General features: G+C 48.8%; 4 protein-coding genes across 9 annotated transcripts; all 4 read left to right on the top strand.

The window, feature by feature from the left end:
* The first annotated feature begins 11,786 nt into the window (after positions 1-11,786).
* Positions 11,787-32,624, top strand: HMGXB4 (HMG-box containing 4). Its single transcript, XM_084624478.1, has 11 exons — positions 11,787-12,014; positions 18,017-18,122; positions 18,801-18,949; positions 20,142-20,220; positions 21,508-22,499; positions 23,941-24,022; positions 24,558-24,622; positions 24,934-25,039; positions 25,576-25,745; positions 26,469-26,591; positions 30,436-32,624. Exons 2-11 carry the CDS (start codon positions 18,092-18,094, stop codon positions 30,478-30,480), a joined length of 1,842 nt encoding a protein of 613 aa, XP_084480604.1. The 5' UTR covers positions 11,787-12,014; positions 18,017-18,091; the 3' UTR covers positions 30,481-32,624.
* A 3,037-nt stretch (positions 32,625-35,661) lies between these two features.
* On the top strand, positions 35,662-65,329 carry TOM1 (target of myb1 membrane trafficking protein). 6 transcript variants are annotated; one of them, XM_084617309.1, is made up of 16 exons: positions 35,662-35,810; positions 48,914-48,998; positions 50,488-50,566; positions 51,335-51,484; positions 51,826-51,960; positions 52,328-52,474; positions 53,502-53,618; positions 54,175-54,308; positions 55,154-55,187; positions 55,832-55,940; positions 56,379-56,499; positions 60,689-60,764; positions 61,148-61,210; positions 63,107-63,166; positions 63,975-64,014; positions 64,103-65,329. In XM_084617309.1, the coding sequence occupies exons 1-16, from the start codon at positions 35,759-35,761 to the stop codon at positions 64,240-64,242; spliced, it is 1,542 nt and encodes a 513-aa protein (XP_084473435.1). In that variant the 5' UTR covers positions 35,662-35,758; the 3' UTR covers positions 64,243-65,329. The 6 variants fall into 6 exon arrangements, with proteins under 6 accessions (XP_084473435.1, XP_084473437.1, XP_084473438.1 ...); XM_084617311.1 differs by having other exon boundaries at positions 52,361-52,474; XM_084617313.1 differs by lacking the exon at positions 35,662-35,810 and adding an exon at positions 36,159-36,302.
* A 25,174-nt stretch (positions 65,330-90,503) lies between these two features.
* HMOX1 (heme oxygenase 1) lies at positions 90,504-97,846 on the top strand. The gene is made up of 5 exons (XM_084625198.1): positions 90,504-90,663; positions 90,996-91,116; positions 93,634-94,125; positions 94,797-94,905; positions 97,142-97,846. Exons 1-5 carry the CDS (start codon positions 90,632-90,634, stop codon positions 97,276-97,278), a joined length of 891 nt encoding a protein of 296 aa, XP_084481324.1. The 5' UTR covers positions 90,504-90,631; the 3' UTR covers positions 97,279-97,846.
* Positions 97,847-103,541: 5,695 nt separating this feature from the next.
* Positions 103,542-120,326, top strand: MCM5 (minichromosome maintenance complex component 5). Its single transcript, XM_084616772.1, has 17 exons — positions 103,542-103,662; positions 103,951-104,138; positions 105,607-105,733; positions 105,900-106,028; positions 107,316-107,488; positions 109,697-109,852; positions 110,415-110,581; positions 111,355-111,526; positions 111,730-111,841; positions 112,730-112,873; positions 113,291-113,356; positions 114,398-114,574; positions 115,097-115,209; positions 115,726-115,854; positions 117,022-117,164; positions 117,872-117,999; positions 119,905-120,326. Exons 2-17 carry the CDS (start codon positions 103,972-103,974, stop codon positions 120,004-120,006), a joined length of 2,205 nt encoding a protein of 734 aa, XP_084472898.1. The 5' UTR covers positions 103,542-103,662; positions 103,951-103,971; the 3' UTR covers positions 120,007-120,326.
* The last annotated feature ends 20,973 nt before the right edge of the window (positions 120,327-141,299 follow it).

Consider the following 141,299-nt stretch of genomic DNA (forward strand, 5'->3'; position numbering starts at 1 on the left):
TGCAGTGTTGCCTCAGGCTGGGTGGAATCACACACCACTGTATGACAACAGGAAGTCTCTCCTCCAGGAGTCCGCTTTATTATCATACAAAGCATACCCCAGTACATTTACTGATTGTCCCTCCCTCTGTGTCTTGTCCTTTGAAGGCTTGCAGATTCCTCTATTATCCACTAAACTACTTCACAAGCCAAGTCCCACAAATACCCAGGCAGTCATTGTCCCTTTCCCGGGTTCTTGCCCGACAAGCCCTCCTGCCTTGGATCCCAGGCTTCACATTTCCCCTTCTGTCAGAACTCACCATCAGAGCCCTCGTCCCAGGGACCCATATAGTCTTTCCCTTCTCCCCTCTGCCCTTCCTCTCTAGATGCACATACCCACCTCCACTCCAGGCCCTTCCTTTCCTAGGATCTTCCCCTAGCTCTCTTTCAGTATGGAATCACGGCCCCAGCCAGCTACTGCTCTCACCAGAACCCCTCCTGTACAGAGCATTGGGAGGTATTATATCCTCCTTCTCCACAACGGACCTTGCTCATTCCCAGCCAGGTGCTCCCTCTGGGTACTACAACTGCCCAGGATGTCTGGTCTTAAGGGGCTCAAGATCCCGTAACAGTTGTCCTGGACCACATCTGCCTTTACAGGGCCAGCACACAGCATTACAGGGATATTGTTAAAATTTTTAGGCTTCAAACTTGATGCAAAGTTAAGATTTAGAATCCAAAGGTCACACATGAGTCAGTGGCTGAGCTAGGAATAGAACCTAAATTCCCTGACTCTCTGAGATTCTATCTAAGGAATCCTTATGGTCCCCATCTCTGTAGTATCTGAGTGCTCACACATTACGGTGGATCTCTCTTCCGGCTAGCATATGTACAGTGTTTCTCCTAAAAGACTCCACCTGTGGGTGTGGATCTTCTACTGAATCAATGGACATGGTCTGCACCATAGGCGCCGACTTTTGCTGGCGCCAGTGGGTGCTCAACCCTCCCCTACCCCGACTCCACCCCTGCCCCACCCCCATTCCAACCCCTTCCCCAAATCCCCACCCTGGCCCCACCTCTTCACCACCTCCACCCTGGAGCGTGCCACGTTCCTGCTCCTCTTCTTCCCCCCCCTCCCCAAACTTGTTATGCCACAAAACAGCTGTTTTGTAGCAGCAAGCGCTGGGAGGAGAAGCGCGGACATGGCGCGCTCAGGGGAGGAGGCGGAGACGGAGGTGAGGTGAGCTGGGGCGGGGCAGGGAGCTTTGTTGCCGGTGGGTGCTTTCCCCTGTGGGGGCTCCAGCCCCGGAACACCCACAGAGTCGGCGCCTATGGTCTGCACACACAGAGGACCTGCAGCACAAATCAAGGGTTCTTTCACTGATGACTGTCTGATTATATATTCAGCAGTTCAACAACAGAGTAGGTGGTTCTTTGGGGTCAAATTTGGATGAGCCACAGACATGGCTTGATTCTTGGTGTGATCTCGAGCAAGTCACTTGACTTCCTTGTGGCTCAGGCATCTAGTGAGAATAAACGTTTAAAAAGCAGGGAACTCACTGAAAACTAATCCATGTGCAGGGTCATAGGGCCAGAGTCCATCACCCTTACTATTCTCAATGAGTAGTGCCTTACTCCATGAGTAGACCTATCAATTTCAATGTGAGGAAGGGTGGCAAAATCTAGTCCATAGAGCTTGCAAAAGGCTCTTATGTCATCTAGGCCATTCCCCTGCCACTTTGGGATTGTTCCATGTACCATTGTTAAATTGAAAGCTGCTAAGGACTGCCAGCAGGCATATCTTGGATCCAAGACAATCACAGACCTAGTTACAGTCAATGGGTGTGCCTGGCTCTTTCAGACTCAATGGAAGGCACAATTAAGCCCCTTTATGTACAAGAGACAGTTACAAACAATGGAGGGACTACCCAGGGCAAATCAGAGCTAAACTGTGTGGGATTAGGGGTTTCCCTGATTACAAACACAGAGTCTGGGACACTGGTTTTGTAGCTTGTGTGTGTTAGACGAAGAAAGCCAGCAGAAGCAGATGTAAGTGTGGCTCTGACAGCAAGCAGAGGGCAGGGCTTATCGGGCAGAGAGCTCCCTGGAGTGGCAGACATGGGGATTTCTGAGCAAGGAAACAGCCTGTTGTTCGTTTCTACTGTGATCAGGGAAACAGGACTTTGTGTACAGTTTTTGTAAACTAACAAGATTACATTGAAGAATATACACATATTGATTTCTCCTCTTAATGGAGACAACCTGCAAGACCCTGAATACTGGCTAACTGCTTGGGCCAAAGAGGCAGATTTCCTAGTGTTTAGTCCAATGTCCATTTAAATGTCTCAAGTGGTGGGGGCTTCTATCGCTTTGCTTGGGAGACTGTGAGTCTATAGGCTTGTCTACACTGGCAAGTTTTGTCACCAAAAACTGCCCTTTGGCGACAAAACAGCAATAGCATACACACTGCAATGGGACTTTTCTTGAAAAAAAAAGCCCAGGTTTGGCAACAAAAAACTTCCACCCCTGCGAGAGACGTTTGTCTTTTCCCCTCCCTTTATTGTTGACAAACAACCAATGTAGGCACCATGCCTTTTTTTCCGATTTTACTGGACTCCAGAAAGTGTCCCACAATTCCCATGCTGCTGCTCTGGTCAGCGGTTTGAATTCTGCTGCCCTTCAGCCAAGCTGCCCCTCCCCGTTGCAAGCCCGGGAATTTTAAATCTTATTTCCTGCTTGCTGGCTTCCCAGATGAGCTTCCCAGGTGGCTTCCCAGATGAGCATGGCTGGCTATCGCACCAAACGCGCTCCCACTTGGACCACCACTAAGCTGTTGGATCTGATCAATATATGGGGAGAGGAGTCTGTTCAGTCACAGCTGCGAGTTACCCATAGAAATTGGGGCACTTATGGGCACATTTCTCGAGGCTTGTGCAAAAAGGGCTATGATCGGGACACGCAGCAGTACAGAGTGAAGATAAAGGAGCTGAGGCAGGCGTACCAGAAGGCACGGGAGGCGAACCATCGCTCCGGTGGTGCACCTAAGACCTGCCGCTTCTATAAGGAGCTGAATGCTATTCTCGGTGGTGACTCCACCTCCATTGCCGATAGCCCCGTGGATACTTCAGAGGCAGCAGAAAGAGGGGGCAACCTGGAGGCTGAAATTCTGGATGAAGAAGTGGAGCTAGAAGAGGATGTGGAGCTCCCAGCAGGGTCGCCTGGTGGGGCAGGCAGCCAGGAGCTTTTCTCCACTCCAGAAGTGCTCTGTGGGGAGTAGGAAGCAGATGAGATGCCGAGTAAGCTGCTGTGGCTTGTGTAGGGAATTGAAAAGTAGAAGGCAGATAGTGTTTTCTGTGAGCTGGACATTGCCTTGTGTAGCTAATCTGCATGGCCAAGCAGGGTGTCGATGGACATCAAGACCTGCAGGGAATCCTCCAGAGAGAGGCTCTGGAAAATTTCCAAGAGATACTTCTTAATCCCCTGCTGCAGATTCCAAGGGATGGCAGCCTTGTTAGTTCCCCCATTTTGGAAAATGTACCATGCCATTTAGCAATCACTGGAGCTGGGACCAAAGCAGCACATAGCTGAGCTGCATATAGACCAGGGTGAAAGCTGCAGGCATGCAGTAGTTGTGCCCTGGTTTCCCTGCTCACCTGCAGCAGTGAGATGTCAGCAAGCAGGCTGGCCGCCTGTGAAAAAGTGTGTGATAATTTTAGAATGAGTTCCCTGCAAAGCTGCCCTGCAAGCCGTGACCATTTTGTCCGTATGCATGACCATCTTCCCCCCACTCCCGACACTCACCATGATTGGGGTGCTCACGGAGCTGTGTGCCTGCCTAGAGTCAGTGAGAAAGTGATTGCTACTAGGTGCAAAAGGCCCTTGTTACTGAAATGTTTCAATCGTTTTCTGGAATGCAACAATCCCTCTTCTGTGCATAGTCCACAGCAGCTGAAACCTTGAGGAACACACCACGCACCCCTGCCGACCAGCTTCGGCAGATACGGAAGAAGCCGAGATGCAGCAAAGAAGACATGTTCAGGGAGGTGCTGCAGCACAATGAGAGACACATCAGGGAATGCAAAGAGTGCTGGGAAGCCAATGCAGCATTTGCTAGGCAAGCGACAGAGCGGATGATAAAAGTGATGGAGGATCAGACAGGGATGCTCAAGTCTTTGATACAGCTACAGACTGAGCATTTCCGTGGTCGACCTCCACTGCAGCACATGCATATGTACAATTCTTTGCCAACCTCCCCCCTCCATGCCCACACGTTCCTTTTCACTTCACAGCTCTCCTGAGTTTCCCCATCCCTCCGCCCCCGCTCACAGCTTGCACAACGATAGCTGGAGTGACACACTGTTGTGAGGTTTTACCCTTTTTAACAATAAATAAATGCAAAGGTATTTAATGACAGGTTTCAGAGTGGTAGCCGTGTTAGTCTGTATTCGCAAAAAGAAAAGGAGGACTTGTAGCACCTTAGAGACTAACCAATTTATTTGAGCATAAGCTTTCGTGAGCTACAGCTCACTTCATCGGATGCATACTGTGGAAAATACAGAAGATGTTCTTATACATACAAACCATGAAAAAATGGGTGTTTACCACTACAAAAGGTTTTCTCTCCCCCCACCCCACTCTCCTGCTGGTAATAGCTTATCTAAAGTGATCACTCTCCTTATAATGTGTATGATAATCAAGGTGGGCCATTTCCAGCACAAATCCAGGATTTCTCCCCCCCCCCCTTTTTCACACACACAAACCCACTCTCCTGTTTGTAATAGCTTTTCTAAAGTCATCACTCTCCTTACAGTGTGTATGATAATCAAGGTGGGCCATTTCCAGCACAAATCCAGAGTTTAACAAGAACATCTGAGGAAGGGGGGTGGGGGGTAGGAAAAAACAAGGGGAAATAGGTTACCTTGCATAATGACTTAGCCACTCCCAGTCTCTATTCAAGCCTAAGTTAATTGTATCCAATTTGCAAATGAATTCCAATTCAACAGTCTCTCGCTGGAGTCTGGTTTTGAAGTTTTTCTGTTGTAATATCACAACTTTCATGTCTGTAATTGCGTGACCAGAGAGATTGAAGTGTTCTCCGACTGGTTTATGAATGTTATAATTTTTGACATCTGATTTGTGTCCATTTATTCTTTTACGTAGAGACTGTCCAGTTTGACCAATGTACATGGCAGAGGGGCATTGCTGGCATATGATGGCATATATCACATTGGTAGATGTGCAGGTGAACGAGCCTCTGATAGTGTGGCTGATGTTATTAGGCCCTGTGATGGTGTCCCCTGAATAGATATGTGGGCACAGTTGGCAACGGGTTCAGCGTTTTTATTCTGTGTTCTACAAAAGTGTATAGCGATCCATTCACTCTCGGGAACAGGCTTCTGAAACATTTTGATGTATGGGTCTTGGGCCCCAAAATTGTACATGGATGCACCAGGGAAGCAACTCCAAAGCAGACATGTGTTATTGCCCCTCATTATCAAAGTGGCCCCTCAAAGCCTCTCTGATGTTAATAGCAGCACTCTGGGCTCCTCTGACAGCCCTAGCATCTGGCTATTCAAACTGTGCAGCCAAGCGCTCTGCCTCAGTGCTCCATACCTGAGCAAACATTTCACCCTTAGATTCACACAGATTATGCAAGTGCAGCACACGGCTATGACCATAAGAATATTATCCTCGGTAAGGTCTAGCCTGCCATTGAGACACCTCCAGCGACCTTTCAAACGGCCAAAGGCACATTCGACTACCATGCGGCACCTGCTCAGCCTGTTGTTAAAATGCTCCTTGCTGCTGTCCAGGTGCCCTGTGTAAGGTTTCATGAGCCAGGGCTGTAAGGGGTAAGCCAGGTCTCCCAGGATTACTATGGGCATTTCCACATCCCCCACTGTGATTCTGTGGTCTGGAAAAAAAGTCCCCGCCTGCAGCTTTCTGTACAGGTCACTGTTCCTGAAGATGCATGCATCACGCACCTTTCCATACAAGCCTGCACTGATGTCCATGCCTCTGGTGATCCACAAGCGCCTGCAACACCATGGAGAAGTATCCCTTCCTATCGATGTATTCAAAGGCAAGATGGTCTGGAGCTAAAATTGGAACGTGTGTGCCATCAATCGCCCCGCCACAGTTAGGGAAACCCATGTCTGCAAAGCTATCCACTATGTCATGCACATTTCCCAAAGTCATGGTCCTCCGCAGCCGGATGCAATTTATTGCCCTGCACCCTTGGAGTAATACAGCCCCAACAGTGGACTTCCCTACTCCAAACTGATTTGCAAGTGACTGGTAGCAGTCTGGATTCTCCAGCTTCCACACAGTGATTGCAATACGCTTCTCTACCGAAAGGGCAGCTCTCAATCTGGTGTCCTTGTGCCTCAGGTCGGGGGACAGCTCAGCACATAGCTCCAGGAAGGTTGCTTTACGCATCCTAAAGTTCTGTACCCACTGGTCTTCATCCCACACCTGCATGACAATGTGATCCCACCAATCAGTACTTGTTTCCCTAGCCCGAAAGCTACGGTCTACCGTATGCAGCTGCTCTGTGAATGCACAAAGCACTGATAAGTAGCTGCTGTCCATATCCCACTCAGGTGCCTGTGATTCCTCCTCTGTCAGTAACTCTGTGAGTAACTGTGCTGCCATGCGTGATGTCCTCACGACAGTTAACAGCACATAGGATGGATCCCGCATGTCTCTCCTTTCTCACTGCAGATGCTGGCACGCACTACAAAAGAATGACAGTTGGAAAAACGGCGCGAAAGGAAGCCAGAAACCATTGGAGAGCTGGGACACAAAGCGGTGCATGACGGGACATTTTGCATGTCCCAGGATGCACCACGCTCCGTTTCTGCATTCCCACAATACCTAGCCACAGATGGTGTCGCCAGGCACACCCACAGTCCATTGCTCTCGCTGTCGACAATGGTGCCCCGAATGTGGACATGATCTGTCGGCAGAGGAAGCAAATCTAGACACGCTTTGGCAACTTTGCTTTTGTCGATTTTTCCTTGTCAACATTAGTTTCATCGACAAAACTTGCCAGAGTAGACAAGCCCTTAGTCTGGACTCAGCCCTTGCCTTTCCCACATGTCAATTCCTTTGTCTTTTCAGATACTATCAGCAGTCTTTCTTCTTGGGCAGGAAGGCAATGGAGAAGAGCCCTGTTTGCCTTACTTCCCAGCTTTAAATAAGATTTACATAAGGCAGTAATCTTTTGTTTCTCCGTCTTGACCTCCCTCTCCTTTTAGTGGCAAATTACTAGAAGTCCAAGATAGTGTTTAGTACCAGGTGACAGGACCATCTGACCTAGTAGTGTCACAGCTACAGCCCAAGAAGCCTCTCAGGAAGGAGAGAGATTAGTATCTTCAAAGTCTTATTGTTTCTTCCCAATGGCCCACCAAAGCTGATGGCCTGTTGTCTGGTGGGTGTCTCCCAAATGCACACACAGTTGTAATTGTTACATAGTCAATATTCCTAACTTTAGATGCAGAAATGATACATGCATACAAACTGGATAATCACATTCAGTAAATCATAACCTTTCCAATGATACTTTACAAGTCCCATCTTGCATAAAATATATCTCAGTTATGCCATATCCATATCATAAGCATATTTCCATAAAGGCTATGGGATGTAACGTCACAGAGTGCTAGGCGGGTTCTGGGTGTATGGGGTGAGGCTTGGCAGGGCTGTCTGGGTATGGAAGGTCCAGATGCACAGGGTTTGGGAGGATGGGGAAGCAGCTCCCCATACAGTGACCCCTCCCCTCAAAAGCTGAGGTGTGATGGGGCAGGAAGCAGGGGAGGATGTTGAACTTCCTGCAGCTGGGGGAGGTTTCTGGGGGTGGGTCTGACACAGCCCCCGCCACTCCTTGCAGGGAAAGAGGAAGTCCCGTCTTTTCCTGCCTTGAGCCCAGCTGGGACTAGCAGCTGATCCCAGCTCAGGGTAGGACCCACTGCCTGGGGTGTCCCCAGCCCTGGGGTGATTTACCTGCTCCGGATGCCTGAAACAATGTACCTGCACTGGTAGGGAGTGGTGTGTGACTGCTCTTGCGGTTTTCCTTTGCTTCCTTGTCAGAAAGTCATTTTTCTGTGGGGAAGCAAAGAAATCTGCAGGGGACATGAATTCTGTGCACATGCAGTGGTGCAGAATTCCCCCAGTAGTAGCCCTTGGAGAGAAAGCACAACCCAGGTGCTGACCTTTAGGCAGACTGGTTTTCTGAGGAGTTCACAGTGCATGGCAGGAGCTGTGCAGCCTTAAAACCTCCAGTCAGAAGGGAGTGGGACAAGTGTCCCTGCCCAGAGACAGGTGAGGCTGGAATTCTGAGGCATGACTGGGCATTCCTGGAGAGGAACAGAGAGGGAGAATACAGGTGCAGTAACCCTGAAACTGTGACAAAGGCAAAATCTTACGAAGGAATCATAAGCATCTGCTCAAGACACCTAACAGCTTGGACCCTGTAATTGACCATGAGGTTGAACAGTCTGTTGCAGACAAGGATTTGACTAGAGACATTTTGCAATACAGCAGATTGGGAAGATTGCTGAAATGACCTACGATACTGATCAAGACATGGTAGGGTTGTGTTTAAGCAACCTGAAGAGTTGTCAGTTATTGTATTTGCTATAGTAAGTTCTATAGCTTAATATATTGGCATTTTAGTTCAGTATGGAAATTTTAAAAGGGGAATCTAAAAATAGTGGAGAAGTGCTATAGAGTAAGTCCTTGAGGAAGTGTAGAGATGCCACAAATTCCTGTAAACTCTAGATGCAGTCTTTGGCTTCCGATGACACTTCCTGCTGGGGCAGAAATAAAGAACCGCAGGACAGGGCAGTTGCAGACTGCAGTTACACAGGGTAGTAATACATAGTTCTGTTCATAATAAAGCATTTACCTTGACACAGGTTTGCTCATTGGTAAAATACTACCCTGGACCAACTCATCCCCGGGGTGGCTACAAGGGTGGCAATGGGTGCTGGAATTCATCCCCAATGAGAAAGACACTACACTGGTCATGAACGGATGGACAGGAACACCACTGAAGCTGCTTTCACCACATTAGGAGATGTCAATGAGCAAAATCTAAAAAGGTCTTCACCCCTCTCTGTGGTAGGGGTTGGAGGGACTGCAGCATTTTTAGAGAGAGGCCTTCACTTACAGTGGGCTCAGGTCACAATATTCCTGTGTATGAGAACATCTGAATTAATACAGATTAAGGCCCCGATTCTGCAACCACTTCAGTGGGACCACTCAGGTTCAGATGAGGAAAAGTATGTACATGCTTTCCTTCTGATGGAATTCTGTGCCACTGCACAATGCTACAGCTCACTTCATCGGATGCATACTATGGAAAGTGTAGAAGATTTTTTTATACATACAAAGCATGAAAAAATACCTCCCCCCACACCACTCTCCTGCTGGTAATAGCTTATCTAAAGTGATCACTCTCCTTACAATGTGTATGATAATCAAGTTGGGCCATTTCCAGCACAAATCCAGGTTTTCTCTTCCCCACCCCCCCACACACAAACCCACTCTCCTGTTGGTAATAGCTTATCTAAAGTGACCACTCTCCTTACAATGTGTATGATAATCAAGGTGGGCCATTTCCAGCACAAATCCAGGATTTAACAAGAACGTCTGGGGGGGGTAGGAAAAAACAAGGGGAAATAGGTTACCTTGCATAATGACTTAGCCACTCCCAGTCTCTATTCAAGCCTAAGTTAATTGTATCCAATTTGCAAATGAATTCCAATTCAGCAGTCTCTCGCTGGAGTCTGGATTTGAAGTTTTTTTGTTGTAATATTGCAACTTTCCTGTCTGTAATCGCGTGACCAGAGAGATTGAAGTGTTCTCCGACTGGTTTATGAATGTTATAATTCTTGACATCTGATTTGTGTCCATTTATTCTTTTACATAGAGACTGTCCAGTTTGACCAATGTACATGGATACTTTGTGTGTATAAAAAGATCTTCTACACTTCCACAGTATGCATCCGATGAAGTGAGCTGTAGCTCACGAAAGCTTATGCTCAGATAAATTGGTTAGTCGCTAAGGTGCCACAAGTACTCCTTTTCTTTTTGTGAATACAGACTAACAAGGCTGTTACTCTGAAACCTCTTACTATGTGTTTGAATAGTGTAATACAGTAAGACCCCTGATCTCTAGACACTATCGTAATACAAATAAATAATAACGTGCTTAGATTAGAACCTAAAAGGGTGACTAATACAGTGCTGGTCTGTAAATACAGGTACATCCAGCATGTCTATATAGGATATAGCCTCTTTAATCTCAAGGTTTGCTGGGAATTGTAGTCTCTGGACAGAGCACATGATCAAGAAGGTCTCTGAGTAAGTATCATCATGTGACTGCCTGCTGGCAGCTATATAAAGGAAGGCTGCAGGACTGCTTAGAGAAAATGAGGGTGGAGGTAAGAATTAGAGGAAATTGCTATATGAGGCTCTGGTAGGAGAGCCTGGGAGGGTATGCTTTTCCTGCTAGGACAAGTGTCCTGAGTAGGAGATGACTAGTATCATGCACTCATGCAGAGGTTTTGAATGTGAAGCTTGGCCAAGTGTTTGTAGCTTTCTAAGGGGCAAATGAGTATTGATGGGATCCTGGAGGAGCTGTATGTGGGACCTCCTCTCTGCTGTGATTAGAACCATTTTTAAGTAGTGCTGGCTTCTGATCAACATCCTAAGGCAGCGTTAATGTAGCAGGAGCCCCGCCTGGCCAGCAACTAATATGCACTGCACAAAGGAACAACTCTGTGGACACTCACCTGCCTCAAAAGAGGGATGGGTGGAGGCCTTGCAGTCTTGAGTTTGGAGAAAAGGAGGGAATAACAGCAAACAGAGCTGAGGTGGTGCATGTAGACTGGGTGATGAACCGGGACGGGGGGGGAATGTGTGCGTGTGTGTGAGAGAGAGATGTAAGTAGGTTATGGACCAGGACCCAGGGCTGGGAGAGGTGTGTACACCAGAGAATGGACCAGACAATATTGCGGGGGGGCAGTGTGTGTATGCTAGGTGATGGACCAGGAGCTGTTGGTGGCAGAGTGTGTGTGTACACTAGGTGATGGACCAGGAGCTGGCGGGGGGGGCAGCATGTACACTAGCTAATGAACCAGGAGATATGTGGAGGGGAAGAGTGTGTGTACACTAGGTCAGTGGCTCTCAACCAAAGGTCCGGGGCCCACTGGCAAGCCCTGAGCAGGTTTCAGGGGGTCCACCAAGCAGGGCCAACATTAGACTTACTGTGGCCCAGAGCAGAAAGCCAAAGCCCTACTGCGTGGGGCTGAAGCCTGGGGGCTCCAAGCCCCACCACCCAGGTCTGAAGCCGAAGCACCTTCGCTTCACAGGGCCCACTGTGGCGTGGGGCCCCAGGCAATTGCCTTGCTTGCTACCTCCCAATGCTGGCCCTGCCTTTTGTATGCAGAAAAACAGCTGTGGCCCAGCTGGGCCCTAAAGTTTCTATAGCACGGGGGGCTCAGAAAGAAAAAGGTTGAGAAGCCCTGCTCTCGACGATGGACCAGGAGCTGATGGCGGGGGGGGGGGGGTGAGTACATCAGGTGAAGCACCAGCCCTGGGCAGGAGAGGGGGGGTTGACACAAGGCGAGGGCCCAGCTGCGCTCCACCCTCTCTCTCTTCGACTGAGCCCGAGGCCTCCAGCCGCGGACCCAGCGCCTGGCGATCGATCGGCTCGGCGTTCCGCTACCGGCCGAGCGCCCTGCCTGCCTCCTGCGTCGGAGGCGCTCGGCGCTCGGCTGGTTCTCCCTGGGCGCCGGGTGGGTGCCTCTTTTCCCATTCGAAGATGGCGGCCGCAGGCAGTGGCGGAGGCGAGGCGGGAAACGGCGGACCAGAGTGAAGCCTCCGCGGAGCCCCCTCTCCCCTGAGCGGGGCCGCCGCGCGGCAGGCTGCTCCCGCCTCCGGCCTGGGCCGCCGCCGCCGCCGCGGGGGACCCCGGGGCCTGCTCTAGGGGCAGAGCCGCGGGCTGGAGCGAGGCTGGAGCCCGCCGGGGTGAGAGGAGACGCGGGCAGGGGGCGGTGAAGCGGCCGGGCTGGTTCAAATGGAGGAGGCGGGAAAGCGGGCGGGGCGCGCGCGAAGCCCCGGAGGGGAGGGCGGGGCGCCGCGCTGGGGGCAAGTGCGAGGGTTGCCGGCAGGGGGCGCGCGCGCGCGGGCTGGGTGGCCGTGCGCCCCACCGAAATGCAGGGGGCACTGGCTAGGCGGATGGCTGCGCTGATAGCCCCGGGTCTCTGCACCGGGCCACTGAAACCGTGCTAATGGCAGTAATCCTGCAAGGCCATCGGCGCCCTGGAGCACCCACCGCTGCTGGGCCAGCCACAGGGGCGCAGCACGCACACAGCTGCCCGGGAAGGGAGAGACGGTCCCGGGCCCTGCCTAGGGCAGGGTGGTGCCCCGGAGGCTTCTGTTGTCCTCGTTGTTCCTTACACCGTTACCCTCCTTCCCCGTGGGCTGCTGTGAGTTCATTGCGTTGTCTGAGTGAGGGCCTGGTGCTGCAGCCCTTAGGTCCTCGGTCACACAGGTGGGCTTCAGTTGGACTCTTCGCATGGGAAAGGTTTGGAGAATGGGGACCCAAGGCCCCCGTCCTGCTAACGCACCTTCAGCACTACGTGTGCGTGTCCCATCAAAGTGCATAGGACTGCTTGTACATAAAGTTAAGCACGTGCTTTGCAGGGTCAGGGGCTTAGTTTGTGAGCCCTTCTGGGCAGGGACCTTGTCTTCTAAGCTCTACTCTTGTCTCTTCCTTTCTCTAATGGGACTAATAAGGTATGTGCATAACCGTACACAAATCTGTTTCCTCTTGGTGTTCCCCTCATCTTTCCCATCACACCCCACCGACTCTGTTGTCTCTTGACGAGCTGTATCTATGTTAGGTGCTGATCCTATAAACATTTACCATCAAGTATAATGCCTACTATCATGAGTGGTCCCATTGAAGTCAGTGGGACAGATCACAGAAATAAACATGGTGCCTTGTAGTGTTTGCAAGATGTAGCCCTTAACCTTGTAAGCTCATTGTGCGGAAAGGATCTTTTTTATTTTTCTGTAAAGGGCTGTGCTGTGGTGTTCAATAAATTCTTTGTGTGAAATGCCAAGAATATAGCAGTAGGGATATATTACCCACCACCTGACCAGGATGGTGATAGTGACTGTGAAATGCTCAGAGAGATTAGAGAGGCTATTAAAATAAAAAATTCAATAATAATGGGGGATTTCAACCATCCCCATATTGACTGGGTACATGTCACCTCAGGATGGGATGCAGAGATAAAGTTTCTTGACACCTTAAATGACTGCTTCTTGGAGCAGTCCTGGAACCCACAAGGGGAGAAGAAATTCTTGATTTAGTCCTAAGCGGAGCACAGGATCTGGTCCAAGAGGTGTATATAGCTGGACCGCTTGGTAATAGGGACCATGATATAATTAAATTTAACATCCCTGTGGTGGGGAAAACACCACAGCAGCCCAACACTAGCATTTAATTTCAGAAAGGGGGACTACTCAAAAATGAGGAAGTGAATGAAACAAATTAAAAGGTACTGCGCAAAAAGTGAAATCCCTGCAAGCTGCATGGAAACTTTTTAAAGACACCATAATAGAGGCTCAACTTAAATGTATACCCCACATTAAAAAGTAAGAGAACCAAAAAAGTGCCACTGTGGCTAAACAACAAAGTAAAAGAAGCAGTGAGAGGCTGTTAGGGTTCCTTCCCCACTCTGAACTCTAGGGTACAGATGTGGGGATCTGCATGAAAGACCCCCTAAGCTTATTTTTACCAGCTTAGGTTAAAATCTTCCCCAAGATACAAACTTTGCCTTGTCCGTGAACAGTATGCTGCCACCACCAAGCGTTTTAAACAAAGAACAGGGAAAGAGACCACTTGGAGACGTCTTCCCCCAAAATATCCCCCCAAGTCCTACACACCCCCTTTCCTGGGGAGGCTTGAGAATAATATCCTAACCAATTTGTTACAAAATCATCAAAGACCCAAACCCCTGGATTTTGGAACAATGGAAAAATCAGTCAGGTTCTTAAAAGAAGGATTTTATTAAAAATAAAGGTAAAAATCATTTCTGGAAAATCAGGCTGAAAAATATTTTACAGGGTATTCAGATTCAAAACACAGAGGATCCCCCTCTGGGCAAAACCTTAAAGATACAGAAAACAGGAATAAACCTTCCTCTTAACACAGGGAAAATTTACATAAAACAAAAGATAAACTAATCCACCTTGCCTGGCTTACCTATACTGGTTGCAATATTGGAGACTTGGATTGGGATGGGTTAGAGAAGACGGATTTCTGTCTGGCCTCTCTCAGTCCCAAGAGAGAACAACCAGGCAAACAAAGAGTACAAAAAAGCCTTTCCCCGCCCCCCTCCCCAAGATTTGAAAGTATCTTGTCCCCCTATTGGTCCTTTGGGTCAGGTGCCAGCCAAGTTAGCTGAGCTTCTTAACCCTTTACAAGTAACAGGATGTTGCCTCTGGCCAGGTGGGATTTTATAGCACTGTATACAGAAAGGTGGTTACCCTTCCCTTTATATTTATGACAGAATCAAAAAGGCATCCTTTAAAAAGTGGAAGTTAAATCCTAGTGAGGAAAATAGAAAGGAGCATAAACTCTGGCTAGCTGTTCTTCAAATTCTTTTTTGGTCTACTTAATTATATTTTTACACTTCATTTGCCAAAGACAAAAAATAACAGAAAAAAAACATTTTTAAGTACATCAGAAGCAGGAAGCCTGCTAAAAAATCAGTGGGGCTGCTGGGCGATCGAGGTGCTAAAGGAGTACTCAAGGACGATAAGGCCATTGCGGAGAAACAAAATTAATTCTTTGCATTGGTCTTCACAGCTGAGGATGTGAGGGAGATTCCCAAACCCGAGCCATTTTTTTTAGGTGACAAATCTGAGGAACTGTCCCTGAGTGAGGTGTCATCAGAGGAGGTTTTGAAACAAATTGATAAACTAAACAGTAATAAGTCACCTGGACCAGATGGCATTCACTCGAGTTCTAAAGGTATTCAAATGTGAAATTGCAAGACTACTAACTGTAATCTGTAACCTATCATTTAAATCAGCTTCTGTACCAAATGACTGGAGGATAGCTAATGTGACGCCAGTTTTTAAAAAGGCTCCAGAGGTGATCCCAGCAATTACAGGCCGGTAAACCTGACTTCAGTACCGGGCAAATTGGTTGAAACTATAGTAAAGAACAAAATTGTCAGACACATAGATGAACATAATTTGTTGGGGGAAGAGTCAACATGTTTTTTGTAAAGGGAAATCATGCCTCACCAATGTAATAGAATTCTTTGAGGGGGTCAACAAGCATGTGGACAAGGGAAATCCAGTGGATATAGTGTACTTAGATTTTCAGAAATCCTTTGACAAGGTCCCTCACCAATGGCTCTTAAGCTAAGTAAGATGTCATGGGATAAGAGGGAAGGTCCTCTCATGGATTGGTAACTGGTTAAAAGATAGAAAACGAAGGGTAGGAATAAATGGTCGGTTTTCAGAATGGAGAGAAGTAAATAGTGGTGTCCCCCAGGGGTCTGCACTGGGACCAATCCTATTCAACATATTCATAAATGATCCAGAAAAAGGGGTAAACAGTGAGGTGGCAAAATTTGCAGATGATACAAAACTGTCAAGATAGTTAAGTCCCAGGCAGACTGCGAAGAACTACAAAAGGATCTCTTAAAACTAGGTGAGTGGGCAACAAAATGGCAGATGAAATTCAGTGTTGATAAATGCAAAATAATGCACATTGGAAAACATAATCCCAACTATATGTATAAAATGATGGGGTCTGATTTAGCTGTTACCACTCAAGAAAGAGATCTTGGAGTCATTGTGGACAGTTCTCTGAAAACATCCACTCAATGTGCAGCAGCAGTCAAAAAAGTCAACAGAATATTGGGCATCATTAAGAAAGGGATAGATAATAAGATGAAAAAATATCATATTGCCTCTATATAAATCCATGGTATGCCCACATCTTGAATACTGCGTGCAGATCTGGTCACTCCCCTCTTTCAAAAGATACATTGGAATTGGAAAAGGTACAGAAAAGGGCAACAGAAATTATTAGGGGTATGGAATGACTTCTGTATGAGGAGAGATTAATAAGACTGAGACTATTCAGATTGGAAAAGAGACAACTAAGGAGGCATATGATTGAGGTCTATAAAATCATGACTGGTGTGAAGAAAGTAAATAAGGATGTGTTATTTACTCCTCATAACACAAGAACTAGAGGTCACCAAATGAAATTAATAGGCTGTAGGTTTAAAACAAACAAAAAGGAAGTATTTCTTCACACAATGCACAGTCAACCTGTGGAACTCTTGCCAGAGGATGTTGTGAAGACCAAGACTATAACAGGGTTCAAGAAAGAACTAGATAAATTCATGGAGGATAGGTCCATCAATGGCTGTTAGCCAGGATGGGCAGGGATGGTGTCCCTAGTCTCCAGGAGCTGTTAGCCAGATCTGGGAATGAGCGACAGGGAAAGGATCACTTGATGATTGCCTGTTCTGTTCATTCACTCTGGGGCATCTGGCATTGGCCACTCTTGGAAGACAGGATACTGGGCTAGCTGGACCTTTGGTCTGATACGGTATGGCAGTTCTTTAGTTCTTATGCCATGTCTGCCAATGGCATTGTACACATTTTTGTAATATTGAGGGTTTTTAAAATTTCTGTGGTGGATGATTTTCTTAAAATATTTAAATGAATGCTGATTAACCTCTACCCCATGTGAATTGTAACAAAAATGTTTCCTACTTAGTTGGGGTGGTAGTGGTGGGTGTAGAGTGGTGGTAGGTTTGTTTTTTGTTTGGAAACCAGTAAAGCATGAATACATATTTATATTATAGTGTCAACACTTGTTTCTAAAGGCTGTAGGTATATGGAGAGCTTTACAAAACACACACAAGACAAGTTCCCTACCCCAAAGAGTTTAAACTCTTAACGCCAGTATGGTGTCATGTTTGTGTCTCAGCCAGTCAGAAAACCGGCTGCTTGGTCTCTTACTCACAGATGAAAAAAAAGTAACTTCAGCCAGGTGAGAACTGGATAATCCCTGGAAGGATAACCTGGTTTTAAAAGTTGCACTTCTACCAAGAAGCTGGTCTCTGACTGAAGAACACAAGTTGTTTTCTGTGAGATAATCTGAATTCAGCTATTCCACAATGACAAAAGGTGCAACTTCTTACCTGCACCAGGATCCCTAATAGAATGACTCAGTCAGGAGAGACATGGAACTTCCTGAGCTGCCAGAGGCTGGGAGTGCTGCAGAATCCCTAGGAAAAGGGAGTGCTTTTTCCTTCTACTTCCTCTCCTATCTCCCAAATTGGGCATCAGAATTGCTAAACTAGCCGGATGGGGGAATACAAGAATTTCAGAAAAGATGCACACCTCTACCCCAAAATCTCCAATTAATGTAGTAGATCTAAGGTCATTGAACATTGCACAGGACTGGTATCCAGCTGGGGTCCTCTCTCTCTCCACCCCAAATTCTTCATCCAAGATTCAGGGGGTTAGCATTTGTCTCTTTAAAGACCCCACTCTTTGCTACAATGCTGACAAGAAGGGGTCATAACACCAACTCTATTTTTAATTGTTTGTGTCAACATGGAAGCTAAAACAAGCCATTTGGTCACTCGTTTTACATTTTATTGAAATAAATGACATGATGTTACCAATTTGAGGTTTCATGAGGAAGAGGGGATCCTTGTTATCTCCCTGTAAAATCAAGCAACCCCTCCAAACTTTTAACATGTGAATCAGCTAAAGCAAACTACCCTGAAGTTTGATCTTTTTCTACCAATCTTCCCATCCCTTAGGTGTGAGCAAGAGCAGACAAGGAGGCACACTTCCTTGCTTTCCCTCTGCCACTTTCTTCCTGCGAGTCTCCATTCAGTTCCCCGTGGGAAGTTCCCTTTTCTCCATTATGATTCCACTTTATGGGAGGGTTATTCTCATTCTCTGTTTCTTAGACCTTGTCCTGTAGACGGGAACGGGGGAAGGAGCCCAGACGTGGCAACACATTCTCAGGCTCCTGCAGGACCACCATGGCTTATGATGACTCCAAGAAAAAAGAAGGTATGACTGCTTCATAATCTGTGAGGGTGTTCAAAAAGGGTACCCTCTACAGCCCCTGCAAGCCCATGGAGTTGAGAGAGTGGGAAAGGAAGCCGGTCTCCTGCATGGCAGTACAGAATGCAAAGCCCTAGGGCATCAGGCTGGGTTTCTGCAGCATTCCAAGTCTCTCGTGGCGTCAGGAAGTGAGATACTGGGACTAGAAAATGGGTTTCACAGGTGGCATTTCAGACTTCTGACACCTTCATTACTGAACTCTGCCCTTGCAGCATTTATTGTCCCTGTCAACTCCATAGAACAGGAATGGGGATAGAATTTAAATCTCCTTCACAGCAACATAGTAATCTCTAGACCCTGGTTTTAGTCTCAGCAGCATCCTGAGTTCCTTCTGTCTCTGGGGAGAAAGAAACCAAGACTAGGAATTGAACCTTGATCTCTTGTGGGGTACTGTACAGCACTGAGCCTTTTCCCTGCAGTTGGGGCAGCACAGCACACAAATTCCTAGTCCCCAGTATTCTTTTTTTTTTTTTGCTTGGTTGGTTGTTTTTTTTTTGTACATCAGTCTGCTTCAACTTTGGCCTCTGTGATTGTGTTGCATTTTGTGCAGAATGAATTTGCTTTCATTGTTCCTTAATTGGGTATCTTCATCCTTCCCTTTCTCACCACACTCACAAATGCTAGAGTGCTTAGAGGGTGACCGAAGCATTGACGACGTGGGGCTGGCAGCAGGTAGAGCCCAGCGTGAGAAAAAACGCTCTTACAAGGATCTGCTGCGGGAAGAGGAGGAAATAGCAGCTCAGGTCAGAAAGACCTCAAAGAAAAGGTTGAAGGTGAGAAAATGCACTTAAAACAGCGGTTCTCAAACTTTAGCAACCCGAGGACCCCCATTTTGATTTAAAATTTTTCACAGACCCCCAAACCTCACCCAGGCCCTGCCCCCACTTCACCTCTTCCCGCCTCCACTCCACCCCTGCCCCTCCTCTTCCCCGTCTCTTTCCGCCCCTGAGTGCGCCCCATCCCTGCTCCTCCCCCTTCCTCCCAGCGCCTCCTGCAGGAGGCGCTGGGAGGAGAGGGAGGAGTTGATCAGCATGGCTTGCGGACCCCAGTTTGAGAAACGTTAACTTAAAATCTTCTGCTGGGATTGGGGTGGGTGAATTTGCTATTTTCCTTTTGTAAAAATGGCCAGTGACGGACTATGGAAAGCAGAGGGAGTGCTTCACATCACTCATTGGCAGCACACAGTCCTTCAAAAAGTGGTATTGATTAATTCTGAGAAGTAGTCAGGCCCAGTTATTATCTGTGATTTGTGGCCTCAGGATGGATGAGTGGGGAGTTCCTACCCCAGCCCTGAGAGGCGTGGGAGAGCAGGAATTGTAAATTTTCATATAAAAAACAAAATTCTAGACCTTATGGTTGCATAGATAATTTACAGAATATGAACAGAATATAAAGTGATGCACTGTTGTCCTCTTGATTCTGCAGGCAGCCTGAAATGGTAGCTCTGAGAGGTATGAACTGCCCTATTCATCACCTGGAGGTGTTAATACTGAAACCTGATAGTAACCACTTTGAGCTGAAATTTCTGCTGCCTATTGTCAGTCCAGAGGTGACTAGTTTAAGATTGGGAGGGTTAAGACCTTTGCAAGTGTGGAAAAAATTGTTTTCTACTCTTTTTTTTTAATTTTCCACCACTCAAATGGAATTCCCAAACTTCATTTTAAAACTTCAGAATGGTCAATACACAGAGAATGTATTTCAGTGGTGGGCAATCTGTGGCCCTTCCCACAGCTCCCATTGGCTGGGAATGGCAAACCACGGCCACTGGGAGCTGCAGGCGGCATTGCCTGCAGATGGTCAATGTAAACAAACTGTCTCATGGCCCACCATCGGATTACCCTGACAGGCCGCAGGTTGCCCATTTAGTGACAAGAGTGGTTTCCAGAATTATCTGTATCAAGAGCCAGTATGAATTTGTTTTTGTTTCCTACTGGTTTTTCATCTCCTTTTCTTCTCTGATTTCAGGACAGCGACCTCTTCTTCTTGGGGACAGAATCTCATAAGAAGAAGAGGAAGCATTCCTCTGATGAGTTCTTCTACGGAGGTGAGAATAGGAAATATGTAGGATTGATGCTATGGGGCAGGAAGGCTGATCAGTAGGGCCCTACCAAATTTATTGTCCATTTTGGTCAATTTCGCGGTCATAGTATTTAAAAAATTGTAAATTTCATTATTTCAGATATTTAAATCTGAAATTCCACAGTGTTGTAACTGTAGGGGTCCTGACCCAAAGGGTAGCTGTGGGGGTCTCAAGGTTATTGTAGGAGGATTGCGGTATTGCCACCCTTGCTTCTGCGCTGCTGCTGCTGGCGGTGATGCTGCCTTCAGAGCTGGGCGCCTGGCTGGAAAAAAAAAATCCTGACATTTGAGAGTTTTATCTCCAGATCATGATGGTAGGCTCTGAGCAGATGTGGTGAGTGCTGGGAGGATGAACTGAGTAAGGTGTCACATGGAGTAGGGGGCCTGAAGTGATGGGGTGGTGATGATGGGGACTGGAGGACAGGATTAATTGCTGGGCAGGAGATGAGCAGATGTGGGGATGAGAGTTCCTGCAGCAGGGGCCAAAATCCCCTTATCCAGTACATGTGGGAGAGCGGGCAACACTAATTGTCACATGCACATACCCTGGGGATGGGCAGGCGTGCAAAAATCAAGAGACTGACCTAAAAACTCAATATAATAATTTTTTTAAATCTTGTGATTTTGGGGCCAATCTCATGATTTTTGGAGGTCCGACTCCTGATTTTTTATCTCTTGAAGTTGGCAATACTGCACATCCCTTTAGGTGGCTTTTGTGCTTGTTTTTTCTCTGAAAGATCAAGCTATGGATTTTCTTCGATCGTAAGCTCTTTGGGATAGGGACTTTCTTTTTGTTCTGGTTATGCAGTGTCTAGCACAATGGGGTCTGGTCCTTGACTGGGTCTCCTTGGTGCTACCATAGTACAAATAATAAATAATAACAATACTAATAATACTCAAGGTAATACTGGCTCCTCTGAATTTTCAGTCACATATATTCATGCCATGGGATGGTCAAACCAGGCTCTCTGAGTTTAATATGAATACTGAATTATCCTAACAGTTCATACTCGTAACTAAACAAGCCCACAGCTTCTGTTTCTCTGTAGCCTTGTTTCTTGTGACCAGCCTAGTGCCAGGCTTCCTTTGCAACAAGATTCAGAGGACTTCTCTCTAAGCCAGAAAGGTTTCCATTTAGCCCTGAGCACCAGGAATATTGTGGAACTCTGAACCCCTCTTCTTCAAGCCGACATAGGAGGAGATATGTCACATACAGTCTCCCCTCAGTTTGATTTATTTTGGTCTTTTTCAGACCTTTCACCTCTGGAGTTGCCATCAAAGAAGAAGAAAAAAGCAGTCTCAAGCCCAACCTCTTCTGACACGGCCATGGATCTTCTTAAGGCTATCACCTCACCCCTTGCCACGGGCTCCAAGCCCTCAAAAAAGACAGCTGAAAAATCATCCTTTTCTTCCTTTGCTGCCACTGGCTATTCAGAGAGCAAGAAGGAGCACCATAAGAAGAAACTGAGTGGTAGCAGTGGAGAGCTCACACTAGATGATGGTAGCTTCCACAAATCCAAAAAGATGAAGCCACTCTATGTAAACACAGAGACACTGACCCTGCGTGAGCCTGATGGCTTGAAGATGAAGCTCATCCTTTCACCTAAAGAGAAGGGGGGCAGCACAGTAGACGAGGAGTCATTCCCATACTCCTCACCACCAGCAGCAGCAAAAAAATCCTCCAAGAAATCAGGTCGAGATGAACAAGGCTCATTCCTCCTGGGTCATGAACTTCAAAGCTTCCTGAAATCTGCTCGGAAGAAGCACAAGCCACTGCCAGATGCACATCCACCTCCAATCCCCGAGGGATTTGTCCCTGACACCTCCCTGTTCTCAGAAGGTCATGGGAGTGAATATGACCTTTCAAGTATGGAGCCACCACTGGAATCAGGTTCATCATCTGGTGGGGAGTTGGAGGCCGGAGAGCTGGTGATAGATGACTCCTACCGGGAGATCAAGAAGAAGAAGAAGTCAAAGAAAAGCAAGAAAAAAAAGGACAAGGAGAAACACAAGGAGAAGAAGCACTCTAAGTCTAAGAAGAGTTCTGGACTCCCTGCCTCTGTAGCAGTAGCTGAAGTTATGGTGACACCACCGCCACCCCCTCCACCCAGCACTCCATTTGTCCTTCCTGTGCCTCCCCCCCCACCTCCTGTTTTCCACACAGATGGACAAAGTGAGAAGAAAAAGAAAAAAGAAGAGAAGGACAAGGAAAAAGCTGAGAAAGCAGAAAAGGATAAAGAAAAGGTAAAGAGCGGTAGCAGAAATTGTGATGTCTAAGACGCTGTGACATTGGGTAACACTGGATAAGACGCCCTATATTTTGGCCGCAGAATTAGCCACAGAACCATTGCCTTTGTTCCAGAAGCTGAGCTTTTGTTTAAAAAAAATATATTTCTAGTGCTCATTGTGATGAAAATAACCTTCAAAATTTGAATCAAGTATAAACTGAAACAGTAGGTCTCAGAGGCATGAGCCATCCTGTCCATGTCAAATGGTTTTTAACCCTGAAACCTAAAGAAGAAAAACTAAGTATCAACATAAATTGTTTCACTGTTGAAACATTTTTGCGAAACATCAGTTATCCTGTGATATATACAACTATGCTTTAGGGCATAAACCATCCTCAGACTTTATCTAAAAGGAGAAGTAAGAAACTTCTTTTAACAAGTTATACCATAATTGCCCATTTTGGGGTTTCTCGCACCTTTTTCTGAAGCATCTGATTCTGGTTACTGCCAGGCAGGCTACTGGACCAGAGTGTCCACTGATCTGGTAAAATATGGCAAGGGAAAACAACTCTATGCTGAAGTTGAAGTATTTTTCCATTATCTCCTAAATGAAAGAAAAATAAGATATTAATCTTGTAGAAGGACCACATTCCCAGTTCCATCCTATGCTGAGAATCTAGGACATCAGGTGTCCATGGCTAATTTACAAAACTGCGAGTGGGGAAAACTTTTGACAGAGTATGAGTGGTGTGGCAGTAATCAGAGCAATGTCATCCTGCAGTATACTGATGGGAAAGATGACAGACTGGACATAGAGTAGCTGGATTGTGTCAAGAATTAAGCAGGAATAACCCAAGTGAACCAGCCCATAACCACTCTCGCTCAGTAAAATAGGCTCTAAAATTACATGTAGGATTTCACTGAGCACAGATTGGCAACTGCCTCTGCCACCACAGTTGCTGTACTGCTAGTGTCTTACTCCTGTAGAAATCCTAGGACTGGAATAAGAGATGGTGCTATTTGTCAGGACTGAACTGAAAGATCTATGTGACATCCTAGACCACATCTACACCACGAGCTTGGGGTTTACTTGGCGCAGCTCCGCCATGCCTCCACTGCCACTATCTGTGCTACTGAGGCCATGCTGCTATTTATACTCACACTAACTCAGTGATGGCTAGCACAAGCATGTATACTTTAACAGGGGAATTGCACCCCTCGCTCATGTGGTAGACATAGCCCTAGGAATGGAATAAGAAGTGGTGCTTCGTGTCAAAATTGAGGTGTGTCAGCAGAACTGGATGTTGATTCTGAACCAGAATAGCAGGGGTTGCCTCAGGTCAGGAATGAAATGTATTGGCAGAGATCTTGCAGGAGTAACACAGATTATCCTTAAATTTAAATAGGTCTCAGTATAATTAAAAATCTTCCTTGTTTTCTTTTCTCCTTGTGATTAGCCAAAGAAGAAGAACATGTCTGCCTACCAAGTGTTCTGTAAGGAATATCGAGTGACTATTGTGGCTGAGCATCCAGGGATAGGTAAGAGAATAACCTAGCCTCTTCTTCTGTTCATATACGTCTGTCACTGTGATAGTCCAGTCAGATTGGTTACCAGGGCGTATCCTTGTTTTGTCCCAACACCCACTATTGATGTTGGAGTGCAAAGAGTCTGCCAGGATGCTTTAAATAAGAGGCAGCAAAGTGAAAAGGAAAGGCTCCCATGATCTAATATCATGGTGTTTCAACCCAACTGTGAATTTGGATAACTTCCTTTTACTGTGAAACTGTCTCCGATAGTATGTTGTGCAGCCTCCCATATACACATGTTCCTCAGTGGAGGTGTATTTGTCCAGCATCCACCTGTTCCTTTTAGGTTGAGACTATCGGAAATAGTCTCCAAGCATGGGTAGTTCAACTGTGATACAGGCTGTTCACTAACAGCATATGCATGGGCCAGTTTCCTGAACTTTCAGTATTTATACAAACTTTCCACTGTCTTCTCTTTGTTGATTTTTATATTTGATTTTTTTATTAACCTTTCCCATTTTATTGCTACCTCCCCTTTTCCTCCTAGATTTTGGGGAGTTGAGCAAAAAACTGGCAGAAGTGTGGAAGCAGCTGCCTGAAAAGGATAAACTGGTACGTATGCCCCTGGATATATTTTTTTGTAAAATAAATTCTCTACATTAGCTGCCTGGATCCTCTCATGCTGCCAGCTTTGCTTTTGCAGTGTAGGTTCCCTGGGTGTTAAAGTATGGCAAATAAATGTGCAACCCCCTGCAGTAAGGGAATTGGGTGCTCTCAGCCCCATAATAACAAAAATGTCCAGTTTCTGCTTGTGAGACTTGCTTAGCCAGTCAACTATCCATAAAGTCACCCCATCTCTCAAATCCTGGCAGCAGGTTTGCCTAATGGTTTGAATCCTGCTTTTCTTTCCGTGTTCTGTGCAGGTTTGGAAGCAGAAAGCTCAATATCTGCAGCATAAGCAGAATAAAGCAGAGGCCACAACAGTGAAGAGGAAGGCAGCTTCATCAGAGGGTGCCCCAAAAGTGAAAGGTAATAGCCACACCCCATTTGCTCTAGTCCTTGGGGAAAGGGGAGAGTACGACCTGTGCATTAGGGTATAGAGAGAGTGCCTTCTGCTCTTTCCCTCCTCCTTCCCCGTGACTTTGGTGTGTGATTATTCTCTAACTCAAAAATGATCCCTATAGAGAACTGAGGAATGGTGTTAATAGGTTTCAAAAGGGCATTCTGACCAGCCATAAGCTATAAATATGGTACCATTCATACAGCACATTGATGATGGAGTATGTAAAGCAAGAAGGAACAGGAGAGAAGTTTTTGTAGGTGCTAGAGGCTGGAGTTAACAAAAACAAAGGGTATGGTTAGTTTAGCATCTGTTTAATGAGAGAATCTCCCACCACTTCTATATTAATATTAGTTATTAATACAGCGTCAAGAAGTGGGGTTGGTGCTTTGCATAAGTATGAGAGAGACCCCAGCTCCAAAGAGCTTACAATCCAAACAGACTTATCAGTAAAGGAATAAGAAAGAGGAGATGATAAGATTTTTTTTCCCCCATCTATTTTAAGCTTCCCCAGCAGGTATACTTTCACCTCATAAGAAGTCCCCTTCCAGCACTGTGGTGTTATCCTCCTCACCAGCCAAAGCCCCTGATACAGATCCCATTGATGTAGCTGCACATCTACAGTTGCTGGGTGAATCTCTGAGTCTCATTGGACACCGACTGCAAGAGACAGAGGTGGGTACAGAGCCAGTACCAAATCAGGGAATCTCATTTGTAATCCCAACATAACATGTGTGTAACCTGGACTCTAAACTGCATTAGGTTTAATGGGTAACAGTATAGTCTCACTCCCACTGTCCTGCATGCTTTATCACAAATAAAACGTATTTGAACTGCTTTTCCCCAGTGTCCCAACTGGGATTTTTGTACAGGGGAGTAGCTCCTGCCTCTGTAAAGGTGAAAACCGCTTCCCTCACAGAAGGATGTGGAAAAGTAATTCCCCGCTCCAAAAATTATGTTACCTTAGGGCAAGCCTAGCTACAGTCTTAGCTCCTTGAGCCCAGAGAGGCAATATTCTTCACTATGCTTCCTATTTCTGGGTTGGGGTTTAAGTATCTATTATCGCAATAGATGATAAAAATCATAAAAATTGTGACCCTAATAAGACATATTTACTCCAGTACTCTGCCTTTGTTTTCTGTTGTTTCCCACCCTTTTCCTGTATTTGTACATTGCCTATTGAGATCCTGTTGTAAACTATTTGGGTCAGTGATATATATGTATGAAGTATATCACATGGCTTTGTTATGATACAAACAATAGATAGAGAAGTGGGATTGGTGGATAAGACCAAGAGAGAGCTTGTGGTATCTTTGAGAGAATAGATTTTTATGGTGATGGGATTGCAGTCTCCACTACTTATACCCATTCAATTCCTTTCTCCTTCCTTATTTCCAGGGGATGGTGGCTGTATCAGGAAGTTTGTCAGTACTTCTAGATTCTATTATCTGTGCCCTGGGCCCTTTAGCATGCCTGACCACACAACTACCTGAGCTGAATGGCTGCCCTAAGCAAGTTCTGGTGAGTTCCTTGTTGTTCTTATTTCGGTGCTAGACCTATTTGTCTCCATGGAAAGAGAGCTGGAGTCCTGACTAGCATGTCTTTGTGACACTGGTGAGTCTCTACTGCTACACAGGTGGATAAATAGTTCTGCTAGTGCACTGTTACTATCAGGGCTTTGGAGAGGAATCCGCGGAGCAGCTCCGGAGCAGTGGAGCTGCAGGTTTTTGCCTGGAGCTGGAGCGGAGCCGGAGCACAGCTCCAAAGCCCTGGTTACTTTGGGAAGGATTTATGTGTGGGGAATTCACTGATAATATGTGCTGTAGGATATTGTGCATTAGATTTTCAGTGAAAGATACAGAGATGCTAACAGTTCAAGGGAACTTAACGTAACCTTTATTCCATTTATTGCAGTACTTGCAGCTCCTGTTTCTCAATGACTGAAACAGTAAATCTGGAGCAAATAAAACAACTGTGCATGCCAGACATCTTAATAAGCTCCAAGTTTGCATAAGAATTAAAAGGCCCTCTCCAGCTGGTATATATATATACACACATTCAGTTTTTCTGTAATTGTGTAAATATCATTCCAGTGACCCGCAGTTAACTCTTAAGACCAGAATTCCCTATGTGGAGGGTGGGCACCTCAAAATATGTGAGTAAACTCCCCCAGGCAAGGGAGGCATGTGGTCTGTTACTTACAGCTTTTGGGTTCAGAGATACATATTCTCTCCTCCAGTCCTAAACAACACTTCAAAGTGAGCCCTCGTTTGGCAGCGGGCAACTTGCAGCACCAGTGCAGCATGGTGGCAAATGCAAAATTAGAACGTGAAAGCAGAGAGAGGGACAAAAGTCACAGCACCAAGCAGGGGAGAAGACCAAGGCAGAGAAAAAGAGAGAAAGGGAAGGAACTGGAATCAAAAAGAGAAAACATACCCAGTAAAGTACACAGAAAATACTAGATGAAAAGCAAATCTGCCAAGGAAGAGAAAAAATATATTTGGGAAGAAAATGGAAGATAAGGCAAATTGTCCAGGGCATGATGTGAATGATCTTGGTTGGGAGGGTGGCCCAGACACTGACTCATCACAGGAAGGGGTCTCTAACAAAAAAAAATAAAAAGGTTTGGCAGCTTCTGCTGTAAACTCCCACAGTGGCCATGGGCACATTGCCTAGTATGTCAATCAGGTGCTGCCAGCTCAAGCCATGGCTATATAACCGTTGGACAATGCAACCTCTTGCCAAAAGCGTTCTGAGCACTGGCACTCCCTCTCCACATCATTGATGGGGCTGGAAACTGGAACCTCTTTTTAGTTCTGTTAAGAACGAGGGAGCTGTAGGTAGGTTAAGGCACTAATCTTTCACTTCTGGAGATGTGAGCTCAGACCTGGTCACAAGTGCAATTAGTCTGGTAGTTCCAAGCTAGTTTCCTATCTAGACATTTGTCCACATCAGTAAACGTGCTTTCGCCACAGTAAGCTAGAGTTGGCAGGGTTTGTGTGTCGTGTAAGGTGCTGTTTATCTCTTCAGCCAGTAGGTGGCATTGCTAAATTTAGAACCGATCAAGAGACTGCCAAGATTCCAGCCCCTCGTTCTTCAAGCATTAACAGGAATGTGTATCGAAGATATTGCTACCTGAAATTTATCAGCCAAAACTTTTTCAGCAAAGGGTGCAGATTCGGCAACACTAAAACATGCTGCAAATTTACTGAATGATTCCTTTTTTAAAAAACCAGAAAGCGGCAAAATGTTTCATTTTGACATTTTCAAAACTAAATGCTTTGATTTTTCAGTTAGAAATGACTTTTTTCCAAGTATCCTTCAAGTTTATATTTTAAAAAATCCCAAACATTAAAAAATGATTGACATTGAAATGAAGCATTTTGTTTTGGATTGAATTAAATATTTCGTTTGACCGAAAATGACATTTTTTCTATTTGCTGAAAATTCTGAAAAAGCTTGTTTAGAGTCCATCCCAAATGACAGGTTTCAGAGTAGCAGCCATGTTAGTCTGTATCCGCAAAAAGAAAAGGAGTACTTGTGGCACCTTAGAGATGAACAAATTTATTTGAGCATAAGCTTTCGTGAGCTACAGCTCACTTCATCAGATGCATACAGTGGAAAATACAGTGGGGAGATTTTATATACACAGAGAACATGAAACAATGGGTGTTACCATACACACTGTAAGGAGAGTGATCAGGTAAGGTGAGCTATTACCAGCAGGAGAGGAAAAAAACCTTTTGTAGTGGTGGGCCATAATCAAAGTGGGCCATTTCCAGCAGTTGACAAGAACATCTGAGGAACAGCCGGGGGGAGGGGGAATAAACATGGGGAAATAGTTTTACTTTGTGTAATGACACATCCACTCCCAGTCTTTATTCAAGCCTAATTTAATGGTGTCCAGTTTGCAAATTAATTCCAATTCAGCAGTCTCTCGTTGGAGTCTGATTTTGAAGTTTTTTTGTTGAAGAATTGCCACTCTTAGGTCTGTAATCAAGTGACCAGAGAGATTGAAGTATTCTCCGACTCGTTGTTGAATGTTATAATTCTTGACATCTGATTTGTGTCCATTTATTCTTTTACGTAGAGACTGTCCGGTTTGGCCAATGTACATGGCAGAGGGGCATTGCTGCCACATGATGGCATATATCACATTGGTAGATGTGCAGGTGAACGAGCCTCTGATAGTGTGGCTGATGTGATTAGGCCCTATGATGGTGTCCCCCTGAATAGATATGTGGACACGGTTGGCAACGGGCTTTGCTGGGAGTGGATGTGTCATTATACAAAGTAAAACTATTTCCCCATGTTTATTCCCCCCCCCCCCCACTGTTCCTCACACGTACTTGTCAGCTGCTGGAAATGGCGCAGCTTGATTATCACTACAAAAGATTTTTTTCACCCCTGCTGGTAATAGCTCACCTTACCTGATCACTCTCGTTACAGTGTGTATGGTAACACCCATTGTTTCATGTTCTTTGTGTATATAAAATCTCCCCACTGTATATTCCACTGCATGCATCCGATGAAGTGAGGGGTAGCTCACGAAAGCTTATGCTCAAATAAATTTGTTAGTCTCTAAGGTGCCACAAGTCCTCCTTTTCTTCATCCCAAATGAGTTTCTTTTCCTTTTTTTTTTTTTTTTTCCGGAATTGCCAGAGAACTGAAAAATCCATTATTCGCACAGCTCTAGCCTGAGGCTTCTTTTGGGTAGCCAGCCACACCTCTGGAATTACTGGTGTGCTGCAGTCATAGACACTACAGGTGAAGTCACTGGAACATGTTTACTGAGATGCTGAGGACCACAACAATGTCCTTTAGGCTGCCAACAGCATTTGCAAAGAAAATCCAGGAGCTAAGACAAACTTTCTTTCACTCTCACCTTATTTCTGAAATATTTTCCTTTTTTCAACTTTCATATTCCAAATTCTAGCAGAGTTTTTCATGAGTTTGTGTAGGCAGGGCATTTCTCCTGGATTCCCCTATTCCATCACCCTGGGTTGGGTCCTTCCTCACTGAGCTTCCCTCTGGTGGATGTGGGCTGGGTATGGATTGCTTCCCAATGCATCTACACTGCTCTTAGCACTGGCCAGGTGGGATGAGGAAGCACTATAACGCACTGTGAGTGTTTCCCTTACCTCCAGGTGCCCCACTGTGCTCTCAGTGCCTGAGACTATCTTTCAGCTAGGTCTCCTTGTATTTCCAAAACGCCGAAGGTTAGCTAACAGTACTGGTAACTTCCAAGAGAATGACAAGATGAGGATCTCCACATCCCACAGCTCTGTTACACTGAAGCATTGTTTCTGTAGGATTTAGAATCACAACTGATTCTTTTAAAAAATGTTAAATGTTCTCTTTCCAGTCAAATACACTAGACAACATCGCCTACATCATGCCTGGACTCTGACAGGAAAGGACCCTGGGATGAACCTGCTTCCACGTTACCGACTTGTGTACATAGGCGCTATACCGGCACTCTCTAAGGGCTCCGTGTGTAGGGTTTTAAAGTTTTATATCTGTATAGTATATACATAGGATTGTAACTATTTTACTTTTATTAATTTTATGAAAAGTTGTGACATAAGCTGAGCAAATCCTTTCCTGTTGGTGGGAGAGACCTACTCAATGTATTCTCCAGTCAGAAGGTTTTTGCGTGGTTGGAGTTCATAAAACTTTTGATACATCAGCCTTAAATTTAAAGAAGCCTTTTTGGGGAATTGGCCTGAGCACAGACTGTCTGTTAATGGACAAGTGCACAGGCTTGTTCATTTTGGACCAAGCAATACTGCTGGACTCATCACCAGACCTGTTTCTAACTTTATTGAAATGCACTGCTTTGGGGGAGGACTGGATGGCTGTCAGAAGAAAGAGGCTTTGACCTCTAGGTCATTTCTTCCAACTCCCAGGTCATTAGTGTTACTGTCTGCTGACTGGCTGGTAGCTTGTGTTAAAATAATTGTGGAGATGGTGAAGAATCTGTACTCTTCTAGTGGACTTGTACCTACATCATCATCAACACTAGATGCCAACCTCAGAAAAGGGCCAAAGATTGAATGGACTGAGGAGAATGAACCACCCTCTTAATTCCTTCAGATCAGGGCTGTACCACCCTGATGGGGATGAGAGGGCAATAGGTGGGAGAAACTTGCACTGCCTCTGCCCATCTGTACCTGTTTTGTGGGAAGAGGACTTTGTTTCTAAGAGTGTTGATCCTATTTCACCAGCAGTATTGAAAAAGAGTTATGGAATCCTGGTGCTGCCGGATTATCTAGAGACAGTGCTTAATGTTAAAGATCGAAGAGATTCTTGCTGAGTGGAACATGGGTTGGGTGGCCAGATCCCACCTGAGCGCCTTCTCCTCTAAAGTGAGCTGCGGGAAAGCATTTGATTCTCACATAGGTGTGCGTGTGTATGTGTGGTGTATTTAACTTTTGCCAATATCTGTAATAGATTTTAATTTATCCTGTATATTTCTGTGTATATATATATGTGTGTGTGTGTGTGTATATATATATATATATATATATATAAAATTTAAAAACAAAATAGCTTTCCCTCCACCAATCGTTTGTGGAAAATATGAATCAGCTGTGCTCACCCCCCACCCTACAGGAATTAGCTGCTCCTGTTGTAGCAGGCATAGACTGTGCAAGAGGGAATAGCAACAACAGGATGTTAAGCCCTTGTGAAGAACAGTGTGTCCAGGGATGTTGGGTGGAAGCTGAAATGGAGACCTGTTTATTCTGGCCCCAGCCTCCCCATCCCTTATAATTTATAGGTTTTAAAGTAGCAGAAGGAGGACACTTTTGCTTCTGTTTTGAATTCTGGATTCTCTTTTCCGTGGCAGTTGGAAGTGAGCTGTATCTCAATATGGCTGAGCTCTAAATCTGTCACGATTAAGCAAATCCTTGGATGTGTAGAGGGAAGCTTCCACCCAATCCCCTCTACTGTGTATTTCCCCAGCTGCACGTACATGGTAAATGCTGTCTTGTAGGGCTTCCTCTCTTCCCAGTTCAGTGCTGCTTTGTTGATCAGTCAGTAGGGCTGGACTGGTGGGTGAAACAGAAGGCTCTTATAGAGCATATAGAAGATCTGGGCCTAGGCCTCAGACCTAGGCATACACATCTCAAAAATATGTGGCTAATCCCAAGCGGCATTTGAGGGAGGTAGGGGTGAACAGAGAGATATTAGTGGGCTTCTGAACCCTCACCAAACCCTCTATTCTAAGAAATGGCATAAAACACCTGACTGTGTTTCTAGCTCTCCACAATGGAGAGCACTGTAGTGAGTGATAGATACTCAGATCTCTATCTAAGGAGCATAAGGGGATCAATCAACTATAGCTTTGCCATCTATATAACAAACTCTTGAAGAGTTTTAAAAAGAACCAACCACACACACAAACCCTAATGTATTGTATTTTTATTTAAAATTTGTAAACATTTGTATAATCTGTATCTTGTCGTATTTGGTATTAGAGGGGAAACTTTGGACTGAGACCTGTTTTTATATTTTTGTTATTTTTCTTGCCATTTGGTCCAGATTGCATTACAGTTGTATAAAGAAACTTTTGTACTGTACTTACATATAATTTTTTTAACATTTGGAGTTTGTGTCATTATTTTGTATTTATATCTGCATCTTCTCCCCAACAACACTGGCTACTAGTGTTTAGTATTACTAAATAGTGCATAGTAGTCTGTTTTATTAGCCTCTCCTGTTCTATGGACACTGTGTTCCAACACCTCATTTCTAATAGCACAATCTGCTTGATACATCTCTTGAAAATTACTGATAATTTAGACCCCCTACTCCATACTTCTTAGCGGCATCAATGAGAGACATGCCTGAGAGCTGTCATCTAGCATTGCAAATGTCCCACTACTGAGCCATGTTCCTGCCCCTGTGACCTTCCCTGCAGCTCAATTCATGTGTTGCAAGCAAAATAGTACTGGTGGTTCAGAATCAGTATGGTAAACCACTAGTTACAGGAATAGTAGGATCACATCTTGTCATTATATTCTTTAAAAATTCTGTTTTCGGGAGTTGAGAAACTCATGGACCAGTTGCAGCCTCAGAACTTGTATGTTGGGATGTCTCAACCCATGATGATACAGAATATGACACTTCACCAACGCAAACTGTATTTTGTATTTCAACACAAGTTGACAAGAGATAAATTTTAAAATACATAACCACCTACCCTCACACATTTCAACATTCCAGGAAAACCACATTAAAAGAACTATTTAATATGTTGGCGGAAAAAGACTTATGTACTGAAGGTGGTTGTCAGTTCCTCCTACCATCATGCATAAAACAGAAACAAACAGTAAAACTAAAAGATGAAGCACTTAGAACTGTTCTGCGTATGTTAAGTGCTGCAGGCTATGTTCTAGTTCACCACTCGCACTCACAACACAGCAAATGTAAACTTTGGAGCTGGGGTTGGCCAATTTAAAAGACCGCTCAGGTAGAAAGAGGGGTCCTAAACTCCCCAGCACAAGTCCCATAGCAAAGGAAGCAGTTTTGTCCATCACTCTTCAGCAGCCTCCACCCATGTCACCAGAGCCCACAGAAGTAATAAGCCTGGCTTGATTCAGAGGCAGTAGAATCCAAACTACTAGGTCTATTTTAAAAATAGATATGACACATACACAGGGTGCTATTGTGAGTTCATAATCTGCATGGATTAATAAATCAGTACATTCAGGCTTTTGGAGTAACATACTATGTTAAAACAATAAATTGCATTTGATTACTGTCGCTCCAAAAAGGTGTTTTGATTCTAAGACATTTTATGGATGGTATTTGCTCCAAAAATACTTATTGGTGACTTTCAAATGGTTCCCTTCTATGGAATAATTACTACAGAGACATATTCTTTAGTATCCAGTACCCTTGTTGTCAGGAATAACAAATGAGGCTGGTATTTTGATTGGCACATCTATTAAAGTCTTGTTTTTTGGTTGAGTACCACCAGTGCGCTGGATTTAGTAGGAAGACTAGGCCCTCTTGCCTGAAATTTTCCATTTTAGGTCATTAGGGTGAATCAATTCCTGTTAGGGAATTCCCACTCTTTCCCCTTGTTCCCACACTGATACCCCCTAGAAGCAACATCACCCTTAGATCTGTGTATCCAGACAGAAATTGCACTGGTTTAATTTAAATCAGTTCAGTTAAACTGGTGCATCTGTTGTATGTGAACTCTCTTGTATAGGTTTCAGAGTTATATTGGTTTAGCATGCATTTGTAAATTTATTGACAAGCCAAAATGCAATACACCAGGTTTAATCTGATAGTGTCCACACACAAAGTTGCACCAGTTTCACTGACTCAGTATAAAATTAGCCCTGTAGATAAACAAATATAAGTTTTAGGTAGATCAGGCCTTTGTGTGATTGTGGAGTCTCTGAAGTCCCAAGACTTAGGAAAAGTAAACACAATTTGAAAATATTTAACTGTACCACTTAAAAATCTTTCCTGAAAGCCTCTAGTTGTAGGTTGGTGCAGGTTAACCCTTCAGCATGCTGACAGAACTCTTCAGTCTAATTTCCTCTACCAGCACACCTTTCATCTGCAGATTTCAAAAATATTAGGCAAATATGGGTATGATTCCATTTGGTAAATAGGAAAACCCAGGGGGCAGACTTGAAGTGATCTGACCAAGATTAAATGGGCAGTCAGTGTCAAAGCTCACACTAGCACTCCTGACTCCCATACTGCTCTAACCGCCAGACCACATTTCCCACTGCCTGAAGTGAGGACAATTTCTGAGATGAAAAACAATCAGCATATCAGGTCAGGACGTAGGTGACGATTTTTGTTCACTCACGAGAGCACCTGCTTTGGCAGGGGGTGGACAGCACTGAGGTACCCCAGGCAGGGGAGACAGGCAGCTGTGAATTTAATAGGCATGTCGCAGGGCTATGATAAAAGCCCTTGCAATTTACTTTGGCAGGATCCAGAATTCTTTGGGGGCATTGTAATGTGATAACATGACCTTGGGTTCATTGTTGCCCCATGTTATGCCTTACCTTGAAAATAAGCGCGAGCCCTTGCCTGGCTGCAGTAACGTGGGGGAGGAGCAAGTGCATCCCTTGCATAGGAGACTGCTGCTCTGCTCTAATCCATGTGCCACACAGCGCTGGGGACAGAGGCCTAGTCTAGTCCTTCGGATGTGGGGAAAGAATGGGGGAGTGAGGTCTTTGTGGGTGCGGGTGAAGGATCAGGTCTGGGGGGTAGGTGGCGCTCAGGTCTGAGGGCAAAGAAAGGACAGGTCTTGTGGGTTGGTCAGTAGAGGGCTGGGGGGCAGAGGGGCCGCTGGGGGGATGGGAGAAGGAAGGAGCGGGCCGCAGCACGGTCCTTCACCTTCCCAGTGGATATTTCACAGGCCCCTTGTGACCCTGCAGCACGATGACATGTTCTGTGACATCACACTGTGAGGTCACGGGCATGGCTGTGTGACGTCACTGTGGTGGCGAGCGCTACAGGCCCTCCCCTTCACTCAGCGACTCCCAGCGCTCTCCCCCGCGGCCACGCCCTCGAAGAACAGAAGGCCGCTTGCTTTCGTCACGCGTGGGCGGGGCTACGAGACACACCCCGTCCGGACCCGGGTGGGGGGAGGTCACGTGACGGGCGCCCGCGCTGTCAGCTGATTACTGGGCTGTGCTGCGGCGGCGGCGATGGAGTTTCTCCTGGGCAGCCCCTTCAGCTCCCCCGTGGGGCAGCGCATCGGTGAGTCCCTCAGCCCCCCCCTTACCCCACGTCCCGGCCGCTCGGACTCCGCCGCCAACTCAGCCCCCTCCTCTGGGAAGCAGCGACAGCAGCTGGGTGCTGGGTAGGCGCGAGCGGCTGGGCGAGTCCTACGGCCTCAAGGCGGGATTGACACGGTTCTGGCCAATAAGGAGGCGAGGCTCATTTGTTTGACTGGCAGCAGCAGCCAATAGGGAGCGGGCGGGGAGGCGGGCCCTGGGGGGGGCTCCCCTTCCAGCCAATCCCCGTGCGCGGGGGGTCTCGGAATTTTTCTTATTTAAAGGGCCCCGGTGGCGAGAGCCACGTCTCCTGCGAGGGGGCGGGGCTGGGAGCGGGTGTCCGGCCTCACAGCTCTCTGAGGCCGCCTATTGGCCGGGGCGGCGGCGGCGGCGACCCTCCAGGAACAAACCTGGCGCCTCCCGCTGCTGGGCGCGCCCGAGAAGCAGCTCACCGGAGCCGGGCGCCCTCGCCTCGGTAGGGGTGGTAGGTGCCTGTAGAGGAAGGGAACCGCAGGAACAGCCCATAGGCGCTCGCTGTCGGGAGGGGAGCTGTAATATCTGCTCCCTGCCCTTGGAGCCGCCCAGCCCGACCGGTGCAATTATTGGGGCCCCAGCTAGTTTTGGGGGGAAGGACACATGCCCGTGGCAGCTTCACAGCCAGCCCTACAGGGCAAGGGTTGTGCATGCGTCTCTAAGTTTATGGCACTGTAATACATTGTAAGGAGAGTGATCACTGTAGATAAGCTATTGCCAGCAGGAGAGTGGGGTGGGGGGAGGTATTTTTTCATGCTTTGTGTGTATAAAAAGATCTACACTTTCCACAGTATGCATCCGATGAAGTGAGCTGTAGCTCACGAAAGCTCATGCTCAAATAAACTGGTTAGCCTCTAAGGTGCCACAAGTCCTCCTTTTCTTTTTGCGAATACCGACTAACACGGCTGTTACTCTGAAACCTGTAATAACTGTATGCACCTGGCCCTGCCATAGGCTAATTCCTTACTTGGCTCCTCACACCCTCCATCTTCTCGTGGCGTTATCCTTCTCGCCCCTGCCACAGGCCACAAGACCCGTGATCAGTCTTGATAGAAATCTGTGGGAAGCTTTGGCAAAATCTGTGGAATTTCTAACAGGGAAGTCTTGTTTGTATTTGCTAATCTGTTTAACTGAGCTCTCTTAATTAGGGCATCTTCCCTAGCTGAAGAATAGGCTCGTTCAGTGTAAACATGTTATGTTTTAGTACTATATTGATTTCTACTCATTGAGTTAGTTATTAGCCGGAGTTTTTTTAGGATTGGGGCCTTTTCTATAGCACCAGGTATTTCCCCATGCTTTACAGATACGGCAGGGAATGTGTCTTCATCTATCAAGTTTTTAGAAAGGCAGGATATCTTAGACGTACATCACCTCTAAGAACTTGAGAATAAATAGCGTCCAATCCAAGACCTTGCAAATCTTGGAAGAACAGCATTCCTCTTAGTCTGTGGCTGAGTTTAACGAAAGGAAGAGAGGAAACTAATATAAAGATGAAAAAACTAAGGGTAGAACAAGAAATTGGAAAATTGTTTTAGAGAGAAAGTGCAAGAAAGGACTGGAGCAACAAAGCAGGGAGGGATACACAGTAAGTTTTTGTTGGTTTTTTTTTAAGTGTTTAACAAAGTTTTCTTTAAAAATATGTATAAAGACTGCCTGCTTGTGTCGTGTAATATTTTTTCAATTTTTCAGGGAAATCTTGTGTCCCTGGGAACTAGGCCTGTCCTTGGTTTCTGGTCCTTTCCTTGTTTGCCTGTCAGTTCCACAGTGTTTTGTTTCAGACTTTTCAACCTTCTGCAGACTTTCTTTGACAGCCTGAAGGAAGTTACTCACTAATTGAACCCGTGATACTGATGACAGGCTGTTTAAGCACGTTTGCCACAGGAATCCCTGTGGCTATGCCACCACCACCAAGCCTCTGTCATGTCAGAGACCTACATTCCTCTCACCCATGGGTAGCAGCCGTGTTAGTCTATATTTGCAAAAAGAAAAGGAGTACTTGTGGCACCTTAGAGACTAACAAATTTATTTGAGCATAAGCTTTTGTGAGCTACAGCTCACTTCATCGGATGCATAAAGTGGAAAATACAGTGAGGAGATTTATATACACACAGACCATGAAAAAATGGGTGTTTATCATACACATTGTAAGGAGAGTGATCACTTAAGATGAGCTATTACCAGCAGGAGAGTGGGGTGGGGGGAGAGAAAACCTTTTGAAGTGATAATCAAGGTAGGCCATTTCCAGCACGTTTCCAGGAGTTAACAAGAAGGTCTGAGGCACAGTGGGGGGGAGGGGGGGAGGAATAAACAAGGGGAAATAGTTTTACTTTGTATAATGACTCAACCACTCCCAGTCTCTATTCAAGTCTCTATCCTGTGGGGAGGCATAGAGGAGTGTAGTATTTAAGGAAGATGATAAATAGGAAGAGCTAATTTTAGAGGTGGGGTGGGGTGGCAAAGGCCAGGGAGATATGAGGCCGTCCGTTGTGATGTACAGAGGTGAACAAAATATAATACACCAGAAACACCCTCTAAACACCCACCATTGAAAGGAAAGAAGTGAAACCAATGCAGCATCCCCTCCCCACCTCCTAGAGGTCCCTCCATCCCAGCTCCATGGACTTGGGGCTTGCAGTTTCAGGGGGTGAGAGAGAAGAGAATCGGAGAGCAGCCGTTCTCTTCAGCATGCCCCCCCCCAGAACCACACAGGTACCTGAAAGCTAATGCTGCTGTGATAAGCATTAACACCGCTTCAGGGCCTGCACCCCTTGGAAGAGCCCAGCACAGAACAGGTATTTGCAGTACAGCTTAGGAAACCGTGCTGCCTGATGGAAGGGGAGCAGGGGAAGAAGTGTAAAGGCCCAACTGCCCACGGGTTTGGAGCAGCATGTCTCTGTGGATCCTCAGCCTGGACATGGTTTTGAACCACACTCCCTCCCCTCTCTCTAAAGTGGAAACCCCTCCCTTTGAGGGAAGAATGTAGATAGAGTTTGAATTGTGGAGACTTTCCTGAGCTTGTATCTCCTCCCATAGGTTTCTTCACAGGAGGGGAAAGCATAGATCTTGATAGGGAGATTTTGTACAGGATTCTGAGTTGGACAGGAAGCCAGGGAGAACTTGGCTGGAGGGTGCATTGTCTCTGATGTCACTTTCTGCTGGATCTCCATGGTCATGATCCCATGAAATGCTGAGCACTCTCCACTCGAACTGAAGTCAGTGGGAGTTGAGTGCTCAGCCCTTTGCAAAACTTTTTAAAACTAGACTGAACAAAGCACTACAGGGAATGTTGGCAAAAGGCATAAGGATGAATTGGAGGAGGCTCTGGAGGGGATTATAGACTCTGACTTGTTACTGGAGAGCCTTTCAGAATATAGATGAAGAGAGGAGTTTCTGGGTGGTGGCTGACTTGTGAGGGGTTCTTCAATGCTGAAGAGAGGGAGGAAGGAGACAGAGGTCTTGGAGGCTGATTGATCTCTTCTGTCTCTAGCTTCTCCAGTACTCTGACTTGTTTGCCACATGACATCTTGCTGCCACAGGAATGGTTGTATGAGATCACAAATCCAGAACCGTGCTCTCCCCAGCAGGATTGGGAAGGAAGAGGAGAGAGACTGACAAATTAATAAAGTCCCTAGGTCCAATTCAGTCTTGGAATGAGCAGATGCACCTCCACTGTACTACTTATGCCAGGTCTGGAATTGACTCCCATCTTTAGAACACAAATAGCTTTGATAACTTAGTCACAATAAGCAGGAAAATTTTAAAGAGCAGGCGGGGAAAAAAAAGTGAGATTCAGTTCTTCGCTCATATATGCCTGGGCATTGGAGCTGCTGTTTGAGGGAAAAGAGGAGATGATTTGGGTTTGAAGCATGCCAGAATTCCCAGCAGCCTGGATTAACCTGACCAGCCCATAGAGCAATATGGTTCCACAAGGTTCAGTGGTTCCTCAACATCTGGAGCTAGATTAACTGCCAAAATTAAATGGCTCTGAAGTTTCTATGGGGCGGACGTGCAGTCAGCTTGGAATGTGCTATTGCCAATCAGATTCCAGCTCTTGGGAATGCCATAGGATATTCTCTGATGACCTCTGCAATTTGGAATGTTGAGTGGCCAATCGTATTCACAAAAAGAACAGGAGTACTTGTGGCACCTTAGAGACTAACAAATTTATTTGAGCATGAGCTTTCGTGAGCTACAGCTCACTTCATCGGATGCATGCAGTGGAAAATAAAGTGGGGAGATTTGTATACAGAGAGAACATGAAATAATGGGTGTTACCATACACACTGTAAGGAGAGTGATCAGGTAAGGTGAGCTATTACCAGCAGGAGAGCAGGGGGGGAAAATCTTTTTGTAGTGATAATCAAGGTGGGCCATTTCCAGCAGTTGACAAGAACGTCTGAGGAACAGTGGGGGGAATAAACATGGGCAATAGTTTTACTTTGTATAATGACCCATCCACTCCCAGTCTTTATTCAAGCCTAATTTAATGGTGTCCAGTTTGCAAATTAATTCCAGTTCAGCAGTCTCTCTTTGGAGTCTGTTTTTGAAGTTCTTTTGTGGAAGAATTGCCACTTTTAGGTCTGTAATCGAGTGACCAAAGAAATTGAAGTGTTCTCCGACTGGTTTCTGAATGTTCTAATTCTTGACATCTGATTTGCGTCCATTTATTCTTTTACGTAGAGACTGTCCAGTTTGGCCAATGTACATGGCAGAGGGGCATTGCTGGCACATGATGGCATATCTCACATTGGTAGATGTGCAGGTGAATGAGCCTCTAATTTTGTGGCTGATGTGATTAGGCCTTATGATGGTGTCCCCTGAATAGATATGTGGACACAGTTGGCAACGGGCTTTGTTGCAAGGATAGGTTCCTGGGTTAGTGGTTCTGTTGTGTGGTGTGTGGTTGCCTATAAATCTCCCCACTGTATTTTCCACTGAATGCATCCTGTGAAGTGAGCTGTAGCTCACGGAAGCTTATGCTCAAATAAATGTGTTAGTCTCTAAGGTGCCACAAGTACTCCTTTTCTGTTTGCGAATACAGACTAACACGGCTGCTACTCTGAAACCAATCGTATTCAGGCTCTTGTGCCTCCTGCCTTAGGAATCTATCGCTGTTCTGTGCAGTACTCGGGCTCGCAGGCATCAGATTTCATGAGGTGCAGACAGCTCATGTACTAATTACAGCTCATGAAACAGGGCCCTGCTTTTTGATCCTTCATGTGAGCAATAACAGACTTTGTTTTCCGCCAAAGCTCCAACAAAGCAGTAAAGTCCAGGATTTCCTGTCTCGGAGAAAACTCCGTCGTCTCGTATTGAGCTCAGATAGTCCGTTATTGCATAGGAGCCAGAAGGATTATAAGGGAAATAACTCCAGCTGTCTCAAAGAGCAGCCTGGATGTGCAATGCTGAGAACAGGTGTTTTAAAATGGTCCATCATGAGATAATAGAAGTTGGAGGCAGAAAAGGCCTGTTAGATCATAGAATCATAGAATATCAGGGTTGGAAGGGACCCCAGAAGGTCATCTAGTCCAACCCCCTACTCAAAGCAGGACCAATTCCCAGTTAAATCATCCCAGCCAGGGCTTTGTCAAGCCTGACCTTAAAAACCTCTAAGGAAGGAGATTCTACCACCTCCCTAGGTAACTCATTCCAGTGTTTCACCACCCTCTTAGTGAAAAAGTTTTTCCTAATATCCAATCTAAACCTCCCCCACTGCAACTTGAGACCATTACTCCTCGTTCTGTCATCTGCTACCATTGAGAACAGTCTAGAGCCATCCTCTTTGGAACCCCCTTTCAGGTAGTTGAAAGCAGCTATCAAATCCCCCCTCATTCTTCTCTTCTGCAGGCTAAACAATCCCAGCTCCCTCAGCCTCTCCTCATAAGTCATGTGTTCCAGTCCCCTAATCATTTTTGTTGCCCTTCGCTGGACTCTCTCCAATTTATCCACATCCTTCTTGAAGTGTGGGGCCCAAAACTGGACACAGTACTCCAGATGAGGCCTCACCAATGTCGAATAGAGGGGAACGATCACGTCCCTCGATCTGCTCGCTATGCCCCTACTTATACATCCCAAAATGCCATTGGCCTTCTTGGCAACAAGGGCACACTGCTGACTCATATCCAGCTTCTCGTCCACTGTCACCCCTAGGTCCTTTTCCGCAGAACTGCTGCCTAGCCATTCGGTCCCTAGTCTGTAGCTGTGCATTGGGTTCTTCCGTTCTAAGTGCAGAACCCTGCACTTATCCTTATTGAACCTCATCAGATTCCTTTTGGCCCAATCTTCCAATTGGTCTAGGTCCTTCTGTATCCTATCCCTCCCCTCCAGCGTATCTACCACTCCTCCCAGTTTAGTATCCTCCGCAAATTTGCTGAGAGTGCAATCCACACCATCCTCCAGATCATTTATGAAGATATTGAACAAAACCGGCCCCAGGACCGACCCTTGGGGCACTCCACTTGATACCGGCTGCCAACTAGACATGGAGCCATTGATCACTACCCGTTGAGCCCGACAATCTAGCCAGCTTTCTACCCACCTTATAGTGCATTCATCCAGCCCATACTTCCTTAACTTGGTGACAAGAATACTATGGGAGACCGTGTCAAAAGCTTTGCTAAAGTCAAGAAACAATACATCCACTGCTTTCCCTTCATCCACAGAACCAGTAATCTCATCATAAAAGGCGATTAGATTAGTCAGGCATGACCTTCCCTTGGTGAATCCATGCTGGCTGTTCCTGATCACTTTCCTCTCATGCAAGTGCTTCAGGATTGATTCTTTGAGGACCTGCTCCATGATTTTTCCAGGGACTGAGGTGAGGCTGACTGGCCTGTAGTTCCCAGGATCTTCCTTCTTCCCTTTTTTAAAGATTGGCACTACATTAGCCTTTTTCCAGTCATCCGGGACTTCCCCGGTTCGCCACGAGTTTTCAAAGATAATGGCCAATGGCTCTGCAATCACAGCCGCCAATTCCTTCAGCACTCTTGGATGCAACTCGTCCGGCCCCATGGACTTGTGCACGTCCAGCTTTTCTAAATAGTCCCTAACCACCTCTATCTCCACAGAGGGCTGGCCATCTCTTCTGCATTTTGTGATGCCCAGCGCAGCAGTCTGGGAGCTGACCTTGTTAGTGAAAACAGAGGCAAAAAAAGCATTGAGTACATTAGCTTTTTCCACATCCTCTGTCACTAGGTTGCCTCCCTCATTCAGTAAGGGGCCCACACATTCCTTGGCTTTCTTCTTGTTGCCAACATACCTGAAGAAACCCTTCTTGTTACTCTTGACATCTCTGGCTAGCTGCAGCTCCAGGTGCGATTTGGCCCTCCTGATAACATTCCTACATGCCCGAGCAATATTTTTATACTCTTCCCTGGTCATATGTCCAACCTTCCACTTCTTGTAAGCTTCTTTTTTATGTTTAAGATCCGCTAGGATTTCACCATTAAGCCAAGCTGGTCGCCTGCCATATTTACTATTCTTTCGACTCATTGGGATGGTTTGTCCCTGTAACCTCAACAGGGATTCCTTGAAATACAGCCAGCTCTCCTGGACTCCTTTCCCCTTCAAGTTAGTCCCCCAGGGGATCCTGGCCATCCGTTCCCTGAGGGAGTCGAAGTCTACTTTCCTGAAGTCCAGGGTCCGTATCCTGCTGCTTACCTTTCTTTCCTGCGTCAGGATCCTGAACTCAACCAACTCATGGTCACTGCCTCCCAGATTCCCATCCACTTTTGCTTCCCCCACTAATTCTACTAATTTTGTGAGCAGCAGGTCAAGAAAAGCGCCCCCCCTAGTTGGCTCCTCTAGCACTTGTGCCAGGAAATTGTCCCCTACGCTTTCCAAAAACTTCCTGGATTGTCTATGCACCGCTGTATTGCTCTCCCAGCAGATATCAGGAAAATTAAAGTCACCCATGAGAATCAGGGCATGCGATCTAGTAGCTTCCGTGAGCTGCCGGAAGAAAGCCTCATCCACCTCATCCCCCTGGTCCGGTGGTCTATAGCAGACTCCCACCACTACATCACTCTTGTTGCACACACTTCTAAACTTAATCCAGAGACACTCAGGTTTTTCTGCAGTTTTGTACCAGAGCTCTGAGCAGTCATACTGCTCCCTTACATACAGTGCTACTCCCCCACCTTTTCTGCCCTGCCTGTCCTTCCTGAACAGTTTATAACCATCCATGACAGTACTCCAGTCATGTGAGTTATCCCACCAAGTCTCTGTTATTCCGATCACGTCATAGTTCCTTGACATCACCAGGACCTCCAGTTCTCCCTGCTTGTTTCCAAGGCTTTGTGCATTTGTATATAAGCACTTGAGATAACCTGTTGATCGCCCCTCATTCCCAGTATGAGGCAGGAGCCCTCCCCTCACAGACATTCCTGCCTGTGCTTCCTCCCGGTATCCCGCTTTCCCACTTACCTCAGGGCTTTGGTCTCCTTCCCCCGGTGAACCTAGTTTAAAGCCCTCCTCACTAGGTTAGCCAGCCTGCTGGCAAAGATGCTCTTCCCTCTCTTCGTAAGATGGAGCCCGTCTCTGCCCAGCACTCCTCCTTCATGGAACACCATCCCATGGTCAAAGAAACCAAAGCCTTCTCTCCGACACCACCTGCGTAGCCATTCGTTGACTTCCACGATTCGACGCTCCCTACCTAGGCCTTTTCCTTCCACGGGGAGGATGGACGAGAACACCACTTGCGCCTCCAACTCCTTTATCCTTCTTCCTAGAGCCACATAGTCCGCAGTGATCCGCTCAAGGTCATTCTTGGCAGTATCATTGGTGCCCACGTGGAGAAGCAGGAAGGGGTAGCGATCCGAGGGCTTGATGAGTCTCGGCAGTCTCTCCGTCACATCGCGAATCTTAGCCCCTGGCAAGCAGCAGACTTCTCGGTTTTCCCGGTCAGGGCGGCAGATAGATGACTCAGTCCCCCGGAGGAGAGAGTCCCCGACCACCACCACCCGCCTTCTCCTCTTGGGAGTGGTGCTCGTGGAACCCCCAACCTCAGGACAGCGCATCTCATGCCTTCCAACCAGCGGAGCCTCCTTCTGCTTTCTCGCCCCAGACATATCATCTGGTCCACTCTCCGCAACGGTACCTGTGGAGAGAACATGAAAGCGGTTAGTTACCTGTGTCTGTGTTACTGGAACCCGGACATTCCGCTTACCTCTTCTGGAGGTCACATGTTGCCAAGCTTCTTCACTGGCCTCTTGGCTCCTCTGTGCAACCTGCTCTGTATCTGTAGAGCTTTGTGCCCCTAGAAGCCTATCCTGAGTTTCGTCCAGGAAATCCTCAGTTTCCCGTATGCAACGCAGGGTTGTTATCTGTTGCTCCAGACCTTCAATCTTCTCTTCCAATATGGAGACCAGCTTGCACTTTGTACAGACAAAGTCGCTTCTGTCCTGTGGAAGAAAGACAAAAGAAGATCTAAAAGAAGATCAGCTAGTCCAGCCCCTACACTGTTTAGGGTTGTTCCTGGTGCTTTGGTTTTGGATCTGTTTCACAATCATACTCATATCTTTCCATGCACCCAAATTAGGGTTGGCAACTGACTCCATCCCCCACTCCTTCTGTCACTTGGTCTCCTACACCTAGGGTGACCAGATGTCCTGATTTTATAGGGACAGTCCAGATTTTTGGTCTTTTTCTTATATAGGCTCCTATTGCCCCTCCCCCACCCCCATCCTGATTTTTCACATTTGCTGTCTGGTCATCCTACCCACGCCCTCACTCACTTACTTTCTCATTTTCACTGGGCTGGGGCAGGGGGTTGGGGTGCGGGAGTGGGTGAGGGCTCCGGCTGGGGCTGCGGGTTCCAGGTTGGGGCCAGAAATGAGCGGTTCAAGGTGTGGGAGGGGGCTGTGGGCTGGGGCAGGGGGTTGGGGTGTGGGCTGTGGGCTGGGGCCAGAGATGAGGGATTTGGGTGCAGTAGGGGGCTGGGGGTGGAGCCTAGGGGTTCGGAGTGTAGAAGGGGGCTCTGGGCTGAGGCAGGGGGTTGGGGTATGGGAGGAGGTACGGGCTCTGGGCTGGGGCTGCGGGTTCCAGGGTGGGGCCAGAAATGAGGGGTTCAGGGTGCGGGAGGGGGCTCCAGGCTAGGGCACAGGGTTGGAGTGCAGGGGTGTGGGGGTGGGCTCCATGATGGAGTTTGGATGCTGGATGGGGCTCCAAGCTGTGGCAGGGGGTTGGGGTATGGGAGGGGGTGCAAGGATTGGGCTCCCGGTGATGTTTACCTTGGGGGGCTCCCCAGAGTGGCGACATGTCCCTTGCCTCCTAGGCGGAGGGGCCGGGCGGCTTTGCATGATGCACGCTGCCTCTGCCCGCAGGCGCCGTCTCCACTGCTCCTATTGGCCATGGTTCCTGGCCAATAGGAGTTGCAGAACCGGCACTCAGGGCAGGGGCAGTGTGCGGAGCCTCCCTGGTCACCCCTGCACCTAGGAGCTGAGGGACATGTTGCCAGGATGCGCACGGAACCAGGTAAGGAGCCTGCCAGCCCCGCCAACTGGATTTTTAACTGACTGGAACCGGCAGGTTCCCTTTTCAACCGGATGTTCCAGTCAAAAACTGGACACTTGGCAACCCTAACCTAAATACTGCTCTCTACTCTGATTTTTTTTTTTTTTTGAGTGTGCATTGCATTTTTAGCAGGTGCACCACCTGTCATTGGCCACAGCCAGATAGGATGGCTGAATCAGTGAACCCTGGTGCATTCTTTTGTGGCCATTTGTGTACATATATGTCACCTATTTGGAATCCTCCCTTTCTGGTAGGTGAACAGCCAGCCAGAGGAGTGTATGCAGCTTGTTTGCATTCCTTTCTGAAACGTAAATACCCTCCCAGACCTTGAAAGGATCTCTTTGCATGGGGGTGATACAGCTCACTGTGTGAAATCAGGCCTAGGAAAGTGGGGGGAGGGTGCCTGCAGAGGCTATTCAGGGTTGAGGGACTCTTGCATCCAAAGGAAGCCAGGATGGTTGTGAGCAGCTTTCTTTCCACCCCCACCCTCCAGTTTCTCTTGTTGCTGAAGATTGTCCAGCAGCCCCATCCATTGCTGCCTCTTCTCCTGTGCACAAGTGAGGTGGCTCCCTTTCTCCATCCACGTGTGATTGGGTTTTTTTGTGAGGTGGGAGAATGGTGTGCTTGTGTACACGCCCTTTTCAGTAGAGTGTGCATGGTGTTACTTGTGCCCTTCGATGCAGGTGGACTGGTAACAGACAGTGTGGCAGAGTATGCAGCTGTCTTGGATTTTGTGCTGAGGTTTATAATGGGCAGGATGTACCCACCGGAGTACTGGGGAAGGGGGGAAAGGGGATATCTCAAAGACCAGCATTTTAAAACTTATTTATTGAGGTAAAAAGGGTCACCTGATCTGCCCGGAGCCTTCAGGGTACAGCAGTGGGGCAGGAGGAATCCACAAGCCAGACCTTTCCAGTGCTGCATTAAAGGGAGCAGATTGCTGGGCAATCGCCTGCCTAGATTTCTAATCTCTGAGGGATGCATAGCCATATACACAATGAAGGTAGCCATGGGCTGCATTGCAGAGTGTGTTCCCACTCCTGCATTAGTGGCATCATATCCAGAAATGCAGGGATTTTATTTTATTTCTTTATCTAGGAGTAGCAAAGACCTTCTCTAATCCTACCCCCCGCTGTCTTGTCCCTGCCCCCTTTCCAGTGCCAGCAGGGAGGGATGCATTGTAAGGGACTACAGTCTTCATCAAGACCATTAACTGTTGCTCTGATGATAGTAGAATGGTTGGGTCAGAAATGGGGAGGGAAGACAGATCTGCAGAGGTTCTGTTTCTGAAGGGGAGGGAGAGGGGCATCCACATGACTCGAAGGGCCCGATATTCCAGAGAGCTCACAATGCTGAGTGCTCAGCACTTTTGAATATCTGGCCTTTAATTAGGTGCCTAAATGGGGCTGAGCTCTTTTGAAAAACCAGGCCCAGCTTGTGGCTGCTGCGCACTTGAAACTCTGTCCCTGAGCTCTTCTGAAACTCTGGCCCCGTGTGATCAGTGAGCAGTTTAGAAAATGGGATGGGGGGTTGGGAAAGATCCTCTCTGGTCCCTAGCACTTCTGTGTGTGCGGCATGCCGATCAGTTGTATTGTATTTACTTGTCTTCCCATGCCCATCCCTCAATTTCTCTATATATAGAGTCCCAGCTGCCTGTCTGCCTGGTTAGTGTTATTTTCCCCCTGCAAGCTGGCAGGATTCCTAGCCTATCCAGTCCTCTAACCAGTGGGTGCAGGGTGGGACTGAGGCTTGGCTGATTACAGGGTGGAGGCACTGGTAACTCTGAGTAATAGCAGCTTGTTGCTCAGGATTCAGCCATGAATAACATCATGGCAAATTCAGGAACTCCTAATTAAAGGAGACACAGTCAGAGTGGGACTGACATTGCCCCAACTTGGTGCTGGAACCCACTTCCCTTCATGCTCCTCACATTCTAAAGGGCCAGATGTTTTGGTTTCATGGGAAGAGAAACTTAAAAACTAAGCAGCTTTTTGTTTTTGTAGGGCCTACATAAAAACAAGGGGCGTGATTCTGCTCTCACTTAAAGCAAGAGTTAAACCAGAGAAATTGAGAGAAGGATCTGGCCCGGTGTGGTGTTGCTCCCCTTGCTGGCTGTGCAGCATTGTTCCCATTACAGTGTCACTGTATTTTGGAGTTCACTGGCCACGCCTTCCCATCTGAGCCTCTTCCCCTAAGTCTGCACCTAGTGTGAAGCTCAGTGAGGTAGTGAACAAAGTGGATGGGCAATGCTGACTTGGAGCAAAAACATTGCTAACCAGTAAAGCTATTTGCAATAGTGCCACCTACTGGGCAGCAGGCTCCCCTCACCAGGCTGGGTTGGGATTTTACAGGGATATTCTGGCCACATTCCTTTTGGTTAAGATTCCTGGAGGGGCATCTTTTTGGCAGCCTGGCTCCCACCACCATGTGAGAGCAGCCTTTCATTCCTAGGTGTCCGCACTCCTCACAGTTGACTACTGAGCAATAGTCAGAGGCAAACCAGGGCCATTCTTAGCCTTGTCCTGTTTTTCCTTTCCCCAGAGAAAGCTACCGATGGATCCCTGCAGAGCGAGAACTGGGCCCTCAACATGGAGATTTGTGACATCATTAACGAGACGGAGGAAGGGTAAGGGAGCTGGCCCCACTAAGCGGTGTGCACGTACGTGCTGCAACCCCAGAGTCTGCTGTGTATGCATCTCCAAAAACGCACACAGCCTGGACAGTCAGATCTCCTGGCAGCATGGGTTGGTGGGATTAAAAAGCTGGGTCACTGGACACTCCCAGGGTAAGGGCTTTGGTAGAGGGAGTTAGAGGGGCAGCCTAGCTAATGTCAGCTGCCAAAGGCCTCATTCATTATGCCCCAGAATTCCAGCATGGGGAGCAGTTTATCAAATGGGCCATCAGGTTCCCCACTTACACCCGATTCAAGCAAGTTCTCATCCCCTCTGAGGAAGCAGTTTAAAATTCTTTTATTCTGTTGTATTCCTTCTTTATAGCTTGCTGTTTCTCTCCCTGGGAGTTGTGCTCTCAGGTATTTTCATACACAGTAAGTCAGACCTATGCAAGGGGGTGGGAGGTCCAAGGTCCCCTCTCCCTGAGCAGCCCTAAGACAAGACATTCAGAAATCCAGGGAATGCCAGGCATGTTAACTCGGGACCCTATAAATAACCCTCAGTGGGTTTGCTGGTGAGCTCCAAAGGGGCCATTCCCTCTGGCTGCAGAGACGTCAAGAACAGTATGTAACGGGAATGATGCTACATGAAATCCAAAACGGGGGCTTCGCTGCTCCCTCTGTCCCGCCCACAGCAGCGTGGGATTGGAGTGAGAGCTCCTACGATGGCCCAGTCTCCACTTACAAAGCTTTTTATTCTCTGAATCACCCATCTTTGTTAGCGCATCTCAGCAGCAACCTGTAGTATCTCTTCTGTTGCAGTCTTGGTGTCCTCACTGCACACACACTCCTAGCTCTCTCCTTGTCCCTCAGGCCTAGCCTGCAGTCCTCTTGCTGGTCCAGCTCTGGGCCCCAGACAGCTCAGCCAATGCACCTCAGTCCTGACCTGCAGCACCCCCTGTTACTCCCATCCCATCCCCCATAAAATGCACTTTATTCTGACCCTTCGGCACCACCTGCTATTACAGGCTTGACCACTGCCACTGTGTCTTCCCTGCATTGCAGCTGGAAGTTCATTCCATCGGTGGTGCTTTTCCTAAGGTTTCAGGATAACATCTCTGCGTAGAAGTGGAATTTCCCCCTTCTGGCACAGGATTTTGCTCTGTCCCAGGTGGTGAATCCAGGAATGTCGTGTTCCTAGCGCAGCTCCTTTTGTCTGCTCTTTCTCGCTCTCTCTGCCTCGCTCTGCACGTGGTGGATTGTCAATGGTGTCAGCACAGGTGCCCGTGGCTCCAGGAAATGTAACTTGCTAGTGTTAACGACTGCTCCCGAGGCAGAGCCACCACGGGGAGCCAGCTCACTCATTGTTGCTTTGGGCCACCGCAAAAGCCTGGGGGCAAATCGTTGGCTGATTGCAACCCTCACTGCAAGTCCCTGGAAGCTGGCAGACATATTGTTTTGTGTCTCTTCAGCCAGTGCAGCCCCCTGTGTAATCTTTCTCCAGGCCCAAAGATGCCTTCCGAGCCATAAAGAAGCGGATCGTAGGAAATAAGAACTTCCATGAGGTCATGCTGGCTTTGACAGTGAGTGGTGTGATCCCTTTCTCAGCTCCATGAACCCTGCTGTTAGGCTAGGTCCTTGGGTTGCTCTACCATTGGCCCTTGCCATCTCCAGGGGTTACCACAGTACAGCTCAATAGGTCACTGTCGGAACCAAATAAGACAGGGAGGTTATGGAGTTGTCTGTGGGAGTGGTATTCACAGTCTGGGAGTGGGGACAAGGGGCCTTGGACTAAAGTGTGGGATGGCACTGTAAAGGGAGTCTGGGATCTGGAGTCAAGAGGATGGTGCAGCGGGGACGCTTGCATCTTGGGAGCTGCAGAGTGAGTGACACCATGTGATTCCTGCTGTCTGAGTAGGGAAGGCCGGGGTTCCTGTAGGAGCCAGGGCTCCCCACGCCCGGGCATGTGGCAAATCTGGCAGGCTTTACTTCAAGTGCAATGAGGGATACCATCATGTGGGGTTTTCCTTTTAGAGCCCTGTGTACCAGCTGATCATGAAATGGCTCAGGTAAAGCCACTCCCCACCCTTCAGCTAGGAAGCTGAGCTAGCCAGCAGTTATGAGGATCCCACCAAGGTGAAGGGTCCCTCCCTCCACCCCCTCCTTCCTCCCACTTCTCACATCTCTACCGTGTGGACATTCCATCTCCAGACACCTGGAGGATGTGTGATAGAAGCGTTAACGCCTCCCCTCAAACTGAAAGGCGGGGACTCCATTCCTGCCGGTTAGAGGAGCGAGGCAAACTGGTTGGGATGGAGGGGCCTGTAACTAACGCCCCTGTGACTCTGCAGGTTCTGGAGACATGCGTTAAAAACTGTGGCCACCGCTTCCACGTTCTCGTGGCCAGCCAAGATTTTGTGGAAAGCGTCCTGGTGAGAATCATCCTCCCTAAGAACAACCCACCCACCATAGTGCATGACAAGGTGCTGACTCTCATACAGGTGAGTGAGGGACGAAAGGAGTCGGCAAGTCTGATTGCCGGGCAGGGCCCCTCTCTCTCCTGCCTCCAAGCACTTGGCAAGATGCTGGTCAGTAGGGGAGCAAGGAACCAGGGTATCCCACAATGCTGTGCTGAATAACAACTTCTAGGCCACCGGGCCTCACCCCCACAGCTCTTCCAGTTCCTGGAGCCGAGAATGGGATGTGGATCTCTGGCTCAGCAGTGCCAAGCACTGATCTCCAGAGCATGGGCCCTGACCTGGGTTATGTTGCCCTTAGGTGCTTGTGTGGAAGGGTGCATGCTTTAACTGCTCATGGTATGCACGTCTGCTTCTCTCCCCAGTCCTGGGCAGATGCGTTCCGCAGCTTACCAGACCTGACAGGCGTTGTAGCTGTCTACGAAGACCTGAGGAGGAAAGGCCTGGAGTTCCCCATGACTGACCTCGACATGCTGTCGCCCATCCACACACCGCAGAGGGTAAGGGGGGATCTCTGACGGGAGGAGATATGGCTGCTGCCATATGGGGGCTCTGGGGCTGGGGCATGGGACTGTGACTGCAGCCAGCCCACAGAGCTCACCTTAGGAGTAAGGATCTCTGATTGCAGTCTACATGTGGGGCCCTGTGTGGGTGGAAAGGGGCTGTGCCCAGAGCGCAGAAGCCATGGGAGTGGGGTGGTGAGGGGCACACAGGGGCCCTAGAAGATATGGTAAGGAGAAACAGGCAGAGCTGTTGGAAACAGACAGTGAGTTTGTATAAACATTCCTCTCTAGCAGCTGTGTCCTCTCACCTGTGAGCTGTCTGGTTCCTCTCTCTTGCGCTGTGCTTGTTCTTCTCTCTCTCTAGACTGTGTATAGCTCTGACTCTCCGTCTGAACAGAACTCGCCTGCTGGCGACTCCCCTCAGGGAGTAGACTCCATCCTGCATCCTGTCTCCTTGCCGGGGGGGCCGGGTGCCTCCAGTGATGCCCCCATCACACCCACACCAGAGCAGGTAAGCAGAACACAGGCCCAGTGCTGCTGCTGCTGCCGCCTCCCCTCACTTTGAAGCTCTTGGTCACAACACAGCTGCCCCTGGGCTCCCCCTTCCTCCGGACGGTGCTGCCACTCTAGAACGCCCTAGGGACTCAGTCACGCCAAGCTGCGATGTCACCAACACGGAGCAGTGACATCCCAAAGGAATCCGCCCAGGATGAGCTTAAAAAGGAGATGGCATCTCCTGATGCACAGCCACACAGGTGAGGAGTGGTGCGGGGACACAGATTTTACAGGAACAGGCTCCTGGCTTCCATTTCCTCAACGTCTCATCATGGCAACAGTTTGCTCAGCCAGTGCCTCATTTTCATCTCTCTTTGCCCCACTCCCAGCTGATTTTTCTCCACGTGTATGAATGACTCTCCTGGCTGTCAGCTCTGCCCGGGGAGGAAGTGTCCGGAAGCCAGTGATTCCACTCTTTTCCCTGTCCATGATCCTCCATGCTGCCATTGACTGAACATGACATCAGATTCTCACCTCCCTTCCCCTAGAAGGATGGAATTATCCAGCTTCTAGCAGACTTAGTGCCCTTGCACTAATGGGAGGTGAATTAACTGCTCTCCCAAGGCTTATTAGCCACTTCTGTCACTCAGCGCAGGCTCACGCTCGGACTGAGGTTAATTTTGTTCACCTGCACTGTTCGTTTTGCAAGTGAGACTCTCTGAATGGTTGCAAAGGGGGACCTGGGTCACAACAGCAGCTTGTACCAGTGCATAAAATGCAGGAACTCAGCCTGGAGATTGAGGCCTGGCAGCAGAAGTTATTGGTGGTGGCCTGGGTTCTATCTCCAGCAAATGGAGCCCCGTGAGATGGTAACTAGAGGGCCTAGAAAATTCCCAGCTGGTAGAGCTCCTGAGACTGTAACCAAGGAGTCAGAGTCATGTCTGCCGCAGTAGCAGTTCTTTTAGCCCTTAACCCTGTAGCCTTCCTTAGCCCAGGCTGTGGGCAGTCAGATCCTGGTCAGCACTTTCCTCTTGCCTTTGCAGATTGGGAAGCTGCGCAGCGAGCTGGAAGTGGTGAACGGGAATGTGAAGGTGATGTCCGAGATGCTGACAGAGCTGATGCCCGGACAGGCTGAGCCCTCTGACCTTGAACTCCTTCAGGTAAGGAATCTCCAGCAGACGTCTGAGGCGGAGAGAGAAATACGAAGAGCTCGGCTAAGTGCTGGCTCAGTGAACTGAGTGGTGTTCACGCCCTGCAGGGAGAGAAATTGCACTTAGCTGCTAGGGGGCTGGGCATGTTATGGAGAGAATTATTTAGGGTGGGCTTTCACAGAGTATAATGAGGAGTGACAGGATGAAATTTAGAAAGGGGAAAATTTAGTCTGAACTGCAAGGAAAAGCTGCCCACCAGTGAGAGCTGTTAGGCCACGGAATAGTCTCCCAAGGTGGTTGACTGTCTATTTCTGCCTGGGAAATAGGGCATTTCTACTTAACCAGGGGCCCAGTCTTTAGCTTTCCTGAGCTGGGAGACCCAACCAGGCCAGTAACCGTAAGAGCCCCTCATGCTAGTATCCATGGGCTTGGCTTTTACCTCCTCGCTGGCAGAGACCCAATAGTCTTCGACTATTAAACCCAGAGCCCCCAATGCTGTGAACTCTCAGGCTACCCCTGTGTCCTTGGCCTGACCATTGCTGTTCCTTCTTCTCACCATGGGCAGGAACTTAACCGGACGTGTAAAGCGATGCAGCAGCGCGTGCTGGAGCTGATCCCCCGTATCCTCCACGAACAGCTAACGGAGGAGCTGCTCATCGTCAACGACAACCTCAACAACGTGTTCCTGCGCTACGAACGGTACCCCGAAGCCTCGTGCCCCCATCCTCTCCCTCCCTGCCTCTCACACAGCAGCCCAGCTCTTTCCCAAGGAACAAGCCACGGGCTCGTTCTCCCATGGCAGCTCCCATTCTGCCCCATGTACTGTCTGTGTCTTTCCGTGAATGTAACTGGCAAGGCCTATCAACCCGGGTCCGCCGTCTTCCCTCGACTCAAGAAAACACATGGTTGTCTCCACTTCAACTCGTGTTGGTTCATCTCTGTCCCTTCATGATGCTGGCCTTTGTGTAATTATTGATGGGACATAAAGAGATCTCTGCAGCACAGCCCTGAAGGGGCAGATGGGAGGAGGGATCTGCCTTTGGGCTGCACAGGAGAGCTTCAGAGCAGGCCCCCAAGCCGCGAGGCTGCTGAGTAGAACAGAGAGGGTAGATACCCAGACCTCTAGCATGGGCAGAGGCATCGGCCACTCTCCTACATTCCACCTGCCCCTCCTGTAATACTAGTAGGAGATTTGAATGAATCCTGGGAGGAAGCAAGGGGATTTCCCCCTCTCCCATCGAAAAGGAAAAGCTACTCCTGGGTCACTTGGGGTGGGAATACTTCCAGGGGGGCATTAGACCCTTTCCTGTGCCATCCGCCAGGACATGCCCCCTTTGAATTTCCTCCAGTATCTGTTACCTTGGGTCAGACTCAGGTCCCAAACAGGGGTCTCTCCTTCCTCCAGGTGTGAAGGGGCAGGCCGAGCCAGCCCTTGGAGTGAGGGGTTAAGCCAGAAGGATCAGGGTGAATAATTACTTGAAATGCTTGGAAGCCATGAAAGCTCTTGCGATAGAAAGTCGTCTCATTTCACCTCTTCCTTGCAGGTTTGAGCGGCTCCGGGCTGGCCAGCCCATTAAGGTAACTCTGAGCTCCCTTCCCGTGCAAGGTTCTGGGCATCTTGCAGATAAGAATGTACCAAAGCCTGGTTTGCATCCTCCATGCCCTGCTGTTTTTGGGTTGGGTGGAGGGAGAATCGCTGTGCCTTTCTCACAGGCTGTAAGCACTGCTCTGAAACCCAGCTGGTCTGCTGCACTGGCACGTGGGAAAATGTTTCATTCCCAATCCCAAAGTCTCGTCTAGGGCTGGCAGCAATGTGGGTGTCCAGCTTGGTCTCTCAACCTGGGGGTTGTGACCCCTAGACCGACGGCAGACAGGTGTCGGGGTAGCAACCACCACGCTCGTCTTGTATTGCTCAGCGATGGGCAGGTCCCTGCGTGGAAAAGGATCAGAGGAACCCGAATCAGCACTGCTGTGGCCTCTGAGCTAGCACCTGACCTGCTGGCATCCAGGAGAGATGGGAGGATGGTGACCTAGGGAGAATTTGCTTTGACACCATTCACAGCCCACTCCCTGCAAGGAGAAGGGGGCAGACCCTGTGGCCTAGGTCTCTTGCTGAGGAGGGCCTCCGTCTCAGATGCACGTGGTGAGGGGAACGGGCAGGGATCAGTGAGGGCTAAGCCCAGGCTTCAGGAGTAGAAAATAACTCTCCTCTCTCCCCAAAGGTCCCAATTGAGGTGGAAAACAGTTGGATCAACAAGGGGCCCAGTGCTCCTCTGATAGACAAGCCGCCCGAAGCTGCCAACAGCCTCTCCTCTCAGCTGGCTGGCATAAGTAAGTAACCAAGCAGTGGCCTCTACTGGGTGTGGAGCTCCCCAGGGAGGGGCACAGGGGCGTCAATTGGCTAATGTTTGTAGAGTGCTCTGGGGACAGGAGGCATGAGGGAAATCAGATGCATTGTTTGTAATTATTAGGGTGTGACTTAACCTGTCTTGAAGAGACATCACCCAGGAATCAGTGCAGAAAGCTGGTGAACCTGGTGCTCTTGATGGGCCCTTGTCTGAACTGCAAATGCATCCATTGAATAGCCGTAGAGATGGATTTTCCCCTGCAGCCAGTGCCCAGAAGGAGAGGAAGGGGGCCCCGAAGCAGAAGTTGAACATTTTTTAATTAGCATCAAGCTTTCAGACTAGCTCCACAAGCCTCCACGCTCTGTCTCATGGTGTGTCCCTTGTGCTGTGGATGTACCTTGCTCCCCTCTTGCCCCCGCAGATCTGGGCTCCGGCAGCGTCAGTGCGGGGCTGCAGTCCCTAGACAGCTCTGGCAAACTGGAGGAAGAGTTTGACATGTTCGCCTTGACACGGGGCAGCTCGCTGGCTGAGCAGCGCAAAGAGTGAGTGGCGGCTCCTGTTTTCTGCTCCCCTTCGTGTTCTCTGAGCGTGTTTGATTGCAGGGTACAGGGAGGAAAAGGATCACCTGTGTTGGGAGACCTGAGTTCCCAGCTGCTAATCGTTCCTGAGAGTCCTGAGGCTGAGGAGGGAGCCAGCGCTTTCCATGTACTATTGTGGGGCAGGGTTTCTGCTCTCATTGCTTTGCTCTTAGCTGTTTCCCCTAAGGCCTTTGTTATGCCCTGTCAGGGATGGGAGAAGGAATGTCTGTATGTCACTTGCCTGTTGGTCACAGAGGGGGTGGCTGGGCTGGGCAATAAGGGATGGATACATAGGACTGGAGTGATTGTGCCTCCTTGGCGCTGTCTGAATTTTTGTGTAACACAATACCCCAGGTGGGCTGGCAGCAACGGGGATTGAACTTGGGACCTCTAGATCTCAAACCATGAGCACTTAGCGGGTGGCAGTGTGACCTAGTAGATAAAGTATTGGACTAGGACTCAGGAGACTTGGTTTTTATTCCTAGCTCTGCCACTGGCCTGCTGGGTGACCTTGGGTAAGTCAATTCCCCTTTCTGTGCCTCAGTTTCCCCATCTGTAAAAGAGGAGGAGATGATGGCACTGCCCTCCTTTGTCAAGTGCTTTGAGATCCGCTGATGAAAAGCGCTGTGTAAGCACTATTGCGGCTTCAGCTAAAGAGCCCAGCTTCTGTAGCTCAGCCTCTGCCCTTGGACTAGCCACTAGAGAGCCACGGTCTTTGGTTAATCTTGGTTCTGGTGCCTGTGCTTCAAGTTTAAAACCATGAGCTCCCAGGCCCTAACCCACAAGAGCGCGTCGTGCTATCCTCTGTTCCTTACAGCAGACCGAGGGAGTCTTTAGGATTGATCCTTCCCCTGCCCAGTCTGCCTCTCACACTGCTTCTGGGAATTGAAGCTGCAGCAAAATAACTTACAGCTTTAACTGATTCATTCTTCGCAGCTTTAGCCAAGTGAGACGGAGTTTATTAACCCCTTGAGTGGAGCTGGTCGATATAGGAGCGTTGCTGATGAGGAGCAGGGCTCTGGATTAGGAATACAAATCACCCCACTAGGTGGGCCAATGCTCTGTGAAATCTCGCCCTGGCCTGCTGTACGGGTTTAGATCCTTGATCCATCTAGCCTGCTGTCCTGTTTCCAGGGAGTCCAACCGTGAAACATTCTGGTTCATTTCTGGTTCATGTTCATCGATATTTCCTAACTCTCTGGTTCAGGAGTGGCGGAAGCACCCTAAAAGTGGGAGGCCACAGGTGCCCAAACCATGGCCCCGCCTCCACGCCACCCTCAAGGCCCTGCCCCTTCTTCCCGAGGCCCCACCCTTGCACTTCCTTTTCCCTCCAAGACCCTGCCCCACCTCGTTCCACTCGCCCTCCCTCCCTCCCCTGTCGCTCGTCCTTACAGCTGGTAAAAAGCAGGGGGGCCCCTGCCCACCGCCCCCATTCTGGCACCCCTGCTCCAGTTTGCCTCTGGTTCAGGCACTAACTTAGAATGATGGTTCAGTAACTGGTTCAACCACGCTGAATCTGTTTGAACTGGTTCAAATACATTCCTGCGGATTAAGGTCACGCACTCTTATGTTGCCGTTGTAACTCCTAGCAAAAGAATACAGTGATACATATTTCTTTCATTGTAGAAAAACGATTTTTTTTTAAACAAGTTCTTTGCACGCACTAGTACAACATGGTCCAGAACTCTGTCATATTTCACCGCTGAGGTGACAAACTGAATGTCGGCCCAGAAAATGCCCTATCTTACTACACTGCCTTGTGTAGCAAGAACAAGCAGGAGGAAGGAGGAGGCAGAGAGGGGAGGGAGGTGTTTTGGGGGTTGTAGTTCCCTTCTGTGGGAAGTCCTCTACCTGGGCACAACAGCCAAGAGAACTACCCATCCCAGAACCTCTCTCTTGGCTCATCTCCTCCTCTGGCTTCCTGGGAAGTGTAGTCTCTTCCCCCTCTCTTTAAGAGTGCAGCCAAGACAGACCCTTTCTCAGTACCCTTCTCCCCCGAAAATGCTCCCTCATTGTCTGATTATTGAACCTGTTGTTTTGAACCAGTTACCAGGTTTTGGTTTTTTTGGTTTCAATTCCAATTCGGGCTCAATGTGACTGAGAGGTTTTCAGGTCATAGTTTATTGTGATTCACTCAAAGCACTTCTCTGAACCGGTTTTCGGGTGCGGTTCAACTCCCTGCCTGTTTCTGCCGGTGGCCAGTGCTGACTGGACCAAAGGCCAAACACTGACTGCCTCTTCTGCTAAGCCAGTTCCACCTGCAGAGCTTGCCAAGTGGACGTGAAAATGTGCAGTTGTGTGACAGACAGCCTGGTTCCCGGGTCAATCCAGGCAACATTTCGGCTTGGTAACTAGCTCTCTCTGCTGCCGCTGGAACACATGTTGTTGAGGGGGTTGTGCTTGAATACAGACACTGATGAAAACTCGTCTGGGTCCCAGGATGGACGTACCTGGCACAGCACTTAGCACTGAATGGTTTAATAGCTGTCACTTTTACCAAACAGTGGTTGGGCTATAACCTGAAAGCAACCATGTGAGGACGAGGGTGCACAGGCTGTGCGCGTGATATGCTGCGGGCAGAGTGCTTTCAACGGGCCATCTGCAGAGAGCTGGGGTGCAGTGGAGCTGCATGGACAGAGGCAGGATGGGGAAGGAGCATCGTAGCCAACAGCACCTGATTTTGTAATGAAACCTGATCTCCTGGCATGTGCTCAGTGCGCTCCCTTCCCCCACCGTGCTGGACGGCCGTCTAGGGGCTGGGCAGGAATGGAAGTGTATCCTCGCCAGCATAACCCGATCCTCCAGGGACAGGGACCTGTGATCGTTCCAAAAACGAGGCATCTTCTATTTATTTCTCGCCACCCCCTTCAGCCGGCTCTCGCCGCCCTTGCGCTTGCTCTCCTGCCAGCCAGCCTCTGCACTTGCTGACTCAGGCTTCCTGTGCCACCAGCCCTGCGTCTCCCTCTCTCTGTGCTGAGCTGCTCCCCCGCTGCTGTCGGACCAGGGCGCCTCTGCAGGAGATCCCAGCAGTGGGGCCGGGGCATCCCCCTGGCCCCGTGACTCATGAGTACCTGGGCTCAGCAGTTCTGGAAGCACCTCAAGCCCTTCTTGCCCTTCTTTCTCATCAGCGGCATGGTGGCAGTGCTCTACTTCATCCTCAACGCCATCGTCCACAGCGGGCCCTTCACCGACAAGAACTTCTTTGAAAAGTTTGAGCGCAAGTGGCCCAAGCCCTTGCCCTCCAATGAGAGCAGCTAGATGACGGGAGCTCCCCAGCTCACAGGCCTCCAGCGCTGGGACGTCATCCAAGGTGGCTTCGTTCTCCTGGAATAGGAGCTAGTCTCTCTGGCCTGCACTGGTCCGATGAGGACTGCAAGCAAATTGAGAGGGAGTGACGTAGAGGAGGAGGCAGATAGGTGGTGTGTGTCTGAAAGAGAGAGAGAGAGATCTTGGGTGAGATGTGTTTGTGTGTGGCAAGGTCGTTGTATTTGCACACTCATGGGTGTTAAGGCCAGAAGAGACCATTCTGCTCGTCGGGTCTGACCTCATGTGTTACACAGTCCGTGGAATCTCAGCCGCTAGTGGGTTCATGACTGTCAGTGAGGGTGTGATGGGTGGGGTCTGTTTGGGGGACGTGTTTGCATGGGGAGGGGTGAGGTGGGTGAAGTGTGCTTGTGTTGGTGCGGGTTTTTGTTTCGCTCTGGGCCCTTGTACAGCCATTGTAACCCACTGGTCGGTGTGTATTGTGTTCCCCTCTCTGCCCAGTCCAGAGAAGATGTCCGTCTGTTCCAGATCTCAGGCTGGCTCTCCAGCTCTCGCTTTTAGCTCTGGAGGTCCCTGGTTTCATCCTTGGTGTTGGCCAAGATGGTGGCCCAGCCATCGTACAATAATGTCCCAGTACCTTCTTGTGGTACCTCACAATCTTGCTGCAGTGTTTGGGTTGGACCTTACTGTAGTGTTTCTAACAAGCCAGTGTTTGCACACATCTGAGATCTCCTAAATCTCTCAGGGAGATCTTCAGGGTCGCAGCAAGCAAGCTGTAGTGTGGTCAACAGCCCTGAATATTTATATGTATGAATTCCGCTAGGAGCTTGCCCCCTTGTGTATTCCTGCCACTTCTATGCGTTCACTTTAGCCTGCTGCTCTCTTTCAGGGTAAAGTATGAAGACCCCCAAGCAAACAAAGGGCTGGCTGGAGCCCTAGATGCCCGGCAGCAGAGCACAGGAGCGGTAAGTGGCCGTGGGGCTTTCCACACCCCACCAGTAATGGGCCCATCCTTCCTGCCCAACGGCAGTGCCAGTCAACGAGGTCCATTAGGGTAGAGCCTCCCAATGTATTTCATGCAAGCCAATCCTTAACCAGTGTGATGGTGGTAATTTCCAGTCGTCGCTAAACCTGGGCCTGGATTGGATTTGGTCCCGGAGTGGTGTGAGGCTCCCTATCCCCTTCTCCAAGCCCCCGAGCAGAGGTGGACTCCTTCTTTGTCCTGTAGACTCCCGCTCCCCACCCTCCTGGAGTTCTGGATGGTCAGGGATTGACTTGCTCTGCTCCCATCCTCTCCTCAACCTCCCACTTCGAAAGCAGCCCTCAGTGCAGCCTCTCTCTTAAGCAGATGGAACCTAGAGCTTCCATTGATGGAGCCCCACTAACTAACTGGATGGTGCAGCAAGGAATGGTGAGGAGGCGCGTAGCCGGTGGAGAGCAAAGAGAGCTGGGGCTGCTGGGCTAGGGTTTGAAACTGGTACAGCGTCTGGGCACACACTGCAGGCAATGGGAGAATGGCTGGGCAATGAGGAGCCCGGCCAAACCCCAACATTCCTGAAGGGCACCCTGGTCTGGGCAGGTAGTAGAGACTAAGAGGAAAGAAGCCAGAGGCTGTGGCTCCTCACCTGGTGTAGTCATGCCCTAGGAGAAGTCTGTAGGGATTGAACCCAGGACCAAAAGCATAAGCATCTATCGCTTTAGCGAAAGGGCCGGGTCTGGATAGGTGCGCCAGTCTGGTGTTCCGTCGCTGTCAGCCTAAGCAAGGGCATCATGATGAGTGCTGGGATTTGAACGGCTGCTGACCTCTGATTCTCAGGACTGGGGAGAGTGCAGTGCACATTACCCCAGTGTGGCGTGTTGTCCCTCTCTGGTAGCTGGACTGTGTAAATCGGTTTGAGGCTGCTACTGCCTCGAAGCTACTGAGCCTGGTCCTTCAGCTCAAGCAGCAGGGCCTGTGCTTTTAGACCCAGAGGTCTCAGGTTCAGTCCCTGGGGCAGCAATACACTCACAGGGCTTCTCCTTTCAGGCTGAGGCTTCAGGCTTCCTAGCAGCGCCCAGCCCAGAGAAACCTCTGGTCTGGGAAGTCCCCACACGCTGTCCAGTTAGCTTGTAAAAATCTCTACTCTCTATAGCCTTGGGGATCCCGCTCAGGACAGATTGAAACCTCCATAATCGCAGCCTGCCCCCCACCAACCATGGTAACTACCTGAGGGCTTCTCCTCCCAGAGGAGCTTCATCTTGACACCAGGGAGGCTGTGGCAGTATCTGTCCAGAGGCAAGGGACTGGTTTGGAGGAACCTGCTCTTGGGAGGAGAGGGTTGCCGCTGAGCTTGGCTTTGCTGTTCCTTGTGGAGGGTTCCATGAATTTGGGAGACGAAGGGACAACAGCCTCCAAATGACCACCTCCTATTTCTGCTTGGGGAACCCGCAGCTGCTGCTTCTCTCTCAGCTGGTCCTGGGGCATGGTCTTGGGATAAGGATCTGAGGCTTTGGGCTGGTGTTGCGTGACTAGTTACCCCTGGACACAAAAAGGGCTCCTCTCCCCTTCCACAGTGGAATTGACCAATGGTGAAAGCACATCTGAAAGAGGCGCTTCCATGGGGGAGCCAGCAGTCACGTATCTCCACCTTAACTGTAGAGGAGTTTTCCCTCCTGTATGCATTTCCACAGCTTCCCCTTTGGCATCTCCAGCAACCTTCCCCTGCCCCTTCATTCCACAGTGAGCCACAGTTACACCTGGGCCTTCCTTCTTGCCAGGCTCACCTCTTCCTCAAATCTGACCCCACAGCGGTGATGTGAAGCCAAACCTGTGGCAGCCCCCTTGTCTGCAGTGTGGTGGGCTGTGATGTCACATGCTGTGGAACGGCATCAGACGGGAGATAAAATCTCATGCTCTTTGGGTCAGAATTGGCAGTGATAGCAAGGGGAATCCAGAAAAGTACCGCTGTGGACGTAGCTTCCTGTCTGAGCAACCTGGCTGAGTTTGAGCCAGTGCTGCCCTTCCAGACCGCGCTGTGCTGGAGAGGAGAATGAGCCCTGTAAAGGGGATAGGCCAGTGTCAGTACCCCAGCACCAGTCTCAAACCTCCAGCTCCCTCAGAAAGGCCCATGTGCTAGAAGATACGTCTGTGGGTAGGGAGAAGGCATAAAATGACACTGTTGGCTGGAAGAGCTGTGGTGGGATTGGCCAGTGCAACAAGGGGCTGGGCTCAGTGAACCTTGTGAGAGGGGGAGAGTTTCTGCCAGGATGGGTTTGAGAAATGTCCTCTCTTTCTCTGCTTCATTCCTCTCTCTTCCTTCAACTCCAGATCCCTGTCCCCCAGGCTGGCTTCATGGAGGATATCGAGCAGTGGCTTTCCACTGATGTGGTAAGTGAGGGGCAGAACGGGGTGGTTCCTTTGGCATTTCACTTACTGCTCAGGGCTGGCAATGAACTGTCTCTCCCCCTCGGCCCCAGGAGAGGCTCAAAATTCCCTGGATGTTGGCGATGACCGTCCAAGGCTCTTGCAGGTGGCAGTGCGGAACAGGTCGATGTGGGCAGGGGTTTCCCTCATGCTCCCTTCCTCAGAACACACCCCACTGACCTTCCCATGCTCCTTCATTCCACACTGCCATCCTCCTCCCCACCTCTCCAGATGGCCACTATGCCCAACCACCTCCTAGAGCCTGATCCTGCAACACTGAGGCACGTGCTTAGCTCGACGTGTGTGCGTCGTCCCGGTGAAGTCAGCCAGGGTCTTGGAGCAGGACCTCCTGACTGAGGGGAGAGGGTGGGTAACAGGACCGGGAAAGGCTGTGCAGCGTGCCCCCAGTGCACTGCTGGGAGGGGGCAGCTGAGAGACAGCAGGGCGACCCAGGTGACCAAGGCTCTCCTGGCTGTGTGGTGAGCAAGGGGATTGGTGGGGTCTCTCATGTGGCGTGGAAGCAGAGGGTGTCTGTCTGCAGCCACAAGGCTGGCAAAAGGCTTCCAGGGAAATCTGATCTGGGTGAAGAGTTTTCTTGCCCTCCTGCCAGCTCTGTCAGCTGTTCCTGCTGGGGGTTGGGTAGAGAAACCTCCCCCTTTCCTGTCAGTAGGGGTGAGGATTGCAGTCCCATCTGCCTAGGTGGATCGGAGCGCTGTGTCCACCTGGGGTGCTCAGGCCTGCTTCCCAACATGTCTGTCTTCTCCTTTCCCAGGGGGAAAAGACAGAAGAGGCAAAGGGCGTCACCAGCGAAGGTAAGAGCCGCCGGCCCCTCCTTCCTCCTGAGCCCTTCTCAGAACCCTCCTCCCCCTCCTCGGCGCTAACTCTCTCTTCCTGCCCCAGAGTTCGACAAGTTCCTGGAAGAGCGAGCAAAGGTGGCGGACCAACTGCCCGCACTCCCCAGCCCCCGAGCAGGGCCACCTGCCGCCTCCAGTCCGCACCGGAAGCAGGAGAAGGAAGACGACACTATGTTTGCCTTATGAACCCTATGGACTGGTGTGCTGTGGAGCAAGAGGACACACGCTGTGGTGCTCCATCCCTGCCAGGGGCCGGGAGAGGAAGGGCCCTGCGCCCCCATTGCTCTCCTCTCACTCCTCCCCCCCACTTACCAATCTTAGGCTGCTTTGGGGTTAAGTTAATTATTGCTGTGTTTTGGGGACATCATGGAGTAGGCCCACGAAGAACGCTGGTGAAGCTGCTGGAGATGTTGCCAGACGAGTCTGGGGGCCCTGGGGTATCTTATTGTGATGGGGGCAAGCGGAGGGCTCTCCCCACCCTTCTTTCCAGTGAAATCACTGTAACCCCTCCTGAGAACTGGCAGCCGGGAGGTGTCCGCATCTGGGGTCTTTCCTGCTCGGCTGCTCCCTTTGGCTGCATCTCCCACGTCTAGCTGGGGCGCTCTGTTCTAGGCTGCTCTCCAGATTGGGTCCCCTCCCTACCTCCCTGCTGCTCTCAGGGCTGAGCTTTGCCCATCCCCTGCTGCAGTGGGACGCGCAGGGGTGGGGCGATTGCAGTGATGGGGAGAGCACTGACAGCAGGGAGGCCTCTAGTATTCGTTTCCCTGTCGCACAAGCACATATATGCAACACCCCCCTTGTGCCCCCAGAACCCTACTCGGGGGCCGTGTGATTTTGTCACCCGTAGTCCAGGTACCGAATCTCATGGCTGGAGATGGGGAAGGGGCTGCAAACGGTACCAAATCCGAGGGTGGAGGGGTGCGTGCAGTCCCACTCTGGAAAGGGGGGCAAAGGGGCAGATGTGCCTTCAGCAAACGCTTTGAGGTGAATTGCTTTGATTCTTGGATCTCCTTTAGTCTCCGTCCCCCCGCCCCGGACTTAACTCCCCCCATGACGTCCAGCTAAGCCTCCCCTTGTTCCCGCTGTGGAATGGGGGGGGTGAGAGGAGAGTGTCTCTGAGAGAAAGAAGAGAACACTTTAAACAAACAGTGCATGCTGCCCTATGCAGACATGGCAGGGGAGGAGCGTGCAAGGCCTGGGGCTAATGCTGATTATTCCATGTAACCTTGGAGACTTGCCTTTTGTATCGCACATTAAACAAGCAACGTCCTGACCCTCTTGGAGAGTGTGTGCTGCCGCCCTTGTGGGCAGAGGAACCTGGGGAGCCAGACTGCTGAGAGCAGGAGCGGACACCGGCTCGGGGTAGGAGGGGAGCGGGGGGACCATGACTGCTGAGAGCGGGCACCCTCTGAACCTTCATATTGTGATCACCCTGATCAATGTCCTGAACCTGTGGGAAGCGTCAGCAGGAGCTAACCCCTCCTGTCTCCAGCAGGTAGCTGCTGCTGGATCTGCTCTTTGTTCATTTAAAGATTTCCACTAAATAAAAGCTCTGCCGAAGCGGTGGGGAGGGGAGTTCCCTCTCCAGCCATGCACTGCAAGCTGCTAGACGACTGGCTCGCTTGGAAGCAGCGCAGGGATGGGGGTCACTTAAAGGGCAACTGAATAAACTGGACACTTTCCTTTTGCCCCGCTCTGTAGGAAAGGGTTAGATCAGTGGAAGGTGTTTGAACCTGAAAGCCTTTCTCCACTAACCTGGAGTCTCAACTGAACACCTCAGAGGCAGAGAGAAGGAGAGTACAAGAGCTGGGAGCCGAGCTGGTATGTGCTTGTATGTACCTGTGCTGGAACAAGTTGGGTGGCAGTTCAAGCTACCCTCCCCCTTTGCAGAGCAGCTGGGCTTAGGGTTTATTACCTGGCCTCTCCAGCTTTCCAAGATGATGGGAGCATCTCAGCTGGGTTGTCCGTTAAGCCTATGAAGCAGGATATCTCATTCCAGTGCCCGCAGCTGCAATGGTGACCTGCGTGTGATTCTGGAGGAAGGAGGAGTAAAGGACCATGGGTGGGAACTCCATCCAGCTGCTGTAGAGTGGGTTTAGACAGGAAGGTTCAAGTTGTGCAGCAGATCCAGCCTCCTATTCTCTCTGAATGCACTTTCATCTCTGACAAGTTGCCATCCCTTTGAGCACAGGTAGGTCCAGCAGAGAGTGGGAAGGAACTGCCAATCACCCTCTGTCCCAGTTCTACCTGATGATGTCTTCATTTAGTGCCTTACTGATGTCTGGAAGCAAGGAGGAAGTTTATTTGTCATTGCTAACTCCCTCTGGTTGTAATGATTTTGGGTGTCCCAGTCAAGTCCCTGATTGGGACAGGCGTCCACATCACAAAAATGTACATGACGTACCTAGGGCATTGTAGAGGTTAATCAGGTACAGTTTGTAAAGTATTCTGTTGGAGTTGAAAAGGGATATGTATGTGCTTTGTGTCTCCATTATGCTTATTATTGGAGGGCTTATGGGTTTCTATTGCATTGCAGGAAGAGCTGGTCAACGTCCCCCCAAGACTAAAGGCCTGCACCTCAACTGAGGCAAAGGAGCCACAGAGCCCAGAGAGTAACTGATTCCAGAGGAATCAAATGCAAAAACAAGGATGGGAGTGTGCAGGTCACAGGGTCAGAACCAGGGATCCCACGGGGGACACCAAGCAGAGCATTCTGTGCCCGCGGCTCGTCAAAGGAGTCCAAGGAGCCAGTGGACACCACCAAGAGGAACTCACCCCAGATATGTGAACCATCAAGGGAGCAGAAACAGGCCCCTCAGTCGCAGAGCACTACCTCCATCAAACTTCCTCCTCCTGGTCTGATGGATGGCTGTCTTGGCTGTTGCCAGGAGCAGGCTGAGGAAGAGCTCTTGCGACTTTGTGGGGCCATGGCTGGCATATGCAAACCAAGGAGCTGCGGGGAACAGTGCAGGAGGAGGCTCTGGGGGAGATGGAAAAGAGGTGGCAGCAGGTTTGCAGGTAGTGAATGTTGAAGATAAGGCAGTTTAACAGCAGATTTCTATTAGGACCCCATTTTCACATGTTCTTGGTTTGCTCAAGCGTTCTCCCTTGAGGACTGAACCAAGGCTTGAGAGGCAACAGAACTAAAACAAGGGGGGATGCTGTTTCTTGCAGAGATTAAGTTGTTAGAAGAGCTCTCATTCTAGTCTCTGTTGTAGCCCCTTTTATGACAGCTCAGCCACCACCCAAGAGCCTCAAAGCCCACTTAACCATGAATATTGCCCTCCCTCCCCATGCAACCCCTGGTGTAGGAGCAGGAAAAGGAGGCAGGGGTGTGGCTGGAGTACTCCGCACTCTGCTATTCTGGGCTGATAGAGCAATCTGTGGGGTTGCTCTAACATACACTGAGGATGTCACAAAATCAGGGCAACGGCACCTGTATTTTCCCATTGTGGTCCAGACAGGACACCCATTATCATGCTTCCAGTTCTCCACCTGTTGCCTCTCTTGGGAGGAGGCCTGCATTTCCCTCCCTTCTGACCAGGTGTTTCCAGGCTGCACACGTTCCTGCCTTCACTATGTTCTTCCCAGCAGAGACAGGCTGCCCATGGATACCTGCTTGCTTTTCCTTTAGAGATGGTTAACAGGTGTAATTGCCACAGTTATGTTACCCACGCAGCACTTCCTACGCAAGCCTACTTTAAGATAAAGTAAAAAGCACTACAGCAAAAATATTAAAAACAATAAAAGAACCTGCATGCATGCTAATAAGCTTACCAGCAATCACACGGACTCTGGCAGCAGCAGGCCTTCAACACCCCCAGCTGGGGGGTTTCCTTTGTGATTGCAAGTTCATCATAGCAACAGCTCAGAGCAAGCACCTAATCTTATGGGGCCTCAGCCCTTCCCTAAGGATTAGGACCCTCCATAGACCAGGGGTCCTGTCTGCCCAATCAGGAAGAAGGCCCTGAGCCAGTTTAAAACCAAGCTATTTGTCCAAACCCCTTTCTGTGTCTGTTGGTCCCTGGAGAATTCAGTTTGAGCTAGTGTATGCATCTGTCTCCGGGGAGAGTGGCTTCAAAGAGCTGACAACAGATGCATACACTAGCATCCCTGCCCCTAGAGAAGGTACGTACAATGCCACAATAACACATACACAATTGCATTTTTAACACAATGGACTTCAAAGGTATTAACCCTAATTCTATAAGGTTTATCTTAATTCCATAAGGTTTGTCCAGAATATTACAGGATATGGTCGGTCTGTCAGAAGGGGCTGGGCCCAGAATTCCAGAGGCACAGAGGTGGCGTAAAGCTGCTTTCTCCAACCACCAAGCTGTACTTCCGGAGAGATGCAGCTCAGAATCTGGAACGGAGCATCTGCAGGCTCTTGCTGCCCCCATCCAGGGCTGCCTGATTGAAGAAGGCAGTATAATGGAAAGGCAGCTGTACCCTGGCCAGAAAAGATCAAAGATCAGCACTCTATCTGAGCTCCCTATCTAGAATAGCCAGAGCCTGCAAGATAGAAGGCCAGAATAAAAGAACTTGGATGCCCTGGGAGATGGTCCCTCAAGCTGAAGACCCAGAATACTATAGTACAATTGGTCCTCATACAGGGCTCTGTGTCTCCTTACTGTCCTGCTCACCAGCTGGTTGGGTTAAGAAGAGTTTCTTCTTCAGAATAATGACAGGTTTCAGAGTAGCAGCCGTGTTAGTCTGTATTCGCAAAAAGAAAAGGAGTACTTGTGGCACCTTAGAGACTAACCAATTGATTTGAGCATAAGCTTTCGTGAGCTACAGCTCACTTCAATCCGATGAAGTGAGCTGTAGCTCACGAAAGCTTATGCTCAAATCAATTTGTTAGTCTCTAAGGTGCCACAAGTCCACCTTTTCTTTCTTCAGAATACGTTTTGTTGTGAACTTAGAGCTTTTGAAAGGTGCCAGGCTATCAGATGACTGGGAACGCTGAGTGGAGTCCAAACACTAAAGCAACACAAGGCCTGGCCCCCTCAATTGAGGGAGGGGCCACGGAGCCCAGGCATCAACTGTTAGCCCTGGAGAGTTAAGATGTTTTATTTGTCCAAAGAATATATGCCATCCTGGCAGAAGAAGTGCAAGGTTCACACTACCCTACTACTGTGCCTTAAGTCTGAGCTGGAGGGCCCACCTTTGGCCTGTTTGTTCCTTGGTCTGTCTGTTGAGACTACCACAATTATAAAACTCGAGCAGCAATGTTTATGAAAACACCTGTCCACTGGGCTGATGCTATCATTTCTAATTTAACAAAGCCCAACAGATGGTAATAACGTATAAGCACTGCAAAGCTGGAGTCTATTGGACGCAATGACCTACAAGTGAAAGGTTCTGCATCATGTTACCAACACCCTGAGTCAGGCAAGTCCCTCAAAGTCTTGGTTCTGTCTAAACGATGTTCTGTTTAGGCTCAAAAATTAAACCAACAGCAGAGATCAGTGTTGGTTTAATTTGTGACTTAAAGAATGAACGGGCAGTAGATTTGATTGGGGGTTTTGGGGTTTTTTTCCCCGTACAGTATGGAATAACTTGTGTAAGTCTCGTTGTGTTCACCAAAGTAAAAGGTAAACAGAGGAAATGCTCCTAAGCTAGTGTGAAATGTTGCTTTACTATCAGCTGATCCAGAAGTACCTCTGAATTCAGATGGAATTGTACAAGGTCTGTTTTTCTTTTCAGATTCCTCCCCAAAATTGTGAAGTTACCCATGAAACAACTTAAAATGCATTATTTCAACATTATGGCTATAAAAAAGACAAACTTAGACCACATTTAAATTAATTAAAAATGAACTTTATACACTTGCATTTTCGAATATTGAGCTTTTTTTTTTTTTTTAAGTAACTTGATTATTTTGTAAAACAAGGTGACCACTAGAGGTCAGGTCAGCAGCAAGCTACTGTGCTCAGGACATGCTGTCTAAAATCAGACTGAAAATCTTTCAGGGTTTTGGTTGCCAAAGACCTAGTTAGTGGTTACCGAGCTGTGCAACCTTATGAAAACTCAGTACAGAATGTTACTATATTCTGTGTATTCACTCCTACCATAAACTCTTACAAAGATTCCTAGGGTGACTACTATAGAATTTACTTACGCTGATCTTTTGACCAAATTATGCTGTCTGGGCATATTTAGCCAGGCTGCAAATGGCCATAACATATTTACACCAGATCTGAATTTGGCCTGTGTCTGTAGAGAGTTACTCTATAAAGCACATACTATTCTGCATTATGTTCACAAGAATTTTACTCTCATTTGTATGTGTGTGGCTGTTAAAATATCAAAATCACACCCCTAGAAGCATGAAAAATTAGGGCCATTTTGTATCTGATGATAAAATCCAAAGAGTTTTAGGCTTTTTTTCAAGGACTTTTAACTAAAATACGTCCTAATTCCCCAGTGATTGCACTGTAGTCTTGAGAATGTATTCAAAGGTAACCCCTTCCATGCATGCTCCTATCTCAATTTAGTATGGCTTTCAGGTGATTTGCCATCCGAATATTTCCCTAAAAGTGCTTTGTGATGGGGTGTGCTTGCCCTGCACTGGACAAGGAGGGCTTAACCCCATACTTTGGGCAGAGGAAGCCACGCCCCCTTCCCCTGCTGGGCATGCTCTAACTGGAGTGACAGTATAAAAGGGAGCAACCCAGCTCAGTCAGGGCTGACTACCACTGAAGAGGGAGGATGGCTGCTGCAGGCTCTTGCCTGGGAGCGGCTGGAGTCCGAGTCTGCAGAGGCGAAGCCCGCTGAAATCTGGACAGATACTCAGCTACCTGTAGATGCCCAGGAGACGTCGGAACTGTCTGCAGTTTCACAGGCTGGAGACACAGAGACCATGTTGTTGGAAGACAGGGCAGGAAGTAGCCCAGAGGGACTAGCCATTGACCCAGTTGTAGGACGAGGAACTAAGTCCAGTGTATTTTCGTTGGATCCCTGCTGACCTAGGGTTAAGTATGCTCACTGCTGACTGGGACCTGGTGGAGTAGGGAGAGCCTGGGTCTCCCTACTCTGCCCACCACATGCCATGTGGTGGCCCATCCCCCACTAGCCATTGGGATACTCAGCCCTGTGAGGGAAGGTAGCTGTATTGAATCTGGCCACTAGGCTGCATAGCCCTGCGAGGGAGGGCTGCTGTATTGACTCTGGCCCCTAAGCCATACAGCCCTGAGGGTAAGGGTGGTTACACTCAGCCGTGGGGCTATAATGCCCCTCTCCCTGCCCCAAAGGGGGATGGGGTATATTTCTCTGTAACATGCTTATTTTAGAAAAATAAGGGAAATTATTTTCTGATGTGAAATTAAAATTAGTTCTTATTTCCTTTAGGTGATTCCTCCAAGGCAGTGTCCTGTGTTAAATACTTGATACCTTGTAAAAGGCTGACACTTTACTGGTGAACTCTTTTACACCTTGTTGGCTTATATACTGTACAGTGGCCAACTTTACTCCTGAGGGCATTCTGTGCCAAAAAAAATTAAATTCTGCACACAATATTTTAAAATTCTCCAAATTTTATTTGACAAATGTGGAGGCTCCACCATGGCATTGAGGAACACAGGTAACTGTGCAGCTCCCCGCACAGACTCAGTGGTGAGGCTGCACCCAACTGTGGCACAGTGCAAGGACTGGGCCTGCCCTGGAAACACCCCAGGACCCTGCCCCTCCATGCCAGGTGCACCAGGTGTGGGCAGGCAGGCTCTGCAAGGCAGGATCTAAGTGTGGAGGGGCTTATTGTGGGGGGATCCAGGTGTGAGTTGAGAGGGTTCTGTGTGGGGCAAGCTGGGTGCAGGCAGCTCAGTGGGGGATCTGGATGCATAGGGGCTTGTTGTGGGGTTCTGGGTGCAATGATAATGGGACTCTGCACGGAGGTCCAGGTGAAGGTGATTGGGGCTCAGCAGAAGGGGGGCCTATGTGTAGGGAGGATAGAGCTTGGCAGGTGGGGTCTGGATGTGGGGGGTCCAGATGCTGGGGGAGTGGGGCTCGGTTGGGTGGGGATCTGGGTGTGGGTGGCTTGTTGGGGTGGTGCAGAGTGAGGCTTGATGGGAGGGTCTGGGTATGAGGGGGTCTGGATGCATGGGAGTTGGGCAGATGGGGGAGCAGCTCCCTGTACAGCAAACTTTTGGCCCGAGGGCCACATCGTGGTGCGAAACTGTATGGAGGGCCAGGCAGGGAAGGCTGTGACCCCCCGAAACAGCCTGGCCCCTTCCCCCTATCTGCCTCCTGACAGGCTCCCCAGGACCCCACCCCCTAACCAACCCCCCCCCCCGTTCCCTGTCCCCGGACTGCCCTGACCCCTATCCGCCCCCTCCGACAGGCCCCCTGGGACTCCCATGCCCTATCCAACCCCCCTCCCCCCCCGTTCCCCGACCCCTGACTGCTCTGCCCCATCCAACCGCTCCCTGTCCCCTGACTGCCCCCCAGGACCCCTTACCCAACTCCCCCTGCCACCATGTGTGCATGCTGCCGCCACCCCCTTACCATGCCGCTCAGAGCAGCAAAAGCTCACTGCCCATGCGGCGGCGTAACTGAGAGGGAGGGGGGACAGCAGGGGAGGGGCTGGGGGCTAGCCTCCCCGTCCAGGAGCTCAAGGGTTGGGCAGGATGGTCCTGCGGGATGTTGTTTGCCCACCTTGTGCTGTACAGGGATCCCTCTGCCTGCAGCTGAGGTGCAGGAACCCTGGGGTGGGGGGATGGGGGGAGGTTTGCAGAGCTTCCTGCAGCTGGGGGAGAAATCTGGGGGTGGGTCTGACCCCGGATGCCGTGCAGGGGAAGAGGAAGCCTTGTCCTCTCCATCCCATTCCGGACTAGCAGCTGAGTCTGGCGCAGGATAAGAGCCACCAGCAGGGTTTTCCCCAGCCCCGCCTCCTGCCCCACAGTGGTTTACCTCTCTGCCGGCTGCCCTGGGCATCTGAAACATACTGTTGAGGAGGGTCACATGACCGCTCTTGTGGCTTCCCTTTGCTTCAGAAAGTCATTTTTCTTCAGGAGCAAAGAAATTTGCAGGGGACATAAATTCTGCACATGTGCAGTGGTGCAGAATTCCCCCAGGAGTAAAGTTCAACTTGTATACATTAACAACTGAACTTTAATTCCTTCTAGACTATTTATATTGCAAGTTTGTGCCATGTGTCATTTGAAAGGGAATTTACCTTGTGTTTTCAATAGTCTTCGATTTAACCTGTGACCCAAGGTATTAACCTCTGTGGGAGCAAACAGACCCAGGCTGCTTGTTGCTTTAGTAAAAATTGTATTAAGTTAGAAGGATAAACTAAACTAGCAGAATTGTTCACTTTTCATATTTTACTTGCTTCCACGGACTATATCCATTTCTTAGATGGGGAGCTCCAGTGCTATTAGATCCAAGTGATATATATATCACAAGATCCAAGTGATAGTACAAGGCAGAAGAGAAGAGAATTTTTATTTCTGTAGTACTCCTTGCCAACTTGCAGAGTGCACCAGTGGGCAGAGTCCTTTCTGGGAGAATATCCAGCTAACAGACCCTTTTCCAGTGTCTGGGGATCCCCTGGTCTCGGCCTTGTATCCTGCAGCAGGTGCTACGCGGTGCTGTTCCCGGAAGCACTGGTGGCTGCCTTGCTATGGTAACAGGCAACAAGGCTAGGAGAAAAGCTGTATATTCCTATCAGCCAAGGGAAATGGAGATGTACATCTCCACCTGCCAAGGCACAAGTGTGGGACATAATGTGTGACAAAGGCCCAGAACATGGGACACAAAAATATTGTCATGAACCTGCTGGCTCCTCACTGGGTACAACACAACATCCAGCCAGGTGGCATAATCCCACCCTCCAACAGTGATGGCTCATCACCCTAAGCAAGTGAGGCCCAGCCCAATCAAAGAATTCAGAAGCTAACTCCCCAAAGCTACGTGTGTGTGTGGGCTCAAATCATGGGCCATGGAATAGTGCCTTAGGAAGCTGTCTTGTCACCATGACAATTTACCAGACCCTGGAATCTGTTTGAGTGTTGCTGTGGTAAGCACGGCTTGGTGAGGCTGGGACAGGATTGCAGCAGTTAAGGCCAGTTCTGACAGCAGGGCTGAAGGGTGCTCCCTGCACATCTGAGGGGGCCCAAGGCATAAGTTGCACAAGAGGCTGCAGTCATCCTGGCCCAGCAGAGCAGAGACCCCCGCAAGCCAGGACTGCAAGGAGGAGGACCTATATTGAGACTGTGATATGTGCCTGACCTGCCAAAAAGTCACCAGCTCCTTGGGTTGCCAACTTTCTGATCCCTGAAAACTAAACACCCCTTGCCCTACCCCTTCCCCTGAGGCTCTGCCCCACCTGTTTCTCTTTCTTCCCCCTCCTCCCCCATTGCTCAATCACTCCCCCATCCCCAGGGATTCCCCTACTGCCTGCAGAGCCGGGATGAGAGGAGCTGACGCGGAGCCTGCCTGCCCAGTCAGCACATGGCAGGGGGCAGTCCCCAGAGCAAGGGGCCGGTGTGACCAAACTGGGGCACAACAGAGCAAGGGGCCGGGGCAGAAGGGGGGTTGGGGTGGGGAAATTAGAGCACAGCTGGGTGAGGTCTGTCCCTGGAGCGAGGGGCTGGGGAAATCGGGGTGGGTGGGGCAGACAGGTTACACTCTCCTTCTCCATCCCCCAGATGGGGCCAGTACCTCTGAGTTCTCTCTGTCAGGCTGTGGGGTGGGAAGAGAAGCAGCTTCTAAGCAGAACCACTCCAGCAGCTGCTGCTCCTCCCACCCCTTAGTGGCAGAAGCCAGTTAGTGCAGGTCACTGGACTTTTCGGTCTGGTCAGCTGTGCTGACCAGATGCTGCCAGTTTCCCTTTTTGTCCGGAAACTGAACACCTGGCAACCCTAACAGCTGCTACTGCCCCCAAACCAGAGGTCAGAGGGTACTTGCTCCAGGAGGGAGCCAGAGGCTGCAGGAGAGCAAGCCAGAAGCAGCAGCCTAGGAGCTGGCTGTGGAGGGAAGGCCAGCAGCTGGGACTGAAATGCTCAGAGCCAAGCTGGGAAGCAGCCTGGGGCTGGCAAGGGGACTAGCAGTTAGGGTTGCCAACTTTCTAATCGCACAAAACCGAGCACCCTAGCCCCGCCCCTTCCCTGAGGCCCTGCCATGCCCCGCCCCTTCTCTGAGGCCCTGCCCCAGCTCACTACATTCCCCTTCCCTCGGTGGCTCGCTCTCCCTCGCCCTCACTCACTTTCACTGGGCTGGGGCAGGGGGTTGGGGTGCAGGAGGGGGTGAGGGCTCTAACTGGGGGTGTGGGCTCTGGGATGGGGCCAGAAATGAGGGATTCAGAGTGTGGGAGGGGGCTGCAGGTTGAGGCAGGGGGTTGGGATGTAGGATGGGGTGAGGGCTCCAGCTGGTGGTGCGGATTCGGGTGGGGCTAGGGATGAGGGGTTTGGGGTGCAGGAGGGGGCTTCAGGCTGGGGGGTGGGGCCAATGGATTTGGAGTGCAGGAGGGGACTGTGGGTTGAGGCAGGGGGTTGGGGGGGGGGGTGAGGGCTCCAGCTAGGGGTGCGGGCTCTGGGGTGGGGCCATGGATGAGAGGTGTGGGGTGCAGGAAGGGGCTCTGGGTTGACGGGGGAGTGGGCTTACCTCAGGCGACTCCTGGTCATTGGGAGTGCGGAGCCCGTGCTTGGGGCGGGGCAGTGTGCAGAGCCCCGTGCCCTCCCACCCCTTCCCCGCCTTGGAGCCAGACCTTGCTGGCCACTTCTGGGGCTCAGCGCAGAGACAGGCTAGTCCCTTACCTGCTCTGCCTTAGACCCGCAGCACCACGACTGGACTTTTAATGGCCCGGTTGACAGTGATGACCAGAGCCACCAGGATCCCTTTTTGACTGGACATTCCGGGTCAAAAACCAGATGCCTGGCAACCTTACTAGCAGTAGTCATGACAGGTAGCTGTCTACAAACAAGGAGCTGTGTGGAGATGAGCCTGAAGGAGACTACAGGTGCTGGACAAAAGGACTAGAATCTGGCCAGTGGATTTGCAGGCCAGTGCATGAGTGCTGTCGAAAGACAGGTAATCTGGGGCAAGAATCCCTGGCACTCTATGTGAGGAGCCCTATCTTCATAGCCTTGGACTTGACTGACCCTAGGAGCTATGGGGGGCACCTGCTGTGTGTGGTGTCTTACCCCATTTTGTTTGCAACTTTAAAGCAGTTTCCAGAGGGATAGCCGCCTTCGTCTGTATCAGCATAAACAACGAGGAGTCCTTATGGCACCTTAGAGACTAAAACATTTATTTGGGTATAGTCACCTACTACAGGACAGGCCCGCCAAAGAAAGTAACAGAACGCCACAAGCCATCACATACAGCCCCCCCAACTAGAACCTCTCCAGTGCATCATCAAGGATCTACTACCTATCCCCACACTCTCTCAGTCCGCATATCTATTCAAGGGACACCATCATAGGACCTAACCATATCAGCCACATCATCAGGAGCTTGTTCACCTGCACATCTACCAATGTGATATATGGCATCATGTGGCAGCAATGCCCCTCTGCCATGTACATTGGCCAAACTGGACAGTCTCTATACAAAAGAATAAATGGACACAAATCAGACATCAAGAATTGTAACATTCAAAAACCAGTAGGCAAGCACCTCAATCTCCCTGGATATTCAATAACAGACTTAAAAGTGGCCATTCTTCAACAAAAAACCAGACCTCAACGAGAAACCGCAGAACTGGACATCATCAAATTAGGCCTGAATAAAGACGGGAGTGGCTGGGTCACTACAAAAATAATTTTTCCTCAGTTGATACTCACACATTCTTGTCAACTGTTGGGAATGGGCCACATCCACCCTAATTGAATTGGCCTCGTTCGCACTGGCTTCCCCACTTGGTAAAGCAATTCCCATCTTTTCATGTTCTGTGCATTTATACCTGCCTACTGTATGTTCCACTCCGTGCATCTGATGAAGTGGGTTTTAGCCCACGAAAGCTTATGCCCAAATAAATTTGTTAGTCTCTGAGGTGCCACAAGGACTACTAGTTGTTTTTAAAGCAGTTGTACCTAGGGTACCTACCTTGTTTCTGGGAGCCCTAGTAAAGCAACCCTTTATCTTTCCTCTGACCCCTACAGCCCAAAGGGTCTCATGCTTTGAGTGCCTATGGGACTTGCTCCAAGCAGACATGCACACTACCAAGCCTCTAGGGGGCAGGTGTATCACAGCACTTGCTGTGAATCTCTGCATTGGGTTATTTACAATATTACCCATGAAGGAAACAGAAGCTGCTATGGTTTCAGTTCCTTTAATGTCAATGATTCTATCCATAGCCTCAGCTCAAGGATGGTTTATTTCCGATGTAAATAACTTCCTCAAATAAGTGATGGGGGTACCAAATCTTTGTGGAGTGTAGGGGACTTTGGGATTAAAATGAGGGATATTGGAGAGCTATGTGCAGAGAGGTTCATATGAACGGCAGTGGCCTAGCTGTAAAAGGAGGAAGGCAGAATGGGAAAATTTTGAGGGGAGAGGCAGAGAGGGAAAGCAAAAATATTATAACAGGAAGGGAGGAAAAGACACAGAAAAGGAAGAGTGAGAAAATATACCGAAAAGGGGAGAGGATTGTAACTGCACTGAGGCTTGGGGCAGGAAGATTCAAGGGGCACACGGGCCAATCGACCACATGGGGGTACTCTAACAAAAAAAAGGGGGGGGCGGAAGCCCCTATTGTAACTGGGAGGAAAGACAGGTCCATCCACTAAGTGCTTCACAGACTGTAGGAATGGATGGAGGATTGGATGATCTACCCAAATAACGTATCTCTCTCCACCAAAAATAAATTCCAATAGTCCCTCGCTATTCCTGATAAAAGAACAACACAAAAATTCTATCGTGACCACCTTTCTCAGGAGGCACTAGTGTTAGAAGGCTTATTCCTTCACCCTCTTACTTCCCTGGTCCTTTTCGCATGAACAGAGAGCAACAGTACCTGAAGTCTGAAGGTGAAAACAATTCAATGTTTATTGGGGTGAACTTCCAGCAAGCAATTATTTTAATTTCCTTCCTCAATGTACGCACTAGCTCCTGACCAAACCCTGTGAAGGTTAAGTATTTGGTCTCTTTGGATTGAAAAAGGTAAGCCTATGATTGCAATTATTTGGGTAACCTATGAAAAGGGGATATGCCTCAGCCTAAATCCCAGTGGACTTTTGATAACCTGCATGTCTTTGGTTTTTGTTGGGTTTTCTGTGTGTGTTTTTTCACCTTTTCCAAGTCAGTCCCTTTTTGGTTGTAGGCTCTTCATTCAGCAGATGCCTGAATCACAGCTTGAGACTGTCTGCTGAAATAGAATTCTGGGTTAAGCGACTGGTCTGAGCTACTGGGGAAGAGCACTTGTTGCTTAGCCACGTATTCCCCTGCTGAAGCTTCACCAATGATGGCTGAAATGTTCTGAGGAAAAGCTAATCTGTGTGCCATGTCAGGTTGGAATGATGTGCCGAGAATAGTATCAGCCCCATGAGGCAGTCTCCACAGACCACAGGCTGACATCTGTAGACATTGCTTGTGAGTGGAGGTTGGTAGGAGGAAGACTTTGAAGGTACTACAAAGGACCTTTGGACTTTGAGGGTACTTAAAAAAAACAAAACAAAACCCCCAAAACCATAGCCTGTCCACTAGACACCTGGGTATTATACTGCTCTGACTTAGGAAATCTGGGGTAGGGAGCAAGGGGTTGTATAGGCCCTGCATTCCCATCCCAGCACTTCCTCTTTTCCGTCTGTCCTTTGCCTTACAAAATCTTGTAAACAGGGGGCAACTTCTGATTCTGCTTCTCTCTGCAAGCATCTGATTGGATTCACTTCCTTTTTCTGACCCCTAGGTTATTCAGAGTCACAGAGCCAGAAAAGAGAGGGAGCAGGTGATCTGTTTATTTCAGTCAAAAAGTTCTTCCTACACTGGTGTCTTTGGGAGAAATTCCTCTTCTGCTCCACTTATGAAGGGTTGCTCTTTCCGTGTCTCTTCTTTTTCTCCAGCTCTTAAAGTTCCTTCTGTCTCTGCTTGCCAGTCCAGCTCGGTATGGCCTGATTTTTAGAAGTGCTGAGCCTTCACAAATCCCGTGGAAATCAACAGGAGCTGCTGGTGCTCAGCACCTTTGAAAATCAGGCTGTTAGTATCTAGAGGTCTGGAAGGCCGTGTTAATGCTCGTCACAGCTAAAGAAATTCTCTCTCACTTTGGGGGTGGAGCTCCTGCTTTTGTGTAGGGATCCATCAGGCCTATTCAATAGTAAGAGGTGCATAACCTCACTCTGCCTTTGGTTCTTTCCAGTAGGCACAGAATTGCGTATTATTTCAGATACAGAGATTTCTCTTCGTTGTAAATTCAAGTTAGAGATTCTACCCTTGAGCTCTCCACACCCTCCAGCTTTTCCAACACTGGATATTCCTGGTGCTGTTTTTTGGACATCCTGTTCTGAGAGTATGAAAGACCCACTTTCAAGACTAGGTGGTCATGCTCCTTGCTTTTTGCCCTTATTCCAACTAGAATTTTGTCCAGCATGGAGGGTTTGGGGACAAATTCTTTGAATGACCACAAGTTCTTTTGCCGGGTGGTACAGACATTGGGGTAAATTCTGATGACTTCTCACAGCTGGCCTATTATTGGAGACTTTCAGCACCTCCCTGGGAGAGGGGAAGGTGCTAGCATCTCTTGCAGGACCTTAACAATTCTCCTGTTTGATAAAATCGCTCTTGACATACATTGATAATTGGTGAGGCTGCCCATCTTGACTCTCCTCCGTCCCCCCACCCGGACTGGGAAGAAGGAAAATTATTGAGAAAATTGTTGGGAAGCAATTCTGGCTATATTAAGAGTTTTAAGAGTTCTGGGACCAAAGTCAATCCAGTTTTAGGCTTGGGGTATGGTATGGAGACTCCACTGGTAGATAACCTTCTGATGGCAGGGCTTTCCCAGTGAATGATCCTTGACTCTGCAACTCATTTCCGAGCCTTGGTCTGAAAGAACCCAGATTTGCATCTCCAAGACCTGTGTGTTTTCCCAAGCTATCCCTGCAGGGAAGCTTTGATTGGGGTATGAGGTGACTTGAGGGGGAGGATACTGTTTGGTAGTGTGTTGGGGTGAGCTCCTTTTCTTGGGTACTAGCCACATGGGATAACTATCTCTGTTTATAGCCCTGTCAATCCCGGGATATTAGAGAGACAAGGTGGGTGAGGTAATATATTTTATTGGACTGACTTCTGTTGGTGACAGAAACATGCTTTCAAACAGCACAGAGCTCTTCTTCAGGTCAAGATTGTAAAGACTGTGAGGCAGCTAGCAGTGATTCTCAAACTTTTGTACTGGTGACCCCTTCCACACAGTAAGCCTCTGAATGTGACCCCTCCCTCCCTTATAAATTAAAAACACTTTTTATATATTTAACACCACTATAAATGCTGGAGGCAAAGCAGGGTTTGGGGTGGAGGCTGACAGCTCGCAACCCCCCTGTAATAATCTCCCGATCCCCATTTTGAGAACCCCTGAGCTAGAGTTTGAGAGAGGCACTCTGCAACTCCCAGCCTTTATGTACAAGGGAACAAGGGGAATAAAGTGCTATTTCAATTCAACAGGATTTGAGCATCTGACTCCCTTGGGTCCCTATGACAATCCCAGTCCAAGTAAATGAAGCCAGGGCCTTTCTAAGAGCAGCAGCTCCAGCTCTCTCACACATTCCAGAGGCTCTGATTCCAAGGACCGCTTTTGCTTCTAGAACTCCCTGTCACCTTTACTTCAAGTTTGTGAGTATACATACCCTGGTAGCACTGTCTTTCCAAGACCTCTGCCTCCAGCTCCAACTGGTATAGAACAGTATGTGTTGTGCACTGATGAGGGTCAAGGGAGAGGAGTCGGTTAGTCACAGCTTAGGCTGCACTCTTGCCATTCCAGTAGTATCATAATGGAACCCCTTATTAGGTTAGTCAGTCCATCCCCTGCTAGTGCAGGGCCGTTCCCTACAGAGCATTTTCTAGTGCTTGATCCAGACTAGCTTTACAAGTCCCAAGCAAGAGGGCTTCCCTTAGGATACTATTCCACAGCCTCATTGACACTCTCAATGCCCAGGATTTTCCCCCCATATTGGTCTCAGTTTTCCTTTTCTTAATCTTCTCCTATTGTTCATAGTCTAGCTTCCACCCTAAATAAGAATTTAAATAATTCATTGGAATTAACAACCATCAAGTAATTGTAGGCTATTGTCATGTACTCCCCTTAGTCATTGGTTAGATGAGCTAGTCCTATTTATGTCTATTATTCTTTCCACCTGAGTCACTGCCTCCAGTCCCCAATTAGCTTTGGTACGTTTCTCTGAACTCTCTTCAATTTAGAGAGACAAGATTGGGGAGGTACTATCTTTTATTGGGCCAACTTCTGATTGGGAGAGAGACAAGCTTTTGAGCCACACAGAGCTCTTCTTCGGGGCTGGGAAAGGTACTCCCAGCATCACAGCAAAGTGCAAGGTAGAACAGATAGTTTAGCGTTAAGTAGTTAGCACATGTCATAAGGGACCATTTAAGGTAGAGTGGCCCATTAACACCTCTGCAGTCATAGGACAAAAAAGGGGGTTAGTAGGTTACAGATTATTGTAATAAGCCACACATCCACTGTTTGTTCAGTCCATGATTTTTAGTGTCTAGCAGAGTTATAAATTTACACTTATTTTACGCTCACCTTTTCAAAGTGTTGTGCAGGTTTCCTTTGAGGATGAGGACTGCTGGTCAGATATAGAGAGATTGCTTTGTGGAAAGCGTTCACCCACAAGTGATAGGATGGTTTTGTCTTTTATCATCTTTCTGCATGAGTTCATTTGAAAGCTTAGTAATTGTCTTATCACCCACATATTTGTTATTGGGGCATTTGATGCACTGGCTGAGGTACACCAAATGTTGTGATAGGCATGTGTAGAACCCATGGATCTTGAAAGGTGTGTTGTGCTGGGTGTTGATCATTGTAGCAGTGGCAGGTTTTGTATCTGTTGTTCTGGCAGGGTCTGGTGCTGCTTTGAGTTAGTGTGTCTTGGTCTGTGGGGAGCTTGAATCTGATGATGAGCTTCAAGAGGTTGGAGGGTTGTTTGAAGGCTAAAAGTGAGGGTTATGGGGTTGTAGTTTCAGAATGGGGTCCCCATTGAGTATGGGTTGTAGTTGTTTAATGATACCCTGTGTGGATTCCAGTGTAGGATAGTATCTGACAACCAGGGGTGTTTGGTCAGAGGGGATTTTATTTCTGTATTGAAGCAGGATCTCTCAGGGTATTTGGGTGGCCCGTTCTATGATGCAATCTACTTCTCTGGTGGACTGTCCTTGTTTGAAGGTAGTTTTATTGTTAAAGTGCATATCCCGGACTTTCTCCTCAAAGCATGTTCTGTGGTATGTAAGTGCCTAGCTGTATATAACCAATTTCTTGGTGTGTTGGGGGTGGTTATGGGATCTATAAAGGTAGGTGTAAAAAGGTAGGTATAAAGGTAGTGATCTGTGGGTTTCTTGTATATGGTTGTCTGTCGGGTTCCATTGTTGAAGCTGATTGTGGTGTCCAGGAAGTTGATGCTAGTGTGGGAGTTGTTGAGAGTATAGTAGACAGTGATCATCGTGTGATGCTGGAGAACATGGTGAGAGTCTCGCCATCCAGAGAATGGAAGCAACTAACTCTATCTTAGATTTATCTATAGCACCAATAAGTGCAGTATCTAAGCGCTGCTGTCCCTGGAACTTTTAGGCCTTAAACTCTGTTTAACAGTGAGACACTCCCTAGTAAGTCTTTTGTGGGACTTTGGGGCAAATTCAAAGATCTCCATGAGATCCTCCACTGGCTGCTCACTGAATAATATGGTATGTTCCTGATGGCTTTCTGCCTTTCTAGTCTGTGGTAATATTACTTAATAATTAGTATTTATATCGTATTTTTAATCAACAAAGCACTTTACAGATATGAACTCAGCCTGGCAAAATTACTCCTGTCTGCTTGTCCAAGGGCAAGTATTTTTAATACACAAGTAAAATAACATTTCTGGCCTCTACCACACACTTCCTCAGTAGCCTTATGCAAGTCACTTAATCTTGTTGTGCCTCAGTTCCCATCTCTAAAATAAGACTTCCTTTTCCTCCAGGGCACAGACTGTATTTACTATGTATTTATACAGCACTGAACCCAGTAATAATAATTCCACATGCTTATCAACCATAAATCTCAAAGCATTTTACAAACAAGGGTGGTATAGTTCTCATTTCTCAGATGGGGAAACGAGGCACGGGAGTGGTGAAGTGATTTGCCAAAAGTCACCCAGCAGGCCAGTAGTAGAGCCAGGAATAGAACCAAAGCCCCCAGAGGGCTTGTCCAGCTCTATCTACTAGGCAGCACTGCCTCAGCAGGGCTCTGTTCTTGGATGGGACCTTTAGGAGCTACTATAAATCAAATAATAATTATGGTTTGTTATCCTCAGTGATCATGGCAAAGAATTGATGAGTAGCTATTGTGCCTGCCCTGGCAAATTTTGAAAAGGGGCATTAACTAATCCACTGCATCTGCTTGTTCAATAATCCTAGCATGTAAGACCTATTTTCTTGTGGTTGTTACTCTTGCTTCCTGGACTGTCACTGCCTGTTAGACATTCTGGACTTCAGCGTGTCAGAGTCCGTGTGAAGCGGTGGAAACAGCTGTAAGCATGGCTGAGAGCTCTGTTTGTTCAGAATAGCACCAGCTTCAGTCATCACTGGGATTCACAGTCTTTTACCATCCAGTTTTTAGTTCTCAGCTATTTTGAGTTTACGAATTACACCCATATGTCGTACAGCTACAGTAAGGCCTGTATCTAGAAGAGTCCTAGACCACTGTGATATCCAAGGTAACTCAACCAGCTACCACCATTGTTCTGCAGCTAATTTGTATTCAACGGTTTCATTGGTTGAATGAGGGAGGCCGCACAGACAGTGGATTATTTGGCCCAACAGCCACATATGTGGGCCCAACTGCCATCTGCACAAATCAGCACAAATCTCCCAGCACACCCCACTGACACCGATCAATCCACACAACACCACAACAAGCACACACAATAACTCCAAACACATACACAACCGCTCACTGCAGCACGCACACCTCATTCGCCACCCGCACAAGTCCACACAACTCTCCCAGCCAGCTCAACACAAACCAAACACAAATCAACACAACCCCTCACCACAACACAACGAGCATACGCAATAACCCCAAACTGAAGTCTAGAATGTCTGCTGAGTCAGTGTGAAGCAAAGGAAACAGCTACAAGCATGGCTGAGAGCTCTTTTTGTTCAGGATGTCACTAGGTTCAGTCAGAGCTGGGATTTGCAGTCTGTTACTGTTCAGTTTTTAAGTGCTCAGTCATTTTTGGCTTTTTTACACACATGACTTTACGAATTACTCCTGTGCACCAGGACAGGCTTTCAGCTACTACTATACGTCAACATAATAAAATTAATCTTTTGGTGTATTGTGGTCTGACACCGCAGGCACTTAAGAATGAGTAACTTCACTCATGTGCGGAGCTCCATTGAGTTTTTACACTGAAGATGCAACACCATGAATTCTGCTACTTTGAGGCAATGCAGTAATTTGCAGCTTGTTCTGGTGTAAAATAGAGTTGTAAAGAGCAATGGTTCTCAACCATGGGTCTGGGGCCACCTGGGGGGCCGCGAGCAGGTTTCAGGGGGTCCACTGGGACTCAGGGCAAAAACCCACCACTTGAGGCTGAAGCCTAAGTAGTGTAGCTTCATAGGGGTGCCTGTGGCATGGGGCCTCGGGCAATTGCCCTGGTTGCTACCCCTAATGCTGGCCCTGGCTTTTATATGCAGACAAACAGCTGTTGTGACACAGGTGGGCCGTAGAATTTTTATAGCATGTTAGGCGGGGGGGGGCTCAGAAAGAAAAAGCTTGAGCACCCCTGATCAAGAGGGTGGGGAAGGCAGGTGGTGATAGATTTGTTTTTAAATGTTTCTTCTAAAAGCTCATTTATATTTTATGTGGTGCTCTTTTGGTGGGGAGGAAATTTCTGATTTGCCTCTTTTCACAATCTCCTGCCATTTGTGAAGGTGAACAAAGTAGTATTTTATTTAGCTGGTCTTCCCCCCTGAACTGCTGGTAACTTGGGGAGCTGTGTGTCGGTCAGAAAATCCATCTGTTTTGTGAACTCTGACCACAGGAACAGCAAATGCCCAAAATGCACATAGCCCAGGAGCCAAGTTGTCTGGATTATGCTAACTAACCCTTTCAAGGGACTCCAAAATCATGTGTTTGGCTCCTCATTTTGCTGAGTCACTGTAGTGTTTGTTTGCCTCTCCAGAGTGCTGTGTCAAATTTCAGTCCAGAGGCTTTTTTTTTGCTGAGTCACGGCAGTCAGAGGCCCATGTGAGGCTGTGTATTAATCAAGCAGTTTCCTGTTCTCTGGCCTGAGATTGCAGCTGCTTCAGCTGGCAACACTCCCATTTTGGAAACAATCAGACCTCAGAATTATCTGGAAATACAGCTAAGCCTTAAATCCAGGGAGCCCCTAATTACTGCTTCAGGGGGAAGGGAAGATGAGTGATAGATACCCTTCGAGCAGGAAGAAAATGGGAGCTTTGGTAAAGTGGAACTTGAAATCTAATTCCTGCAGGTTCCCCTACTCTGAGAAAGATACACAACTCACCAGACAGATTTACCAGTTTGTGTATGGGGTATTCAAATGCTGCTGTTCATGCTTAGGCCCCAGTCTTGCAAACACACACACCTTTCACTTTAGACACATGAGTAGTCTTGTTGATTCAAAGGGACAACACAGTTAAATGCTAAGGGTTTGCGCTGCGGGATCGGATCATTATCTTATTTTCTGCGGGTTGACTATGTGAGTTTCTGCTTGCTCTCTTTCCCCCCCTCGGCCAGGTGTATTTGTGACGGTATAGGGGACTGGAGGTCATGCACAGCCCAAGTAGTTGATCAGCACAGTGCGCATGCTGCACAGTTTATCAGTAATGTGCACTCCCACTCAGGGGTGAAAGTAAGTCTGGGGACTTACTGGTACGGGGCTGGGCTGGGGCTGGCTCTGGCCCCCGGAAGGGGCAGGGTCTCAGGCAGAAGGGGCGGGCCTGGGACCCTGTACCGGCAAGTGCCTCCTTCCCCCTCCCCGGGGTAACAGCAGCAGCCGGGGCCTCTGGCAGCGGTTTAAAGGGCCCTGGGCGGTAGTGGTGGCCGGAGCCCTGGGCCCTTTAAATCGTCCCCGGAGCCCCGCCGCCGCTTCCCCAGGGCTCCAGCAGGCTCCAGGGGCAATTTAAAGGGCCTAGGGTGGCAGCGGCGGCGGGGCTCCAGGGACGATTTAAAGGGCCCAGGGCTCGGCCGCAGCTACCGCCCCGGGTCCTTTAAATCGCCGCCCCAGCCCCGCCGCGCTACCCCAGGGCTCCGACAGCAGGGCTCTGGCAGGAATTTAAAAGGCCGGGGGCTCCAGCTGCTGCTGGGAGCCGCAGGCCCTTTAAATTGCTCCTGGGGAAGCCGATCCACCCCAGTACGGCGCACCAGCTCTTGCCAGTATGCCGTACCGGGGCGTACTAGCTTACTTTCACCTCTGCCCCCACTCCAGTACGTGCTCCGAAGAGCCTGTCAGTGCTGTACGTGCCCTAAGGACTTTAATTGTACTATGTGCTCCCATCAAACTCTCACCAGAATTTGTTGATACTTTGGACTCCCATTGTGTGCGCTACCAATATCCTAAAGAGGTCATTGCTTTCTATATTATAGGAGGCATAAGAGCATATGCCCTGGGGAGTTTTTCTGTTATCCACTCTTGTCACAGCCCCTGGCATGTGTACATATCACGTGTGTGCTCAGCACACCTGCCAGTGCTCTGAGCTCTTGAACATTAGGAACAAGTACCTGTACTGTGCACTTCTGTCATGCTTGGAGCATTAGTCATGGGAATTCACCTTTACCTTGTTCTTCTGTCACCTTTGGAATGTTTGTCTTAAGAGTTCATCTGTGCTATGTTCTCCATCATCCTTCAAGCAAGTTGTCCTAGGAATTCATCTACACTATGTGCTGTCATCTTGTTTGGAGCATTTGTCCTTGGAATTCCTCTGTACTGTGTGAATCCGTTACTCTTGAAGTATATAACCTAAGAATTCAGCCACAGTGTGTGCGCACCCCTCACCTTAGAGGTATGCTTCTGTAGGAACTGAGCTGTACTGCATGTGCACCCCTCACCTTAGCAGGGTGCATCACAGGAATTCAGACATACTGTGGGCACATGCCCGTCTCCGCCCAGCCCTTTTTCTTCAGTACTGTGCATTCTGACTTCTGACCTGTGATTTCAGACTTTACATTTGATCTAGGCTTGTCAGACTGCCTACACCTGCACCATACCTGTACTGATCGTAGGTTTGACCATCCTGCCCTTGGTAAACGTCAGTGAATCCACGTGAATAGAATTATCTCACCCTGGTAATTGCCAGCTAAGGTGTGGGGTGGCTATAACCCTGGTCTCCAGATGGGTCACGTTCCTATTTTGCTGGGGAAGGTTTTAGGCTCCATAAAGCTCCTGTCATCTCCATTAAATCTTTTAAACTGAATATTAACTGCTTTCTGATACACTACAGGCTACCACCAGGCTGCATTCTGCTGTGTCACGGCCTGGCAAACACTACTAATCCCTTGTTTACATGGCAACAGTAACTTTTCCTGAGGACCGTGTTCTCTTCTGAGCCCAGCCTCCGGCATTACTCACTGCTGCCCCAGCAGGGACAGCACATCTCACAGAGAAGTGAAACTTTTTAGGATGTGTGATTTCACGTGCTCTAACTGGAAACATAACTTCTACTTGCAGAATTTGCTGTCAATCCTATACAAGGCCAAATGCTCCTTAAGTTCTCCTTCTCCATCCCATTTACTGGTCAGTAATTCTTTATCAACTGCTAAACCATCTGACTTCTTGGTGTAATTTGCTCATCCACTAGGATTCATAGATTTTTAAGATCAAAAGCAATCATTGTGAGCATCTAGTCTGACTTTCTACCAGGCCATAGAATTTTACCAAGTGATCCCTGTATCAACCACAATAACTCACAAATGGAGCAAAAGCATCTCTCTTAGAAAGAGACTCCATCCCGATGGAAAGATTTCAAATGACGGAGAATCCACTACGTCTCTTGCTACGTTGTTCCAATGGTCAATTAATCCTTAGTGTTTAAAAAAGTGCACCTCATTTCCTGTTTGTATTTTTCAAGCTTCAGTGTCCGGGCATTGGAATTGCTTCCTCCTGTGCCCCTGCCCTTTTTGGATGTTGAACTCAGAATAGGAAGAGAGGAGCCATTCTCAAATCTGTGCCAACTCACTGGCATGCTCAACCCCCTTGTCCACTTCCACAACATGTCATGTTGGCAGCATGGCAGAGGTGACCAAACCTCTCTCCCAACAGCAGTGGAGCTCAGCGATGTCCAAGTCCTGCCACTGCAAAGACTGGGCCTACGTAATTTTCAGATAGTTCCCCAAATATCCTGATTGTTCCCTCCCTGTTGTACATCATCTCTTTAGATATCCACAAGCATGTAACATAAGCATGTAACTTCTGGGGTGGAGGTGCTCCTGGAAGGAAGGGGCTCTTTCATCACAAACAAACCTCCCCCTCCGCCAGAGCTAGAGGTCTGATTTCTTGCATCCTCTATCTCTTATCAGGACTCTTTGAAGACACCTGAAAGTTCCACATGACCCTGAGGACAATGTGAGAGAGAAATGGTCATTTTAAGGACACCACCTTTCCATCCTCCACGAGGTGGATCTCTGAAGAAGGATCCTGTATATGCAGACCTGCATAGTAGCGGTCGCCCTTCAGGACCCCTATGTCACAAGCATATTTTAGGCCTCATGATGTCAAGTCTTGATATGAGGATGCAACATGATTTCACAACTCAGATGTGAGACAGTTATTTTATCCTGCAGGATAAATGCAGAAGAATAGCAGCACCCCAAGTGTAATGACATGTACGGTGTGAGGGAGGAAGGGAACTAGAGACTATGCAGAAATGTTCTTGAGTGTTCCCATTGCTTTAAGAGAAAAAGGGAAGGCAGGGAGCCCAGATGAGTCAGCTGCAGAAGTGCTGTGTAATCTTTCCTGAACACTCAGCCTCCTAACTGCAAATGTCTGACTGAGGCGAAAACAACAAATCCTGCCAGCTGGCTTCTATATCCTAGTACTGGCACGGTCCCCAGTCAGTGTTATAAGGTGTGGCCAAAGGTCTGGGGTGAGAGGCTCACACCACAGTGCCCTCACCAGGACCTGGGTCCCTTTTTTAACTGTACCCTGCCCTGTTTTCTGGTTGAAGGAGAATGTTCTGTTTGCCAAAAAGAAAGCCAATCGATGCATTTTCCACATCCAGCTCCACACTAGCAGGCTGAGCTTCTAACCCACCTAAAGCCTGACGAGAACTCCATTTTGGCCCCATGAGTTCCTAATTATTCACCAGTTACAACCGCAAAGGGGCAGGTGCCAGCAACTACTGCCAGGAAACCAGTCTCTAGACAATCCAGTTCTCTTTTGCCCCTAGACCCAGGTTTGTATTTCAAGGTCTCTGCAGACCTCCACCAGAATTTCCCCTAACCCAGGTATAGTTCACCATCCTTCAGGTCCAGGGATGTGCACAATAAACGGTGGGGCACAGAGCTCCTCCGGCCCCGTGGCCGCGCTGGGGAGAGCAAGCGAGCAACAGAACATGCCCCTCCAAAGGCAGTCACATTTTTATTCTTGCGCATGCCCTTGTTTGGGTCTTTAGCATGTACCTTCTCTGTGCCATGTACCAAGCAGTTACTGTGTGGGAACTTAGTACCCTTGAAGCTGCCAACCATCATTTCCATTCACTCCTCCTCAAAGTCTGAGCTCCATGTTATCTGAAAGGGAGGACATGTACAGATAGACTCTGAGGGCTTGTCTACACGGGGAGTTATTCTGAATAGCTAGTCTTGATTTATTGCAGAATATGAGCATCCACACAGGGAATTAGAGTGCCTTATTCTGAATTAGTTAATCCACTTACAAAAATGGATTAAACTAATTCGGAAAAAGTCACCCTTATTCTGGAATCAGTCTCCACACAGGGAGTTGATCAGGACTAGAGATTGCACTTTAAATTCACACCCTGCTTTAATCTGAATTAATTTCCCAGTGTGAACCCCTTAAGCATTAGTGAATCGTCCCAAGCATTCACACTGGAGCGTCTTAGTTCTCGGTGCTACCAGCTGGGCAGAAAAAGGGTTAATAAGCCTGGGCAAACTGCCCAGCATTCTGTAAGGAGACATCTTTCAACATCCTGTTTTTGAGCTTCATTGTCAAGAGAGGTCAGGAGACTCCTCCCTTCCCTGGAGGAAAGTGTGTATGTTGCAACAATTACACCAGGGTCAGCTGTTTGGTTGCTCACGTGATCTGAGCCAAGTATAAAGCAGGATGCAGAAGGGCTGCTTAATTCCAAAGCTTCCCAGAGCCCTGAGAGAAGAGAGGACAAAGGGGGACAGGAGAGAAGAAGACAACAGAAGAGTGAAAAAGCGAAGGAAGAAAAGAAAAGAGAAATGGAAGGTTCCAAGACACACAGCTCTGAAAGGTGACAGTGGGGCTAGAATCCAAGGGAAATTATCATAGAAAGGAATGGCATTTCTCCCCACCTCACTCTTTGGGTTGGGATTCGGATTGCTGCTCTCCACCTCTACTCTACTGGGAATGGGAGGATCCTTTTCCCTTTCTCCTCCTTTCTACTTACAATCTCTTCCCCCTCTCCTGGCAGAATTTGGGATGCTGATGGTCCTTCTCTTTCCACTCCCACCCTGGGATGCTTTTTCTCCCCACCCCACTTGTTGGGAAAGAGCTAGCTTTTGTTTTGGAGGGGGTGGTGAGATGTTTCTGACACTGATGGGCTTTTTCCTAACGTTTTCCCAGCATGCCTGGAGACTTATCAGAAGCCCTGAAGGAAGCCACCAAAGAGGTGCATGAGCAGGCAGAGAGCACAGAGTTCATGAAGAATTTCCAGAGGGGGCAGGTGTCACTCCAGGAGTTTAAGGTAACCCTGCAGCGCTGCTGGAGTGGATGGGGAAAACTGGGCTCTAGGGAACCTCTCGTGTCTAATTCAGAACAGCCAAGCCAGGGCTCCTGAACGGGAAAATCTTTGGGTCATGACAACGTGGCATCATTGTGTCACTCATCACGCCAGCATCTGGCCCCAAGTAACTTCAGGGCTCTCTCAATGTCTTGCAAACTCCTGTTGCAGAATGTGACACAGAGCTGTGTATTTCTGGGTGGGTACCGAAGCTACGCTTAGTGGGGGTGTGCCTTGCTTTGCTGAGGCTACAAGAAAGGGCTGAAGAAATTGATTTGTGAGGAAAGATTAAAGCAATTAAATGCCCATGTGTTTGATTATAGTCAAATGATGATTGATGGAGATATAATTGTGTACAAGCATATGAAGGGTTTAAAGCCACCAAGGAGGGTGACAAATTATTTAGAATGATCGAAGTGGGTATACATGGAAGTAACAGCAGGAAAGAGACAAGGAAAATTCAGTCTTGATATTGGAAGTCGTTTCCTAAAAGTGAAGTCTGCCAGGCTGTAGAATAGTCTCTGGTCCTGAAGGTTCCTAGTTGTTTCCTCTGTAATATTAGAATTATAACTTGGTTTTGCACTGGACCTGAGGACACGACCATACAGTTAATGGATTTGAGCAAACAGTGTCATTCACAAATATGCAAGAGCTAATCATTGCTCCAGTTGAGTGAATGAATGAATAAATGCTAATTACCTTATGGAGCCCTTTTTGCTCAGCTTGAGCAGGACCAGTTATACATAACTCTGCAATTTCTATGATCATACAATATCTAGGCGTAAGTTAACCCTGGAGAGATAATGGGGTTCCCAACAGCTGAATCACATAATAAACAAAGCCATAAGGAAAAACAGGAAAGCCAAGTGAGCTAGAAATTCCGGAGAGCCTTGAGGATGTGACACATGGATTGTCATGCCACAGGTGTTGATTTGATCTAGCATGACTCAATCATCCACCAATTTCTGAAAGTAACTACAGTGCCAAACTCCTGCAAATGGGGACGTGGCATTACCTAGGCAATGAACTTCAAAGGGGGGTAACAGTAACACTTTCCACCCCCGCCCCCCACAAGTCATTCCTCAGAGACCAAGGGATTCAGGTCAGTTTCTGAGAGGATAGTGATCTGTTGTCAGGGAGAGTCAGAAGTAACTATGGGCTCCAAAAGGTAATGCCGACTGGCTGCGATTTTCAAAATCAACTGGGGGATTTAGCCACACAACTTCCACTAAAGCCTCTAGTTAGCTTTGAAAATATCAACTATTCTAGTTAAGTTTTCTTAACTTGCCATGCAATTTTCCTCTATTTTGTAACCAAGCTTCCTTTGGCTGTTACCAGACATTTCCAAGGATTTGGCTAACGGGGTCAGTGTTTAAAATCCTTTTTATTTCTGTTGCTAACTTCCCTGTAATATACAGATCTCTTCTGAAACATGACTATGTAGAAATAGCTGCTGACTGTAGTGGGAAATGTAGGAGTGATTACTTTTTGCTGCTGTCAGCCCTGTAGAAACAACACAGATCAGGGAGAGTGAACTGGTTTCTTTTCTGGTTTTTGTATCCGCAGCAGAATTTTTAACCAAGCCTGAGCCATCTGTATCACATTGCCTTCAGATTCTGCCCTTAGTTACCCCTGAGCACCCTGACTGAAAAGACAATGGGACTGTACATGTGTTAACGAAAGCAACATTTGAGCAGCAGGATCTTCTGGTGATGATGCACAAGAAGGAAAGAGCCCAGTTTAACTGTCAAGCCCCAGTTTGAAGGGCTGGCAGTTAGAAAAAGCATCTTGTAAGAGGAGAAAATGTGAATTGGCAATAGAGACACAACAAATACACAACCTCCCAATGATCTTTTCACAAAGTCCCTTTTCAGAGATGGAATGTGCTTCCTGTCCTCTTTTATGCCAGGAGTGACCTTGGCTGCCACGGTGGGTGGGTGTTTTTTGAGGATTACTAGCTGAATGTCTCTGAAAAGATGTTCCTATCTGGTCTCCTTGAGGCAACCAAAGTGAAAGGAAAGTAGCCACCCTATTTACTGACCTTAATGAAGGGATAGGGGCTGCGGTTCCAACATCTGTGGTGTCTGAGCAGAGGTCTGCCCTTTAGATGAACAGATCATAAAGTAAAAAGGTTGTGTAACAGTCTGTCAGGGCCTAGGAAAGGGATAAGTTCCCCAATCTCTTGAGACAGTCAGAACTGAACAGTGCACTGGAGAATGTACCTTTTGGAAATCATCCCTGTATGGGGAGCGGTGTATGGGGGAATAGACTAGATGTGACCTAATAGGATTCTTCACACTCTAATTTCTATGATCCCAAGGTCTGTCTTGGTGAAGGTGAAGTTGGGGATATGGTACGACCCAATAACCAGTGACACATACACAGTGTATATATGCAGATATGTTGTATTAACGTGAAGTGCACATGAAGCTGGAAGGCGAGAGACCCTGTCGCTGACTTATTCCTTCCCTTTTACTGCAGATGGTTATGGCTTCTCTGTACTACATCTACTCTGCTCTGGAGGAGGAGATTGAGCGTAACAAGGATCACCCAGCCTATATCCCCGTTTACTTCCCAGCTGAACTGCACCGTAAGACTGCCCTTCAGGAAGACTTGGAGTATTTCTACGGCCCACTATGGAGGGAAGAGATCTCATGTCCCGAGTCCACTCAGAAATATGTGAATAGGCTCCACTATGTGGGCCAGCATGAACCAGAGCTCCTGGTGGCCCATGCCTACACTCGGTACTTGGGAGACCTATCTGGTGGGCAGGTGTTAAAAAAGATTGCCCAGAAAGCTCTCCACCTACCCAGTACTGGAGAAGGACTGGAATTCTTCACCTTTGAAGGGGTGTCCAATGCCACAAAGTTCAAGCAGCTGTACCGCTCCCGGATGAACTCCATCGAGATGGACCCAGCCACCAAGAAGAGAATCTTGGAGGAAGCCAAGAGGGCATTCTTGCTGAATATACAGGTGAGGAACTAGCCCACATTCCCCACTGCCTCTCCCACCTAAAGTACAGCTGCTATCTCCACATAGGCGTGGTGGCATTTGTACTGATGAACTGAAGGGAAGCTGCGGGCTGGCAGGAGTAGTGAGAGCTGTACTGAACTTGTCCTGTGTGAAAGTTGCTTTTATGAGCCTCCTAAGAGACTGGATACTAGAAAACTTTTTTTCCTTTGGGCAATGGATCCTCTCCAGGATTTGAATGCAGGCTCTTCCTTTGCTGCTCTTGTTCGAACATGAGTGTTTATTTGGGGGCAGGAATCAGAGTCCACATATCCCTTTATCCTAGTATTTCCACATATCCCCTCCCTCCCCTACAACTCTTCTATGAGAACACACACTCTGCTTCCCCTCTGATCTGGAGGATGAGCATTGGAGCACAGCTTCCTATTGAATTGCCCTGGGAAAGCATTTCACACACTTCATACTATTAAACAAGCAAGGAGTATAGAGGAGTTCAAGAGAGACCCTTAGGTAGACTCCTTTCTGGAGAAGGAAGGACACACAGGATCAGTGGCTGGGCCAGATGTCTTTCTCTAGTTCCCAAAATCTCTTATGCAGTAAGAAGGGGCTCAGGGAGGAGAGAAGACAGCATTTCAGGTAATGCGGTAACTGTGTGTGTGTTTCTTGTTCTCAAGGTGTTTGAGGAACTGCAGAAATTCGTGTCCCAGTGCCATGAGAACAGTCACCCTGCACAACAGAAGCCGGAGCTTCGCACAAGAGGCACAAGTGAAGCACATGAGCAAGGTAAGAACCTTCCTAAAGTCAATTTTTAGTTTCCTTTGGGGTTTTTTTCTTCCCTTTACCTTTTCTTGCTGAGTGGTAAGAAAGAGGAGTTGGCGCCAGCTGTCCTTGTGTCTCTATTTCCACTCCACTAGTGTTGGCTAGTGTAGCAGACGATTGTGTGAGGAAACTGCTGCTGAGAGCCTCAAAGGAGGCCGGAAGCATGTGGAGTCTTGTGAGCTCTGCAGAAATAAAAATTCGCCACTTTTCTACAGTGCTTTTCCCCAGTAGGTCTCAAAGTGCTATCATCGTCCCCCTTTCACACATGGCAAAACTGACTGTTTGGAAGGGTTACAATGAATGGGCCTGATTCTTCTGGTCCTCTCACTGGTTTTACACCAGTGTAACTCTATTGGCTTCACTGGAGTTACGCCGGCCCAACTGAGACTGCTTGCATGAGCAAAAGCTGCAGGACTGGGCACAGGGTAGCATGGTAAGGGTTGATGCGACAGCCCTGACTGAGGAGGCACTCCCATTATAAGCCCCTTGACATGAAGACCTACCCAGACTCCTGTCTTTTGGACTGAAACTTTTTGTGCTTGTTGTTAGTGCATATTTATGGAAAGCAAGAGAAAATTCTCTTTTTCTCCTGAGTGTTGGGAAAGTGCTGCTGTGTGGTCCCTGCAGCATTTCCTTACTATGAAATATAGCAAAGTCAGAACTACTGGTATCACCCCGGGGCTTGAGATCTTGCAGCTGCAGTATCCGAGGGCGACTACTTTCCCACGCCTCCATATTCTAGTCTAACTTTAGAGCTGAAATGGCTCCATCTACTGACAAGATGCTGTCATTGCAAGAATGACATGCTGAGGTTCAAAGCGATCTCCAGCCATTACAAACCAGGCTGTTATTGTGGGGTCAGAGTAACTATTCCGTAGCAAAGATTGCTTCCAGACTTCTACTGGAGAAAGTGACTTATCTGAGAGGATGTGGTTAAAATAAGAAAGTTCTTGTAACCTAAGAATTTTGAAACTAGCAAACAACGCTTTCATATGGTATTCAGTTGGGTCGCCTTAATTTCAGCATAAGGAACATTACTCTCAATTTCACCCTTGTATGTAGGTCTCTCTACACATTCAAGGATGGGATAATTTTCACAGAAATGGCATGAAACATTTTTAATGCATCTTTTGTCATTCTGGAATTTTATCCCCCTCTTCACGATTGAGCGTGGCACTCTCAAAAGCACTCAGCGTTGGCCTTTTGAAAATCCCACCCTAAAGGTTTTTTTATGTCAAGTGCTTACCTGCATTCTGCAACTGCCAGGAGTTGGAGGGGCCTATAGGGGAGTATTGAACCAGGGTGAGGAGCTCAGGGATACAAAGAGGCAGCCAGGAAGAGAGGGAGGCTCCCATTACTCTCATGCAGGCTCTTTTGACCACTGGCAGAGCTGCTAAGATCTGACAGAGAGGAGCCCTGCTTCAGCAAACCTTCTATAGTCCAATGTATATTCTGCCCTCATGCAGACCCCAGAAGGAAGAGAATGGACTGGGGCAGGGTACAGAGGGAGCAAGGGTTGGGTTGTGAGTCCGAGCCAAGACTGGGCCATGAAGTCAGGCTGGAGCCAGGGAATGAAGAGTGGCTGGGGAAAACAAGGCTGGAGACTGTCTGAAAGGCTCAGGCACTGGGCTTTCCAGGAAGCAAAGCCAAGGAGGAGATGAAATAATCTTAGGTGCTCCAGAAAAATCTTTTCACTGAGAAAGCTTTAACCAACACTCAGGCTTTCTCTACACAGCGCACTGAGCTGCTCCTAGGAAGCAGAAGGAGCCTGGCATTGTACTAAATTTGAGATTTACAAAAAGCAAAAGGAACCAAAACACATTAAGTTACAGCAGTGAGAGGCTACCCTGCACATCTGGCATGGAGGAAACCAATTGAGTGCACTTGCAGGGCAGTGAGGGTTATTAGACTGTACTACATGCCTGGGAGGGATGTGAAGATTTACACCACAAACCCTACCCTTCTGAACTGGTTGAAGGTACTTGACTACTGACCTTGAGTCTCACTAGCCCACCCACTTGTGGTGTACATCTGGTGTACCCCTCCACCATTATCCTGTGCAGTTGCTCACTTTGGCCACAGTTTAGCGTGCTAGGGGATAACATCAGTGCATCTTTGGAGATTGATATAAAACTAACATAGAAACAAACCCTTCCTAGCCTGATTCCTGCTCTTAAAAATTTGATTTCTGTTGATTTAGGACCAGCTCCTGTGAAAGAAGGTGAAAAGACATCGATGAAGCACACAGACATGCTGCCTAGCACTCCACTGGCACGGTGGATTCTTGTCCTCAGCTTCCTAGTGACAACGGTTGCTGTGGGCTTGTTTGCCATGTGAACAGAAGGGCCCTGCCCTCCTGCCGCTCCCTCCCCAAACTAACACACCTAATGCCGTCCATCCAGCCCTCAACCCGGACACTCTGATCTTGGCTGTGCCACTAACGCTTTTCCAGTGGATTCAGAGCACTCTGAAGCCTTCGTGTGAATTCTCTCTGATCTGCGCTGAGAGCATTTCTGAACCCGCAGACTGAACTCAACCAAAAAGCTGAGGCAGAATCAGAAAGGTCCTGAAAGGCCCTGCTGGGACCTGGCACTGCTTCAAACAGTTCCTGCAAAGAGCCCCAGATGTAAAGCACAGGCCTGGTAGCTTCCCTGCTGCCTGGGAAAAAGCCTTACTGGTGCTTTGTTCACTCCGTGTTTTGTACAGCTGGCTGATGCAGCAGCGATTGCTTCTGTGGAGTGATGAGGCTCCACTTGGATTGTAGACTGTTTTTATATGACACTATTAGCCCATTATAGCATATTTTCCCAATCATGACTTCAGATCAGTTGTTGAAAATACAGTGTTGTCCTTGTGTCCTGTCTGTATAATTTATAGACTAACAATAAACCTCAAAGTAAGAAGACTCTGCTGTGTGTTTCCTGGGGTTAGTGCCTTTTCTGGTCTGGGGGAGGAAGGAGGTACCTTTCACTTGTTGTTAATGCTTTGGGAGGGGCTGGCTGCATGGCTGCACGCTCAGAAAACTGACATGATGAGGCACAGAATGGGGAGTTAGCAGATCGGGGCTCTGTTCCCAGCTCTGACACCAATTCATTGTGTGACCTTAGGAAAGTCTCTTAACCTGTCTGTGCCATGGAGATAACTACACTTACCCATCTGCATGAAGCACTTTGAGATCTATGGATGAAAAGCTCTCTGGAAGAGCGAGGTCTGTTAATTATAAAATGTCTCTGACATTAAAGGAAATAGTTGGTGAGCCAAAGCCCCTCCACGTTTCCTGGGCCTGAGCCTCAGCTGGTGTCAATTGGCGCAGCTCAACTGACTTCAGTAGAGCTGTGCTGACTTTCACCATTCATGAGGGCCTGGCCCATCATGAATCCATTCACAGTTCCTGGCTGAGAACTTCACCTTGGATTAGAAAAATCAGTATATTTTAAAACCAAGAAGTTAAATTCCTGATGATAACACCAGACTGGCTTTTAATTATACAGAGCAGAGCTAAAAGAGACTGCAAGCATCTAATTGCACAACACAGCATTGCTAACAACCAAGGCAACACCAGCTATTAGTCACCAGATCTGACACATGCAGTGAGGTGATAAAGACAGCACCATAACCAGTATCGCTACAGCAACAATTATGCAAAGGATTCTCTTTTCCCCCTCCCCTTTCACTGACTGAAACCTGGCTAGCAGCTATTACAGTTGCAGGCTATATCACTTCACATTGTGATCTTATTATAAACAAGCACTTGCAGAAGATGCTGTCTTTCAGGTGGGACATAAAACAGAGGTGTTGACAACCTTTGGTCATCCCTTTTCCACTGCAGGTCCCCTCCTTCTTCCTACCTGACAGTCCTACTGTCTATCTGCTGTTGCCAGCTCTGGTTCCCTTTCTGATCATGTGGTAGTGTACCCCTAGGTGACCTGTCTGCTAATTGCCAGATCCTGGTCAAATAGCAGTTAGAAGGCAGGTCTTGTGGGGAATAAAAATTGTGGAGGGCCTCCTGAGAAAGAGGGACCAGCTTCAAACTAAAGTTTCAATCTACCCCACCTCTCAAAACCCTACTGGATACATTTACCAAGCCTGGGAAAACACCAATTATTTGAAATTGGCTCATTTTTAAGGTTTGAAAAGTAGGAATGTTAATCTTTTGATAGCTGACCAAATTCCAATATTTATTCATTCACACTTGTTTCATGTTCCACTGATCAGGTTTCTGTAAGTATAAAATAATTATAATTGCACCATTAATTCAAAAATGTTAAACAGAACATGCACACAAATGTGCACAAATCTCAAACAACATACTCTATCTACCCCAACATCTTTCCCATTTCCAACTCATCCTTCTGTCCAAGGACAAGCATGGGGAAACAGGTAAGTCTTTGATTTTGCCCATAAAGTCACCAAATCTGAGTTCAGATAGACACGGAGAAGGCCGTGCTATAAGCCCCTTCTATTAGTGTCAGGGGAGGGCTTGTGTCTCAAAAGATCACAGCCACTGTGGTATTGCACCAAGAGAGGTAATCCTTCCGGTAAGCTTGAACCCAAATCATTTAAGGTGTTGATTTTGACCTTTTAAAGGCCTAAACTTTATCCATGAAGATCAGATGAGCAATTTACATTCTGCCCCTCTAAAATCCCTCTGCAATTCCATTTACTCCACACATTCAGTCCTGTGCTATTAAAAAATTGCCTCCTTCCACCCAAGCAATGTCTTCACTTCAGTGATGGGCAAATTCATTTGGAAACCATTTTGCAGTGAATTTTTAACGAAAAATGTCTATCTCGATGTCAATCATAATTTAGTTGTGTACATGACTCATTGTCACTTACACAAGTGATGGGATAAAAGACTTTTAAAAGATTGTTGTCCTAAGCCAGAGCTGAATCAAATAGTTTTAATTATGTAACTTAACACCTTACATTGAATAAGTGCTATACAAACTGTGACTAATTAATCCTCACAATAACCTTGCTAAGTAGGTCTGTATTACCCCTTTTATAGACCTAAGGCGGCAAGGTTGCCAACCCTCCAGGGTTGCCCTGGAGTCTCCAGGCATTAAAGAATAATCTTTAATTAAAGATTATGTCATGTGATGAAACCTCCAGGAATATGTCCAACAAAAACTGGCAACCCTAATAAGGCCTGATCCAAAATCCAGTGAAGTAAATGGAAAGATTGCCACTGATTTAATGGGGTTTGGATTAGGTCCATAGTGGGGATACGTGACTTGATTAAGGTTCCATAATGAGTCAATATCAGAGCCACTTTTAGGGTTGCTAACTTTCTAATCACACAAAACCAAACACCCTTGCCCTGCCCTGCCCCTGCTCACTCCATTCCTCCTCCCTCCGTTGCTCACTCTGCCCCATCCTCAGTTGTTCATTTTCACTGGGCTGGAGCAGGAGGTTGGAGTATGGGCTCCAGCGGGGGGTGCGGGCTCCAGGGTGGAGCCAAAATGAGGGGTTCAGGGTGTGGGAGGGGGCTTTCCGCTGGGGCAGGGGCGAGGGAGAGGGTGAGGGCTCTGGCTGGAGGTGCATGCTCTGGGATGGTGCCAGAGATGAGGCATTTGGGGTCCAGGAGGGGGCTTGGGGCTGGGACAAAGGAGTTTGGAGTGCAGGAGAGGGTTCGCAGTGGGGGGCTCCAGGCAGCACTTACCTCAGGTGGCTCCTGGGAAGCGGCTGGCATGTCTCTCCAGCTCCTAGGCAGAGGCATGGCCAGGCAGCTCTGAGCACTGCCCCTGCCCACAGGCGCTGCTCCCACAGCTCCCATTGGCTGTGGTTCCCAGCCAATGGGAGCTGTGGAGCTTGTGCTCGGGGCAGGGGCAGTGTGTGGAGTGCCGCCACTAGGCCTAGGAGCCGAAGGGACATGCCAGCCACTTCCCAGGACCTGCATGGAGCTGGGTAGGGAACCTTCAGCCTCACGCCAACCAGACTTTTACCTGCCCTGTCAGCAGTGCTGACCAGAGCGCCAGGGTCCCTTTTCCACTGGGTATTCCGATAAAAAAATGAACATCTGGCAGCCCTAGCCACTTTGAAGTCAGGAGTTCCTGGTTTCCAGTCTAATATTTAATCCATTAGACCAGTGGTCTCCAAACTTTTTTGATCGCGTACCCCCAGGAAAAAAAAAATTGACGCAGGCGTGCCGCCGAAGAAAAAAGAAGGGAGGAGCTGCTATGTAGAAGAGCTGCCGCAGGCACTCGCCTCCTGCCGCCGCAGAACCAAAAGTAGAAGAGCTGCCGGTGGCGTGCCGGCGGCGCTCCTCCTGCCGCACACCCCCAGGGATGGTCTTGCGCAGCCCACTTTGGAGACCACTGCATTAGACCATGCTACTTTATGCAACTCTTAACTTGTCTAATATAATCAAGTTGGCGAAAGTCGTGAGAGATATTAGAGAAAATAAACTATGAGTATAACTTGGGTGTTGACCTGTAGGGCACACTATGAGGTCGATCTATATAGCCAAAGTTCTGGGGGGAGAGAGTCACAATAATGAGGACTGATGTTTGGGGAGAAGAGGCTATTGGTTGGATTTGATTTATTGCAGCTGGAATTTTTTTTGTCTTGGCAGTAAGATGTGGAGGTGGTCTGTTTTATATGACTGTATTCTAATTTTTGGCAAAGAGCTAGAGCTCTGGATAGGCACTTTTAAAATATATTCTAATTTGAAATACATAGGTGCTGAAATATTATGGGGAAGAGTTCCATAGAAATACCTATTAATTAATTACTTATGCAGAGTGTATGTGTTGGAGGATATTATTAGAGTTCTACTTTCTTTTCTAACTTTTTAAAAGTGAATTAAATTCTGGTGAAAGGCCCCAGACCAATGGCCTTAGAGATGACTGTAAATTGACAGAAGAGATTACAGCACAGACACCAGACCTACATTTATCATAGAGTCACAACAAAGCCAGCTGATCTGGAAGGAGTACTAGAACAGTCAATACAGACACAGACTAAGAAGTACAGCAAGAGCCTAACAACCAAGCAAATAGGGTGCATGTGTATGAAAATAAGAAAACACAGGAAAACTTACTGTAGAGGGTCATCTCCCATCCATATATTATTCATGGTACAAGAACTCATGCACAATGTACTATTTAGGGTTGCTAATTTTGGTTGGGCATATTCTGGGAGGTTTCATCACATGATATGTTCTTTAATTAAAGATTAATCTTTAATTCCTGGAGACTTCAGAACAATCCTGAGGGCTGGCAACCCTAGTACTGCTCTCTGCATGAGAGCTTGTAAATTTGTAATATAACCAGATGCTTTTCAACAGCAGCCTTCTTGGAAGTATCTTCTGCTCCCTGGAGACCCTTAAGGTGATCTGCTGCCAGGGGTCTTAGCAGAGCTCAGCAGAAAAAGGCGACACTGCTCTGGGGCCAGAACACACTTTTATTTTTTAAACTGAATGCAAAAAAAGAAAAATTACTTTAAAAGCTAGCGCTATGTTACAGTAGCACTGGTGCCGGGCAGGATGGTTTCTCTTGGTGCAGTATAGACCAGGGGATGGTTATCAAGGAGCCAGCCTGCTGGGGTGCTGGAACAATTTTTATAGTGGGGGTGCTGATGATGGAACCAAGTATTTGGTGTATGGTATTACTACTTCAAGCCAGGGGTTGCAGCAGCACCTCTAGTTCCAGCACCACTGCTAGGCTGGATCACTATACTTCTGGCAGCTGGCAGGAGCGGACAGGCCACATCAGAGCAGTATGAACCAGAAAATAGGGACTGAGAGGCCACTTAGTGTTACTACAGCATTTGGCAGTATCGGTGTGGTATGGACCAGGGGATACTTATTGAGGGGCCAGCTTGTGTGACTATGGCACTGGGGCCCAGCACAACAGGCCATATCAGTGCACTATAGACCAGGGAACAGTTATTGAGCGGCCAGTTTACATTATTGCAGCACTGGGGCCCAGCAGAATGACCCATATTGGAGCAGTGTAGACTAGGGGATAGTTATCTAGGGGCCAGATTGTATTACTGTGGCACTGGATCCCAGCAGGATGGGCTGTATTGGTGTAGTATGGACCAGAGGCAATTTACCGAGGGGCAACTCTGTGTTACTAAGGCCCTGGGGCCCAGCAGGACGCGCCATACCGGCACAGTAGGGACCAGGGGACTGGGCCCCGGTCACTGCAGCTGTTTACAGGCCTGATCTGCGCTGGCTGCGCCCTGTGGCTGCCCTTTGATTCCCTCAGGCCCAGGCCCCCCTGGAGCGATGGGCGGCTGCCCAGCGGCCCCGACCCGAGAGGGCTGATAGCTCCGCCCACCCACCACGGGTCGGGTCGCAAAGACAGAGCCACGTGCAGGGGTATGAGCACCCACCTCGCTGCCCCGCGCCCGGCCCAGAGCCGCTCTGCCCGGCCGCCATCTTACCCCCTCCCCTCCACTTCCCACTTCCCTCCAGTCGGGTTTTCGCGCCAAACGGCGCCTGATCACACGGGAGGGCGGGAAGGGGGCGGGGCTTCAGCGCCTCCTCCAATCCTCTTCCGTCTCCATGGCGACTCCCCACTCGCTTCCGGTTCGGGCTGGACGAGGCGGAACGGCGCCGGGCCAATCACCGGCGTCAAGCTCCAGACTGGCCAATAGGGGCGCGCGTCTCCTACCCGGGTAGAACGTGTCTTCATCCCGCTCCCCTCCGCCCCCTAGTTTTGCCGCGAAAACCGGCTGGTCGGCGCGTGTCCGCTGCTGGGGCGATACGAGGTGACTGAGCCGGGCTGGGGGCCGATGCGGGGGAGCGGCGCGGCGCGGCGGCCCTGGCGGGAGACTGGGGGGGCGAATCAGGAGATCGTGGGGGGCGGTGAGGGTCGGATGGGGGAGGCCCCCGCGGGCTAGGCCGTGGGGGGGTCGGATGCGGGATTCCCCCCGCCCGCCCGGCAGTCGGATGGGGAGTGGGGGGTAGATGGGGGTTATTGCGGGGGGGTGTCAGACCGGAGCGCTCTCTGGGGAGGGAGCTGGGCTAATTTATCCCCTTCTCCGCGGCTTGCTCAGGGCGGCGGCGCAGTCTTCGCCATGTCCGGTTTTGATGATCCCGGCATTTACTACAGCGACAGCTTTGGGGGCGACCCGGTGGCAGATGAGGGCCAGGTCCGGAAATCCCAGCTGCAGAGGCGGTTCAAGGAGTTCCTGAGGCAGTACCGGGTGGGCACGGACCGGTCTGGCTTCACCTTCAAATACAGGTGCTGCTGCTGAGGCAGAGAGGGAATCCCTCCAGCCAGCTCTGCCTTTAGCTGTCCACCTTCTCTCCTCCCTTTGGAGGGACAGCTGGTCACTTTCCTTCTAGTTTCAGAGTAGCAGCCGGGTTAGTCTGTATTTGCAAAAAGAACAGGAGGACTTGTGGCAGCTTAGAGACTAACCAATTTATTTGAGCACAAGCTTTCGTGAGCTACAGCTCACTACGTGCCTTCGGTGAAGTGAGCTGTAGCTCACGAAAGTTTATGCTCAAATAAATTGGTTAGTCTCTAAGGTGCCACAAGTCCTCCTGTTCTTTTTCCTTCTAGTGTGTGTCCAATCTAAATAATCGTTAGCGTTTACATACTGCTTTCACCTGTAGCTCCCAAACAGCTTTTTGCTGGATGGTCAGTGTCATCATGGCTGTTTGTGCAGGTGGGACAACTCAGGAACCAAGATGTGTAGTGATTTTCCTGGGATCACACAGCAGGCCAGTGACAGAGCAGGGAATGAAACCTGGTTCTCTACACTCCCTATCCAGTGCCCCATTCCCTGGATTATGCTGCCCTCCATGGGCTGCGCTGCAAAGTTTGGCTCTAGATCTGAATTTCAAGTTCCCAGTTTCATGTTTCAGGGTGTTTAAATCTGGGGTTTAGTTTGGGGTTTCTCTTGATTGTAAATCAGTAATGGGTTTTTATCCTATGTGTTTTGAGGTCTGTGAGGATCCCTCTGTGAATTAAATGTATTTCTACTTCATGTCAGGTTTCAGAGTAACAGCCGTGTTAGTCTGTATTCGCAAAAAGAAAAGGAGTACTTGTGGCACCTTAGAGACTAACCAATTTATTTGAGCATGAGCTTCATGTATTTTTAAACTGCAAGGTCTGTGATTCCTTTGTGTAAAGAACAGGTGCTGAATTATCTGCAGGATGCAGGGAAATAAACAATGGGCACAGATCACCCAAGAGACTGAGAAATAACCAACTATCCATCTTTTATTTCCCTTCATCCTGATTTTTAAGGTGAACATCAACAACTGTTATGACATAATTTGGGTGTGATGGACCTTATCATTGGCACTTGAAGCATGTGAACAGCCTATGTAACTCCGATAGCACATTGGCATTAAACATTATGTGTACCATTGGGGCCAGAACTGGGCCAGGTCTGGTTCCATTTGAACACAGTTTTAGAAAGTGGATTTGAATGCCCTGGGAAAAATCTGCCCAGCAGTCTCCATTTCCACTGTATCCCTTATGGAGCTCTTGTCACTTTCCCGGATCACGTTCCTTTCCAAAGAACCTACAAAACCTGTCCATTCTGCTTCCAACTTAGCCAGGTCATTCTGAACAATGTATAGGGTGGTCACTGGGTCCCTTCTGTGGTTGTTCCTTGCCCCTAGGCTTGCTGACTACATGCATTTGCTAAGATTTGCATGATGTTTTCTGCTCTTCAAGTCTTACTCTTGTTCTCTTGCAGGGATGAGCTCAAACGGCATTATAACCTGGGCCAGTACTGGATCGAGGTGGAGATGGAGGACCTGGCCAGCTTTGATGAGGACCTGGCAGACTACCTGTACAAGCAGCCTGCAGAGCACCTGCAACTGGTAAGTATGGGGGATACCATGGAAAGGAGGACATGGAGGACTACTGTAAGAGTAGTCTTAGAACTGGCATACTGCCAGCTAATCATGGGCAGTCAGGTAACCACAATAGCCCCAAGGATTCTTCTTGGTGTGAATGGCAACTTGAGCTGTGTTGTTGCCTCCCCAGCTGGAGGAAGCAGCAAAGGAAGTAGCAGATGAGGTCACCCGTCCTCGCCCAGCAGGGGAGGAGACACTTCAAGACATCCAGGTCATGCTGAGGTCAGATGCCAATGCAGCCAATATCCGTAGTCTGAAGGTGAGCTGAATCCACTCATAAGTATGGAGCAGTGGGGACAGGAATTGTCCACTGGTGGATTTGACTGTGGCGAGAGCTGCTAGAACCAGATGACTTGCTCAAGGCTTAGTTGGGGGGACTGGGTTGGATAAATGGTTTGGGTTTTGACCCATCTCTGATCTGTTTATCAGGATGACACTGTACGAGACAACGCGTATTTGACTTACTGTGCTTGATGGGACTCGTTAGTCTTAGGGCTGCTTTACACACAATTGTTGTAACACTTGAACATTGATTTGAGCCGGTATAGTTAAAGCAGTGCATCCCCTTAGTGTGGCTACATTAATGCCGGTATAAAGGTGCTTATATTGCTATAGCTAATCCCATAAATTTAGGAGAATAAGCTATACTGGTACAAGGCACCTTTATGCAGGTATATCCATGTCCATGCTAGAGGTGTACCAACGTAACTACTTCAGTAAAATATCCCCTTCCCCCGAGTTGAAGTACTTAAATTGATACCAAATGTGTGTATACCAGGTCTTTATAGCTCTGGTTACTGTTTTGGTGGCAAAGTGTCAGTGGATGGGTATTCTGATCTGTCTGTTCATTAGGTGGTGAGAATTATTTCTGCATCTCTGAGGGTCTTTCTGGGGAACACTGCTTTCTTCACCACAAACTTCTCTCTGATCAATACAATGCAAAATGCTGCAGGAAGAGACATAGCTATCGAATAATGAAGTTTCTTGTTAAAAACAACACAGCCCCTTCCCTGTGGTCTGTGGCTGTGCAGTGCAATCTGCTTTGTCTGCATGTGGGGAATGGCTGCTTCCCTGAGATGCACACCGCAGCTTTGAGCCCTAATGCATTACAGGAGAAGGGCTTGGAAAGGGCGCAGGCCCTTGTGGGGAGGGAGAGCGAGGAGGGGTTCAGCAGAGCACTGTTAAGATGACACTCATAGCACATACTAAAATCCACTATTTCATTTGCAAATGGAACCAAGGAGAATAACCGACCTGGTAGGCTATTGTATGGATCCAAACTACTGACCTAAAATATTCTGTGGGGGAGGTGTGTGTTGTGAGGATGGTCATGGTCATTCCATACACTCCTCCTCGATTGCCTATATGGGCAGCTTTCCCCATGTTTCCCACGAAGCATCATACCCATGATCCTGGCTGCTTTGTGCTTGAAGGCTGCTGCATTTCTCCCCTCCCTTCTCTTCCACCTGCCCTCTCTACCATGTTGGGGTTTCCCTTCTTCCTGTGTGAGATGTTTTCTTACCACCCCCAACCTCTCCTTCCTCAGTCTGACCAGATGTCCCATCTGGTGAAGATCCCCGGGATCATAATTGCTGCAACTGCTGTGAGAGCTAAAGCCACCAAGATCGCCATCCAGTGCCGCACCTGCCGTAACACCATCAGCAACATTACCGTGCGCCCCGGCCTGGAGGGTTACGCCCTGCCCAGGAAGTGTAATACGTAAGCAATGGGAGTCCTTTCAGGAATCCTGGGTAGCGTGGGGGAGACCAAATTCCTACTCTGTCTTCCTGGGAGTCCCCCTGGCTGTGGATGCTGCATGAGTAGGTCTCACCTAGTGCTCTGTGCTGGGATCTCTGGGATGGTCATCCCTAAGTCGGTGGTGACTAAGTCAGTTGAGCTGTGAGTTGAAGGCTTTGCCAGGTCTGCATGTGTTGGGGGTTAGGGTGGTTAAGGCCAAATGTTAGCTACCAAAGTAGCACAACCATACTGAAGTGCGGTCTCTGCCCACCCCCGAGCTTAAATTAAAGGGAGCAGTCACACATACGCTTCCCTCCCTCAGCAACTCGCCTTCCCCAAAAGTCCTCTCACTGCCTTCGCAGAATCACAAAAGTCCTTAAGTACCTCCTGAATACCAATGGGCTGCTCACCTGGCCTGAGCTTTAAAAATAGATGGTCCTTGTCTCCAAGAGCTTCCAGTCGAAAAAGACTGGCTTTTTACTGATACTTCTAATTGCTCAGTCACCAGACAACACATACCATTCGTGTGTGTGTTTGTGTGTAAAGATAAATGAAATGCCCTGCTAGGTCATCTGATCCATGTAATTAATTAATTACCCTCCCCTGTCCCCAGTGAGTGCATTGTTCCTTACAGTAAGTCAGATTGTGATACACTTTCTCACACTGAGGCTATGACTACACTACAGTTTGTCGGCAGAACTTATGTTGCTCAGGGATATGAATAAATCGCCCCCTGGGCAACGTAAGTTACACTGACATAAGCTCTGGTGTAGACAGCGCTATATTGGCAGGAGAGCTTCTCCCACTGACGTAACTTCTGCCGCTCACGGAGGTGGTTTTATTATGCCGACGGGAGAACTCTCTCCTGTTAGCATAGAGCGCCTTTACCAGATGCGCTGCCGCGCTGTACGTGTAGACATGCCTTGAGTAATACCTTACTCCACAGTATCCCCGTTGACTTCAGTAGGGCTATTTTGGTGTAACGTAGCATTCAGCATGAATAAGCAGATCATGAAATGGCGCTATGCACTTAGGATGGGATTCCCAAAGCCACTGTTCCAAGGGATTTGGATGCCCAATTTCCATTATAAATGAACAGGAGCCATGTGTGCCAATCTCTAGGCAGATGTCAAACCCACGAAAAAAATGCCGAAATTGGGCTTGTTTTTGGCTTAATTGGCCTGTGAGTTGCTTGTTGCTTCTTTTTTTGATTGGCTCCTGGCAAGCAGGGGCAAGAGAGGGATAGAGTTAGGGGCGCACAGCCAGTCCACCACAGTCCCAGACTGCAGGCCAGGGGGATCTAGTCACATAGTGTTCGGGTTCTTAGGGATAGGCTTGGTTTGGCCTTGTTTTGAAATGGGATTAACTTGATTTTTGGATTATTGTGAAAATCGGGGTGCTTATTTACCGTATGAAAGTTGGCAACTATGTCTCTAGGTACCTTTGGAAATCTCAGCTTTGGTTGAAAATGACTTCCATGTCCCGTGGGGGACCATAGACCATGCTAACAAATCTCAGTGTCAGGATGTTTCCCTGCTATTTAGCCTACAGTTTTCCTTTTATAGTTTATCCCACTAACCTTAACTAAACCTCCTTAGACAACTGTAAATGGCTCTTCTCTTCCTTTGTGTTATAAACTCGTAGGCTTTTGTCCGCACTTAGTTGTTACTTACCAAGCTAAGCATATTTAAACCTCTCAAATCTTTCCACTTCAATCCATCATTTTTCCCTTAATCTATTTTCTTTTTTCTGAGCTTTCCATTTTACCTCCCTTTGTCTGTCTAGCTCTGTGGGGGCAGGGACTGGCTCTTGCTGTCTGTCTGAACAGCACCCAGTCCAATGAAGCCCTGATCTCAGTTGGTGCCTCTAGCATTATTCTTGTACAAATAGCCTCCACCAGTTTGTCATGGTCTTGTCAGAATTCAGCATCACAGTCTAAGATGAGGTAGCTTTTCACTTACCAAATCTGCCCACTTTGGGAGCTTCTCTGGGGAGACTTTTCTGGGGGGAAGCTTGTGTGTCACTAGGCAATGCTAAATAAAGGCAAAACTCAGCCTGTGTGTTTACAGGGCACTATTCTCCATGGCATCACTGGATGCAAATAGAGCTTCCTGATGATCTCTCCTGACTCCTAATGCCACTAACTAGCTTTCTAATGATCCGTTTCTTTAACGTTCCCCCTTTGCTTAGGGAACAGGCTGGCCGCCCAAAGTGCCCCCTGGATCCATACTTCATCATGCCGGACAAGTGCAAGTGTGTGGACTTCCAGACCCTGAAGCTCCAGGAGTCTCCAGATGCTGTACCACACGGGGAAATGCCCCGGCACATGCAGCTATACTGCGACAGGTAATACCAGTTTCCCTTGCTGCCTGTCCTGAGGGTTGTTTCAAGGAGAGTCAGTGGTAGATCCAGCCATTTGCTGGATGAGGTGTTTATCTGGGTTTGGATGTATGTGGGGGGTGCTGTCTTCTCCCCAGCTTTTTGCTGGGGGGAAGGATTGGTTGTGAATGGATATAAACAGGGTTTTGGAATCTTAGGTATGTAAATATGGATCAACTAACTCGCAACAATTCCATGAGGCTTAATAGTTTGCAAAGTGCTTTGAGATCCTTGGATCCTGTGTGCAAAGTTGCTCAGGTACCATCATGAAAGAAGAGGTAAACTGGAGCAGAAGAGGTTTTTCTTTTTTTTGTTGGGCTTGAGGTGAAGATGGTGACTTTTGGTGTGTGGTTCCTTTATCTTGAGCAGCAGCTTCCCTGGTTCTCCAGTGCCAGGAATCTAAACCTCTTGTCTAAGTTTGGATGGGAAGGAGAGGAAGAGATGAAGGGGGTTTTCCCATCTTCAGTAGCCTTCCATCCCATCCCTTTCTTATACAGAACTAACACTCCTCTCCCCTTCCTCCTCTCAGGTATCTGTGTGACAAAGTCGTCCCTGGAAACAGAGTTACCATCATGGGCATCTATTCCATCAAGAAATCTGGCCAGACCAAGAGCAAAGGCCGGGACAATGTGGGAGTGGGGATCCGAAGCTCTTATATCCGTGTGGTGGGGATCCAGGTGGACACCGATGGCTCAGGTAAGACCTTACTTTGGTTTCCTCTCTGGCTCAGGTTATAACATGGAGTTAGAAAATCCTCCATTCTGAACAGCTGTTACCCGTGACCTCCAGCTAGTGATGCCATGGGTGAGAACTGCCTTTCTGTAGCAGCACACGTCCATCAATACCACTCACGTAGCAACGGTCTCAGACCGGTCCAGAGGGGATATAGCATTAGTCCCAGGTTCCCTGTGTATATGCACTACTGCTTTCTTACACAGCTCTGCACTGCTTGTGCTCGGTAAAATTAAACAGGAAACCTCATCGGCTTTAAAAATCCAGCTCATGTTTCAAAAGCACGCTCAGTTTTTGTTCTGCTCCTGATTCTCCACCCACCCCCAAAGCATCAGGCATAGCTTCCTCCTCCAGATCCTCATTTTCCTCCCCCTAGCATAAGTCAGGCCTCTTGATCCTTCTCCCCACATCCAGCAGTGATCCACGTCACTCTCCTCTTTGACTGTTGCTTGGTTGACATCAGCTGAACCAACTTTAAGTGTTACTTCTTTATTGCGGAACAAAACAAATGCTTCTACTCAGGGCTGCACTCTCAGGTTTCAGTAGCAAACTCCAGTCCCTGCTGTGTATGGTTAACTCCGCTCTCCTTTCCGTGTGAACTCGTAACAGTGTTACTAAAGTAATTCCCAGACCTGCAGGTGGATTCTGGAGAAAACTCTGGTGGCCAGCCAGGCTTGATCTAGGTTCATCTCTGCTGACAGATTCATTCACAGTTTACTTCCCTCCACCCTTTCTAGGCCGCAGTTTTGCTAGCTCTGTGACTCCACAGGAAGAGGAGGAATTTCGCCATCTCACTTCCATGCCCAATGTCTATGAGACTATCGCCAAGAGCATTGCGCCCTCTATCTATGGCAGCACTGACATCAAGAAAGCCATCTCCTGCCTGCTGTTCGGAGGCTCCCGCAAGAGGTCAGGGAAATGAATCCAACTGGGCACAGTGGGAAGGGAGCAGGGTCAGAGATGCAACACAAGTCGTCGTCTTCTGGGATCAATCCTTCTGGGATCCTTTTTCTGTTTCCTAGAAGCAGAAAGTTGCATGTCGGTGATGTTTTTGCTTGTGCATTGTCTAACCAGAACAGCCCTCACCTCCCCCCTCCTGCCTTTCTCTGCAGGCTTCCGGATGGGTTAACCCGCAGAGGGGACATTAACCTGCTGATGCTGGGAGACCCTGGCACAGCCAAGTCCCAGCTCCTGAAATTTGTAGAGAAGTGTTCACCCATTGGGGTAAGTGTCCTACGTAACCTGGGTTACTACTTTACCATCAGGCAGAGACTTTGTATCAGGGCGAGTCAGTTTCTTTTTGCTTCTTGTATCCTTGAGAATTGGAGCCAGTAGATGATTCCATTGATGGTTCATGGGGCAGAACAGAAGCCAGAGTGTGCTCTGCAGGGCTGATGAGCTCGTGGGCCTGTTGATCACAGTCAACAGCAGAAAAGTAGGCATAAGGAGTGGGCAAATAATGGGTCGGAACCAGAGAGCACTTCTCACAGGGTCACTTTCTCAACCTAGCCATGATTTATTGGAATATTTAACTGAGCATATTTTCCCCAGCCTGTCCAAGCTGGCTGAGCTGCATATAACAAACTGAACTAATGGGGAAGTTGGAAGATAAAGTGAAATAATTCTGATTGACTGCACCTGTCAGACACAGAGGTCCAAACTGAGACTGAGTGTGGAATTTTATTTCCATCCACGTTTTTCTGCTGTCTTCATCGACACTTGCATCCAGGCACCCTTCTTCCTCTCGAGTGAAACAAACATAACTCTGCAGCCCACTGAAGTGATCAAATAAGTTACTCTCTGTATCTAATAGCTGCATCATCTGTCTAGGAGCCCTCTAATGCTTTGTAACTACTTAGCCCAAACCCTGGCTAAATAAAGTCCCCTTACTCTGTACCTTGAAGGCTGTCAAGGCTGGATCTTAGTGTGTGCATGCTGAGGAGGTACTTTCCAGGGCTCAATCTCATCTCGCAGCTGCTGGGCTGGCCTGTAGCTATTCTGTGGCTGAGGTCACAGCCCTGCGCTGGGTTTATTTCATTCCGGGGCCGAGTGAGGCAGACTCGGGGTTCTCCTGGTGCCTGACCTGTTGTCCTCTTCCTGTCCTTCCCTCAGGTGTACACCTCGGGGAAAGGCAGTAGTGCAGCCGGCTTGACAGCCTCTGTGATCCGAGACCCCTCTACACGGAGCTTCTTCATGGAGGGAGGAGCCATGGTCCTTGCGGATGGGGGAGTGGTCTGCATTGATGAATTTGACAAGGTACAAACATAGCACGCAGAGGGACAGGCCGTGCAATGTTCTCTAAGGGTGGTGGGAAGGGAGGAGCCATGGGGGGGGAACTGCCGCCTTCCCTCGCCTGCAGGGAAATGTATGTGCTGCTACAGGAAGGGCAGGGAGTTCCCCTGGAGGGTGATGTTTTGTGCTGCAGTGTGGAAGGGCAGGGGTTGTTTGCGGTGGATGGAGACCTGTGCCTTATGTGGGAGGGCAGGAAAAGGAGCTGGCATCAGGAGGCAATTGCAAGAGAAATCTCAGTTTGTGTGCATTAAAAATACGTGAAACGTGAGTGTGCTGGAGGAGGAAACCGTGCTGGCTACATGAGGCTGTCCTGCGAGCCCAGGCCTCAGAAAGGGATATTCAGGTATAAATTTTATTTTTCTCTCTCCACCCATTAACAAGATGCGGGAGGACGACCGAGTGGCCATCCACGAGGCTATGGAACAGCAGACCATCTCCATTGCCAAGGTGAGGTGCCAGCAAACGGCACTGGCCTCAGCCTGTATCTAGCCCTCTGTGAAACTGCAGAGCTGCTGCTGAGACTGGGGGAATGTGGGGAGAGAAGAGGAGGGGTGGCTGTAGGGATAGGCCCCTGAATCCAGCTCAGGGCTTCTTGCGGAGCAGAGTAACCAGCTCTCATGGACCCAGGGGCCTTTGCCAGAAGGTGGCTGAGCCTCAAGGGTTGCCCTGGGTTCCCTGCGAATCACTGGTTTGACAGATTGTATGGGGTTTGGAGCTACCGACTGCTCTGGTCTGGGAGCAGCAGGCTCTGCTCTGGGGCAATGTCCCTGTCCGAGAGAGCCTAAAGGAAATCATTCTCCGGTTCAGCATGAGTGGAACCAAACTCCCTGTCTTCCCTCCCAGCCACCCTTTCTGCTGGCAACTCTGCCATGCCCCTTGCCACTCAGACTCATGCCTCGGTGTAACTCCTGACTCCTCCCTCTTTCTCCTGCTGCTCTAAACTTGTGACTTCTCCTATCACCAGATCAAACTACTTCCCCGCACTACATCTCCACGAGGCACCTGTTCCTCTCCATTGCCATCATTAAACTTGTGATGGGACAACTCTCTCGAGCACATCCGGGGTGTGCCCCGTGGCCTCTTCGCCTGTCTATACAGCACCTCTCATGCTGTTGGCGTTATGTATTACATGTGGCTTCCACCGATGGGGGACTTTTAGGGAGGTCTTCCTCAAGTGAGGCTCATGTGGCTGTGCTGTCCAAATCCCTATGGTTATCCTGCCAGCCTCCACCTCCCCCAGCAGGGACCCTTCCTTGGCCAACTGGATGCCGCTTATGGGCCCTTATTTAAATGCTGGTATGTGTGAGGTTTCCTCAGTGCTCTGAGAACCAGAGAGAGAAGAAATGGTTAAATAGCTTTCCCCACCCCCTGCCATCCCGGGATGCGTCCGTGTGATCCTGACAATGTACATTGCATTAGGAGCCAACAACATGGTTATTGTGTTGATGTGGGGCTTGACCTCCACTCCCCCTTCTATTTCTCATGCAGGCTGGTATCACAACCACTCTGAACTCCCGCTGCTCAGTCCTGGCTGCTGCCAACTCTGTCTTCGGGCGCTGGGATGAAACCAAAGGCGAGGAGAACATAGACTTCATGCCGACAATCCTGTCCCGATTTGACATGATCTTCATAGTTAAAGATGAGCACAATGAGGAGCGAGACGTGGTGAGGGCAGGCGGTGGGCTTGGTGTTGCGACTTGCCTGGGGTGGATAAGACACATGCAGGAGGATTAGCTGGGAGCAATGTTGGGGCAGAGGATTTGTGGAAGGGGACAGTGGAGGAAAGTGTCTGCCCAGCTCACCTCCCAAGTGTGTCCGGTGCCAAGTGGGTTATTTGATTTGAAGTACCTTGCAATGGACCTGCTACCTGTTGCCCTTCTTTAGCAGGTCTGAGTACAGCTCAACCACTTTGGGCCTAGGGAAAGGAAAGTAAATTTGGCAGGGACTGGAAGACAGAATTAAAGTTGTCTCCTGTGGTCCCAAACTCTGTGCACTTAAGCACTGTTGGGTCAGAACTTTAGAACAAAGCGCAAGGCCCATCTGTTCTCCTGACTTGCCCCAGATTAGAAGCGTGGAGTTGGCTTGTTCTCTTTTGCCCTGGTACCAGCAATGGGCAGAATTTCTGTCTGTAGCATTTGAAGGGCGGAAGGAATTCTGCTATCCACCTCTTCTCTGCACTGTTTCCAGACTCTGGCCAAACACGTGATGTCGTTACATGTGAGTGCCCTGACGCAGACCCAGGCAGTGGAGGGTGAGATTGAGCTGAACAAGCTGAAGAAGCTGATCTCCTACTGTCGAACGTAAGTCTGCAGCGACTCTCGGGTGACATGACGACTGGGCTGGGCAGCAGAACCATGGGCAGGCTGCAAAGCTTGCTGGGCACGTCCTGCTTGGTGCCATGCTGATGTGTTCTCTGCCACTCTCAAACTCCTGCTGGGACTTATAGTTACGCTCAGCAATTCTGGACCTGCTGCTGGGCCGGTCGCCTCTTTGAAGTGGCTTCACTTAGATGGGCCCAGTGTCAGACCTTTAATTCCTTAGTGGGGGCCATCAGCACTCCTTCTCTACAGTCAGCCCCCAGCATCTTGGGTTATTTCCACCCCTGGCTCTAAGGAGGGGCATGGTCACCTCTGAGGTTCTGTTTGAGATGCCAGCTGGGTAAATTCTCACCAGGGCCTGGATTTTCACAAAATCTGGCCTGGATTGCAGTGGCAGGGGAAGAGGCTCCACCACTGCACTGCATAGGTAGGGGGGTGCCACTATGTCTTTTCCCAAGTACCGTCTGGTTCATGGCGCTTCCCGTTCCCTTCTCACAGGAAGTGCGGCCCACGCCTTTCGGCAGAGGCTGCAGAGAAGCTGAAGAACCGCTATGTCCTGATGCGCAGCGGGGCCCGCCAGCATGAGCGGGAGAGTGACCGCCGGTCCAGTATCCCCATCACCGTCCGGTGAGAGCACGCGCCTGGCCGGGTGCAGGGAGGGACACAAAGGGGGTGGGAACCCTAGATGCTTGGAGTAATCCTACAAAGGGAATATGGCCAACGCTGCACAAGCCCCCTGAGAATGGAATAGGCTCCGGGTGAGCCCAGGCCTGCACTGAGCTGGACCCTGTTAAAGCCACCAGAGCGAAGTACATGCTCTAAGGCTCTTCTGTAAGTGCTTCACTCCTAAAGATGGCTGCTCCCCTCTTCTCCATCTCTCCCTCTGCCCCCCCAACTGTCCTTACCGTCGCTGCCTTCTGCTGGCGTGGGGACCACGAGGCTCCGGTGCAGGCTCTCACTCACGTGGGGTAGCATCGCACAGACCTGCGACTTCCATTGTTGAGAGCTTCACTGGAGGCAGCACCACTTAAGGGAAGGTGGCTAGGGTGGAGTAATGACCTACAGATACCAGAGCGTCTCCAGGCTGCACCTGGGTCTCACTTGTGGTGGGAGTGGAAAAGGAGAAGACTGCTCCTTCTGGCCAGAATTTCCCCTTCCCACCCATTTCCCTTCTCCCCCATTTTTAATGGAGAACGGTGGCCTGAGCTAGCAGAGTGTCTGCTTAGTGGGAACTGTGCACCACTATCTAGTGGATGGGGAGAGCCCTGCCTTGGGTTGGGTGTTTCCCTTGGGTGGGAGTGGGAGTCATTGGGGCAAGACGTGGGATTCCTAGATCCCGAGGCTAGAAGGGACCATTGTGTTGCTCTAGTCTGCCCTCCTGTATAATGCAGGCCAGAGAACTTCCCCCAAAATAATTCCTAGAGCAGATCTTCTAGACAAACAGCCAGTCTTGATTTAAAAATTGCCAGTATGGAGAATCCACCACAGCGCTTGGTAAATCGTCCCATGGGCAAATTGCTCTCACTTAAAAATTTACACCTTAATTCCAGTCTGTGTCCAAGCGCCCCACTCCCGTTAGATAGGATGGGAGTGTTCTGCTTTGCACAGGTGGGGGTGTCTGGGATGTGTTGACCCTTCCCCAGCTGCTAAACGACTGTTTTACTCAGTGCTTTGGGATGTATGCAGCAGGCGGTGTGTGGAACGGAGGAATTTCCTAACCGAGGCGGGAAAGGGTTCTGGGGGAGTGGAGGCCCATGGTGACTTTGTTAGAAAGGGCTTCCCTGTGGTTCCCAGGCAGCTGGAGGCCATTGTGCGGATTGCAGAGTCCCTCTGCAAGATGAAGCTTCAGCCTTTTGCCACCGAGGGAGACGTTGAAGAGGCCTTGCGGCTTTTCCAGGTGTCCACTCTTGATGCAGCCATGTCGGGCAGCTTGTCAGGTGAGGCCCTGAGCGATCTGTGTTTCCCCTCTTCCCCCCCCGGAAACCTCTTGCAGTGTAAATCATCTTTTTTGAGCCCACTCCCTTCTGATCAGTGGGTGGAGAATAAACCCCACCTCTCTTGGGGGGAGGGCGGGGGCGCACCACAAGGCAACCTAACCTGGTGCTTCTGGGTGGCTGTGGTGGTGACTCCCCTGGGCAGGCCAATGCACAGGGCTGCAGGTGCCCCTCATTCATTCTGTGGCAGGTGTCGTCCTGTCACTGTAGTCCAGGCAGAGGGTTAGTGTAGTGCCTAATGCTCCCATCTAAAGGGGGGCGGGGGGGAGCATGAACTCTCCCAAACCCCAGAGGAGGTGCTGAGTCTGGGTGTTTCCTGGTTCAGACCAGCAAGCCCAGGAGCTATGGGGGTGTGAGGGCTGGATGCCCAGCTCCCCCATATTTCCATGGGGAGCGATGGGAAGTAGCCCTTCGACCATACTGTTCCTTTCGGAGACAGAGGCTTACCCAGGGGATTTGCAGCGTGGTGTGGTTGTCAGAAGTTGAGATGAGAAGGATTCAGTCTGGATGTTTTGCTATTCGGTCACCTTTTTGGCTTGCCAAGGGTTGTCCAGTCTCTCTTGCTTTTGTGGGGAGGGGGCAGCTCGTGCGGCATGAGCGAGGCCTTCGGAGGAGCAGGGGTCTCTAATCCAGCGTCGTCTCCTCCCTAGGAGTGGAGGGCTTCACGACGCAGGAGGACCAGGAGATGCTGTCCCGCATTGAAAAACAGCTGAAGCGCCGCTTTGCCATTGGCTCCCAAGTGTCAGAGCACAGCATCGTCCAGGACTTCACCAAACAGGTGAGCCTAATGGGTGTAGCCCGTCCCTGGTGGGGACAGTCTGAAGGGCTGTGATACCAAGACCCTACAAGACAGCTATGGCCATGAGGACTCTTTCCTGAAATGTGGCCAGGCTCCTGCTGCTGCTTGTGTACCTTCCCAGTCAGCTGGGTGCCAGGGAGTGGTGTGAAACCAGGGAGTGGTGTGAAACCAGGGAGTGGTGTGAAACCAGGGAGGTGGGTGACTGTCTACGGCAGGGGTCGGCAACCTATGGCACGCGTGCCAAAGACGGCACGTGAGCAGATTTTTAATGGTACGCTGCTGCCTGCTGGGTCCCAACCGCCGGTCCTGCTCGGCCCGCTGTCGAACCCAGGCCGGGACCCCAGCCGGCAGCAGTGTGCCATTAAAAATCCTGCCCGCCCCAGCCTGCTCTTTTCCCCCCGTCCCCCATGGGGGCAGGGTAAAGAAACTTGGTCCTGCTGGCTGCTGCTGCAGGGCAGGCAAGCTCCCCCCTCTCCTGCCTCTTCCCCCAGCGTGCTGGGTTCCTGCCCCTCCTCTGCTCCCTCCCTGCCACTGAGTCGGATGGCCCTTGCAAGGGAGGGGGAGAAGCAGAGCCGCAGCGCGCTTGTCACTCCGGGGAGGAGGTGGAGAAGAGGTGGGGACGGGGCCGTGGGGACGGGGGGGTGGGATCAGGGCATATCCCCTCAAGCCCCCTGCCGTGAGCCGCTCTGGGCAGGGAGCTGGGAGCACCCCCCCAGCCCTCTGCCCTGACTCCTGCACCCCCCATATTTCCACCCCCACCCTGAGCACCAAACGGGAGCTCCTGCGCGCGCGCGCACACACACACACTCTACCTCTACCTCTCTACCTGCACCCTCGCACCAAATGGGAGCTCCCCAGGTAAGCGCTCCACACCCAAACCTCCTGCCCCAACCCTGAGCCCCCTCCCTCATTCTAGCTCCTGGCCAGACTCTGCACCCCAACCCCCAGCCTGCTCCTTCACCCCCAGCCCTGAGCTCAGTGCACTCCCACCCTCAGCTCAGTGCAGAGAGAGAGGAAGAGAATGGGCTAGAACCAGGGAGAAGGTAGGTACCCACTTTATATGGGCAGGGCCGGGATCCTAGACCGGCAGCAGGCTGAGCGGGGCCGGCAGCTGGGACCCTGGCTGGCAGGAGCTGACAGACGGAACCCCAGCCCGGCAGTGGGCTGAATGGCAGCGGGATGAGCCACTCAGCCTGCTGCTGGTCTGGAGTCCCGGCCACCGGCCCCGCTCAGCCCGCTGCCGGTCTGGGGTTCTGACTGCTGGCCCCTTGCCAGCCGGGGTCCTGGCCACAGGCCTGGCTCAGCCTGCTGCTGGCCTAGGTGAACGGAACCCCAGGCCGGCAACTGGCTGAGAGGGCCGGCGGTGTAAGATCAGCATTTTAATTTAATTTTAAATGAAGCTTCTTAAACTTTTTGAAAACCCTGTTTACTTTACATACGACAATAGTTTATATATTCTATAACTAGACTTAGAGAGAGAGAGCTTCTAAAAACGTTAAAATGTATTATTGGCACGGGAAACCTTAAATTAAAGTGAATAAATGAAGACTCGGCACCCCGCTTCTGAAAGGCTGCCGACCCCTGGCCTAGGGAATGCTGTAGGGGTTCTCCATCCTGTGCAGCCCAACTGCCGTTCCAGCTCCTTCCACTGTTTCCACTGATATTGGAACAGTCAGAATGCCAATCGATGACTCAGAGAAGAGTTCATCCTGTATTACAAGCCCCTTCTCTATGTAAACGTCTGTCAGTCTGGAATGACTTCAGTGTTTGTTTCTCACTGGGCTACGGTGAACTTTCCTGGGTGGGCTGCAGCACCCACAGCTCATGGCTGTACTGTGAAAGGCTCATATGGGATTGTCATTCTCCTGCACCGCTTTCTTCCAGAAATACCCCGAGCACGCCATCTACAAGGTGCTGCAGCTCATGATGCGGCGTGGTGAGATCCAACACCGCATGCAGCGCAAAGTCCTCTACCGCATCAAGTAATCTCGCTTCCTCACCCTCTTGCCGGTGGCCAAAACCATCCCGGGGAAACCAGGGCCAGCTGCTGCGGATGAGGATGCTCCTGAGTTCCAGCAAGATCTTAATGAAGAAGGCCCTGTAGTGCTGGCCTCTCCTGTGCATGGAAGAAGCCTCCAGCTAGGCACCTAAATGGGAGGGCACCTCCGGTTTTAACCAGATTGATGGCAGGAAAGGCTGCTTGTCTTGTATCGCAGCTGCTCTGGGGAACATCATGATGACATTTTAATAAAACATTACAAAGCTTTTAGTTGCAATAAAACTTCAAATAAAAGATAACGTTGGTACCAATGGCTCTTGTGGCGCTTTGAAGAGAGCGGAGGGACGAGTTTCGTGACTATGTGGGATTCTCCATTGCCTTGTGATCTGTTCTGCTTGCTCATGGCTATGCTGGGACTTCCATTTGCATTCCCTGGTAGCTGAGCCATTGGACACGTTTCCTCCCTCAAAATGGGCCTTCAGCCCTGTTGATTGAGGTCACACACACAAATGTAACTGCAAGGAGTGGCTTTCCAAGAGAGTTGATCTTTCCCATGAAACATAAATCTCATTAGTGCAGAGGCACGTTATGCAGCCTGCAATGTTGGGTCGAGACATGCTGGCAGCCCATCAGTAACTGACTAACCACCGGATCCTGTTGTTTCTCCCATTTCCCAACAGCAAAGAAGGAAATCTGTTGCTTCATACAAGAGGTGGCTTGTTAAGCCCTTCTTTCAGTGTCTAAATGTATGTAGCTGTGCTGGGAGGATTAGCTCAGGTACAGAGGCAACTGGCTTAGATTTCTGCTGCAGCCCCTGCCTATGTATTGAGGATCACCTCCTATCATTACATATGGTGGCAGTCTTGATTCCACACACACAACACAATGGGTTTATCCTGCACATAGGGTCTTTCAGTATAGTTCTGTCCTAAGACAGTGTGGTAATACTGCATCTGACACAAATGGAGTGATAGGTCTCCAAGCAATCACTTGCTTCCAGGGCCAGCATAAATAGGGGTGAGAATCTTGCGTGCAAGACTTAAAGTCCTTGAGGAAGAGTTAGACTTCTAGCATTTTCAGAATAGAGACACCTTAGCAAGAAGGTTGTACCATAACCTAGAAAGCAACTTTCAGGCACCCACACAATACATACTCATGGCCAGTAGAGGCCACTAAAGACCCAAGAAGCCCCTACGGTCATGCTGCAACCCCAGGACAGCTCTGGGCCATAACTGAAATGGAGAGGTGGAGCACTGTATTTATGGAAAAAAGAGTAAATCCTCTTCAGTTGGAGGGTTGCTAGTCATAAACTCTTGGCATGTGATTGGTCACATGGCACCTTTTGGCTAGGGAAAGGTTCTCTAGTTATTCCTTTTTTTGGTCGTGAAATTCTAGCTTAGTTATATTTATTATGCTTCCTAAGAGGCAGCGAAGATAGAGGAAAGGCCTGAGTTACTGTGTTTGGATCTGGATTCTACCCACAGTCAGGAGAGTTTGGATCCAGGATTTTGGTTCAATTAGGAGCTAATCTTGATCTGATCCAGATCCAAACTTCCCCAGCATGCAGGGCTGTTCTGGGTGTGTCTCTAGCTCAGTTTCCTCCCCTCAGTCTCCTCTTTATCAGCCATGTCAACAGGACCATCCCATCCAGGCAGTCTCAGCTCCTTCCTACCACCATCACCATGTGCTATCTCCACAGCACTCCGCATCCCACCAATGAGGCGGGACTGGAAACAAGCACTGGGAATGGAGCCCGTCTCTCCCTTACAGCAACATAAAGCACTGCCTATTGAACAAGAGTGTAGTGGGCTTTATGTTGCCATAAGGGAGAGAAACTTAAAAGGCTCCCAAACTTTTTCCACAGATAACATATTAGCAGGTTGTCATCACATGGCCCGTTTCCCTTCCCCCATACAGTCACCCAGCCTACCTCCTCTCCTGTGTGCAATCGTAATACCTCTGTGGCCATGACAGCCATTCTTCCACACAGAAAAGGATTTTTAACTGCCTTGGGTGGTGGTCCATTTTGAAACATACATCTCCCTGTCTGCTCTGGTCTTTGTTTCATCTCCCCTCACATCTGTTCTGTGCCTCTGAGAGGCAAACCAGGAGGAAAGCTGGCAGCAGGTGCACATCAAGTGGCCCACTGACCATGGTTTTAATAATGGTCACTGCCCCGAGCTATCTCTCAGGTATTTCTTTGGTTCACCTTGAAAGCGGTTTCCCTGCTTTGCCAGCCAAAGGCCTATGAAGCCCTGAGACCATGCCAAGAGGGATTTCAGTCTGATGGGGTTCAAGCTGTGGCCTCTGACCTGGTGTAGGTGCCAACCGGGTACGGATCATCCAAAGGCAAATCATAACTACAGGCGAGTTCTTGTATATTTTGTGGCATGAACAAGTCCAGTTGCAGGGTGTGGCAGGAACCTGCCCAGCCAGCTCTGCTGTAATGTCTGTCCTGGAGAGGGATGATAACTAGCAGCTGGTAATGAAGGTGTGAGGCGTGGCTCCTGGGTGCAGGTCCTGAACACAAACTTCCACCTGTGCCTGGCTCTGCCAGAGGGGGTTGGAGAATGCGCCCCATTCGCTCAGCTGGTGGAACTGCTACCTTTGTGCCTCACCAGGCTCCCTGGTAGGAGGGTCTGCTGCCACAAAGGGCAAGCATGTGTCTGGCTACATCCCAGGGTCACCCTAGAGTCTAGCCACCAGCTGGCTGGTACAGCTGTTCCCTTGCAGTGAGGCAAGGAAGGTCAAAAGGCAGAGTGGCACCTGCACCAGTGTGGCTGCCGGAGGCTGAGGAGCAGCACCCTGGGGCCCAAGGGTTGGAACAAAGGAAAAGGTGGGGGGGGGAGGGCTGAGAAAGTGGCCCAAATAGGGACTGACTCCATACTGGGCATGGCATGCTCCGCTCTCCCGCAGGAATAGGCTGAAGCGCTCAGCTTGAGTGGAGACGCAGTGTCCAATTACACATGCGGTGCCTCGCTGACATTTCCCAAATGGCAGCCTCCTACCCTGGTGCTCCGGAGGGGAAAGAGGTGTGGTTAATTGGCTTGACATTCACAAGCGGAGGGAGGTGTAATTGATACAATTAAGAGCCTGCCGGCCTCCCTGTCTGAGTGTACAAGAGGCCAAAGGCAGGGTCAGAGTGACTGAACCCTTCCTGAGAGCCAGCAACGGTAGATGTGGTCACGTCCTGGTTAATGGGCGTGAACGAACTGCAAAGCTACTGCTGTAGCTAAGACCAAGCGCCACGAATCTTCAAAGTGGGCTGTGGCAGTGGTAAGGGCTCCATAGTGGGCTCCGTCAGCTTGCAGGCTGAAGTACTCCTCGCCTCTGGCATTCAGGGTTGAGACGTTGAGCTCCCAGGTAGCAATTCAGTATGCCCTCAGCCTAGAAGTAAGGGGTGGAGGTGTGCTCCTGGGCTTCCCATAGGGCAGTGCTATATGCTAACCGCATCCATTTAACCCACTGGAGGCCAACCAGTAACACTCAAAGCCAGCAAGAGGCAGGCATGGGGCGCACCCTGGAGCCCAATGGTGTTGTGAGAAGCAGGGAGTGACAGGGCCCAGGTGTTCAGGGGCAGAGTAGGACTCCTCTGGCCGATAGTGCTGTTGCCATGATGACCAGCAGCAGCTGTGTGAGCTCTTTTTGCTCTGCTTATTGATAGCCTTTGCTTTCTAAGGGGCTCCTCTTGGATTTGACAGCTGGACCCAGCAGGGACATGACTGGATGTGAGGGTGGGAAGAGGAATACAGGAAGGAGACAGGTTAGGGACCTCTGGTGTGGAGAGGACATGGGGCAGTGCAGCTGGGGCAAAGGCTCCACCAGGTTTAGCTGGCCAGTACAGCAATGCCATCCACTCCAAGGCAGCCAGGCGCCTGTTGACACCACAGGCCACGTGCTCCTCAGGGGGCTGTCCCGGGGAGGCAGTCTGCTGGCCATCGAAGCACACGCAGGCCTCATGCTGAGCCATTCATGCTCCTCTCCCTACTCCCATTTCCCAAGGGTGCCCTGCCCTGGAGTCAAGACCAGCTTGAGTTTTCTTATTTGTTTTTGTGTAAGGGCTCTGATAGCCGAGTGCTGGCGGTGACATGTTACGCAAAAGGAAACGTAAGAGAGGATGCAGGGGTGCTCATTGCAAACCATTTGACCTGACGCGGAGCTGACAGCATGTAGAAACCACAGCGCTCTTCCCAAGGGCTCCCGTAGTTCTAGGGGCTGCTTGGAACAAGCAGGGGTTAAAGCCAGGGACAGTACAGAGCCCCTTCCCTAGAAGCATGAGACCTCCTCTGTAGCCGAGCTGCGACTGCTAGCAGCAAATATCTTCAATGGCTGGTGATGGGACACTAGATGAGGAGAGCTCTGAGTTCTACAGAGAATTCTCTCCCAGGTGTCTGTCTGGTGGGTCTTGGCCACATGCCCAGGGTCTAACTGATCACCATATTTGGGGTCAGGAAGGAATTTTCCCCTGGGTCAGATTGACAGAGACCCTGGGGTTTTTCACCTTCCTCTGCAGCGTGTGGCACAGGTCACTTGCAGGTTTAAACTAGTGTAAATGGTGGTTTCTCTGTAACTTGAAGTCTTTAACCATGATTTGAGGACTCCAGTAACTCAGCCAGAGGTTAGGAGTCCATTACAGGAGTGGGTGGGTGAGGTTCTGAGTCCTGCAATGTGCAGGAGGTCAGAATTGATGATCATGATGGTCCCTTCTGGCCTATGAGTCTATAAGCAGAGCTATACCTCCCCTCCCTTTCCCCAGTTTGGGCGAGTGCTGTTCTCCCTGGGGCCCCGATCCTCTCTGGTTGATAAAGTGAGTGCTCCTCAGGCAGGGGAATTGGAAGTGGGAGCAAGAGGAGATGGTGCCTGGGTGGGATGGCCCTGGGATTCCTCACTTCCTTTCAGGGTGAGCACTGAATAGCACCTGAAGCTGGAAGAAAGGGAGGTGTCCCAGCCAGGAGTCCACCTATCTGCCTCATCCAAAGTCAGTGGCTTCAGTGGGCTTTGGCTCAAGCCCAAGGAAGAGCTGTCCCTGTGCTCACTGAAGGGAGAGGGAAAGGAAACCTACTTATGCCAGCTGCTTTCCCATCTACAGCAGGGTGGTGGTGGGGAGAGAAACATATTTCACCGCCAAACAACATTGTTAAAGAGTTCTGGGTGAAAGAGTATGCTCCCACCTACTGCACTTTCGTGACAAAAACTCTACTTTAATAACACCTTAAGCCTTAGAACGTCTGGAAATGAATGGATCCCATCAGCTCCTCACTGCGATATAATCCTCACTCACGCCCTTCCTTCCCACCTGACTCACCCTGCCCACACACCCTTCCTTTGCCACTTGGTTTGTGCTATAATCGCAAAATGCCACTGGATTTCTCCTGTTGACTTTATATATTGTTTACTGAATGTGCAGTTCAGATTGTGAAAGGGGCACAGTCCCAGGGTACAGCAAGCTAGGGCAGCCTGCGACGGGCTCTCTCTTTGCGTGATACGTTGGAGGAGCAGAAGAGTATTCCTGTGACTGGGGTGGAATGATTGATGGCTTTGGGGGTTATGAAATGTGTTGATTACAGGGTGCTGGGTTATGTAAGAGTGACTAGTATTCTCTAGCTACTACTGGATGGAGTTTTGTTGCAATAAGGAGTGCTGGGGTGTACATTACTGTTACTTTGTCTTGCAAATGAAATTCTGTAGTTAGTCATTTGTTTTTTTGAACATTGCACTTCTTTGGTAAATTTTGGGGGGCAAAATTAAGACTGGGTGGGAAATATCAGATGGGTGGGATGAGATTTATTACAGTAGTGCTGTATAGCTATTAAGAGATGGATTGTCCAGTGGTTAGAGCACTAACCTAACACTTGGGAGATCTTGCTCCCTGGTCCACCAGAGATTTCCTGGGGGACCTTGGGCAGGTCACATAGCCTGTCTGTGCCTCAGTTCCCCATCTGTAAAATGGGGCTAATAATACTTCCCTACCTCACATGAATGTTAACATTTGTGAACAGCTCAGCTACTAGGATAATGGGGACCAGATAAGTAGCTATATAGGAAGATGATCCCTACCCTAAAGACTTTAAAATCTAAGGTCAATTCAAAAGTGCTCGTGGTTTTGGGTGCCTCCAGTTTTAGGTACAAAGCTTGACATTGTAAAGAGGCTTGATTTTTAGAGCATGGGTGTGACTCATGGCTGGGACACGTCTCTTTCATCAGCCCTGGAATTCCAGGCTGCTGTGGTTTGCAGCATTGCGACAGTTCTGGAGTTCTGAGATGGCCCCGGAATGCTGTAATAGGGCCATATAGCCGCACCCAATTCATGTTGTACCTAGAGGAAAATGGTTGGCTCCTTTAGGATAATTCTGCAACAAGAGTAGGACTGCCAAAGCCAGAGAGAGCAAACAGTCACCTGAGAGCTATCGTGCGGCCTCGGATTGCCCCCTTTACAAGTTTGTGCTCAGACAGGAGCACCCAAATTTTGTCATAGTGAGGGCCAGGGTGCCAACTTGCTGAGGATTGACCTGATTTGTTTAAAACGAAGCCGGTGCCTATATATATAGGTTGGACATTAGGAAAAACTTCCAACTGTCAGGGTGGTTAAGCACCGGAATAAATTACGTAGGGAGATTGTGGAATCTCCATCACTGGAGATTTTTAAGAGCAGGTTGGACAAACACCTGTCAGGGATGGTCTAGATAATACTTAGTCCTGCCATGAGTGCAGGGGACTGGACTAGACCTCTTGAGGTCCCTTCCAGTCCTATGATTCTATATTTCATACCGAGGAGTGCTCCCTGGATACTACAGGTGCCAGCATGCAGATTTGTACCAGACTGTTTGGCTCCCCATGGGGCACTGAATGCAAAGACCGGTCATCTCTGTGAGCCACACTGGGTGGCAGTAGCCAGTAGCCTCACTTCAGGCTGTTGTGACTAGGGGAAACTCGCTGGCCTGGACTCTCCACACGCTTACCCTTCAGTCAGGAGTCTCCCCACTGAAACACGCCAGCGGAGCTACACTGCTGTAAAACCAGCATAGCTGAGAAGAGTGGCTGAGTCATGTCTGCATCACTTAGCTGCTTCCCATCACCAGGCCCTGCACGAGATGTGGCGATGTGGTGACGTGACCTCTGCAGGAGCCTTAAGTGTCATTTAATTAAAATAAATAAACAAACTGTGGAGTCATGCGAGCTGTTGCTACAGGCGGTGAGACAAACAATGGAAAAGAGGAAATGCTGGTTCTGATGCTTCCAGAAGCAGCGTGATCCAGTGGGCCAGTCATTGGACAAGGACTTGGGAGAGATGGGTTCTGTTCCCAGCTCTGCTGCTTGGTGACCTTAGGCTAGTTACTTCACATTGATCTGCCTCTGTTTCCCCTCCTGCTGTTTGCCGTTGTCTTCGTTGTCTATATAGATTGTAACATCTTCACAGCAGGGACTGCCTCTTGCTCACTGTGTGTCTGCACAATGCCTGGCACAGGAAGGCTCTGATCTCAGTTGGGGGTCTAGGTGCTACGGTAATAGAAACAATAAATAACAGCAGCACATGTAGGGGTCCGCTCCAGTTCTCAGTGTAACCAGCAGTGGGAGATCAGGCAGTCTCATCACAGTGGGACTCTGGGAAGCCGAGAAACTTTCATTCATTCCTCTGTGAAGTGCCAGCAATGAGAAATTGGAAGAGAGAGATCTGTGGGGACTGCAAACCATGGGGATTTAAGAGTAAAAAGTCATTCTGGTTTGTGGCCAAAAATACAGCCAGGCCCTCAGTGGCATTATACTGTGGCTCTAATAGAAGGAGCTGTTCATATTAGCCTTTTGGTTAACCATGGGACAGTTGTAGAGTTGCAGATATATCCTTGGTGCCAGAGCTGACTAACTGAAAGCCAAGAACAGAAACCTGCTCTGGTGTTGAAAACAAAGTTGGTAACTAACTCCCACAACTGCCTCCCTGTGATCCCCTAATTCCAGGTCTATTTCCCTCATAATTCCAGATCTCGCTCAACTCCACAAACACAGACCCCTCTCCCTCTCCCTCCTCTGTTGTCCAGGTCTCTTCCTCCCCAGTGCTCCTATCAGTTCTCATTGTGTTCCCATCCTTTGTGATCTTGTTCCAGATCTCTTCCAACAAACTCCGTTATTCCCTCTTTACCTGTTTTTCCCCCACACACACTCCACCCCCGTGTTCGCCTTGTGCCAGGTTCCTATTAACTTGCCTTGTGTCAGGTCCCCTCCCACACACCTTTCTGAGTTGGGCTGTTGGCCTCTGGCTGCCTTACAGAATTCCCAGCACAGCCCATGGCTTCTATGTTCAGGCCTGCTGGGTTTGCTCAGGGGCAGGACAATGAAATGGAATGCTCTGTATCGATTTTTACAGCTGGTTATTAGGAAGTCCCTCATGGGCCAAGGGACACATGTCCGAAACTGCCCCGTCCAGCCTTGTGCTCCCCCTTGGCCCACTCCCCCTCCAGCTCCAGTTCAGCATGGCCACCCCCTCGCCGCTTCCTATTCCTGGTTTTCGTCTCTGCTTCTTCATTTTTAACACATTCTGCTTTCTCTTTTCCCTCATTCTTTCCCTTTGCCTGGCCTGGTTTCTTTCCTTCGCTACCTGCCCCAGTGGTAGAAATGCAGAACCTCCCCCACCACCCCATTTTATATTGGCCTCCCATCTATTATGTCCTCGAAATTCTACCCACCTACACAAATCCCCCCAGTCTTCCTGACCAGGACCGTGGAACTAGCAAAGCAGGAACTGTCCTAACCTCATCCAGTCCCCCGCGGGACAGACAGAGCCTGTTGTGAGTGGACCCTATCACTGCATCCCACATGCTTCCAAACCAACTAAGCCTGGGCAACATCTGGTCGTTGTTTCTAGCTCTGGGACTATAGGACATCCTTCCTTAGGCTATGGTGCACTGCTGGCCATCTGCCCTAACCCTGAAACTGGTATCTGAGACCTCTTAAGCCCCCCCAGTCACATATATATAATCCCCCAGAGCTCCGCCAAGGCTGTAGTCACTCTGGGCTTCTAATTTAACCCCTTCAGGGAAAAAGTGGCAGGAAAGCAAGGGACACAGGTTTAGCAAAGGAATTTCTTAACCACAGAGACTTTACTCTTAAAGCACTTGAGAGTTACAGATCTTTGAAAATGGCATAAGTCCTGGGATGCCCCCTTCCCTGGTCTGAGCTGACTCCTTCCGTGAGTCCAAGGTCCGTTAGTGTTTCAGGCTGGGAAGAGGCCATCCTGCCCTCTTGTTCCTGCAAGCCCTTCAATTCTGTGTTGATGGTTGGGCTCCCTTGCTCAGAGCAGCACCCCACTAATAAATTGAGTCTCTGTCTCATTGCCATGTGCTCAGATGGAGAACTCCAGCTGCTTTCTTCCCTTGTGGGTCCTCTGTGTAGAAAGCCCATTGTTCCATGGGCCAGCAGCTGAGAGATAAGCAAATCCGAGAGCTCCAGATTTCTGTCTTGGTGGCTTCTCCATGAGAATTCTTCAGCAAGGCGTCAAGCACCATTCCCGGGCAGGGCTGCTGTCAATAGGCTTGCCTTGAGCAAATTCAGATGCGTTCAAAATGTAATACAAAATGGAGCTCATCATCTGATACGGACATAACCCACTCTATCACAGGGACCAGAAGCCACCCTTTCACACAAGATTCAGGGCATGCTAGCTGTGAGAGTTTTAACTGGCTATTTGTGGATGTCTCCCTAGAGGGGACATGATCAATAAACCTGATGGTTATTTACTTTGATACCAGTTCATCCTATGGTAATTCTAAACTCTCAAAATTCAAGAAGACACATTAGCCCTACTTTGTTTCTTGAGGATCTCCTAATATCTGTGAATCGCATTTGCTCTGTAGAAAAAATGGGGCTATCCAGAGCTAGTGATGTATGTTAGTTCATGCGCGCTCACCACCTGTGGGCCCACAGATCTTGTATATATCAGCTCCCTGTATTGTGAGTGTGCCCCGCTGGCCTCTGCTGGATGGAATCTATCAGCTTTGACAATGCGCCTAGAAAGCACTTAGGACAGTGCTGTCCTTACCATAAACAAAGGATCATAACAATGATGTTCAGAATATCATTAAGGCTGAAAAGTTAAACACCACAAGGCAGGATAGTAAACATTTACACTTCTTAGCTCAACCAGGGCTGGTTCATCTCGTGGACTTGCAATACCTACCCGTTTCCCTGTATATCCTGTTACATTTGTGCCTGACATACTGTAGGTACAATTATTTTGTTTATTAATAATAATTTATTTGTATTATTTGCACCACAAAGCCCCGACTGAAATTGGGACCCATTGGGGTAGGCACTGGACACAGCAAGGCACCGTGCCAGTCCTGGAGAGCTCACAATCCAAATAGACAAGACTGACAAAGGGTGGGTGGGGAAACTGAGGCACAAAGGACACAAATTGCCAAGGGTTACCCAGCAGGCAGGGCTGGATTCAGCCATTACTGGGTCTTAGGTATGATGAGCAGGGATTGTGGGGGAGAGGTGATCAGGCCACATTTGAGCGAGTGGCATTGCAACCTGGCACATGGGGTTGCAATACCACTTGGGTTTGGCCCAGCCAACCCTCCGTCATGACGGAGGGGCAGCCAAGCAAAATATCAGTGAGTAGCATTGTGCCCTGGTGCATAGGGTCACAACACTGCTTGGGTTGGTCAATCCTCAAATCTGGGCCCTAGGCACATGCCTAATTTGGGTCTGCATTCATCTGGCCCTGCCAACAGATCAGTGGCACAGCTGGGAATAGAGCTCAGGTCTCTTGATTCCCAGGCCAGTGCCCTGTATGGCAGCGTTCACGTTGCTATGGAAACAATAATGCTGGCTTTGCCTTACTTCTGTGCATTTCATTTCTAGAGTCAGACAATTAAAACGTGGCTCCACAGCAATGCGACCGCGGCCACACTGCACCCGCGGCAACATACCGTACTGCATTCGGGTACCAGAACAACAGCATACACCTCAACGTCAGTGTTACAAGCGTGCAGCCTGCTGCTGCCCCAGGCTCGGGTGGCACTGCCCCTTATCCACAGAGTCTGTGGCCATCGAGTCTCATTGCGTGATTCTTGCATCTAGCCCAACAATCTGAATGGGGGGGGGGGGGTGTAAATTCATCACCATCATAATACAATTCTATTTGTATTGCAATCCCACCCTTGCAAAAGTGCCCAGGGTGCTGATCAGCCATCATAAAAACAATTTCTCCTTCATTAATAAAAGAAGACCCCCAACAAAATTACAGACAAGGCAGGTAAACAAAACCAGCCACAACAAAACAATTCAACAACAGCAACTGTGGCAGTCATTTAACAACACCTCTGAAAAACAAATGTCAGGTCAGTCTCATACAGAGCTTTATAGACCAATAAGGCTCATTTATACCGAGTCCACCATTGAACAGGCAGCCAATATAAAGAAAGCAACGGGGACTGAATGTGATCATGATAGCTGCAACACATCAGCAACCAAGCTGCTGCATTCTGAAGGAGCTGCAAGGGGCAGAGCAGCACACAGGGAATTCCAATAATTGAGCTCGTAGGTCACAAGGGGAGGCATTGCCCTCACCATGTGCAAATTCTCAACCTTCATGCTGCACTAGTTTTTCTTTTTCATTTAATTGCCCAGTTTGATTTTCAAAGGGGTGGAGGGAAAAACAAAACAAAAAAATTGATTGAGTTTTTTCCCCCTCTAAGGAGACAAAAAAAAAAAAAAAAGAAAAACTTATCTTCGGGCTGAGAATGAACATGAGAAATTGCACCCAAAGGGGTAAACTTTTCCTGATAAACACCATAAAATTGGGGGGTTGGATGAAAGTACATCATTAGCCAGGCCTCTTATCCAGCGTCACTAGCATGAAATTAACATGCATGGTTACCCAGAATCAGACAGGACAGACATGTCCCAGGCTTCCATGTGAGCTGGGTGCATGTGAACCATAAGCCCATTGGAAGGCAACTGCAGGGGCAGGGTAACAGCTCTTCCTCTTGCCACGTTACTTGGCTTTCTTCCTGCAGTGACTTCAGGGGTGCTGGAACAATTTGTATCAGTGGTGGGCAACCTGCAGCCCATGGGCTGCATGCGGCCCGTCAGGGTAATCCACTGGCGGGCCGGAAGACAGCGTTTACATTGACCGTCGGCAGGTACAGCCGCCTGCAGCTCCCAGTGGCGGCGGTTCGCTGTTCCCAGCCAATGGGAGCTGCGGGAAGCGGCGGCCAGCACATCGCTGTGGCCCGCGCCACTTCCCCCAGCTGCCATTGGCCGGGAACGGCGAACCACGGGCACTGGGAGCTGCGGGCGGTTGTGCCTGTGGATGGTCAATGTAAACACTGTCTCATGGACCACTAATGGATTACCCTGACGGGCCATGGGCGGCCCATGGGCCACAGGTTGTCCACCACTGATTTGTACAGTGGGGATACTGAGAGCCGTTGAACCAAACTGTAAAACCAACTGGAACCCACTTCAAGCCAGGGGGAACCCCTAGTTCCAGCACCTATGTGACTTTACTTCAGTTTTGAAGCCTTGCTGGCAAAACCAGGCATTCTGGGCTCTGGATATTTGTCACCCTGTGCCGGAGAAAGGGTGATTTCAGACCAAGAAACAGACCCATGAGCAAGAACTCAGCCATTGGGTCCCTCATCTATGAGAAAAAGGGAAAATCTATTAGTCTGGAACTTGTGCTGCTTGCCTAAATCCTGGACACACAACCTAAAGAATTGACCCTTTCACCTCCTTGCTCCTCAGAGGATAAAACTGTTTCCTGTTTATTCTGGGGACAGCTGTGCGTTCAGAGGGGAGAGCTGATGTACTATGACTGCCTAGGCTGGTGTTTGGAGTTGTTTTTCAGGGATTATTTGTCTGTTCGCTTGGGCTTTCAGCAGCTATTAACATTTATCCCTTTAGGAACTTGGAACTCCCAGCCAGCTCTTGGATGCCTGGGTCCAGGGAACACTCACTGTCCCCTCAGCCTGATTACCTCTTACATAAGGGACCTTTTCAGAGGAGAGGCAGACTCTTTGGGCCAGATGGGGATAGACCCTTGTGTAGGAATGCAGCTGCATCTAAGGAGCCTCCCTACCCTTGTGTACCCTGTGCAAGGGCCTTTTGCAGTGGCAGTCCCTGTGCTCCAGAAGGCCCCTTGGGGCGGCCGGCTTACACTGCACCAAGGTGGGCCAATGCCTAACAGGCATGATAAAGGCCTTTTGCAGTAATGCTGGTGCATTGCATGAAGAAAAGGGAAAGCCTGGAGCACTGAGGGAAGCTCCCGTGCAGTCAGTCCCTGGGGAAAGGTGAGCCAAGGAATGGGAGGGAGGGAAATCATCAGAGAAGTATCATCAAGTCAGGGGCCCAGTTCATTACTGCACCACATCCCTTTTATGATGTCTCTACTGGAGTCAAAGGGTCAGAAATAGAGTGGACCCAGCCCTTGGGTAATTCCTGATATAGGGGGTTTCCCTGGCTAGTGTACAGCCACCGTAGCTGGTCCTATGCCACCCTCACAAGGGACGCTTTAGCATGTTGGGTAGGAGAGGATGGGGCTGAGGCCAAGTGCTGCTTCACTCCAGGTATTCCCTGTGGCCACAGTCGCCCCTTGGGCAGAGTGCCATTGGAGACAGCCTTCAGATTGCTATAACCTGCACCAGAGGCCAAAATGACGTTCCGGTTAGAGGAGGTGCAAAGGTGACTTAAAACCACCTTTGCCCGCCCCCACCCCCCACCCGCAGGCTCACCTCTCAGCCTTTACATAAGAACAGACATATTGAGTCAGACCAAAGGTCCATCTAGCCCAGTATCCTGTCTTCTGACAGTGGCCAATGCCAGGTGCCCCAGAGAGAATGAACAGAACTGGTAATCATCAAGTGATCCATCCCCTGTCACCCATTCCCAGCTTCTAGTAAACAGAGGCTAGGGACACCATCCCTGCCCATCCTGGCTAATAGCCATTGATGGACCTATCCTCCATGAACTTATCTAGTTCTTTCTGTTATAGTCTTGGCCTTCACAGCCTCCTCTGGCAAGGAGTTCCACAGGTTGACTGTGCATTGTGTGGGGAAAAAAAACAAACTTCCTTTTGTTTGTTTTAAACCTGCTGCCTATTAATTTCATTTGGTGACTCTTAGTTCTTGTGTTATGAGAAGGCATAAATAACACTTCCTTATTTACTTTCTCCACACCAGTCATGATTTTATAGACCTCTATCATATCACCACCCCCCATAGTCATCTCTTTTCCAAGTCATATTAATCTCTCCTCTTATGGAAGCTGTTCCATACCCCTAATCATTTTTGTTGCCCTTTTCTGAACCTTTTCCAATTCCAATATATCTTTTTTGAGATGAGGGCAACCACATTTGCACACAGTATTCAAGATGTGGGCATACCATGGATTTATATAGAGGCAATATGATATTTTCTGTCTTATTATCTATCTCTTTCCTAATGATTGCCAACCTTTAGCTTTTTTGACTGCCACTACACATTGCGTGGATGTTTTCAGAGAATTATCCACAACGACTCCAAGATCTTTCTTGAGTGGTAACAGCTAATTTAGACCCCATCATTTTACATGTATAGTTGGGATTATGGTTTCCAATGTGCATTACTTTTCATTTATCAACACTGAATTTCATCTGCCATTCTGATGCCCAGTCACCTAGTTTTGTGAGATCCCATTGTAACTCTTCACAGTCTGCTTTGGCCTTAACTATCTGGAATAGTTTTCTATCATCTGCAAATTTTGCCACATCACTGTTTACCCCTTTTTCCAAATGATTTATGAATATGTTGAACAGTACTGGTCCCAGTACAGACTCCTGGGGGACTCTCTCCATTCTGAAAACTGACCATTTATTCTTACCCTTTCTTTCCTATCTTTTAACCAGTTACTGATCCATGAAAGGACCTTTCCTCTTATCCCATGACAGCTTACTTTGCTTAAGAGCCTTTGGTGAGGGAGCTTATCAAAGGCTTTCTGAAAATCTAAGTACACTATATCCACTGGATCCCCTTTTCCACATGCTTGTTGACCTCCTCAGAGAATTCTAGAAGATTGGTGAGGCATGATTTCCCTTTACAAAAATCATGTTGACGCTTCCCCGACAAATCATATTCATCTATATGGCTGATAATCCTGTTCTTTACCATTGTTTCAACCATTTTGCCTGGTATTGAAGTTAGGTTTACTGGCCTGTAATTGCCGGGATTGACTCTGAAGCCTTTTTTGAAAATTGGTGTCACATTAGCTATCCTCCAGTCATCTGGTACAGAAGCTGATTTAAATGATAGGTTACATACCACAGTAAGTAGATCTGCAATTTCAGATTTATGTTCCTTCAGAAATCTTGGGTGAATATCATTTGGTCCTGGTGACTTATTACTGTTTAGTTTATCAATTTGTTCCCAAACATCCTCTAATGACACCTCAATCTGGGACAGTTCCTCAGCTTTGTCTCCTAAAAAGAATGGCTGAGGTTTGGCAATCTCCCTCACATCCTCCGCTATGAAGACCGATGCAAAGAATTCATTTAGTTTCTCTGCAATGGCCTTATCGTCCTTGAATGCTCCTTTAGCATCTCGATCATCCAGTGACCCTATTGGTTGTTTAGGAGGCTTCCTGCTTCTGATGTACTTAAAAACATTTTTGCTGTTACTTTTTGAGTCTTTGGCTTGCTGTTCTTCAAATTCTTTTTTAGCCTTTTTAATTATATTTTTACACTTCACTTGCCAGAGTTTATGCTCCTTTCTATTTTCCTCACTAGGATTTAACCTCCACTTTTTAAAGGTTGCTTTTTTGACTCTCACTGCTTCTTTTACAAAGAGTCCAACTCTGGTGTGGGAATCAGTTGGACTTCAGGGATGTATTTGTCCCTCCCCAGCTCTTTCTGATCACTCCATTTCCCAGGAATAAACAAGAGCTGTAGGTTTGAAAGACACCGCTCTTTGGTTGTAAAGAATCAAAGGTAATTTCACACAGGAGGGAGACGGCACTGCCACCTCAGATGTCACTGTACCTTGCTTCTCACATCAGGGTGCCTCTCACAAACACTTCCTTTCCCTGTTCTTGCCTAAAAGGACTGTGTTCTTCAAGTGTGTTGTTGTTTCTAGCCAAATGCCGCACTGACCCAGACTCAGAAGCAGTGGTGGCCAGTGACCCAGGAGGCGGATTTGTACACAACACAGCTTGTGCAGTTGACTATGAATTGCTGTGATGAAATAAAAATCAAAGCCTGACCCCCCACCCCAGTGACCCACACTTGGCCACTAGAGTCATTAGCAGCCCGGAATTGGGGCACCAAGATGTAGCGTGTAAAACAGAAATGTGTCTGGCTATCCAAATGAATCAATTGCAACATGCAAACAAGCAGGAGTCAGCCCTGGCTTGCAATCTATTAATCAACCTTATTTTCCAATAGCTTCTGTTATGTTCAGCATTCCCCAGCTGTGTGAGATTAGGGACTCACAGGGATATCTTACCGCACACAGGATGCAGCGGTTTGGAGTGTCTGGAATGTCCCCGCTAAGCATCAGCTGCTCATGCCTGGTTTTGGAAGAGGATGGTTGATGCATTAGCTGAGAGAATGATTTTCTGTACTTAGTCATGCCTCACATATGCCAGATCCTACTGTACTTCATGTTATCCCACCGTGAGCTTCACCAGCACCTCCTTATCTATCAGCCCTTTCAGTAGGACAGATACGGATAGCAGGTTTTGTGGGCTTCATTGTCTGAAGATGAAAGTTTGGGTGGGTGGATTCTGGTGCTCAGAATTGGAACAGCTGGGGTGCTACACGTCAAAACTGAGGTGCACTGACACCCATAGAGATAGGGAGGTAGGCTAAGACTGACATAGCGGGGGATGCTGCAGATCAAGGCTGAGGTTCATTGGTAGAGACAGAGGGGAAGACTGAGGGGCATGGACAAGGCTGGAACAGCAGCAGGGCAGCAGTGAAGAGCTTTTGCAGAGCTGGGTGGGGAAAGCATGTGCAGGGTCTGTCTACACTATTTGTGGGTCTTAGCAGAGCGGGGCAACACTTTTCATGCAAAACTTTGAAAAATGCAGATTCAGGTTGATTGCCACAATTTACGAATTAGGTCAATGTGGGTGAATTTTTGTTGGAAAGAAAAGAAAAAAAATATGGAAGTGTTGCAACTCTATATTAGGATCCTTGCAGGAAAGGGTTGCTAGAAGGATAAAGTATTATTTTTCTATTATTATATTTATTATTCTTTATGATATAATATGTTATATTTTTCCCATGTTCTAACCTTGGGGCCACCCATTGGGATCCTACTGCATCCCCCGTCACATTGTACCACCTGCCACTGCAGCACTGTTTCCTCTTAAAGTTCCTTCATCCCACCCTTCCTTTATTACAAATATTCTTTAGCATTCCTGATCTTCATCCCATTGTACTATGAGCTCCTGCAGAGAGCAGACCTCATCTTGCCACATATGCACACAGCCAAGCACTTCCATGTGAAAAGAAATGTTGTTACCTCGGCAACAAAAGTTTTGAAGTCAGGGAAGAGTTCCGAACAAACCGATTGTGATGGAAAATGACACCTGGAATGAATATGCCATGTTGCTATGGCAGCCAGAATACTTAAGTGGAACTTGGTGTGTTGAAAATATAAAAAGATTATGTTTAAGCAAGTCCAACAAATTTGCAGGGTAGCTGCATAATGCCAACCACGTGACATTTATCTGTCACACATGGCTTGTGACTGAGCATAACACTTCCTAAACGTCGCAGGGCTCTTTTATGAATCTGGCATACGGCTAAATGAGATTGCAGTTTTTGTTAGACACTCTCCAGTATTATTGCTCTGCGTTTTGGCTAGTCCACATCTGCCCCCCCATCTTTGAGGTTCCTCAAGTTCCTTACTTGTCTTGGGTTTTGTTGGTGTTTTTTCTTTCTGTTACCCACTGTGCTTTCCTCCCAGAGGATCAGGGGTTTTTAAAACACCTGGCGATTTGTTCAAAGGACCTGGATTTTTCACCTGCTCACTAGTAATTTATACTTTAGTTTTTGAACATTGGGTGTGTGAGTGGTTTTAAGAACCTGGCCCTGCTTCACTCAGCTCATTGTCCTGATCCAGAGATGCTTTTTTCCCCCACTACCTATAAACATACTCTTAAATCATCTGGAAGGAGGCAGGTGCAGCCTGCATTGGAATCCTCTGTCCCCTGGAATGGACTGTGGGTGCAGCCCCGGGGAGGGAGGGGGGCAGGGAGGAAGGGAAGAATCCTGAATTGAATTCCTGTGACCAGCTGGAACGGATTCTGGAAGAAGATTCTGAACTGGAGCTGTGTGCCCTGGAATGAACTCTGAATGCCAGCTCTGGGAAAACCTGGCTCTAAACTGCCTTTCTGCAACCACCTAGAGTTGCTTCCTTTTGCAACAAATGGGGAGGAAAGACCTGTCACTGGATTATTGTGCCCTGTTGTTACTCTTTATATGAACGATCAGTATTTATTTACTTTGTGCTTCTGATAATGCTCACAACTTGCTCTGAACTTTCAAACACAAAAGGAGGCATCCCTGCCTCAGAGAGCTCACACTCTAAAAATGCAAAGCCAATTTAAAAAAGGGCTGCAACATACAAAAAAAGTGGCCAGGAGATGATTAGCCATATCGTGATAAGATGAAGTTTTAGTGGGACAGTGGTGGGAGGGTATTTAATGTTATACAATCTTAGTGTTATATTCATGGCATACAGACAGAGAAGTTAGATAAAAAGCATAAAAAATACTCTTTTAGGAAGGTTGCAAAGTAACGCTTCTTTATTGCTTAAAACCCAGAACTTTTATCACTGAAGAACCAAAACCAGAGAGAGACAAAGTAGGCTGCTCCCTAAGGCACAATTAGCCCCATGTTGCTCAAGGCTGGCTCTTAGCACCTTGGCTCTGCTAGATCCAGATTGCTCACTTCTTACAGAGACCTCTAGCCTGCAAGAAGGACGAGGGCAAAACACATTGCATTTAAAGCTATAGATTATGATTTTAATACAGCTTTCTGTGCACCACACTTAGGCCCAGATACTGCAACTAATTCCATATGGATGGACCCTCACAGACTGCAGGGCACAGGATCTGCTCACACAGGTCTCATTGCAGGGTAAATGCATTAGATTATCCTACAGCCATTCCATCGTAGTTGCTGTAGAGGTAAGTCTGCAGAAGGGATCTGAAGTAGGAGAGACCTTGTGGAATGAACTCTGGGGGGAACACCCAGAGGGAAGAGGGATGTGGATTTCTGTGGCTTCTTGGCATGTGTTGAGACCAGATAGATAGGATCAGGTCCATACACACTGCAGTGACTACTGGCTCCCAAATCTTCCAGCCCAGCTTTAAAATTCACAAGGGTATCTTTTTCTCTGAACAAAGGTTCCCGAGCTGCTCCCGTTCTGTCTCGGTTGAGCTAAGTGCACACCTCTCCCTGAAATGTTCCTCTTTAACTAGAGAATGAAGGACACCGTTTATGTTGAGTGGTTTGGAGTGGACGTCACCATTTAAATTCTTAATTTAATTACTTTCCCTTGCAATGATTTCTGGTGTCTTTTTTTTCCCCTTGACAGTTTTATTATGGAAATTTTTTTTCCCCCTCTGGGCTCTCTTTTCTGCCTCCCTGCCGCATTTACAATAGGACTTCTTGAGGTTTTATCTCAAGTAGGTCAACAGAGGGGTTGGCTTATACAAAACATTCAGTTGGCTCTGAGGAGACAGATGGGGTAAAAGAAAATGTTAAATATTTCATAAAGATACATTGTGTTCTGTTCCAGTCGTCTCAGCTCTCCCCTCCCTCCCCCACCAACCTTCTCTTTTGTTTTTACTGCCTTTGATTCTGTGACAGCGCAATGAGAGGGTACTGATTTTTCTGTCTCATACACTGGCACTGCAAGCTTCCTCATAGCAGCGCTCTATCAGCGCCAGCCTCGGATTCTCCTGTCAGCTGAGCTTCCTCACGCTGGTGTCCGGCCAGTCCCCGCTCCAGACTCTGGTGCTGCAAGCTTCCAAAACAGCAGTGCCTTGTCAACGCCAGCCCTGAACTCAAGAATGTGAGCTTCTTCAACAATAGTGTTGTCACTGGCTATTGGGCCTCTTGAAATCTGAGCTTTCTTTCTAGTCTGCTTATTATTTATGGCTTACAGAGCACCCTGGCTATGTATGGTGCTTACATCACAGATAAAGATGGCTTCCCTTGCCCAAAGAGCTTACCATTCTGATTGGGGCCTCTAGGTGCTACCTCCATACTAACAATAAACAATCCTAAATTAAGGTGAGACCAAAAGGAGGAGAAGGTAGTCCAGAGACAGGTAGGAGAAGGGAGAAGACAATGGGATAATGTGGTCACAATCATCAGGGCTAGGTACATATGTAAACCCCAAAAGTTTGGGGAAATAGAACTCCCTCTATAGGGAAAAAGAGGAAAATCCTGTTCTGGCCAATGTCATTTCCATAAAATATAATCTTACTTACCCATAATTCCGTATACTGTGTTTTGCTGATTTAGCTGGAATGCCCCTGTTCTGCCTCCATATAAATTGATTGTTATGGTAATCGTACTCCTGAAAGGTAACAGGAAATGTGCAAGGTATGCCCTGGAATAAGTGGGTCACCCTGACTCTAGAGGTAGTGGGCCCTTGTTTGGGAACAGGATCCAATTCACCCAGAGATGGCGGAAGGTTTTGCTATAAAAACTAGAGGCTCTACTTCCGGCCCTCAATCTCAGGGCTCTGTACTGCTCTGGGTTCTACATTTGAAGATTTTGATTCCTGTGTGGAATGGTTCTGAAGGGCTGGACCAAGCTGAAGTTCAGAGCGGGGTGCAAAGCTGGCTTTGCTGCAGAGCCTGCCTGGACCAGGGTGGCTCGGTGTTGGTCCTGTCTCAGCACAGGGGGCTGGACTAGATGACCTTCTGATGTCTGTTCTAGACCTACATTTCTATGATTCTCTGCAGGGAGGCCTAACTGGACCGGTGGTGGCAATACACAGGTGACTCCACAGAATTTCAACAGGCATCATTGTAGAGATTATTGCATCTAGGACCGACCAGACCCACCACAATAGAGCTGATGTCATAGAGCTGGACCAAGTGGTATGGCGTCATGATCTGGCCTTCTCTGGTCTGGAGCAGCTGGTGAAAGAGAGCTAGCCCCCATGATAGCCCTTGCTACTCCTGCATCTAATTAGACCTGTGACTGCAATTTTAGAGGAGTGGGGGTTGCTGTGTGGCTAAAAGTTCTGGACCCAACAAGCCAGATAATTAATACATTGGAACC

The sequence above is a fragment of the Lepidochelys olivacea genome (assembly GCF_965140295.1).
Source record: "Lepidochelys olivacea isolate rLepOli2 genome assembly, chromosome: 1".
Lineage (NCBI taxonomy): Eukaryota > Metazoa > Chordata > Testudines > Cheloniidae > Lepidochelys > Lepidochelys olivacea.

What these genes read in the sequence shown, in the direction of transcription:
- TOM1 (XM_084617309.1), top strand. Translation starts at nt 35,759, where the DNA reads ATGGAGTTTCTCCTGGGCAGCCCCTTCAGCTCCCCCGTGGGGCAGCGC. An exon ending in AGGTCATGCTGGCTTTGACA is followed by an intron (nt 50,567 to 51,334) that starts GTGAGTGGTGTG and finishes GTGACTCTGCAG; the next exon opens with GTTCTGGAGACATGCGTTAA. An exon ending in AGGTGCTGACTCTCATACAG is followed by an intron (nt 51,485 to 51,825) that starts GTGAGTGAGGGA and finishes TTCTCTCCCCAG; the next exon opens with TCCTGGGCAGATGCGTTCCG.
- HMOX1 (XM_084625198.1), top strand. Translation starts at nt 90,632, where the DNA reads ATGGAAGGTTCCAAGACACACAGCTCTGAAAG. An exon ending in TGTCACTCCAGGAGTTTAAG is followed by an intron (nt 91,117 to 93,633) that starts GTAACCCTGCAG and finishes CTTTTACTGCAG; the next exon opens with ATGGTTATGGCTTCTCTGTA. An exon ending in AAGTGAAGCACATGAGCAAG is followed by an intron (nt 94,906 to 97,141) that starts GTAAGAACCTTC and finishes CTGTTGATTTAG; the next exon opens with GACCAGCTCCTGTGAAAGAA.
- MCM5 (XM_084616772.1), top strand. Translation starts at nt 103,972, where the DNA reads ATGTCCGGTTTTGATGATCCCGGCATTTACTACAGCGACAGCTTTGGG. An exon ending in CCAATATCCGTAGTCTGAAG is followed by an intron (nt 106,029 to 107,315) that starts GTGAGCTGAATC and finishes CTCCTTCCTCAG; the next exon opens with TCTGACCAGATGTCCCATCT. An exon ending in AGTATCCCCATCACCGTCCG is followed by an intron (nt 115,855 to 117,021) that starts GTGAGAGCACGC and finishes TGTGGTTCCCAG; the next exon opens with GCAGCTGGAGGCCATTGTGC.
- HMGXB4 (XM_084624478.1), top strand. Translation starts at nt 18,092, where the DNA reads ATGGCTTATGATGACTCCAAGAAAAAAGAAG. An exon ending in TGACTCCAAGAAAAAAGAAG is followed by an intron (nt 18,123 to 18,800) that starts GTATGACTGCTT and finishes CACAAATGCTAG; the next exon opens with AGTGCTTAGAGGGTGACCGA. An exon ending in GGCTGAGCATCCAGGGATAG is followed by an intron (nt 24,023 to 24,557) that starts GTAAGAGAATAA and finishes TTTTCCTCCTAG; the next exon opens with ATTTTGGGGAGTTGAGCAAA.